This window comes from Oncorhynchus mykiss, chromosome 13 (genome assembly GCF_013265735.2).
Source record: "Oncorhynchus mykiss isolate Arlee chromosome 13, USDA_OmykA_1.1, whole genome shotgun sequence".
Taxonomy (NCBI): Eukaryota; Metazoa; Chordata; class Actinopteri; order Salmoniformes; family Salmonidae; genus Oncorhynchus; species Oncorhynchus mykiss.
Window position 1 is genome coordinate 44,858,239 of NC_048577.1, and position 109,195 is coordinate 44,967,433.

The 109,195-nt window shown below is 43.5% G+C and overlaps 4 protein-coding genes across 7 annotated transcripts in view; 2 read left to right on the forward strand and 2 right to left on the reverse strand.

Annotated features, from left to right (window-relative positions):
• The window catches only part of LOC110486521 (riboflavin-binding protein), a 7,290-nt gene extending 1,302 nt beyond the window's left edge, over nucleotides 1-5,988 (reverse strand). The window contains exons 1-6 of the mRNA XM_021558188.2: nucleotides 5,831-5,988; nucleotides 4,835-5,037; nucleotides 4,577-4,670; nucleotides 4,258-4,386; nucleotides 4,032-4,128; nucleotides 1-342 (exon numbers count right to left, since the gene is read on the reverse strand). The exon at nucleotides 1-342 is cut by the window's left edge and continues 1,302 nt beyond it. Coding sequence (XP_021413863.1) covers nucleotides 1-342; nucleotides 4,032-4,128; nucleotides 4,258-4,386; nucleotides 4,577-4,670; nucleotides 4,835-4,997 — 825 coding nt within the window. The 5' untranslated portion in view covers nucleotides 4,998-5,037; nucleotides 5,831-5,988. The remainder of the gene's footprint in view (nucleotides 343-4,031; nucleotides 4,129-4,257; nucleotides 4,387-4,576; nucleotides 4,671-4,834; nucleotides 5,038-5,830) is intronic.
• Nucleotides 5,989-20,475: 14,487 nt separating this feature from the next.
• On the forward strand, nucleotides 20,476-85,713 carry LOC110485188 (microtubule-associated serine/threonine-protein kinase 1). Its single transcript, XM_036941242.1, has 26 exons — nucleotides 20,476-21,285; nucleotides 31,961-31,989; nucleotides 65,805-65,902; nucleotides 66,021-66,096; nucleotides 66,619-66,691; nucleotides 70,191-70,427; nucleotides 70,784-70,993; nucleotides 71,584-71,685; nucleotides 73,150-73,282; nucleotides 73,412-73,479; nucleotides 73,895-73,971; nucleotides 74,155-74,363; nucleotides 74,488-74,626; nucleotides 74,752-74,884; nucleotides 75,498-75,663; nucleotides 75,777-75,878; nucleotides 76,121-76,243; nucleotides 76,764-76,873; nucleotides 78,423-78,583; nucleotides 78,755-79,026; nucleotides 79,125-79,355; nucleotides 79,566-79,795; nucleotides 79,982-80,104; nucleotides 81,586-81,722; nucleotides 81,858-82,045; nucleotides 82,167-85,713. Exons 1-26 carry the CDS (start codon nucleotides 21,247-21,249, stop codon nucleotides 83,825-83,827), a joined length of 5,127 nt encoding a protein of 1,708 aa, XP_036797137.1. The 5' UTR covers nucleotides 20,476-21,246; the 3' UTR covers nucleotides 83,828-85,713.
• Nucleotides 85,714-86,210: 497 nt separating this feature from the next.
• On the forward strand, nucleotides 86,211-97,762 carry LOC110486523 (cysteine protease ATG4D). 4 transcript variants are annotated; one of them, XM_036941244.1, is made up of 11 exons: nucleotides 86,213-86,368; nucleotides 87,954-88,193; nucleotides 94,048-94,131; nucleotides 94,335-94,508; nucleotides 94,723-94,999; nucleotides 95,102-95,169; nucleotides 95,263-95,411; nucleotides 95,519-95,597; nucleotides 95,685-95,761; nucleotides 96,028-96,147; nucleotides 96,665-97,762. In XM_036941244.1, the coding sequence occupies exons 2-11, from the start codon at nucleotides 88,007-88,009 to the stop codon at nucleotides 96,848-96,850; spliced, it is 1,401 nt and encodes a 466-aa protein (XP_036797139.1). In that variant the 5' UTR covers nucleotides 86,213-86,368; nucleotides 87,954-88,006; the 3' UTR covers nucleotides 96,851-97,762. The 4 variants fall into 4 exon arrangements, with proteins under 4 accessions (XP_036797141.1, XP_036797139.1, XP_036797140.1 ...); XM_036941243.1 differs by having other exon boundaries at nucleotides 86,218-86,378; XM_036941246.1 differs by lacking the exon at nucleotides 87,954-88,193 and having other exon boundaries at nucleotides 86,211-86,378.
• LOC110486524 (galactose-3-O-sulfotransferase 2-like) lies at nucleotides 97,336-101,422 on the reverse strand. Its single transcript, XM_021558191.2, has 3 exons — nucleotides 100,000-101,422; nucleotides 99,395-99,712; nucleotides 97,336-99,197 (listed from the first exon to the last, which is right to left on the reverse strand). Exons 1-3 carry the CDS (start codon nucleotides 100,116-100,118, stop codon nucleotides 98,288-98,290), a joined length of 1,347 nt encoding a protein of 448 aa, XP_021413866.1. The 5' UTR covers nucleotides 100,119-101,422; the 3' UTR covers nucleotides 97,336-98,287.
• Nucleotides 101,423-109,195: the final 7,773 nt, after the last annotated feature.

Sequence of the window (109,195 nt, forward strand, 5' to 3'; positions counted from 1 at the left end):
ATCCACCACGACCGAGCGTTTCCGCATCACAATGTTGCCGTTGCTCCTCCGCGCCTGCAGGGGCAGTGTGGCAGGCTTGGTCTGGGGCTGCGTGTGGCAGGGGGCACGATACTGAGGCAAGCCACTCTTGGTGGTGTCCAGCTCCTCTGGGTCTTCCTCCAGGGCCCTGAGGGCAGCGATCACCTCCCTGTCCGAGGGGCTGAGGGTCAGGCATCCACAGGGACGTCCACCATTACCATTGCTAATACCCTCACCCCCCTCCCGTTCCTCCTCCTCATCCTCCACCGTCATGAAGGCGTCCCCCCACAGGCTCTCACACAGGTCCCGGCCGTGCTGGTACATCTGTGGTAGCAAAGAGCAAATCATTGGAGGTGTAGTTTGACATTAGATTCAATATGACCTTATCTGTTCTGTGTGTTGCAAAGTATACCTCTGATTAAGGCACTCGTTTTAATTGGGACTATTGATTACACAAAGGTGTACCTTTTCTGAAAAAACAAAGCCTTTGCCAGGCAGCAGCTGCCACTCCCACCCCTCTCTCACCCATCCATTAGTGCCCTCATCATACAGAGAAAGGCTTTTAGAGACACGGGGGAGCAGCACACAAGGTCATGCTTCATCTGTCATCTAAAAGCCAGCTGATTGAGAGAAATAAACATGTTTTTCCCTTCACTTTAATCCAAATTCAGGTTTTAGGGCCAAAAAAAACATAATTAAGTCTACATTTCTCAGAAAAACTTGATATTGGAAAAGCTTATTAGTAGAATGGTAGTGACACCGTGGGTCTACACATTTACAGATGTAGGTTCTTAATTTGATCACTCTTTGTTTGATCACTCCTGTAACCCCGAGCAATGCAGATGAGCTTTGTTATTTAGATAAATGAACTGAAAACCCAATCTAACAGACAATTATATTAACAGTATTACACTTTTCATGTAGCCTACTTTTGGCCAGCTAATAGCTTAACCACAGCTCCAGCTACATTATGGACTAAGCACTTAAATCCCGTTTCTGAATGATTATTTTGCTGTGACAATATAGGTCAAATTAAGAGCCTATATCTGTAGGCTCTGATTCTCTGGGGAGTGAGTCATCCCCACTTTGTAAGAAGTTCTACCATTACAACTCTACTCTCTCCTCTCCCCTCCCTCCTGCCTCCCCCTCTCCTCTCTCCTCTCTCTCCTCTCTCATCCCTCCCCACTCTCCCCTCTCCCCCCCTCCTCTCTCCTCTCCCCCCTCTCCTTTCCCCCTCTCATCTCCTCCTCTATCCTCTCCCCCTCTCCTCCCTTCTCCCTCCTCTCCTCTCCCCTCTCTCCTCTCTCCTCTCCCCCTCTCCTCTCTCTCTCCTCTCCCCCTCTCATCTCTCCTCTCTCCTCCTCTCCTCTCTCCTCCTCTCCTCTCTCCCCACTCTCCTCTCCTCTCCTCTCCTCTCCTCTCCTCTCCTCTCCTCTCCTCTCCTCTCTCCCCACTCTCCCTCTCCTCTCTCTCCTCACTCCTCACTCCCTCTCTCATCCTCCTCTCATCCTCCTCTCCTCTCCTCTCCTCTCCTCTCCTCTCCTCTCCTCTCCTCTCCTCTCCTCTCCTCTCCTCTCCTCCCTCTCCTCTCTCTCTCCTCTCCCCCTCTCCTCTCTCCTCTCTCTCCTCACTCCTCACTCCCTCTCTCATCCTCCTCTCCTCTCCTCTCCTCTCCTCTCCTCTCCTCTCCTCTCCTCTCCTCTCCTCTCATCCTGTCTGTCTGTCTGAGGGATAAGGAGTGAATGAGTCACTCAGAACATTTAGGAAGCACTGCTATATTGACTGTGTTAAAAGGACAGTGCTGTTGCTGTGCAGCAGATAGCTACTAGCTGGTCTTATTACTAGTCTGCTCTCCTGGGGCGGCCATGGTCATGTGCCCAACCCTAGTGCCTAACCCTAACCTTACATTTGTTTTCATTAATTTTTACAATATAGAACATATTTTTACTTTGCCGTTGGCTGGATCTAGAGGAAATCGCTCAGTTCTGCCTTAAGGATAAGATTCATCCCAATAAATGTCAACCTGCTGTTATCGCAACACAGGCTTGCCAGTCTGTGGACATGTTAGTGCAGAGTTACTGCCCACTTCATAACCAGTGTTTGAGTAGAGAGCGTGAAGAGAGTGTTGGTTTCCTTGTTGATGATGTTAAGAAGCCCCAGCACATTGCTGTGGCCAGTGAGAAGATGGAGAGGAGCCAGCAGAGCTTACAGATGATGAGGGAGAAAGCCAGAGAGGAGCCTGGGAGAAGGGCCAGGGGACGTTTTGATGGTTTGTACGTGTGTGTGCAGTATTGTGTGTGCATGTACAAATGTTTTTGTGTGTGTCTAGCTTATGTGGGAATGCAGTATGTGCATGTGTTTGTTTGTGTGTGTGTGTAGCCTATATGTGAGTGCAGAATGAGCATGTGTTTGTTTGTGTGTGTGTGTAGCCTATATGTGAGTACACAATGTGCATGTGTTTGTTTGTGTGTGTGTGTTTCCGTGTATATATTTGGAGCCTGCCTGTGCTGTGTACAGTGGCCCTGAGGCAGACTGAAGCGTTGTCATCTCGATTAGAGAGGACATGTGAATGGGTGAGGTGCAGTTAGATTCCCAATTCCTTTGTCTGACGAGGAATCAAACGGAACATTCCAGTCTAAACTACAAACTGTTTACCTCAGACTGTTAAAATAATTGTTTTTTAAACAGCTGAAGATCATTAAAATGCCAGGACACAAATGGCTTGCAACCTCATTTGAGTCAGTTGCTCTTAAGAAAAGGGTCAAACTAATGAATAGCATAAATCTGTGAACATATTGTTTTTGTGTAAACAATATATCTATTAGATGTGAGTTGTTTTGTTCAAACATTCTGACTCCTCCTTTTGGGGTCTTTTGGAGGTCTCTGTGTAGCAGGACCCTCATATTCAGAACAGATGAACTTTAATTGAATGGCCTCACAATAATTACGTTTTTATTTGGTATATTTGTGGTTCCCTGACCTGCCTCTTCCACATAAACATACACACACTCCTGTCACCTCTCATCATCACATCCAACCACTGATTATGTGTGTGTGTGTGTGTGTGTGTGTGTGTGTCAGAGGGGGCTGGTGGGAGGAGTTATAGGAGAACGGGCTCACTGTAATGGCTGGAATGGAATCAATGGAACCGTTGTTTTTCCATGTGTTTGATGTGTTTGGTATTACAATGAGCACGTCCTCCTACATCTCCTCCCATCAGCCTCCTCTGGTGTGCATGCATGTTTGTGTGTGACTGGGAGGTTCGCAATTGGTCCCAGCTGTGCACACGCCCTGGGTCACTCTGCCTCTTTTTATATCCTCCTCTGTCCAGTGGAACAGTACAGAGCAGAGCCCAGGGGCGGACTGGCCATCTGGCATTCTGGGCAAATGCCAGGCAGGCTGGACCATTTTTTATCACAGTGGGCCTGTCTAACTTGGATTTTTTTGTGCAAAATAATTATTATCTGGCTAATAATGGGGGCCTTGAGGAAAGAAATGGGCCAATGTGGGGGCCTCGAGGAAAGAAATGGGCCGGTGTGGGGACCTCGAGGAAAGAAATGGGCCGGTGTGTGGGCCTCGAGGAAAAAAATAGCAGGTTTGATAGAAATGCCAGGGCATTTGGTCCCAATCCGCCCCTGGCAGAGCCCCTCCTTTATTCCACTGAGCCAGGCTATGTGTCCTTAACCCCTCACTGACCACTGAGACCAGCAGTACCAGTACAACTAACACTGACTCAGCTATACTACCATGATTCTTTGCTAACCTAGCCTTGCATGCCAGGCTTCTATATCTTCCTACAGCTCTATCATAAGAGAAACAGCTAGAGAAAGAGACTAGGACAGTTCTTAACTTCCTCAAAGAAATGAATCATTGAGTCTAAATATCTCTTTTTGAAATAAAAAAATATATATATTTATAGCAAGGTTAAAACACAGCTCAACACAGCATTACAGCCAACTCAACATGGCTCCCTCCCATGAGACTGGCTGCTGCCCATCCAATCAACAGCCTACCTGCTGATACGGCACACAGTTCCCAGTACAGTTCTGTCCTCTGGGGTCTCTGGCCCAGTTACGAGCACATGTCATGTCCATCCTGCAGGCCTCATACCTGAAGAAAAATGTTATGTTGCAATGACCAGATGACAGATCAACATTTGATACTGCTGGATGATGTGATTAGCGCAGAGCCTTCAGTACAGTTTACATTGGGGACCCTAGATTATTGTAGTGAGCTCACCAGTCACGGCAGAAGCTGTGGCACAGTGGCACGGCCTGCATGGAGGACTGGAGGTGAGAGTGTGGCCAGCGGGCTGCATCAGGGGAACAACGGTAGAAACAGGTCACACGCTTCAGGAAGTCCTCACACCTGGTCATAGAGATGGATGAGAGAGAGAGAGAGAGAGAGAGAGAGGGTAGACCACAGCATGTAACTCTCTCTTTGCTCCAGCAGTGCAATGGTTTTGTCTCTGTTGGCTATTGGCTTTGATGTGATAGATTGAAAATATTGGTTATATCAGCTAGTCATGATCAAAGGCCGCTGTAAATTGCAGACTTACTTCGGGCTCAGTTTCCCACACTTGTCCCAGGGGCTGTTCTTCTCACTGGTCATGGGATTAAGATCCTGGATGTCATCCCCTGAACAACATGCATCTGATGAGAGAACAGATATGGATAGATTATGACCATGGGGAGACACCTCATCTCATAAGAGGATTGAGGATTTAGATAGCAAACTTCCAACAGAAGTTTTCTCTCATTATCATGGTTTGACAATGCATGTTGTTGTCTTTAAAAAGCACAGTGCTCTCACTCACTCTCAGCATAGATTGTGCACTCTTTCAGGTGAGGTTCCTGGCTGGGCGTGGCCTTCTGTCTACCGTCCTGTAGACACGCACCCTCCAAACACAAAATGCGACCAATCAGGGTAGCCGCTAAATATGCACAGACCAACGGCAGGGAGTTTGACGTGATAGCCATTTCTTCAACCTGCGTTCAGCTAACCGGCTATAATCAGGACCTTGGACAGCGGAGCGGGAGACAAAGCGGGTTCAGGGAACCAACCATACAACATGAAGACCAGTTTTTTTTAAAAATAATGTGACATTTGAATGTTTCCCTATTGCCTATAGCACTAAAGATAATGTTTCCATCAAAAAGGGAGTAAGGTCAACCACCACTGATCAAAAACGGTCTAGTCTGTCCATAACATAGCTTGTATTCAATGACGTGCCATGGAGCATCTAGCCTGAATAAGGAGATTCAAAGATTGGTGTGATGTATGACACAGCCTGTGAAATATTAAGCTATAGCCTATCTAGCCATTGGATAACGCTAAGCATGCATAACAATAACTGATTAAATAATAAATATGGTATTTTCTTATGAACTTCCGTTTAAGTATTTTATAGAAAATGAGTTACACATTTACACAGTTTAACACATTTCAGAGTTTACTAAGCGCTTTGTTAGATGTATAACAATGTAGGCTGGTTATTGTAGGTCGTCTGTATGTAGGCTACTTGAGACTATCAGCTACAAACCTACAAATGACTGACTTTCTTTCAGTTAAACGATGACCATACCCGACAAACTAAACTATCAACTAATCATTTGACGAGAAAATAATTAAGACTTGAACAAATGCAAAGATAGGCTACTGTAAAACCATGTTTGATTAGCTTTAAACAAAATAACGGCAATGGCAAGATTTAACACCACAACATCCCAACTGCGTAGTTTGCAATCTATGTCCATTTGTTTATTTTCCACTATCGACAAAAATACTTTACGCCTCGCCTGCCTTAGCCTACCTGTCGGTGGGAGAAACCGTTTTCCTTTTGATTCTGCTTGGTCTTGTGCGACGTGTCTCCTCAGCTTTGGAATCGTCGTCGAATCAGCACCACTCTACGCAGCTCTTCCTCCGGGCTGAATGCTTGTTATGATCTCTTCTTCCCAGGGGCAGCACGATAGTTTCTCACTGGTTTAACCGAAGGACATCTAATCTCCTGGCCACCTCCCCCACCTCCTCCTCCTCCGACCTCCCCTTGCTGGTAATCCATATCACACCCACACACACACACACACACACACACACACACACACACACACACACACACACACACACACACACACACACACACACACACACATACATTTGTATCATATACATTAGAAAGATATCCATGTAATATGATGACCTTTAAATGATTTGGCCTGAGCATATTATGTCCAGGTAGTGTCATTCTGTATCAAACACCAGTTACTGAAAAACACCAGGATGTGGTTGTCAGTGGATTCGTCAAATTGATTTGGTCCTATATGAACATGTTGGCGCGGCGTTGTCCTTGGTATAAGTGCATCCTCCTCAAGTACTGAGTCACCTGTCCTCCCCTCCTCCCACAAACCCAGAGGTCAGGGCTTTGTGTGAAGGGTAGGTGAAGGATGAGATTTGATACTGTATGATATGCTGAGAGCATTGGAATACATCTCCCTGTTGACAACCATTGCCCCACAAATAACTTCAATCTGCCACTTGCAGCAAAATCCGCACTTCATCATCCCCCCCCCCCCCCCCCCCCCCCCCAATGAGGCATTTGCTTCAATGTTTGTTTTGATGTTTGGGCCTGTGTGACCTACCTTATGTTGGTGAGAATAGAGATCTAAACAGACACTTTGCCCAGTGCTCATCCTGTCCTGTACTCTTGTCCTGTAATCTCTCTACCCCCCCAGACCAACTAAGACCAACTAGGTGCCAACTAATCCCTGCCCCAGACTCCCTGTGTCGTCACGAGCCTTTTGTCCTCATCACAGCAGATGTAGTTCCTTGTGGCCTAGATACGATTGCCTAAAACCAAGAATCTGAAATGATATAACAATAAGATATGACAATAAGATATGGCAATAAGGTAATGACAATAAGATAATGACATTCTTATCCATTATTGGTTTTGGTAGCATTGGTGTGCAATACCTTGAGTCTTATATAAGTCCATTGTACATTATTGAGTTCAAGTGTATTCATAGAAGAAAAGGATGGAGCTTCATGGACCAATAACATATAGTATACCTATAGAATGCCTAGATTCATATCATCCTATAGGAGGAGGATTCTACACATTTGCCTCACATGGGCCCAAATTCACCAGACAGTTTCACAATCAGGGGCCGTTCACAATGCACTTATTTACGAGGATGAGGGGGCGAGAGGCAGATAGAAACAATTTCCCTTTGGCAATTAGAAGGCGAATAATGATATCCTTTGTGTTGGAGCTATTCAGGGACCAATGAAATGGGGGACAGAGATTTGCATTGCTGTGAACTGTTGTTTTTAATTAACCGCGAGGTTGCCGGGAACCAGTCCTAGAGTTGGCAAACAGTGTAACGATCCTTGTTGTCTCACTAATTGCAAAACATTCTTTGCTTTGATCCACTGATCCATTTCTTAAGCTTTTGTTTTGGTTTTCTGATCGGTTTAAGAGTTGTGGACAACTAAAGAGGAAGACAACTCAAAATACTAATCCCTTTGGAATTTCCAAACAAATCAAAAATATGAGTGTAGTCTGTGTTGCTTTGCAGAGGCTGTGTAGTGTGGTTATGTAAGCTAAGAGAGGCCACACACAACCTGACCTCTCACACAATGACAAGTGAAATACAGACTGATTGGAATTCCAGGCCAACAGAATGTGGCCTGAGTATTACTTCCTGAAGACTGGACCCTAGAAATGATCTGAAAAATATTCTGTGAAATGACAGAATATTGATAATGTTACATACTTTAAATGATCAAAAAAAGAAAACTACAACTCTTTACAGACAGTGCATTTGGAAAGTATTCAGACACCTAGACTTTTTATGCATTTTTGTAGGTTACAGCCTTATTTAAAAAAAATAATGTAATAGTTTGTTTTACTTAATCTACACACAATACCCCATAATGACAAAACAACAGGTATAAAATGGAAATATCAAATTCACATAAGTATTCAGACCCATTACTCAGCCTTGAGTCTTCTTGGCTGAAAAACATCCCCACAGCATGATGCTGACACCATCATGCTTCACCGTAGGGATGGTGACAGGTTTCCTCCAGAAGTGACGCCTGGCATTCAGGCCAAAGTGTTCAATCTTGGTTTTATCAGATCAGAGAATCTTGTTTCTCATGATCTGAGAGTCTTTAGGTGGCTTTCGACAAACTCCAAGCGGGCTGTCATGTGCCTTGTACTAAGGAGTGCCTTCCGTCTGGCCACTCTACCATAAAGGCCTGATTGGTGGAGTGCTCCAGAGATGGTTGTCCTTCTGGAAGGTTCTCCCATCTCCACAGAGGAACTCTAGAGCTCTATCATAGTGACCATCAGGTTATTGGTCATGTCACCTCCCTGACCAAGGCCCTTCTCCCCCGATGGCTCAGTTTGGCCAGGCAGCCAGCTCTAAGAAGAGTCTTGGTGTTTCCAAACTTCTTCCATTTAAGAATGATGGAGGCCACTGTGTTCTTGGAGACCTTCAATGCTGAAGAAATGTTTTGGAACCCTTCTCCAGATCTGTGCCTCGACACAATCCTGTCTCGGAGCTCTACGGACAATTCCTTCCACCTCATGGCTTGGTTTTTGTTCTGACATGCATTGTCATCTGTGGGACCTTATATAGACAGGTGTGTTCCTTTCCAAATCATGTCCAATCAATTGAATTTACCACAGGTGGACTCCAATCCAGTTGTAGAAACATCTCAAGAATGATCAATGGAAACAGGATGCACCTGAGCTAAATTTCGAGTCTCATTGCAGAGTCTAAACACTTGTGTAAATATGTTTTTTTCCCTTCTTCTTTTCAATACATTTTCAACAAAAATGTAAACCTGTTTTCGCTTTGTCATGATATTGTGTTGTGTGTAGATTGATGAGGATTTCAAAAATAAATAATGTAAATAAAGGTCACACCAACCTGGGTGCTTTAATGTCACCATGTTTCATTAAGGTGTGTTGGGTGTGATGAAAATAAAGAGTGTGTGTGTGTGTGTGTGTGTGTGTGCGTGTGTGTGTGTGTGTGTGTGTGTGTGTGTGTGTGCGCGTGTGTGTGTGTGTGTCAGTTGGTAGAGAATGGCGCATCTGTTGAAGCCCAACTGAAGACTCCCACCCTGTGGTTCTACTATGTTATAACACTTTGTTATGGTCGATTGGTTATTCTCAGCCGGATGGCACCTGAGGTCCATCAGGCCTACATGAAGAACATAGAAAAACAAACCATATGTTAACATGTCATGCTCAATAGTAAAAAAACAGTATTATTATTCATCCATGTAGGTTATTGGGAGGAAAAAAAAGGAAAGTGGTTTTTAAATGGTTCAGTATAATGTTGAAATGCATTGCAGAGTTCAGCATGTTGGAAAGATCGGGGCCCAGACATCATACCATCATACACGTGCATTTTTCCCAGTAGGAAGGATATATTTACGAGTCCCTGACATGATTTGAACGCGGCATAACTAACCCATTGTTTTATGTCAGATGGCGTCACTCCTATACATCGCGTGTCCCTCAACCAATATCATGCTGCATTCATTGCTGCATGCAATGCTTCTAACCTTCTTGTTGTATTCAAGACAGTTGCCTTGGAACTCGGAAACTGCAACATTTCTGACTTGGATACTTGTTGTAGAAAGGTGCGGTTCGAGTTTCCCACTTGGAAGGTATCAGAATCAACCAATAGGAAGTGCGACACAATTTTTTTTACTCACATTTATCTATGAGTTTACGAGTTTCTGAGTTGTCTTGAACTCGGCATCTGTTTCATTGCTCTAATATCTGCAGTGTTTTTATAACATGTCATCATATGTAAAATCCTCCAAATTAGCTAAGCACCCTGGCCTGCTGCGTTGACAGGATTGGTGACAGATGAACCCGTGTCTGGACTCCTTAGCAAAGGATCGAAAGGTTGTAACTGCATTAGAGATTCCTGCCATGCCAAAGAGATGCTATCCAATAATCTATTTTCTGAAGAAAAGTCCCACACAACATCATACTGCTTCTACTCCAGTACCTAAATCAGGACCATGGATAGCACCACAGCCTTCCGAAAGAGCCTGTGACCTAACAACAGCAGGCCAGGCCGACCTAGCTCTGTTACCCCTCTCTATGGGGCCAAGGCCTATACTAATTTACCTCCCATTCTTTTCTTAATGGGATTGCTGTCTACTGTGTCTCTAAACAAACAACATTATTTGACTCTGTTTACCGCAGAGCATATGATATGGTTACATGGATGATGTTTGTTTTCTATAAAACGACAGTTGGGGAAGCAAGGCTTTTTCGTTGTCTTTTTCATCTTCTTTTGGCATCCATCCAGCCTATGACTTGGCTGGGGGAGGCGGTAGACATTTTACGCTTTCCAAGAGTATCTTTTTTTCATTTCCTTTCCGTGACAGACAGGCTCAAAGAAAATGGAGTGATGAACAGAGAGAAAGAATCAATGAGTAATGATCAGATTTGATTTTGACAGAGGTGCACTGACACACACACACACACACTCTCTCTCTCTCTCTCTCTCTCTCTCTCTCTCTCTCTCTCTCTCTCTCTCTCTCTCTCTCTCTCTCTCTATTTTCATCACTCCCAACACACCTTAATGCCTACAGAAACTTGGTAACATTTATGCACCCACAGTGTTATGACCTTTATTGGAGAGTATAGCTCCAGTGTCTGTCTGTGTGTACACACAGGGAAGATACACTGAGTGTACAAAACATTAGGAACACCTGCTCTTTCCATGACATAGAATGACCAGGTGAAAGCTATGATCACTTATTTATGTCACCACTTCAATCAGTGTAGATGAAGGGGAGGAGACAGGTTGAATAATGTTTTTTAAGCATTGAGACAATTGAGACATGGATTGTGTATGTGTGCCATTCAGAGGGTGAATGGTCAAGACAAAATATTGAAGTGCCTTTGAACGGGGTATGGTAGGAGGGGCCAGGCGCAACAGTTTGAGTGTGTCAAGAACTGCAACGCTGCTGGGTTTTTCACACTCAATAGTTTGACGTGTGTATCAAGAATGGTCCACCACCCAAAGGACATCCAGCCATCTTGTCACAAGTGTGAAAAGCATTGGAGTCAACATGAGCCAGCATCCTTGGGGAATGTTTTCGACACCTTGTAGAGTCCATTCCTCAATGAATTGAGGCTGTGGGGGTGTAACTCAACATTGGGAAGGTGTTCCTAATGTTTTGTACACTCAGTGTAGATTGCATGAGACACGGACAGATTCATGTTTGCATTACGAGCAGTCTCTGCACTTAATCTCGTCTCCTGTAGATGGATTGGAGGGTAGCGTCCTCTCGTAAGGCCCTGTTTGTCCCATAACTCTACCTTTACATTGACACCTCAGAGGGAACAGATCAATACACCACACTGACCTCCCCCTCTCTGCCATCTCCGCAGTGCGACCAGCCGTGTGCATGCTGATCACACTTTGTTTTGGCATTCATCATCATTCGTTGTAGACGAGGGGCAGGCTGTAACCACTGTTAATGAAATTAGTGGAACCGGAAAGAACCTGAGAAAGACTTGTTTGGATGGAACATCCCTGTGACCTATGTTCAGAGGGTCAGTGGGGCGTTACCACTTCTAAGCCTGTTACTGCAGCAGGGTACTGTTTTTCTCACGCCGTCACACGCTCTCTAACAGATTCACACACTGACCCTCTGCTTCTATTTAATAGGCTTAGTTGGACAGGAACAGAGTGTGAGTGTAAAGCCTGCATGTATGTGTGTGAGTGTGTCAGGAGGTGTCCAGGGAGACCATAACTCCAGCTGTCTCTGTGGTCATCAAATCAACAGGGAAGTAGTACATCCTATATACATGCTGTGTATGACATCTATTCTGATCGCCATGTTTCACTCACAGTGCCTGCAGAGCCACTTGGCAACAGTGCTAAACATTGTTTTCTACTCCACAGTGACACACACACACGCACACACAAAGACTGCACTAAGACTTTAATCTATCTCAATTTGCTCTCTGAAAGCACTTTCCTCTAATGACGTTTGCTGTGTCTGTCTTTGTTGTTGCCTTTTATCTCAGGTATATTGTATACTGCCTTCTGCCTGAGCTAAGTAACTATGAATTATACATAAAAAGGAGGTTCTCTTTAGAAGTTGGCTTAAAAGAGTGACGGCAAAACCTCTCTCATAAGTAAAGCTGTTTCACTTTCTTTTTTTTTACCAGATGGCCCCATTGAGTAAAAAAAATAAAGATTGTAAGACCCCAACGTGACCAGGGCAAATCCTGCCTTGAAATCCCCTGTCAGTCAGGAACAAGGATTAATTTACCTGGATCTCTAATACAGTTATCTGACACATATGGGTTTACGGTTACTGTCTGCTGTTCTCTCAGTTACAGTAAAAAGAGTCTGATCCAGGAGAATATCTAGCTACCCAAAAGAAAGAAGCCATGCCATGGTCATTAGGCCAGGCTGTTCCCTCAGTCCCTGGCTGGTTGGTTGTGAGCCATTTGAGATGTGTCTGTCTGTCTGTCTGTCTGTCTGTCTGTCTGTGTGTGTGTGTGTGTGTGTGTGTTTGACCAATCCTCTTAGAGTGGCTGTCCCTAACAGTGGGTGATGACTGTGGTGCTGATCAGAGCTTAGTGGCATCCTGCTGGGCTCATCCATTGGTTTAACAGAGGGGACTCACCTCCTGACTCAGACACAGACACGCTGACCACACGGATTACACACCATGCCTTCTGTCATCATCTAGTAATGACATCATCTTGTTAGTGCTCGGGTGGGGGATCTTGTTAATGCTTGGGTGGGGGGGGGGGGCATGTGCGTGTGAGAGAGAGAGAAAGAGAGAGAGAAAGCGAGAAAGACAGACAGACAGACATAGAATAGATAGGATACTGTTTTCTGTGATGTCTAACACTGTGACTTTGATTTGTTAGTGACTCTATGATGGGGCAGTGTGTCATCTGCAATTGCATAATACATAGCAGGCCAATCCAGATCTGACTGTACCACCATGAACAATAACTGAAACACTGCCTGAAGACTGGTTTACATTAAACTGCCTGATCCTTTTATTGCCTCGTGGATTTCCTATGTAAAATAGATTGTCAGTCACTCCTCACTGTGAGAAGGCCAACATGGGTCCACTCAGTGCTGTTCAAATAAGTGCGGAAATTTTTCTACACTGTCACGTCACCACAGGGTAGCAGTGGCACAGTTGGGATCTATTACAGTGAACCTGGTATTGTTTACCAGACTCATGGCCCGCCACAGCGGCTGTGGTATGAAACTATAGTTCACCACCTCTTCAAAATAAAATGAAACTACTCATTAAGAATAATGGGATTGAGTATAAAACAGTCTGGTCTAAGGTTACAGTGGTTTGGGAAAGGCAAGGAAAAGAGAAACAAGGAAACTGATGTTCCTATTGGAATGTCAATGGATGGTTCAGAGAGGAAGAGGGAAAAATTACTGCCAACTTCAGTTGTGTTTTCATCTCTGTCTATTCTCCTCTCCTCCCTCTCATCCCCTCGTTTATGTGATGTTTACACTCCTCATGCCTTGGCATTGGAACAAGCCCCCTGTGTGGCTGAATGTGTTCTCTGAAGTCCAGAGCCACGTCTGTTGCCTCTTAATGATGATCCTCTGGGGTGTCTTTCCACGCAGGCGGTCTGTGAGTGTGTGTGTGTGTGTGTGTGTGTGTGTGTGTGTGTGTGTGTGTGTGTGTGTGTGCGTGTGTGTGGAAACTGTGACCCACTTCTTTACTATGGAGAGTGGGAGAGGGAAACATTATGGTTAACATTGTAATAATGAAAACAGACATCTAGACAAGCTAGAGATTTTTTCTCATGCACACACATACACACTTAGCAGGGCTATGTCATCTCACACACATACACACTTAGCAGGGCTATGTCATCTCACACACATACACACTTAGCAGGGCTATGTCATCTCACACACATACACACTTAGCAGGGCTATGTCATCTCACACACATACACACTTAGCAGGGCTATGTCATCTTAGGTCAAAGGCATTTGATATGGTGGAGATCATGTCAAACAGTAATGCTCCTTTGCACAGCGGTTTGTGTGTCCTTGCATTTCATAACATTGTATGAAACTGTCTGTAACAGTAACACTCAGAACACCAAGAAGAGAGCATTCTGGAGCACTGAGTGACAGCTTTACGGTTGTCTTTGGTAATGGTTGGTTTGTCTTCTGGCTGAGTGGGAGGGGGAAAGGAATGCATCTCTAATTTTCCATCTGTGCTCCCCTATTGGTGTGTGTGTGTGTATATGTATGTGTGTGCGGGCACACGTGTGTGTATATGACATGACAGGTGTCTTAGGATGAACACTGCTTCAATTTGTTACATCACCCCAGGCTGAGGTTGCCTCCCCTCACCCCTGACATAATCAACCACCACCCCATGTGTTTCGAGTCAGTGCCCCTTGCTCGCGGGCATGATGGTGTAAAAATCCCTTGATAATCTACACAGTCTGTATGCTTTCCCAGAATTGTGCTTCAGTAAAAACCTCTGGTCTCCATCCAATTTCAATGAAAGATGTATGCCATTTTGCCATCTTGCTACCACATTCAGAGACACTTTTAAAAGGGCTTTTATATAAAACGTACTTGCAGGAGAAGAAGGGGTTTTTGGATGCACTGTGGAGTGTGAATAGTAGGTGCTGAGGATGAGCCGAGGAGAGGGAATGACAGGGATCAGACTATTTACTGTACTTGGACTACTTACCACTGAAAATAAACCCTCTCCTCTGCTGGCCATGTGGGGTTTAGTTCAGCACTAACCTTCGCACAGAAGGAATAGAAAAATCCAAAGGAATAAAAATACATTTTTTAATACAGTGCATTCGGAAACAGCCTTATTCTAAAATGTCTAAAATCGTTTTTTCCCCTCATCGATCTCCACACAATACCCCATAATGACAAAGCAAAAACAATATTTTGAAATGTCCGCAAATGTATAAAATAAAATACATCTGAAATATCTAATTTACATAAGAATTCAGACCATTTACTCAGTACTTTGTTGAAGCACCTTTGGCAGTGACTACAGCCTCGAGGCTTCTTGGGTATGACGCTACAAGCTTAGCACATCTGTATTTGGGGAGTTTCTCCCATTCTTCTCTGCAAATCCTCTCAAGTTCTGTCAGGTTGGATGGGGAGCGTCACTGCACAGCTATTTTCAGGTCTCTCCAGAGATGCTCGATCGGGTTCAAGTCCGGGCTTTGGCTCGGTCACTCAAGTACATTCAGAGACTTGTCCCGAAGCCACTCCTGCATTGTCTTGGCTGTGTGCTTAGGGTCGTTGTCCTGTTGGAAGGTGAACCTTCAGCCCAGTCTGAGGTCCTGAGCGCTCTGGAGCAGGTTTTCATCAAGGATCTCTCTGTACTTTGCTCCATTCATCTTTCCCTCGATCCAGTCTAGTCTCCCAGTCCCTGCCCCAGAAAAACATCCCAACAGCATGATGCTGCCACCACCATGCTTCACCGCCATGCTTCACTCTAGCATAAAGACCTGATTGGTGGAGTGCTGCAGAGATGGTTGTCCTTCTGGAAGGTTCTCACATTTCACAGAGGATGTCTGGAGCTCTGTCAGAGTGACCATCGGGCTCTTGGTCACCTCCCTGACCAAGGCCCTTCTCCCCCAATTGTTCAGTTTGGCCAGGCAGCCAGCTCTAAGAAGAGTCTTGGTGGTTCCAAACTTCTTCCATTTAAGAATGATGGAGGCCACTGTGTTCTTGGGGACCTTCAGTGCTGCCAAGATTGTTGGTACCCTTCTCCAGATCTGGGCCTAGACACAATCCTGTCTTGGAGCTCTACGAATGAATCCTTTGACCTCATGGCTTGGTTTTTGCTCTGACATGCACTGTCAACTGTGGGACCTTATATAGACAGGTGTGTGCCTTTCCAAATCATGTCCAATCAATTGAATTTACCACAGGTGGACTCCACACAAGTTGTAGAAACATCTCAAGGATGATCATTGGAAACAAGATGCACCTGATCTAATTTTCGAGTCTCATAGCAAAGGGTTTGAATACTTAAGTAAATAAGGTATTTCTGTTTTTCTAAAAACCTGTTTTTGTAATTATTAGTGTGTCGATTGATGAAGTAAAATGTGTATTTAATCAATTTTAGAATAAGGCTGTAATGTTACAAAATGTGGAAAAATCAAGGGGTTTGAATACTTTCTGAATGTACTGTATGCCCACCAGGCTTTTACCTGCCGTGCAGGGCATCTTGCAAGGTCTGTCAGTCAGACGAACCTGTTTAAGATGCTGCGAATTTTCGCAGTTTTTTGTTAAAAATCGCGCAACATTTCAACGTCCTGCTACTCATGGCAGGAATATAGTATATGCATATGATTAGTATGTGTGGATAGAAAATACTCTGAAGTCTCTAAAACTGGTTAAATCATGTCTGTGGCTTTAACAGAACGTGTTTAGGAGTAAAAATCCCGAGGAAAACTGTTCACAAAAAACACAAAAAAAATATCCGTCCGCCAGTCTATGTATTGTCTACGGCAAGGGAAAATAGATAGAGACCCGTTTACAATGCCTACAGCTTCCACACGATGTCGCCAGTACTGGCATTTCATTGGTAGTTTATCCTTGGTGTGATGACGAATAGGCACTTCCTGTCTTGGGGTCCATCGAAGGAAGTTATGAAAGGGAAAATATGGACGATGATTTCAAAACTTGCTGCTATCAAATACAGATCGCCCCGTGATCAATTTTATCGATTATTAACGTTTATTAATACCTAAAGTTGGTTTACAAAAGTAGTTTGAAGTGATTTGTAAAAGTTTATAGGCAACTTTTAGTAATTTTAAACAATGACGTTGCGTTTTGGAAAGGCGCTTTTTCCTGGATCAGACGGGCTTCATAAATCGACATTTTGGGTATACTTTGACGGATTTAATTGGGAAAAAGACCCAATTGTGATGTTTATGGGACATATAGGAGTGCCAACAAAGAAGCTCGTCAAAGGTAATGAATGTTTTATATTTTATTTCTGTGTTTTGTGTAGCGCCGGCTACGCTAATTATTTTGTTTGCGTCTCGTTCAGGTATTTCAGGGGGTGCATGCTATCAGATAATAGCTTCTCATGCTTTCGCCGAAAAGCATTTTACAAATCTGACATGTTGGCTAGATTCACAACGAGTGTAGCTTTAATTGAGTACCCTGCATGTGTGTTTTAATGAAAGTTTGAGTTTTATCGAGTACTACAGTTGGCGCTCTGAAATTTCCGCTGATTTTGGTCCCTGTACAGGGACCGCAGCCATAAAAGCAACAAGGAGCAAAAATCAATACAGTACCTGCAGTATGTCTGAAGGCACCACAGCAGTAGAGATGCCTGAGGATTTCACTGAGTGGAGTGGATGAGGTGCTACAGGGGTTGGGTGAGGAACTCTAATGGCCTCCTGATTGTGTTGTGAGTTTTTGTCTCTGTGAGGTGGATGTTGGCTGCATAGAAATGGAACAGAAAGAGCAGCCATCAGCATTAAGAAAGTGTGCCAGCCAGCCAGAAAGCCCTGATGGTTGCTATTTAATCAAATGAATCAAAGCCTGCTTACCACAGCTGTTCTCCATGATTTTGCATTATGAGCACAATGTACTAATTCAAGTGGCATCGCAATTCTATGTGGAGAAGTAATCTGTTGAATATATTTAAATTGGTTACAGTATAGCTGTTTGGACGGGATGGTCTAGCTGGACTGTGTGTGTGTGTGTGTGTGTGTGTGTGTGTGTGTGTGTGTGTGTGTGTGTGTGTGTGTGTGTGTGTGTGTGTGTGTGTGTGTGTGTGTGTGTGTGTGTGTGTGTGTGTGTGTGTGTGTGTGTGTGTGTGTGTGTGTGTGTGTGTTGCTCTGTCCCCCATTGCGTGGGCAATACACTCGGACCGACCATATGTTACATAAAAACAGCGTGAAAGTCCTAATCCTTGATCGCAAAGCATTACGCAACCTCTCTCTGCCAAAGGGCAACCCATCTGTCCCTCATCATCATCCCAGGCAAACAAATATGATGAGAGGAACTCATTATAGTAGATCTGTAGATCTATCCAATGGCCAACTGTCCAAGGGCAAACATTGGCCATTGTTTGTGCTCCTTCTTTTCACTCAGGTCATGCACTGTCTGACTGTCTGTTTCAGTTTGTTCACAAATGTTGAGGGCACCAAACCACGAGTAAAACATTCTCTCCACTCAAGCATTTTTCTGATGGAGAGAAACATTCAAAAGTTTCAGCTCCCAGGCCTCTAGTCGTTCATTCTAATTTCTTATGCAAAAAATGGATGACAAATGTTTGAGATCTAACCTGTTTGCTGCACATAGGCCTATTTGATCAAACAGCAGGAACTAAAGATATTGGATATGGGTATGCCATGCATGATGAAGATGATAAAGATGATCCATGCTTGATCAACAGCAGGTCAGTAGACTTACTGGATTCCATTTGCATGGTCTCCTGATATGAGCTTTGAGACCAACATACACCATGAACAGATATTGCAAAAGGATAAATATATACAGTACCACTCAAACGTTTGGACACACCTACTCTTTCCAGGGTTTTTCTTTATTTCTTTTACTATTTTCTACATTGTAGAATAATAGTGAAGACATCAAAACTATGAAATAACACATATGGAAACATGTAGTAACCTAAAATATAGTTTATATTTGAAATTATTCTCCACCCTTTGCCTTGATGACAGCGTTGCACACTCTTGGTATTCTCTCAACCAGCTTCATGAGGTAGTCACCTGGAATGCATTTATATAAACAGGTGTGCCTTGTTAAAAGTTAATTTGTGGAATTTTGTTCCTTCTTAATGTGTTTTAGCCAATCAGTTGTGTTGTGACAATGTAGGAGTGGTATGCAGAATGCAGAAGATAGACCTACTTGGTAAAAGACCAAGTCCATATTATGGCAAGAACAGCTCAAATAAGCAAAAAGACATGAAAATCAATCGGGAAAATTTTAACTTTGAAAGTTTCTTCACTTGCAGTCGCAAAAGCCACCAAGTGCTGTTATGAAACTGTCTCTCATGAGGACCGCCACAGGAAGAAGACCCAAAGTTACCTCTGCTGAAGAGGATTAATTCATTAGTTACCAGCCTCAGAAATTGCAGTCAAAAATAAATGCTTCACAAAGTTCAAGTAACAGACACATCTCAAAATCAACTGTTCAAAGGAGACTGTGTGAATCAGGCCTTCATTGTGGAATTGTTGCAAAGAAACCACTACTAAAGGACATCATTAATAATAAGAGACTTGATTGGGCCAAGAAACACGAGCAATGGACATTAGACCAGAGGAAATCTGTCCTTTGGTCTGAGGAGTCCAAATTTGAGATTTTTGATTCCAACCGCTGTGTCTTTGTGAGACGCAGAGTAGGTGAACAGATGATCTCTGCATGTGTGGTTCCCACCGTGAAGCATGTAGGAGGAGGAGGTGTGATGGTGTGGGGGTGCTTTGCTGGTGAAACTGTGATTTATTTAGAATTTAAGGCACACTTAACCAACATGGCTGCCACAGCATTATGCAGCGATACGCCATCCCATCTGGTTTATGCTTAGTGGGACTATCATTTATTTTTCAACAGGACAATGACCCAACACACCTCCAGGCTGTGTAAGGGCTATTTGACCAATAAGGAGAGTGATGGAGAGCTGCATCAGATGACCTGGCCTCCACAATCACCCAACCTCAACCCAATTGAGATGATTTGGAATGAGTTGGACCGCAGAGTGAAGGAAAAACAGTCAACAAGTGCTCAGCATATGTGGGAACTCCCTCAAGACTGTTGGAAAAGCATTCCAGGTGAAGCAGGTTGAGAGAATGCCAAGAGTGTGCAAAGCTGTCATCAAGGTAAAGGGTGGCTACTTTGAAAAATCTCAAATATAAAATATATTTAGATTTGGTTAACACTTTTTTGGTTACTACATGATTCCATATGTGTTATTTCATAGTTTCAATGTTTTATCTATTATTATACAATGTAGACAATAGTAAAAATAAAGAAAAACCCTTGAATGAGTAGGTGTGTCCAAACTTTTGAGTGGCACTGTATATCGTATACAAGGTACAACACTTTGATTGTAATGCTGGTAAAAAAAAATAATGACAATGCAATGAATGGCCCGAAGTAAATCTATCTAAAAGCTAATTTACTCATTCGTAGACTACGTGGCGCTGTCCATGGTCCTGAATGACCAGTATGGCCGTTCACACGCATGCGGTTCTCATCGTTGCCCAGCAATGAAGTAGTTCACCCCATATTATCCTTCTTATCCCCCCCATTTACCTGTGGCGAGAGGAGAGGGATGTTGAGTTCATCACACTGGCCCAGTTGCGGATTGCGCGTGGAGGAGGGGCGTGAGGGAATCCCGGGCACGGAAGGGTTACAGATATCGCGCTTTTGTCGTCCGTTATCAAAGGAAGTGAAGGTGGAAGAATGAGTGGACCGCGATATGCAGCCAGGGAGAAGAACATTCTCTCGAATGTTTAAAGTTTGAGCGGAAAGACGATGTGTTTTGTTATGTCATGGACTGTTATTGCCCTGGGAGTCCAAAGAAGTGGATGGATTCCTGGGCGAATCAGCGACAATGTCAACGGGACTGACTGAGCTCGAGGAAGCATCTTTGCACGTCTCGCACCATTGCTCAAGCAGCATCAACCGCGAAATGAACATTCTGGTGTATTGTGAACATTTAATGCTGTAGGTGTAACTTATTTTAGACACCGCCAAAGAATTGGTGCAGTAGACTATATTGCAAGTGAAGTCTCTAAAGACATTGTTGGTGGTGCACAAAGATGCTCTAAAAACAACCGGAAGAAGTGAAGGTGACAATCGACTATCAACATGGGGATTTATGAGTCATTGACTTAATCATTTAATTAACCTATAGGCTACAGCGGAATAACTTTATTTTAGAGACTTAAAAGCCCGAAGACCCTGCTCGTTTCAGATGCTACGGGACATCCTGGCATTTGGTGGTTTTCAAGCGGTTCCTCAACGTGACACTGCACGCGCACTGTGCGCTTTGGCTCAAAGTGAGCAACGCCGCGGTTTCGGCTGTGTTATTTGAGTGAGAACCGGACACCCAGTGGATGCCGCAGAGTTGTTTGGGTCGAAACCGAAACAAGTGAAGGGTCAGTGGGCTGTTTTTGGGAATTCCCCATCCGACTGCGCCTTATTTCACCATGGATGACTCGGGGATAATTCGGCGTCGGAGGCTGCAGGTGAGGTTCGGGTGTAATGTGTTTGATAGTATCTCTAATTGACAGTTAGTTCCATGTAGGCTACGCTCATGTCAATAGAAATCGTACAGAATGTGCCATTGAGTTGAGATTATGTTCAATACAATTTTTAGGCTCATATGTTAATAACCAACTACCCACACACAACATCCTTTTTAGAGCATGTGTTATAACAACTGTGCTATGTATTTATGACTTCATATGCTCAGCTGCAGAAATCTTGATTTAATGTATCTCAGCAGAGGTCATATTCATAAGATACTTGGCGACTCTATGTCTATAATGCCATTCAAGGTAATATCTCCATAATGAAAATGTACCGCCATGCATATTGATATGACATGTTCATATTACTAAAGCCTACGTGTTCATCCATTATGAAGTAGCCTGGTTAAGTACGGGTCACCCCTCCCCCTTGGAGTGTGATTCAGTCAAGTGAACTGAGCTGAGCGGCCAGCCAGGCGGGCAGGCAGGCAGAGTGCCTTAGGGCGTCATTAGGACTGGGCAGTATAGTGATGAAGAGGAGGGAGGGATAGAGAGCTGGGGATGGAGAGACTGGGGTTGACCATTACACTGTTTCTTTATTGTGCTGGGACAATCCACCTCATGGCATTGTCAACACTCTCAATTCCATCCTGTGTGTGTGTGGTATGTGTCTGTTCACATATGCTTAACTTCACAGTATTTCATTTTTTATTTTACCTTTATTTTACCAGGCAATTCAATTAAGAACAAATCATTAATTACAATGATGGCCTGGCAAGAGGCAAAAGGCAATGTAAGACAAAATGGACAACAATCTGTCAGACATGGGATGGTGAGCCAATCACTGACACTGACTGAGGTGATGAGCATGCCCCTGTCTAGGTTCCGATCAGCTCCCCAGACTGACTTTCTCACCATTGTCCTTCGTGTGTTCACGAAATGATGGGGCCAGCGGTGGTGTAGCTGTGGGCAGGGAGCCCAGCCAGTACTGTTTCATAACAGCCAGGGCCATTTCTCCTCTGGCTCAGAAGAGAGGAGCTGAAGGGCATGACGTCAGACGACCATTTTTAGTGCTGCTGTTTCTCCTATCTCATGGCAGGGTCCGGCAGCAGCATTACTCTCTGCCTGCCTCTGTCTGATCCTCATGGCTGGCTGGTGTCTTAGCCAGCCCATCTCATTATCAGAGAGCTTCACAGAGATTACTGCCAGGAAGTGGTCTGGGGGAAGATAATTAAAGTAGCACCATATTGCTGATATTGAGGTGTTGTACAAAAGCTGAAGAACATACATACATTCAGGTACTTTTTGCAGGTTCTGGAGTTCTAGGTGAATTTATGTTTAATAGAAAGGAAAACACTGCCCACTGCTGCTCATGCAATAACGTTTAGACCATTAGGTCTTCATCAGCATCCATATCCCAGCTGGGGGTGGAAGGTTCTATATACAGTGCTTTCAGAATGTATTCAGACCCCTTGATTTTTTCCACATTTAAATAGTTTTTTCCCCCCTCATCAATCTACACACAATCTACACACTCCATAATGGCAAAGCAAAAACAGGTTTTTAGAAATGGTTGCAAATTTATTAAAAATGAAAAACAGAAATATCATATTTACATAAGTATTCATACCCTGTACTCAGTACTTTGTTGAAGCACCTTTGGCAGCGATTACAACCTAAAGTTTTCTTGGGTGTGACGCTACAATCTTGGCACACCTGTATTTGGTGTGCTCTGTCAGGTTGGATGGAGAGCGTTGCTGCACAGCTATTTTCAGGTCTCTCCAGAGATGTTAGATCGGGTTTAAGTCTGGGCTCTGGCTGGGCCACTCAAGGACATTCGTCTTGTACCAAAGTTAGACATATTTTTTGCAAATGTATAAAAATAAAAAACAGATACCTTATTTACATAAGTATTCAGACCCTTTGCTATGAGTCTCGATTATTGAGCTCAGGTGCATCCTGTTTCCACTGATCATCCTTGAGATGTTTCTACATCTTGAGTGGAGTCCAGCTGTGGTAAATTCAATTGATTGGACATGATTTCCGTTCTTAAATGGAAGACGTTTGGAACCACCAAGACTCTTCCTAGAGCTTGCCGCCCGGCCAAACTGAGCAATCGTGGGAGAAGGGCCTTGGTCAGGGAGGTGACCAAGAACCCGATGGTCACTCTGACAGAGCTCCAGCGTTCCTCTGTGGAGATGGGAGAACCTTCCAGAAGGACAACCATCTCTGTAGCAGGCCTTCATGTTAGAGTGATCAGATGGAAGCCACTTCTCAGTAAAAGGCACATGACAGCCCGTTCGGAGTTTGCCAAAAGGCACCTAAAGACTCTCAGACCATGAGAAACAAGATTCTCTGGTCTGATGAAACCAAGCTTGAACTCATTGGCCTGAATGCCAAGCGTCACGTCGAGCAAACCTGTCACCATCCCTATGGTGAAGCATGGTGGTGGCAGCATCATGGGATGTTTTTCAGCGGCAGGGACTGGGAGACTAAAGATGAACGGAGCAAAGTACAGAGATCATTTTTTTTGTTAGTTTTTGTTGTTGTTGTTGTTGTGAATTGTTGTAGTAGCTACTATCTTGTCTCATTGCTACAACTCCCGTACGGGCTCGGGAGAGACGAAGAAGGTTCAATAAAGAAGGTTGAAAGTCATGTGTCCTCCGATACACAACCCAACCAAGCCGCACTGCTTCTTAACACACGCGCATCCAACCCGGCTGGCACCAATGTGTCGGAGGAAACACTGTGTACCTGGCCACCTTGGTTAGCGCGCACTGCGGCCGGCCCGCCACAGGAGTCGCTGGTGCGCGATGAGACAAGGACACCCCTACCGACCAAGCCCTCCTTAACCCGGACGATGCTAGGCCAATTGTGCGTCGCCCCACGGACCTCCCGGTCGCGGCCGGTTACGTCAGAGCCTGGGCGCGAACCCAGGGACTCTGATGGCACAGCTGGCGCTGCAGTACAGCGCCCTTAACCACTGCGCCACCCGGGAGGCCCTACAGAGAGATCTTTGATGAAAACCTGCTCCAGAGCGCTCAGAACCTCAGACTGAGGTGAAAGTTCACCTTCCAACAGGACAACGACCCTAAGCAAACAGCCAAGACAACGCAGGAGTGGCTTCGGGACAAGTCTCTGAATGTCCTTGGGTGACCCAGCCAGAGCCCGGACTTGAACCCGATTGAGCATCTCTGGAGAGACCTGAAAATAGCTGTGCAGCGACGCTTCCCATCCAACCTGACAGAACTTGAGAGGATCTACAGAGAAGAATGGGAGAAACTCCTCAAATACAGGTGTGCCAAGCTTGTAGTATCATACCCAAGAAGACTTGAGGCTGTAATCACTGCCAAAGGTGCTTCAACCAAGTACTGAGTAAAGGGTCTGAAAACGTATGTAAATGAGAGAGTTCTGTTTTTTAAGAATTTTGCATACATTTCTAAAAACCTGTTTTTGCTTTGTCATTATGGGGTATTATGTGTAGATTGATGAGGGGGGGAAACTATTTCATCCATTTTAGAATAAGGCTGTAAGGTAACAAAATGTGGAAAATGTCAAGGGGTCTGAATACTTTCCGAATGCGCTGTACATCACAATCACATATATTAATTAGGAATTCTTATTGAAAGGATATAACCCCGTGAGATGCACCATCCCGTGTTGAAACGGTCACCAGCGCACCATGTTCTGTTCTGGGCTGAATACACAAGTATATTGTGGTGCATCCGGTGGAACAGTGACTTGTAACTGGGAGTTCCACCTCCCTCCTGGGCCACAGCATAGTATACTGTACTGTACACAGCATCCTGAACTGTATTTGTAATGTTGTGAACCACAGCAATCACATGACAATAAAGTCTATTTCAATATTCATAGACATTTGACGTATGTTTTGTCATTTGTGTCACAAACATCCCAATGTGGTTGCGACTCAGAGGGACGATTTAGACTCCTCAACCCACAGGGCAGAACCTTCTGGAAGAGCAGTCATCCTCGTCAGGGAGAGGGGGTAAATATGGAGTATAATTGTTTTGCTTTCAAATCTGTGATCAGTCAGTGGGAACGGTACGGTTGTGTCAGAGCTCCATCTGTCGTCATTCCGCTCCAGATCTATCAGATTCAGAGCACCAATCTCTACCGTCAGCCAGTCACTGCACTTTTATTGTGTTTAACATTCAGAAAGCGGAAACTCAATTACAATCCCTTCCATTAGTCTCAGCTTCCTGGATTTACCGCGTCAATGACACAATGTCTGGTCATTGATAAAGTCTAGATTTCAGTGTGACATGAGTTTCTCCCCATATGGCCTGACAAAGTGAGAGAGCATTAAAATATTAGTTCAACAATGAAAATCATGTTGTTTGTAGGGAAGTTTGAGAGGGTGACCGTTATTCATTGCATTTTTTTAAAATTCGAAAACATGACATTATAACGTACATTATCTGACATTCTGATGCAAATCTAAAGCAAAAGAATAGTCAGGAGGGGAGGCACATTTTGTCAGACCACTCTCCAGACCCGATGTTATTCCATCATATATGAGCTGATTGGATACATTGGCCCTCAAACAGCTAATCTCCTCCCCTGAACTCATTTGGTCTTTTTGAAACTGTACGCTTTCCTGAATCCCTTTACTATATCCCTCTTCCATATCCCACTACTGAGTTGGCTCTGTGGAGTGACCTCCTCCTAAGTATCCCCGGTCCATGGTCCAGTTTCCTTCCTCCAAGGTAGGGCCCTGTCCATGGTGCTGATTCCTTCCTCCAAAGTAGGGCCCTGTCCATGGTGCTGATTCCTTCCTGCAATGCAGGACATTTAAAACTTGTAGTGTATTTGACATTTTAAAAGGCTTCTGAAGTTTGCAATTGTCACGCTGGTATAAAGGATTTTGGAGACAGGCGCAGGAATACACAATAGGGGTTTTTAATACACCCAAAACATACACGTATACAAAAACACTGGGCTGTACCCAAACAAAAGAGCGAGGGTAAACCTCATTGAACGACACGGGACAATACCCGTAATCAGAGGTGGGACCAAGTCATTGTTTACAAGTCACAAGTAAGTATCAAGTCTTAGCACTCAAGTCCCAAGTCAAGACAGTCAAGCATCAAGTCAAGTCTCAAGTCCTAAACTTTGAGTTTCGAGTCCTAAACAAGTCATAATGTGCTCTTCACCAAATGTAATACCATTTCATATTTTTAACAAGAGTAATAGTTAGTATATTACATTTACTCAAATCATGAATGCTTTTAAAAATATATATACATTTATTACTTTCCAAATAAACGTTATATTTCCATGGAAATACATGGGTAGCCATGAGAAGGACCCCCCCAATAGTGATCGACTATTGAGGATCGCAATGGGGCGCAATTGGGCAATGTAGGCTTGTACACAATCGCCCAACCTTAACAAACACACACACACACACACACACACACTCACTCTCTCTCTGTGTGGTTACAGTAGGCTAATGTATATCAATGGTTTTAGGAACAGCAGTGACATCAGGCAGGATTTAGGTTACCAACTGCCTAACCAGTTGTAGCACAATCTTGGGTGCAATGATCACGTTCCCGCACTGACTGACTGTGTGGAGGATCATTGATTTAACGTTACGTTAGCCTACATGATACACTAGTAAAGTAAAATATATAGCTGTCGTCTATATTAGCCACGACTTACAGTTCTTTGTGCAGCTTCAAATGTCTAACAAAGTTGGAAGTTGTTGCGCCTCCGTCTGTAATTTCCTTCCAGCATGTTTTGCAAGTTGCAATCCGTTTTTTGTTGATACAGCGTTGTCTTTATATCCGAAAATAATAATTTTGTTTATTATCTTTCCAAGGGCTCCATCTGAATTCACCCGACGACGTTCCTCTGCACTGCCATGCACAACTTTTTCTCAGCTAGCACAATTTGATTGGCTGCTGTCGGATTCTATCTGTAAAGAGTTGATGCGCTGCACACTTTTTTTAATAGCATCATTTTAAATATTTGGGCTTGGGGAGGGTATCAAGTAAGGTCAAGTCATAAGGCTCAAGTCCAAGTTAATAAGTCACAAGTTATTGGTGTTAAAGTCAAAGCCGAGTTGCAAGTCATCATATTTGTGACTCGAGTCTGACGCGAGTCCAAGTCATGTGACTCGAGTCCACACCTCTGCCCGTAATACACAATATATAAAGCACGCAGCATAACATCTGCACCAACGCATAGGTACTCACACCACCGACGGTCATGGGAACAATAATCGACCCCCCAATGGAAACCAAAGGGCACACATATAGAAAACAAATCAGTGGGAATAGTGGACAGGTGTGCGTGATGAAAGTTACGGAGGGATCCGTGACAGCAATTTACATTTAGAAATTTTAGACTTGATTTTCTCTTGCTTAAAATGTATCAACCCCCGACAAACAATTCCATGAATTATAATCAACATAATAATTCACATTTCCTGTTGCTGCTGGATTATTTTCCTGAAGTAGAAACCTTCCTCCCCGACAAACAGAAGGTTGCAATCTCTTTGATGCACCACATTGTTCTCTTTGTTGTCTAGAAATGCCTCAGACACACCACAGCACTAAAGGGCCCTACTGAGGACATCAGCCAATGAGCAGACTCATTTTGATGCAATGCCACATTCGGCGTAGTGCATCCTGCTTTGTTCCTTTGGTTTCATACCTCTATATTCAGAAGGTTTTCTCTTCATTCTTTCTTACTCTAACTAGTCTGCACTTGTAGCATAAAAAGATTTCCACTCCTTGTGTGTCAAAGCGAACTAGATGTTCTCTTCATAATCATGTTATGAGAGGTTATGTGACCTGGATGAAAAAGTATGCACAATGGAGAGTATCTATTGAAAGTGCATTTCAGTACAGGCATAGCCTCAATATGGATCTATGCCACAGCTCTTAAAGTGGCAATTGTAAAGTGATTTACTGGTATGTGTTGTATGACGGGTACGAGCCAGATGTCTTTATGATGTTGTGTCTGAGATTTGTTCATACACCTTCCCCGTCTTTCTCTGCACTGTCTTCCCTCCATCCACACTTTCAAGTAATGTACAGAGCTCTGATGGCTCAGGATCAATTAGTCTGACCAATGGAGGAGGAGTGAGGAGGAATCAATAGGTTGAATATTCGGTTGTCCTTGTAAAGAGGGATTTGTTTCTATTAACACGTAAACCCATGGGAGGAGCTTAATATACACCAACAACTATCGATGACCTTCGGCTTGTGCTGGGTGTAAAACTCATGTGAGAATCTGACCTTACAATGGTGAGGTCACTTCTCTTTTGATCCAAAATGATTTATTTCATATTCACTCCTCAATCAAGGTCCTACTGCCTTCTCTCCCAAGCATTCATAGTTTTTACCAGCTCTCTCTTGGGTAAGACTAAATCTGTGGAGTGTTCCGTTTGACTCTTCAAGGTAACTGAGTGTTGAAGGTATCCTGCTATGTGGGAGGTTTGTCAAAGACATTCCACTAGACAAGCACACACTATGGAGAGGGTTTCTCTAGTTGTTCCAGTGGGAGAACCTTATGAAGAGGATCACACACACACACATGATTCAGTCTATTTCCTATAGTGATGAGGAAAAAATTGATACGGTTACATATCGCAACATTATTTTTGGATGATATTAGGTATTGATTTGTAATAATAGAAAATTATAAAAATAATTGTAGCTAGCGCTAGTCGGCTGTACCTGCGCCAAAACTCTGGTATTTTTCATCCTGTAGCTTGTTCTCCATCTTCTTTTTAAACAGTGAGCCAACAAGTCTTCAGCACTTTTATTTCCCTGACTGATCACAACTCATTTTCTCATGATCTCTCTCTCTCTGCAGCAGACACATAGTGAGCAATATGTTCCGAATATTGAATCGCAATATAAAATCATGACAATCGCAATACATATCGTATCAGCTCCTAAATATTGTGATAATATCATATCGTGAAGTCCCTGGAAATTCTTATAGTATACATGTAAGCACACACTCTCTCTCTCTCTCTCTCTCTCTCTCTCTCTCTCTCTCTCTCTCTCTCTCTCTCTCTCTCTCTCTCTCAAACAATCAGGTACACTTTAGCTCAAGATGAACCAAATATTGTATTAATTGTCACTGGTTGCCTGTCAATGCTAATGGCATCTTGACGGAGTCGCCCCTCATTGACAGGAGTGGCTAATGCATTAATTAATGCTCTACACAACACACACCTGGGAAATGGGCTCAGTGTCTCTCTTGGCTACTCTCTCCTGATTTATTTTGCAGTACCTCTTGGTAAATTTGCAATTTCTCTGTCTCTTTCATGTTCTACATGTATGTCTGGAGAGAGTGGGAGTCTGCTGCAGTGAATGTGTGTGTAAGAAGTAAGCAGTCAGGGACACAGACAGAAGCATAATCAGGCTCTGGTTGAGGCTGAAGCTCTAGGCACCACAGAGCTTAAAGGGATAGTTCATCCCAAATTACAAAATTACACATTGGCTTCCCTGTAAGCAGTCTATAGACAAGGTATGACAGCAATCCATGCATTAGTTTTATTTTCCTGGAATTGTTTCCAAATGCTAATGTTTTAGCATTTGTGGCACAAATCCCATTCTAGTCATAATACCAATATTATCATTTTTTGCGCATGTCCAAATCCTCCGAAAATATCTCAAATTGACTGTGAAGCTCAACAAATGTCACTATAGATGATTTGAACATGATGCATGAAAAATACAAATATCGGTACCATGACTTGAATGGGATTTGTGCCACAAATGCTAAAACAGTGTCAGGGAAACTAAACCAGTGTCTCAGTTAGAAGCATTTCAAATAGCCAGGCTAAGCTGGTGTAGGATTTGGCACTTCTCAGCGTTTGCTGCTGTTCCAGCACAGTGTTCTGGGTCCATCTGGGACCCAGGGGAGAGATAGGGGGGTGGACACACTGTTCTTCTCTGCTGGGGGAACACAGAAAGAGAAAGAGAGAGAGAGAGAGAGACAGAGAGGGAGAGGTAGCGAGAGCGTTGGTCCACTTCAAAGCACTGGTCCACATTACTGAAGCACACACTCACATATACAAGCACATAATGCACTTACCCATCCTCTCTGTTCTGCTGTTTCCTGGTATCTCTCCCTCAACGGAATTCACAAACAAAGACACACAGAATACCATGTACTGTATATATATGTTGTCCGGACCTCTGGCAGTCTCTATGGGGGTACCACAGGGTTCAATTATCGGGCCGACTCTTTTCTCTGTATATATCAACGATGTCGCTCTTGCTGCGGGTGATTCCCTGATCCACCTCTACGCAGACGACACCATTCTGTATACATCTGCTCCTTCTTTGGACACTGTGTTAACTAACCTCTAAACAAGCTTCAATGCCTTCTGTGGCCTCCAACTGCTCTTAAACGCTAGCAAAACCAAATTAATGCTTTTCAACCGTTTGCTGCCCGTCTGGCTAGACTGTAAACGCTCCTTTCAGACTCATATCAAACATCTCCAATCCAAAATCCAATCTAGAATCGGCTTTCTATTTCGCTAAAAGACTAAAAGACTTCACTCACGTCGCAAAAATTACCCTAGTAAAACTTACTATTCTACCGATCCTCAACTTTGGCGATGTCATCTACAAAACAGCTTCCAATACTCTACTCAGCATATTGGATGCAGTCTATCACAGTGCCATCCGTTTTGTTACCAAAGCCACCCACCACTGCGACCTGTCTGCTCTAGTCGGCTGGCCCTCGCTACATATTCGTCGCCAGACCCACTGGCTCCAGGTCATCTATAAGTCTATGCTAGGTAAAGCTCCTCCTTATCTCAGCTCACTGGTCACAATAACAACACCCACCCGTAGCACGCGCTCCAGCAGGTATATCTCACTGTTCATCCCCAAAGCCAACACCCCCTTTGGCCGCCTTTCCTTCCAGTTCTCTGCTGCCAGTGACTGGAACGAATTGCAAAATTTGTTCCCTCACTAACTTTAAACATCAGCTAACTGAGCAGCTAACCGATCGCTGCAGCTGTACATAGTCCATCTGTAAATAGCCCACCCAATCTACTTACCTCATCCCCATATTGTTTTTAATTACTTTGCTGCTCTTTTGCACACCAGTATCACTACTTACACACCATCATCTGCTCATCATCATCTACTCATCTATCACTCCAGTGTTAATCTGCTAAATTGTAATTACTTTGCTACAATGGCATATTTATTGCCTTACCTCCTCATGCCATTTGCACACACTGTATATAGACTTTCTTTTTTTCTATTGTGTTGTTGACTGTACACTTGTTTATTCCATGTGTAACTCTGTGTTGTTGTTTGTGTTGCACTGCTTTGCTTTGTCTTGGCCAGGTCGCAGTTGTAAATGAGAACTTGTTCTCAACTAGCCTACCTGGTTAAATAAAGGTGAAATAAATAATAAATAAATAACGATTAATGTCCTGTATATGTGAGTCTTTATAGCAGAGGCGAGGTCCAAGTGGACTAAGAGACTGAAGGGAGGTGTCATATCATAACACTCCATTGCTTAGCTTATGTACTAATGTGGTGAGGTGACTTAGTGGATGTCTGTTTCTCTGCTTCTAACCACCTCGTAACCTGTGAATCCCTCTAATGTTACCAGTACCTGATCTCTGTTGTCCTCTCTTTTTCTGCCTTTCTTCCAGAAGGATCTGCCACTGCCCCGCAAGAACAGCAGGTTAGTACATCCTCCCTCTTGGCCAACTGGGCACTCCCTAAGAAACACACCCCGAGCCAGGGGAAGTGTGTGTTTGGAAACAACAGCTCTTTTATCAGCCGAGGGCTCTACTGTCCTGGTTGGAAGATTTCATCCCTGTTGAATCCCTGTTGAGACATGATTAGCATTTCAACACCCTATTGAGGGTTTGAGGATACTTTAGAGGTACTTAGAGGAGAATTAGAATGAATGGAGGAGGCAATCCTGCCATCTGTCTGGGTAGACAGTCTGATCGCTTTCCATGGTGCTGAAACACTTCCTCCTCTGTCTTTGTCTGTCTCTCGTTCTATCTCTAGCTCTCTCTCTCTCGCTCACCCTTCTCATACCCTAGCTTCTGTGTGGTAGGGAAACAGCTCCAGTGTGTTATTGTCTGTGTCAGCAAGACAAAGATATGGCTGACATAATTGATTGTGTTAATGAAATGTTATATGTGTTAATTATATTGCGTTAATGATATGTTAATAATGTGGTAGATGAAGCTTTCATCATTCTATCATTGTGTGTGTGTGTGTGTGTATGTGTGTGCGTGCGCACGCACGCTTGTGTGTGTTTATAATCACAGCATACAGAACACAGACCCAAGCAGTCTCTCTGTGTAGTCTCTGTCCCTACTTCCATCCAGTCCCTCTCTCTGCCTTTCTCTGTAACCCATCTCTTCCCCCTGCCCATATCACCCTCACCATACCCCTGGGAAATAAACCAGGAAATGAACCTGGGGACCGTGCTAACCTCTGACATCAGTGACCACTGGTCATCTCTATTTTTCCCTCACAGTGGTATTCAGCTTTCATTTTGTCCCCCATTTAGTCATCAACTCTATGCTCTCCTCCAGAGATGTACCATCTGGGTTCATTCTGTCTCAGTCTGGTTCCCATTCTAGGCCTCCCTCCCCTTAGACCAGTATAATCCATATCATCCATTATAGATGAGCTCACTGGAGTAGGCCTCACATTCATCTACTGCCTTGATCTATTCATCTGGATGGGGTGTCTCCTCTATTGTTCTCAGTAGGCTTGTATTTATCAGCACTGTTGAGGTTTTAGATTTGCTTGGATGAATTACGGAATGGTTGTGCTCATATCTAATCTAATCTGTTTTTTGTTATGTAAGAAACGTCCGCTTGTATACACACATATTGCAGATAAACACACACATTTCTACCACCTCCTAGCATCAGCTTCACTTAACACGCTCTGGACTTCTTTAAGTGTCTTCTCCTCCTCCCTGGGATTATGAATTCATCATCCCTTCTTCCCTCGCTCTCTTTTCTCTCATTCTATATACAGATTTCCCCCTCAAGCACACACACAGCGAGAGAGAGAGAGTGCATTCTTACGATATTACCCCCTCCCCCCAACTTCTTTCTGTCTCAAATGAGTCCTTTTGAAAGTTTTTCTTGGTAAGCCCTTTCCTTGCCACGACCCTTACCCTTGAGACACGATCCACAATACCCTGTCTGCTTTTTTGTTCCTATTTAAAACCAAAGACAGCCTCTCTCTCTCTCGCTCTCCTTTACTGTCGTTTGTCCACCGCCACATCACTCAGACACTGGTGCACATCTAAAGGTTGAGAGAGCGTTTGCGACGACATTTTCAAGGGACCCTGCTGCTTCCTGACTCTCACTTCTCAACTGCTCTCGTTGCTTAGCATTACGCTAAGCTACCTTCCCTATACAAGCAACATGTTCCGAGGCACCAAAAGGTACAATATAAAACAAAGGGCACTGTTAAATAGGTCAGTGTGTCCTGAGGGATGGGGGATTCTGTCTTTGAAATACGTGATGTTGTTCCCTGTCCTCCCTTTTGTTTTATCCTTCTCTAATCCCTCCCTCCATCACCTCATCTATCTGTGTTTCTCTCCCTCCCTCCATCACCTCATCTATCTGTGTTTCTCTCCCTCCCTCCATCACCTCATCTATATGTGTTTCTCTCCCTCCCTCCATCACCTCATCTATCTGTGTTTCTCTCCCTCCCTCCATCACCTCATCTATCTGTGTTTCTCTCCCTCATCTATCTGTGTTTCTCTCCCTCCCTTTATCACCTCATCTATCTGTGTTTCTCTCCCTCCCTCCATCACCTCATCTATATGTGTTTCTCTCCCTCCCTTCATCACCTCATCTATCTGTGTTTCTCACCTTCCCTCCATCACCTCATCTATCTGTGTTTCTCTCCCTCCCTCCATCACCTCATCTATCTGTGTTTCTCTCCCTCCCTCCATCACCTCATCTATCTGTGTTTCTCTCCCTCCCTCCATCACCTCATCTATCTGTGTTTCTCTCCCTCCCTTCATCACCTCCTCTATCTGTGTTTCTCTCCCTCCCTTCATCACCTCATCTATCGTGTTTCCCTCCCTCTGTCCATCACCTCATCTATCTGTGTTTCTCTCTCTCCCTCCCTCCCTCCATCACCTCATCTATCTGTGTTTCTCTCTGTCTCTGTGTTTGTGTAGCAGCTAAGTGTACATGAGGAGGTGGTTAGCGTTTACAGTGCGACTGATGTGTTTGTGCTTGTAAGGTCACCGAGTGTGTGTGTGTGTGTCCATCTGGTTTTGTATTTCTGCTCAGTTCTGCTGAGTGAGGCTGTTGAGTGGCTCAGAGTAGTGTTTATGAAGATTGCTGTGTCAGTGTTTCTACGGATATCCTCTATGTACCAGCTAAGATAGGACTGTAGCATTAGTTGAGGCTTAACATAGTATTTACTAATCAGTGACTCAAATGAAAGGTGACTGTTTGATTATATCCATGGCTCTGTTTGAATCAGGTTGACTCAGTGATGCTGAGATAAACTCTTTGTTGAGCGATGACTGCAAGGGGATACGTAGCTGTCTGACACATAGAATATTCTAAAATAGTTAGTTCTAGCTATGATCAAGATAATTTCGCTTTAATCTCAGAGAAGTTATCCTACTCCCAATGACTTCATTCTCTCCTGCTGATTGGCCAGGGATTAGGCTGCCTCTGGCCTGTTATTACTGCAGTTTTAACACACACACCAACACACACAAACACCCACCAGACAGAAGATACTCGACTTAGTCAATATGCTGATTAACAAGAAGTCTGTTGTGCTGATGTTTCATATGAATTTGTGTGTTCAATCATCTCATAGTGCCCCTATATAATTGCTTTCAAACAAATGTATATCTTCCCATTACACTGCAGTGTAATAGATCTATCAGCCTTTGTTGCCATTTTAAGTTAGCTGGTGCTCTGCTACAGCAGGTTCATCAATGGCATTCCCTATTTGTTTTGAATGGACATGCCATTATCACACTACATTATCTTCCAGTCACATCCTCAAGTCAAAGTGGCTTAGCAAGTGAGGAGAGAGAGTGAGGGAGAAAGAAAGGGGTAGAGAAAATGAGAGAGGGAGAGAGAGGGAGTGAGTAAGAGCACAGGGCCCAGGGGTAATATCTCTATCTCAGCCTCCATCAAGGACCAACACACTGGGGTTATGTGAGCAGTGAAGACATGCACATGCCTCTCTCTCTTTCCCTCTCCCTGTTTCTTTATGTCTGTATCCAGCTCTTTACAGTTTAAACACGAAAGAGAGGATGACAGAGAGAAAGAGAGTTTGTGAGCGAGAGAACGTCCTGGGATGAGTGTCCATTCAGCTGTAGTCAGGCACATGTGTGCACACAAGTCTCTCCTCTTTTTATGTGGGTGTGTGTGTGTTTCCATGTGTGTGTGTTAGCTAAATACAGATGTATTGGGTGGGTGTGTTCAGGATGGAAGGAGTGAGAGGTAAAGAAGATAAAGAGGGAAGGAGAGATAAAAGGAGAGATAATGAGTGTTGATAATCAGACAGTGTATGTCCCTCAGGTGCTGGGCTCAGGTGTACCTCATCACAAAAAAGATCAGAGCGAAAACAACACTGCTCCATCCCCAACCCCTCCCTAGAACACACACATACACACACACACACACACACACACACACACACACACACACACACACACACACACACTCACACACTCACACACTCACACACACACTCATGGCCACACCTTAACCCTTACAAACAAACAAGGCCATCAGACCACTATTACACAGTACTTAAAGGTAGACTCAGTAATATGAGGTAGATGCAAAAAGTAAAGAGCGTAGTGGGTCAACTAAGAGCATTAAAGCACAAGGCTCAACTTCTCCACTGTGTTGGTGCCCTGGCTGCCACGTTGTTCACAGTGTGAAGCGAACCCATGCTCATACGCAGATACTGTGTGTGACTGTGAGAGTGAAGTCTTGCATCTCATTTATCACAATATATCTCCGGTGCTGCTTCGGGGCAGTGTCATTTAGCTGAATCTACCTTCAAACAATACCACACATATCACACATCGAATGAGGTAAGTGAGGTGTCAAGATACCTGGGCCAGACCAAATAATCCGTCCTTCTGAGTGGTCTCCTGTCCCTCAGGGAATGTTTGGATTCAATAGCAGTAGCTTTGGTGGTAGTGGTAGCATTACTCCTCTCTTAAATCATTTCGGTGGAGTAATGGGGCTTTTATTCTCTTTGATCTTCTTTAGTCCCGTCGGAGCCTGACTTCAGTTCCAGGAAAAGTCTACCCCTCAATACTGAATCTGAAGAATGCCACTCTTGACACTGTCCGCTGTGTCTCTGTCAGCCTCTATGTTTTTAGACAAAATAAGGGATCTTTGTTTATCAAAGACTATAACAAGAAGCTAATGTTTTGTCTCTGAGACTGCAACGTCAAAAGCTGTTCTAGCTTTGAAGTAAGCCCCTAGACCAGTGTTATTCAGTGTTGCAGTTGTAATTTTTTAAAATTAAATTAAGAGTGAAGGTTATTGTATGGGACAATATACAAACGTTTTTGAGAAAGATCATTTGAAAATTGTTATTTTATTGAGTAAATGTATTTATTGGTTTCTTTTTTTATTGGAGTGTCGATGGGGTGCCCAGAAACTTGTCGAAAGAATAGTTTGAATTTCACTGCCCTAGACACTGATCTACGGTCAGTTGTGATTTACCTTAACTGGCTATAGCCCCCACAGTAGTATGGCATTGGTTGAAGCTCAATGTTAAATTCAGGTACACAACACACTCCCTGCCTCTGGTCACGAGCCATCTGGGTTGTTAGGCAAACAAAAAAATGTCTTGCCCCGACCTAGCTCAATATCTAGGAGTCGGATAAAAACAAGACTACAGCGTCCATAAAGTGACTATTAGACTTGCCACCTTTTGGACTGAATACGTTTGTAGGGGAAACAGTTTTGATCAAATGTATAATTTATCAATCTCACATGCTCGTTTCTGTACATTAAGAACCAACGATGTGTTACCCTTTTGTTACATTTCTGACATCGCTAACACCCAGCTAGCACAGTGGATCTGGGCCGATTCCGGCTGAGAGTCGGTGCGCTCGGCTGACGTCATGTGGCCCGAGTCTGGGCCGACAGCAGCAGTTGTCACACCCTGACCATAGTTTACTTTGTATATTTCTATGTTGTGGTTGGTCAGGGTGTGATCTGAGTGGGCATTCTATGTTACATGTCTAGTTTGTCTAGTTCTATGTTCGGCCTGATATGGTTCTCAATCAGAGGCAGGTGTTCGTCATTGTCTCTGATTGGGAACCATATTTAGGTAGCCTGGGTTTCACTGTGTGTTTGTGGGTGAGTGTTCCTGTCTATGTGTTTTCACCAGATAGGGCTGTTTAGGTTTTCGTTACGTTCATCATGTTCTTTATTTTGTAGTGTTTGTACTGATTCGTGTTTTACGTTTGTTCATTAAAACATGGATTGCAATCTACACGCTGCATTTTGGTCCGACTCTCCTTCTCATATAGAAAACCATTACAGCAGTATTACTTATGGCTAGGTTGTGGGGATTGAGCTTGGGCCGATTCCTGTGTCAGTTATCTGGCCCAAATGTATTACTTGGGCCTCGGGCCAATTGTGGCTACTCTCTGGCAGATGATTACACAGGATGCTTTATATAATTAACATTTCATTATTTCATTATTTTTTTCCATATTTTCTCATTGTTTCTGTGATAAAAAATACAATTATTTAAGTAGTGTTTTAGTATTTTGATACTTTGTGCAAGGCAAATTGATGAGCATTTAAACATTTGCAGATCGGACCTCCTGAGTGGTGCAGCGGTCTAAGGCACTGCATCGCAGTGCAAAACTAAGTTGCTACAGATGCTGGTTTAATACCCGTGCCGACCGGGAGACCCATGAGGCGACGCACAATTGGCCTAGCGCAGTCCGGATTAGGGGAGGGTTTGGACGGCCGGGATGTACTTGTTCCATCAGGCTGTAGCAACTACTGTGGTGGGTCAGGAACTGACATAGTCACCAGGTGTACGGTGTTTCCTCTGACACATTGGTGCGGCTGGCTTCCGGGTTTAACGTGCATTGTGTCAAGAAGCAGTGCGGCTTTGCGGGGTTGTGTTTTGGAGGACGCAGGGCTCTCGACCTTTGCCTCTCCTGAGGCCGTATGGGAGTTGCAGTGACAAGGGGACAAGACAATTGGATATGACGAAAAGGGGGTAAATATATAATAAATATATATATATATATATATAAATACAATTATTTAACAAAAATTGTGGATGGGTATAATTTGTATGTATACAATGTATAATAGTACGATAAAAAATGACTAAATCAGGTAATTTTGTTTACATTTATTTAAAATGGCATCAAGCCCGCTCCTGGGAGGGATTCTGGAAAAATGCCGGCAAAATTGTCTGAATTCCATTAGATGGATACATCGTGTCGATTCTGGTCAATCATTCATTTTGATTTCCGGCCGAGTCCAACACCCGATTCCGGGCCGTTTCAATCAGTTATGGCCCCCCGGAAAAGGGCCACTTCTGGGAAGATTCCTCATGTTAGCTGGGCATCTTTTAAGCCGAATCTCAGGAGTTCTAAAACCAGACCAAAGCACTTGGATTGCGCAGCAACAGCGCTAGTAGCTAGCTTTCACCAGTCGGACGAGAGGCAAGCTACAGGCTAAGGAAGATAGCTTTATTTTGCTATGGAAGTCATCTGGCTGAAGTCATCTGTGTAAACGGTTGGCCTTGAAATTTGCGTGTAATCAGAGTACAAACAAATAAGCACAAATAAGAATGTCCTTGGCTGCTATTGCCAGTTAGCTAGCCAACTAATGTTAGCCAGTAATGTTAGCTAACTAGCTAGCTACAAGCTAACAAGGCTTTAACATTAGCTGTGTGGACTGATCATGAACCGGCCGGCACAACTCAATGTTGACAACATCTCCCACATTCGTCCACAAAGCACAGCTAGCTAGCTAAATAAAGTTCATTGTCAACACCAAACGTTGGGAAACTGCCACGCTGGAGAGACTGGAGAGACTGGAGAGACCAACTCTAAACTTTCAAGGAATACGTTGTTGCCCCTCCGTCAAATGCACTCCATCCCTACGGGACATCCCAGGGACACACTGCTTATCAGGGTGGCGGATTGTGTTCCCGGAAATACGTAACCAGATAGAGTGCCGGGCCCTCTCTATGCACTTGTTTATCCTCTGGCCCCACTGGAACATCCAGCTCCTCCGCTGCGCGATATCAAAGAAGACCACTGTTGTCCCGGGAAACATTTGGATGACCACCTCTAAATCTATGCATCTGCTGCACCAGTGCCATCCCCCTGGTATATCCCAAGTCGTTTCCACCGAGGTGGAAGACTAGGATGCCAGGAAGAGACGCAGGATGTCAGGGGGAGCTGACGCAGAACACAGAGCAGTTTGTGCCACTTCATGCTTTGCTCTCCGAACCACCTAATGTGACAGTCAAGAATGTATGTGAATAGTTCATTGGTAGGCTACATGTTGATTATTTGTATATTTTCCAGTAGCTTGCTCGATTGTCTTGTTAAATGATTTCAGGGATATTTTTCCAGTTTACTCCATATTGGCTTAAATGTGTTTCTGGTTTTTCACTTTCCTCTGGAAAATCAGCTGTTAATATGAAATAAATACTAATAACTACATTATTTCTGTTGCTATTTGTCATTATTGTGTATTTTTACTTTACTTGTATTGCTGTGTTATGGTGCAAAAACTATAATGTCTGCATACACTGACTGTACAAAACAATAAGGACACCAAAGTTTAGAATGGGAACCCGAGTGGCGGTGGTCTAAGGCACTGCATCTCAGTGCTAGAGGTGTCACTACAGACACCCTGGTTTGACTCCAGGCTGTGTCACAACCGGCTCTGCTTGGGAGTCCCATAGGGCGGTGTGCCCAGTGTTGGCTGGTGTAGGCTGTCATTGTAGATAATCATTTTTGACTGACTTGCCTTGTTAACTAAAAAAAAATATACATTTGAAAAAAAACTTCCTAATATTGAGTTACTGTGGGTGTTTGATAAGGTTTACATTCTAAGCAACCTGCATACACATTGTTTAAAGTACAGTAGACCAATATTATGTCAAAGCTGTGTGCTGGAAAACCTTGATAGAGCATAGGTGGAGTAGGAATTGTGGTACTCGTGAATATCCTTTCTTTTTCGGCTTCAGACCAATGCCTACTTCTCACTTAAAATGTTTGTTTTTGTTTTGAACAGTTATAAGGATCTGGGGAAGGTGAGCTGATCCTAGATCTTTGCCTCGGGGCATCTTGTATGAGGATCTGGAACTTGTTGACCCTCAGTAAGAGGGTCAGTAGAAGGTGACTAGGCTCGGTTTGACTTCTCTGGTGGCGGTAATGAAATTAGGCCACACAATTTGACATTTAACACACATGTGGTCCAGTGGAGCTGTGACAAAGCTGTGTTAGTCAGAGCTCTGCTTGAGAGCTGGCATGTCCATTTCAACATCTGTCAGTGTTTAAACTTTCAGGGACAATAAAGCCACATCCATCATCTTCCAAGCTGGGGTGGCATCGCCTCTCCTCGGATGTCTGTCTAGATTGGGTTGCTGTGATGTGCTGACGCTGGCGACTTTGTCCCAGCCCATGGCGGTCAGGAGGAGGAGAGGATGCTGGGAAATGGAAGGACTGTCAGGATAGAGGACAAGACAAGGCACTCTCTTTTTCACTGTAATATTCTTCTCTCTGCCCTGGTTTTCTTTGCTTGGTATGTCATCGATTGTGGTCATATAGTGTAGCCTATACAGTACTATCACAGATAGAAGAATGAGCTAGATGTTTCACCGGATGTATAAATCTGAAGCATACGGTTGGAATTTCCACTCACCACCAAATATGGTGACGCGAGGAAGCCTAGTGGCCGGCAGTGGGAGAAGATGTAGCAAGATAGGTTTTGGCTGACATTCTGCACATTTTCTCATTGATGAAAAGTTTTGTAGACTTTACCTTTTGCCAAAGTTTAGAAAAAAATTGATTGTTTAGGGAGTTGTGTACACAATTGTTACCTCGTGGAAAATGGGGGAGGGTCATGCTTTTACAATTTCAGTCAGGGGGAGGGTTTACTATTTTTCTATTTTGTCCAGAGGAGGGTCATCTAATTTGTAATCAATTAACAGGGATCCTGAGTGGCGCAGTGGTCTAAGGCACTGCATCACAGTGCTAGAGGCGTCACTACAGACTCGGGTTTGATCCCGGGCTGTATCACAACCTGCCGTGATTGGCCATAGGGCGGTGTACAATTGACCCAGCGTCATCCGGGTTATGGGAGGGGTAGGCCATCATTGTTAATAAGAGTAAAGATTATTGTTCTTAACTGACTTGCCTAGTTAAAACAGAACCAAACCTATTGCAATAGTAAATCTAAGTGCTGGCGGTAGACCTTTAGATTCGGGGGTGTGCCAGAAATATGTTTGCCCTTTTCACAGCCTGAAATGATCGGCGCAATGCTGGCACAAAAAGGTCTGGGTTTAGATTAATCAATTCAGTGGAGTGGGGGTGTGGTCTCGGTTTAAGCGTCTCTTTTCCAAGATTAAAAGGATGCAACATTTAATTAACACGATGGGCCAGAAAAGGTTGAATACATTGGTCATGCTGTCAATCCAGCATGACTTCTGCCTTGTTCAAAACAAATGGAAACTCGGAACTGGGAAATCTCAGACATAAGGTTAATTTCTTTACTATCGAATGAGGAGAGACAAACTTATCACACAAGTCAGAGTTATACTTAAACTAAATATTTGATAGTGAGAGCTTTGCAATAGCAATGGCTGGTCGACGAATCACCATTTCTAATGATCCGTTGAGGGCGCCGAGACAAAAGTACAAAGGTCTTTTATAGCCAAGATACACCCCTTTCAACCTACATGACAAACAACAGATATATAGAATGGGTCAAGGTTAAGATCTGCATAAAAGATAGCTATAATACATAGCAGACAGTATCTGCTGTGTCAACAGTTTTCATTGTATAGACCAGTGTCTGGCCCTCCGACTCCAAACTGGAACCATCTCTCCTGTCACGTCCTGACCTTAGTTCCTTTTTTATGTCTCTATTTTGGTTTGGTCAGGGCGTGAGTTGGGGTGGGCATTCTATGTTTTGTTCTATGTTTTGTACTTCTATGTGTTTGGCCTGGTACGATTCCCAATCAGAGGCAGCTGTCAATCGTTGTCTCTGATTGAGAACCATACTTAGGTAGCCTGTTCCCACCTGTGTTTGTGGGTAGTTGTTTCCTGTTTTGTTTCTTACATTCTCGTTGTTATTTTTGTTTTGTGTTCTGTTATATTAAAATATTAACATGGACACTTACCACGCTGCGTGTTGGTCCGATCTTGACTACTCTTCCTCAGACGAAGAGGAGATTCGTTACATCTCCCTTGTATGGTATAGAACAGAAACATTAAGTCATGCTCTGGAATGCTCTTTCGGTTTTATCATCCAAAATACATTGTAAATCTCCTGTCAGTGTTATCTCCCAGAGGCCTATCCTCAGAAGAATACACACACACAATAGTTAAGAATATTATATTCTGTTGAATAAAACAACCATGATGCAATACAAGTATTATAACAATCTTGCAATTTTGCCACCATAATCCCCCATTTTGAGAATCCTTCAGAGAAAATTTCAAGATTTAAGAACATTCATATGTGGAAAATACATATATTCTACATAAACCAAGATGCACAAAAACAAGAACTCATTGCATGGGGTTCCTGCACGTTGTCACGCCCTGACCTTAGAGCTTTTTATGTCTCTATTTTGGTTTGGTCCGGGTGTGATTTGGGTGGGCATTCTATGTTCCTTTTTCTATGTTTTTGTATTTATTTGTTTTTGGTCGGGTATGGTTCTCAATCAGGGACAGCTGTCTATCGTTGTCTTTGATTGGGAACCATACTTAGGTAGCTTTTCCCCACATGGTTTTTGTGGGTAGTTAATTTCTGTATAGTGTTTTGCACCTTTCAGGACTGTTTCAGTTATTCTCTTTGTTATTTTTTGTTATAGTGTTGAGTTTTAATAAAGAAAGCATGAACACTTACCACGCTGCGCTTTGGTCCGATGATTCCTCTTCTTCAGACGACGAATACCGTTACACACGTGACTGGCTGCTATAGCACTGGCTCAGCCTCCTTTCAAGAAACTCAGCACTGTCTCCCATTTCAACCTCCAACACATTTTCTAAGCACTCTAGCAATTTGTCTGGGAAGGTTATGATACACAGTCACCTGCACGAATCCCATGAAGAAAAACAAAAAATGCATACAGTTTGAGATTCAAAGCTATATCTTCATAGACAGTGAAAATCACATATTTAATGCAGTGCATGCAACAATGGAGTTTAATAAAAATTGTACTATTTAGTTATCCATCACACTCCAATGGATCAGCATGGTATGGTGGGGTGCAAATTACTATTTCCATCCCAGAAACTAAAATTAGCATATCTTGTTGGACAAATCCAGGTTGTGACTCTTAGTTAAAGTACATTTTATTCCATTGGTGCCTAATGAACATGACCCAAGACAAGCATCATGATTCCACTATTAGATAGATTAGGATCAGTTTCACTCTCCAGATCGGAGCTCACCCTCTTCATTCACCATGGCATGATGAGAATAGTTTCAACATCTTTAGTTCATAACAACAATCAAAACAATAAATCCCTAATACATTAATGGCCTCACACATGTAATTATTAACATACTAAACTCAAATCAATCCTTCAGTTTCCAAATCATAATTAAAAACCCAATGAATTATCCAACCAAAATGTAGAATGACATTGCTCAGTGATTCAAATTGGTCCTATCACTCAAAGTAAAAAATAAATAATTTAACACACATCAACATTGGCAGAATGTACATTTATATTAGCATCCGGTATAATTAGGCCATAATTCTACTATTAACTTTTTAAAATAATACAGATCAGTATCTCAATGCATTCTTAATCTAAATTACTATCGTTTTATGTAGTGCAGACCTCTACAATCAACCTGATACCCCAAAAGTCTAAATCAATTTTGGGCACAGTTGACCAACCCCCTCCTTCAAGCACTGATTCTTCTGGTGTCCTTTTCGTCTTCTTCATAGCTTTACAGTTAAAAGTGGATGGCCATGATAACCACCCCATTATGTCTTGTCCATTCATCAACCAGTATACCAGTAACATAAGAGCAGTTTAGAACAGATCTCTCCCCATGCTCACTCCATGTGGACTCCTCTCACACTCCTGAGAAAAACATGATAGAAAAGCAGTTGATAGCTTAGATTGGATGCTGTACACTGGTTGCTGGCTCGGACTAATTTCTCTCGGTAGAAGTGGTGCGGACAGGGCTGTATTGAACACCTTTGTCACTATTCTTCAGTGGGGGTTTGAGGTACACACAATGTTAGTTCAGTTCATTAACTATATGATAAATTATTACTTTTACCAATTATTCCTAATACAAATGTCTAAATATATGTCAAAGAGAATAACAACACATTCTATTGAAACTATTCTTTCAAATGGGCTTATACTCCCGTCACACTGTCAACTTTATTGCAGAGCCACAGGATCAAGAAGTTAGACCTATAACCCATCGGGAATAGAACAGAACAAACAACACAACAATACACTCCTTCACATATAATTCCATACACTCCTACACATCACTCAAAGTGTGTAAACTTCAATAGAAAAACTCAAAGGACATTTTTAACACATAACTCTCCATGTCAGTAGTTTGTAAAAATATTTTTAAAAACAACAACAAAAAACACTACTACTGGTCAAAAAATAAAAATACATTTCAAATAACAAAATCGAATTAAAATCACTACTCATCAGAACTCCATAAAGAAAAAATAATCGTACCCATACGGTCATAGGAAAATAGACTTAAGGCAGCCTACCCTCAGTCAAAGGCAACGCACTCTCCTTCACATTGGTCCAAATCACAAATATGGCTAAGAACCAGAAACTTCATCATAATTATCATTATAAATTACCCTGAAATCAGTATTACAAATGACCTTAAATTCATTATCCAAAGGGCTTTCCAATGAGGGTGATCAAACCACAATGGAAAGTCATGACAGAGATCAGAGGTCATACAAACCCTTCAAAGAAGTGTTTCTTACTATATTAGACAAAGTAATGAAAATCAGACACAAATGTCATACTTGTTGCATGCCAGGTTTCCAGTACATCCCTTTATCAAAAGAATTCACGTGTTTAATAAAAATTCCTGCAGGTTTTTTACATTTAAATCCATGTGTGTGCTTGCCCCTTTAAGATACCTTGGCACTAAGACAAATGGAAAACTCACAAAACCCAAAGGAAATAGAACACACAAATCAAACATAGTATTTTAAAAACACCAACAAATAATCATAACAAATGTGTTGTGTGTATTTGCAAACCTTAAGGTAAAATCAAACAAAAAATGTCAGGTTTTATTTAATTTGGTAATTTACGGCCTCAATCTCACTCACTCTCCCCAAGATTATAGCCCCAGGAAACATTTCAAAGAGAGACAATGGAATCTTAATTTTCCCAGAAAAAAACACTTCGGTAGCATTAATTATACTACACCGATTCAGGAAGCCGAAAGTTTTAGCTACAAACAAAACCTGATAATAATTTGTGATATTTAATCCCAGGTTGAACATTGTTTTTGAGACGTGATCACCTCTGACTCCTGTAACATACATACTTTACGTGACTTCCATCCATCCCGGAAGAAAGAATCCTACTCAAAACACATCAGATAATACAGTGTTTAATTAAGTGAAAATTACACCTAAAAGAAACAATAAACAAACCCATCATTTATTTCCAGTAATCTAATCATTTCAATCTGTTGCACAAAGTTAGTAAAAACAAACCTGTTGTTTAACAAATCTAAAACCTTTAAAAAGTTGGTGCTGTCTCATCGGCATAATAGTCAAAACAAACTTTTTTCCACTCATAGCTACAATGTGGGCATGCCCCAAAGGTTCAGCTCTTACATTAATGATCTTCCTTCTGTCTGTACAGGGTCTGAAGTTTCAATGTATGCAGATGATACAGTGATATATGCATGCAAATAGCAAACAACAAGCTACAGAAGAACTCACTACTGTAATGGTCCAGATGACAAAGTTGCTCAGGGACTCATATTTGCATCTAAATGAAAAAGTCTGCATGTTCCTCACAAAGAGGACAACTGATGCCACTAAGCCAGATGTCTATTTATTTTACCTTGACCTATTTTACCTTTATTATTTGACCCCTGACACATGTCTATGTGTGTCAGGGGAAAAGCTCCAGGTGGTATCCGATTTTAAGTACATCATACTTGGTTCCAACCTCTTTTAAAAGGCAAATGAAAAAGGTAACTCAAATAACCAAATTCAACCTAGCTCATTTCCAAAACATATGAAATTGTTTGACTACAGAGTTAACAAAACTGTATTTCAAATCTATGACACTCTAAAAAACAAATTTTCAGGCCTTAAGGGCAGTTTTATTTCAAATGTAGTACCCAGAAGGAGAAAATCCAATAAGCGTTTTATAGTTACATCATTAGGGTAAGTTAACCAAAAGTGGACACACTCAGTTTCTAAGACAATTGCCCAGACTTTGTAGACAGTTTAATAATGCTTAAACTTCATCTTTATCAAATTATCCATTAAAGATACCAACTCAAAACCTACGTACTATGAATGGGTGGTTTAAATTGTATCTAATTATCTAATTATATTCCCAGTATTACTTTATCAAATCTCTAGTAATCGATTTTACACACATACAATTTATCATATTTTCATATATTCACAGAATCCATATAAAACATAATAAATTCTTAGGTACTCACGACAACCATTCCATTTGCTTTTTCAAGGATTCTCCATAGCTACGAAGCATCTCCAAACATACTCCCAGCAGAACCAAAAAAATGTACTTTAGTTTCCCGGACAATGACCATGGGATCCTCAAGACCTTCTGCTTCTTTCTAAAATATTAGTACCACCCTGTGATCTTCTATGGTGGGCAGTGAAGGAACAGAACCCCAAGATAACATTATATCAAAGCTTATTATCCAAATTGAAATCATCTGTTTAAGCATATTTCTATATGTTACTATCCAAACTTCAGATTAAGACTTATTTCCATATTCACACAACTCTCATATCACAGTCACACAATGCTATTCTCAAACATACCTAATCAATTAGTTGTTTTCAACAATATTTTAACCTGCAGGAATATTTTCTCATTTCTATCTCATGATTAGTTCCTAGGATAATGCAACTCATACGTTTGCATCTTTCAATACTTCTAAAATGAGTTACAGGTTTAAAACAATTACCGGTTTAAAACAAGTACAGGTCTAAAACAATTACAGGTTCACCTTACTATCTCATACTGTATCATAAATGGTCTTAACTAGTTCACACAGATTCCAGATGTTTTAACATTAAATTACCAAAACTAGTTCACACACATTCTAGATAATTAACGCTAAATTACCAAACCCAGGGCATACCTGGCTAGCACATTTAAAATAATTGGAATTCACCACTTCTGAGGGTCTCTTAGACAATCACACAGACACTTTTCAGAATGAGGTCTTTCTTCCAATAGGGTTACAGCAGGTAGCGTACTACACACAGAACCCACAGTCACCCTGGCCCCTTACCCCTACAAACCACACCAATCCCCACTATGATCAATTCAGCGTCAGGGCAGCTCTAGGTCGACCGTAACCGACCAATGATAGGTGTCTTTGAGTCAACTAACTCTCCGATCATCCTCCACTGACTCGGCCCTTCTTGCGCCTCCAAGGTGCCCCCTTCACAAAGGAATACACACTCAGAGCCTACGTAACAGAGGCTTTTCTCAAAAACTCAACTTTAAGTGTAGTTCGCTCACCTCTTTCTTAAAAAAAACTAAGTTGGAGATGTGGTATTCACTCGGCTCGCTGCCTCTCAGATCAAAGGTGGGTCCATCTGCTCCGTTCCCGAAGTGTGGTCTCCCTGGGATCCCAAGTTTGAGGGATCCCTCGTGCACTATTTAGGTCGTCAGGAGCGGTCACCAAGTGAAGATTCATATCCCATCCTCGTCTCCAAATGTGGTGGTTCATTTCTTTACTATCAAATGAGGAGAGACAAACTTATCACACAAGTCAGAGTTATACTTAAACTAAATCTTTAATAGTGAGAGCTTTGCAATCTCTGATGATTCGTTGAGAGCACCAAGACAAAAGTACAAAGGTCTTTTATAGCCAAGATACACCCCTTTGTAAGCTAGTTTACACACATTCTAGATAATTAACGCTAAATTACCAAACCCAGGGCATACCTGGCTAGCACATTTAAAATAATTGGAATTCACCACTTCTGAGGGTCTCTTAGACACTCACACAGACACTTTTCAGAACGAGGTCTTTCTTCCAATAGGGTTACACCAGGTACCGTACTTCACACAGAACCCACCCTGGCTCCTCCCCCCTACAAACCGCACCAATCCCCACTGTGATCAATTCAGTGTCAGGACGGCTCTAGGTCGCCCGCAACCGACCAATGATAGGTGTCTTTGAGTCGACTAACTCTCAGATCATCCTCGACTGACTCGGCCCTTCGTACGCCTCCAAGGTGCCCCCTTCACACAGGAATACACACTCAACCTACATGATGAACAACATATATATATAATGGATCACAAGGTTAAGATCTGTATGAAAGATAGCTATAATACATAGCAGACAGTATCTGCTGTGTCAATAGTTTACAGACTCCAAACTGGAACCATCTCTCCCTTGTACGGTATAGAACAGAAACATTAAGTCATGCTCTGGAATGCTCTTTAGGTTTTATCATCCAAAAGACATCGTAAATCTCCTGTCAGTGTTATCTCCCAGAGGCCCATCCTTAGACGAACACATACACAATAGTTAAGAATACTCTACTCTGTTGAATAAAACAACCATGATGCAATAAAAGTATTATAACATAATCTTGCCATTTTGCCACACTGGGAAAACACGTTTTGAACGGTCATCCAACTTGCAATTCCAAGTCTGGAACTTGAGCCTCTTTCTAGAGCTCCAACCTGAAGATCACTGACATCATGATTCAACTTTTGGGGTTTTTCTTCAAGTTTTCAGTTGCCTTGAAAGCACCATAAATCCAGAGAATGCCAGACTTTGATGACAAAGTTTGCCCACAAGGGACCTCCGCTCCACTTCTTTGTTCAAGTGAGCACAGCACAACATGGTGAGTTCAAAAATGTCTTGTATGCTGCTGCATAAATGCTGTAATATGCCAGGGAGATATGTATACTGTAGCTAAGAAAGTAATACTACACAGTCAGTCAGGAAAGCAAAGGCCAGCTTTTTCAAGCAGAAATTTGCATACTGTAGCTCTAACTCGAAAAAGTTCTGGGACACTGTAAAGTCCATGGAGAACAAGAGCACCTCTTCCCAGCTGCCCACTGCACTGAGGCTAGGTAACATGGTCACCACCGATATATCCATGATAATCGAAAACTTCAACAAGCATTTCTCAACGGCTGGCCATGCCTTCCTCCTGGCTACGCCAACCTCGGCCAACAGCCCCCCCCCCCCCCCCCCCCCCCCGCGCAGCTACTCGCCCAAGCCTCCCCAGCTTCTCCTTTACCCAAATCCAGATAGCAGATGTTCTGAAAGAGCTGCAAAACCTGGACCCGTACAAATCAGCTGGGCTTAACAATCTGGACCCTCTATTTCTGAAACTATCCGCTGCCATTGTTGCAACCCCTATTACCAGCCTGTTCAACCTCTCTTTCATATCGTCTGAGATCCCCAAGGATTGGAAAGCTGCCGCGGTCATGCCCCTCTTCAAAGGGGGAGACACCCTGGACCCAAACTGTTACAGACCTATATCCATCCTGCCCTGCCTATCTAAGGTCTTCGAAAGCCAAGTCAACAAACAGATCACTGACCATCTCGAATCCCACCGTACCTTCTCCGCTGTGCAATCTGGTTTCCGAGCCGGTCACGGTTGCACCTCAGCCACGTTCAAGGTACTAAACGATATCATAACCGCCATCGATAAAAGACAGTACTGTGCAGCCATATTCATCGACCTGGCCAAGGCTTTTGACTCTGTCAATCACCATATTCTTATTGACAGACTCAGTAGCCTCGGTTTTTCTAATGACTGCCTTGCCTGGTTCTCCAACTACTTTGCAGACAGAGTTCAGTGTGTCAAATCAGAGGGCATGTTGTCCGGTCCTCTGGCAGTCTCTATGGGGGTGCCACAGGGTTCAATTCTCGGCCGGACTCTTTTCTCTGTATATATCAATGATGTTGCTCTTGCTGCGGGCGATTCCCTGATCCACCTCTACGCAGACGACACCATTCTGTCTCCTTCTAGCCCTTCCTTGGACACTGTGCTATCTAACCTCCAAACGAGCTTCAATGCCATACAACAGTCCTTCCGTGGCCTCCAACTGCACTTAAATGCTAGTAAAACCAAATGCATGCTTTTCAACCGTTCGCTGCCTGCACCCGCACGCCCGACTAGCATCACCACCCTGGATGGTTCCGACCTAGAATATGTGGACATCTATAAGTACCTAGGTGTCTGGCTAGACTGTAAACTCTCCTTCCAGACTCATATCAAACATCTCCAATCCAAAATCAAATCTAGAATCGGCTTTCTATTTCGCAACAAAGCCTCCTTCACTCACGACGCCAAACTTACCCTAGTAAAACTGACTATCCTACCGATCCTCGACTTCGGCGATGTCATCTACAAAATGGCTTCCAGTACTCTACTCAGCAAACTGGATGCAGTTTATCACAGTGCCATCCGCTTTGTTACTAAAGCACCTTATAGTACCCACCACTGCAACCTGTATGCTCTAGTCGGCTGGACCTCGCTACATATTCATCGTCAGACCCACTGGCTCCAGGTCATCTACAAGTCCATGCTAGGTAAAGCTCCGCCTTATCTCAGTTCACTGGTCACGATGGCAACACCCACCCATAGCACGCGCTCCAGCAGGTGTCTCACAGATCATCCCTAAAGCCAACACCTCATTTGGCCGCCTTTCCTTCCAGTTCTCTGTTACCTGTGACTGGAATGAATTGCAAATATCGCTGAAGTTGGAGACTTTTATCTCCCTCACCAACTTTAAACATATGCTATCTGAGCAGCTGTACATAGTCCATCGGTAAATAGCCCACCCAATTTACCTACCTCATCCCCATACTGTTTTTATTTATTTACTTTTCTGCTCTTTTGCACACCAGTATCTCTACCTGCACATGACCATGTGATCATTTATCACTCCAGTGTTAATCTGCTAAATTGTGATTATTCGCCTACCTCCTCATGCCTTTTGCACACAATGTAGACTATTTAAAAAAATAAAAATAAAAATAAAATTATACTGTGTTATTGACTTGTTTATTGTTTACTCCATGTGTAACTCTGTGTTGCTGTCTGTTCACACTGCTATGCTTTATCTTGGCCAGGTCGCAGTTCTAAATGAGAACTTGTTCTCAACTAGCCTACCTGGTTAAATAAAGGTGAAATAAAAATAAAAAATAAATAAAATAGTAAGCTGTTATTAGCCTATGTTCCTCACCCTAATAATTTGGCCCCTTTTCCCCTCATAATTTAGCCATTTGTTCCTGACTTGGTGGTGTACATGTAGCCTATAGCCTGTTTTAGTGAAATGTCATCATCAAATATTGTAAGACCTTTCATTGTAGGCTCATATGCCCACTTTATTTGTCCTACGGTTCTGTCTTGGTGAACAGGGAGACTACTGTAAGAACGGCCTATGTTCTGAATTCTGTGGCTGTACAATTTCAAAAGTGCTGAACAAATAGTTATATATTTTTAAAGGCAGAAAATGAAGCTGAATGAACTGTTTCGTTGCCAAACAAGGCTCAGCTGATAGCCAGGTGTAGTAGTGGTAAAGATTCACTCCACAGTGCTGAAAATAAAGCTCTGCTGTTGGTACAGCTTTATGTAGGCCCTAACAGTTTCTGGGCACCGTTTGTCACCGTTATAGTGCAATTAATTTTTTTGGGGGGGGGAGTTAGCCCCACCAGGATTTACAGGCTAAAATGGCCACTGGGCCTACTGGGCCTACCCCTTGTTAGCTTTGGATAAATGTTTTTAAAAAGGTCTGATTGATATAACACAATGAAATATGATATAATGATATATCATATATCATGATAATGATGATATTGATAATGATATTGATATAACACAATCTATATCGACGCTTTAGTCCGCAGAGCTTTATGCTAGAAGCAAGTTATAAAATGCAGGGGAAAGACGTGACCGATGCTAAAGGAATATCTTTGCTTGGGAAGTAATGTGTGATTCTGTCACTAATTGACATTCTGTCACTAATCAACTTTTTTTTTTTAAAGTACCTAATTGTCATACGTCTGTCAAAGTAAAGATACCTAAATAGAAAATGACTCAAATAAAAGTGAAAGTCACACTGTAAAATAGTACTTGAGTAAAAGTCTTAAAGTATTTGGTTTAAATATACTTAAGTATTAAAAGTAAATGTAATTGCTAAAATATACTTAAGTATCAAAAGTCAAAGTATTAATCATTTTAAATTCCTTATATTAAGCAAACCAGACAGCACCATTTTCTGTTTTTTCATTTTATTTTACAGATAGCCATGGGCACACAACATCACTAGGACATCATTTACAAACAAAGCATGTGTGTTTAGTGAGTCCACCAGATCAGAGGCACTAGGGATGACCAGGGATGTTCTCTTAATAAGTGCATGAATGCACCTTTTTCCTGTCCTGCTAAGAATCCAAAATGTAACGAGTACTTTTGGGTGTCAGGGAAAATGTATGGAGTAAAAAGTACATTACTTTCTTTAGGAATGTAGTAAAGTAAAAGTAAAAGTTGTCAAAAATATAAATAGTAAAGTAAAGTACAGATACCCCCCCCAAAAAAACGACTTTTATAATGAACTGTTTCGCTGCCAGACAAGGCTCCGCTGATAGCCAGGTGTAGCAGTGGTAAGTATATTTTACTTAAGTACTTTACACCACTGTAGATTTTACATGACTGGACAGGGGCGCAGGCCCAGCCAATCAGAATTAGGTTTTCCCCACAAAAGTGGATTATTACAGGCATAAATAATCCTCTGCAGTTTAATTGATTTTTTTTATTGAGATTGAAAAATAATTAAATGAAAAATACCTTATTAGTCATTCTACAGAGCCTTTGAATTCACTTTTAGAAACATCAGTTGTAACTGGTTCTGTTGTCGCTCAATTTTTACTCAATTTTTACAGTTGATAGACAACTTCAGCACTGTTCCAACCTTATCCTCTTTTTTAAACAATAGCCTGTTTAGAAATCACAACCTCTCCGGTGCTGCAGCATGCGCTCATTAGTTGTCATGCGCTGTTCTGCTCGTCTCCAGTCATGTAAAATAATGTAGAATTGCATGAAATGCTTTTATAAAAGACTATTTTTTCCTCAGATACATTCATGCAGTGTTTTTATTATAATGGAGATCTTTTCACAGCTACCCTTGTCCACGGTGTAATGGTGGACAACCTTCTGGATACTTTGCCATGTAGGCTAATGCTTACAAAATGAAGGACAGTTTCTGAAACTGCATATCTAAAGGCTCAGGTCTCTGCTATCCACTTCATGTTTTAATTATTATTTTGGGCATAGCGGAGGGTCACTTGTTTTTTTTTCAAAAGTTCAAGTAATGTCGGGTAAAAATATATTTTACTGAAGGGAGGGCCATCCATTTTCATTTCAGAGTGGTCCGATTTTCTTCAGATATCCCTCATTATAAATAACGTAGGAATGAATGCAGGGGCGAATTGAGTTATTGCACACACGCACTTCGCAGAGTAGGCGTTCCTTAACGGAAATATGCTAATACATACTAGACCATGCCAATAGGATTTCGCTAGCTCGTGATTGGCTCTGCCCACCTCCATGCTTGTTCTGCCAACTATGCTTAATTTGCTCACAATGGAAACGACAAGCTGTGGTCTAGCTTGGGTTGTTACAAAAATTGTTACTTTTTGGTACTATTGTAATCTTAATGCACCCACATCATACATTCACCGTATTTAGTTATTTCGCACTTTCACATTATTGCTTCTCCTTTGTCATTTTCTTTTCATCTCACATGGTCTGTGAACTTGAATAACTATGGAGTCGGGTGTCTCTCTCCTCTGTCTCCTCTCCTCGTCTCACTGGTCACCCTCTCTCAACTCTTATCTGTGTCTCCCCTGCTGCACATTGCGTAGCAACAAGCCAACATGTGATCTGAGCCCACCGCTCAGTGCTCTCTCCTCTCCACTAACTCTCTCCTCTGCCTCCTTCCCACCTCTCCTGTACCCAGTAGTCTCCTATTCTACCTATATCTCTCTCCCCTCCTTTCCTCTACTAATATCTCCCCTTCTCCACCCATCGCTCACACTACCCTCTATCCATCTTTCCCCTCCTTTCCTCTACCAGTCTCAGCTCTTCTCCACCCATCGTTCACGCTACCCTCTATCCATCTTTCCCTTCCTTTCCTCTACCAGTCTCAGCTCTTCTCCACCCATCGTTCACGCTACCCTCTATCCATCTTTCCCCTCCTTTCCTCTACCAGTCTCAGCTCTTCTCCACCCATCGTTCACGCTACCCTCTATCCATCTTTCCCCTCCTTTCCTCTACCAGTCTCAGCTCTTCTCCACCCATCGTTCACGCTACCCTCTATCCATCTTTCCCCTCCTTTCCTCTACCAGTCTCAGCTCTTCTCCACCCATCTCTTTCCCCCTCCTCTATCCATCTCTCCAGTGCCAGATGTAAACACCTGCTGTACCTCATCTCAACCTCAGCTTCTCTCTTTCTTTCTTGCTCTCTCTCTCTTTTCCTCCCTCCATCGCAGCTCTTTGTCTCTCTTTCTTGCTCTCTTTCACGTTCTCGCATTCTCTTTGTCCTTCAGAATATAATCAGTTTCAAATTTGTCATCACATCCATAGAATGTAATGTTGCACCTGCCTGTTTGTTAGCATGGAGGGAGACATGGTTTGGTTTGCTCAGTATTAATGAGGTCTGTTCCCTCTGCTGTGAATGGAGGAAGAAAGAGGGGGAATAGATGAAAAGGCAGAGGATAAGCATAAATAAGGGGATGAGGGCTCCTATTTGTCAGGCATTTTGTTCAAGCAGAAGGGCCTATGTTTTTTGTGAATGTGTGTGTTCGCTATGTTTCCATGTGTTTACATTATAGTGTGTGTGTGTGTGTGTGTGTGTGTGTGTGTGTGTGTGTGTTTACAGCACTGTGAAAGAACTGGGTCATGTTTACCGTACACCTGTGTCGTGTCTTTGGCTATGCCGGATTAAGTGATATGACATGCTATTAATATTACCTGATTGAGCTAATCACGTAAATGTAATTAACTAGAGAGTCGGGGCACCAAAAACAAATATTTATAGAGCTGTTATCTTCCGAATAAACTCTTAAAGACCTAATAATATTTTACATCAATAGCAGTCAATATTAATCGTCACCTTAATTCAGTCTCATCTGAAAGTTGTAAATTCTTGGTTATCTTCACGAAACCTGGCTAACAAGTTGAATCAGCAATACAAAATTGGGTTTAATTATTTATTTACTAAATACCTAACTAATCACACAGAATTACACATACAAATAATTAATCATAACGTGATTACAAATTACGTCATAAAGGAAAACGTCCCTAGCGGGCGGAACAGATATGACAGCTGGTTACACAAAAGAAAAGGGCTGGGTTTGAGTGAAAGAGCGGGAAGACTGAGGACCAAAGGAAGATGCTGTGCTATCGTAAATACAGCATTTTATGCATTCTAAATTACTGCCCATTTGGAAAAGGAAAATGCAATAAATATTTACTCTGAGCTGCGCTTCGGTAGGTTGGTGGTAGATGGAAGGCCGTGTTGCCAAACCGAGTCCTTTGTCCTTTGAAGTTGTAGTAACGTCGTTGTGTGATAGACGGGATACTCTGTCTGTTCCTTCCTAACCCTCGTTTGCAGCTGCTGTTGCTAACTCAATGGCTAGGAGGTATCACTTCTGTTGTGAATAAGAGTTCAAAGTTCATACCATTTGCAACCAAAGCTCACGCTAATGTTGGCTTCGTTCTGTAGTTATTATCTGAACCATTCTGACATCGGACCGTCGTCCTCATATCCTCGGAACAGGAGGTTACATTTTCGTCAAGGCTTTATATAGTGGCGCGAGAAGGGTGTGTCTGAAAAGTTTTATAACCCATGACTCTTCACAGGGGCGGGCCACTGATTGAGCAGAGCCCTAACCTTATGAAAACCAAATTCTCACATTTATAAGCTAAACTCACATTTCATCCCATCACGAATTATTTCATATTCAAACATTTAAATTGAACAGCAATTCCAAGTGAATCCGATAACTCTGATGTGTAGACTTTCCACTGTAGAGTTTATGTCATCGTATCATTAATGAGAATGTCTCAGATGACAACCAAACTGACATCATATTCATTAAGTACCACTGCATATGTTCAATTGGTCGGATTACCAGAATATAGTTAATTTCCCCCCACCTTCTGATGTTCCCAGAATCTCTATGTTAGCCAAGGGGTTTGCAAATGTAACATCAGTAGGGTAGAGAGAGGAAAAAGGGGGGAAGAGGTATTTATGACTGTCATAAACCTACCCCCAGGCCAACGTCATGACTCCTGTGTAACAGTGTTGCTGTCGTCCCTCTCCTCGTCCTAATCTGGACTTGAACCAGGGACCCTCTGAACACATCGACAACCAGGTAAACAACTACTTCAAGGTCTCAGAGTGAGTGACGTTACCGATTGAAACGCTACTAGTGCGCACCGCTAACTAGCTAGCCATTTCACACTGGTTACACCTGCAAGGATGATGAGCACCACTGGGAGAACATCCTCCCTTTCCCTACCTCATTTATCTTTGTCTCGCTCTCTCTTTCCTCCCTCCTTTTTTCTCTTCCACTTGATTTTATTTTTTCTATCCATCCCTTTCTTCCCTTGTCCTTGTTCTTTTCCATGTCTTCTCCCCACCTATATTTCTTTCTCCATCTCTCCCTTCCTTTCCATCCCTCCTAATTTATTCCCTCCTCTCAATCTCCCTCCCTCCTCTTCAGTGAGAAGCCCCAGGCAGTGAGAAGCCTGTCAGCTGGGAGGTTGTGTGGAGTCAGCCGGTTCTGTCCAGCCTTAGGCACTGGGGCTGAAACAAACAGCCACATCTCCCCACTGTCCTGTCTGGCTGTGACCCTGAATGAGCAATCAGAGAATGGGCCTGGGCCCCGGGGCCATGGGGGACTGGTCCTAAATTATAAAGCCATTACACCAACACTCATTTTCCTTTAAAATAATGAGTAAGGGGGTGTACTGAAGGACTTCGATGGGGTTGAAGTCAGGGCTCTGTGCAGGTCAATAAAGTTCTTCCACACCGATCTCGACAAACTATTTCTGTATGCTTTGTGCAGGGGGATATTGTCATGCTGAAACAGGAAAGGGCCTTCGACAAACTGTTGCCACAAAGTTGGGAACACAGAATCATCATTCAGGGCGGCAGATAGCCTTGTGGTTAGAACGTTGGGACACTAACCGAAAGGTTGCTGGATCGAATCCCCGAGCTGACAATCTGTTGTTCTGCCCCTGAACAAGGCAGTCAACCCACTGTTCCCCGGTAGGCCGTCATTGTAAATAAGAATTTGTTCTTAACTGACTTGCCTAGTTAAATAAAGGTTAAATAAAAATGTACATCTAAAATGTCATTGTATGCTGTAGTGTTAAGATTTCCCTTCACCATGAAAAACAGGCCGAGACCATTATTCCTCCTCCACCAAACTTTAAAATTGGCACTATGGGGCAGGTAGCATTCTCCTGGAATCCGCCAAACCCAGATTCATCCGTTGGACTGCCAGATAGTGAAGCGTGACTCATCACTCCAGAGAATGTATTTTCACTGCCCCAGAGTCCAATGGCGGTGAGCTTTACACCACTCCAGTCGTTGCTTGGCATTGCACATGGTGATCTTAGGCTTGTGTGCGGCTGCTCTGCCATGGAAACCCATTTCATGAAGCTCCCGACGAACAGTTCTTGTGCTGACGTTGTTTCCAGAGGAAGTTTGGAACTCATTAGTGAGTGTTGGACATATGATTTTTACGCGCAACACTCTTCAGCACTCGGCGGTCCTGTTCTGCGCACTTGTATGGCCTACCACTTCGCGGCTGAGCCGTTGTTGCTCCTAGACATTTCCATTTCACAATAACAGCACTTGACCTGGGAAACTCTAGCAGGGCAGAAATTTTACGAACTAACTTGTTGGAAAGGTGGCATCCTATGACGGTGCCACATTGAAAGTCACTGAGCTCTTCCGAATGGCCAATTCTACTGGCAATGTTTGTCTATGGAGATTGCATGGTTGTGTGCTAGATTTTATACACCTGTCAGCAACGGATGTGGCTGAAATAGTCGAATCTACTCATTTGAAGGGGTGTCCACATCTTTTTGGCCATGTAGTGCATCTTAAATTGCATGTGTGTACGTTTGCGTGCGTGCCTTTGTGTGCGTGTGTACATATTTGTGTGAACACTTAGCCCTATTTATTTCCCACAGCATTGAGAGTGCATTTACCCTGCTAGTTTGAGAACCACAGAAGTAGAATCTCAGCCAGTGAGGCTCTTTGTACTCTGGCTTTCTCACTGATGCCTCAGAGCGCCCTGCACTTCTTTAAATAGCCCCAGTCGCTGAAGAAACAATTAACCACGAACGTGATGAAGCCAAGTGAAACAGTGTTTAATGTGCTCGCCGTCGCTTTCTGCACCCACCATCATCTGCAGTGAAATGAAACTTTAATTAATACGTCTCCAAAGCCTCTCCCTCACGTTTAATTACGATTGAATCTGGAGAGGCCCAGTGCTGGGGATGAGGACCACAAATTAGGATTACAGAGGCATCCATTTGTAGCAAAGGCTAAAGAGTCGAGACCGTAAATGACCATAACTATAAGCTTGATGATGGATCATATTTTATAGGATAGGGAATGAAAACAAAAATGAATGAACTCCTCACTCTGGTTAGTGGTTGATGATATTTGGGTTTAGGCTAACAGCTGGTTTTGTGATCAACTCTTTATCAACATTCTCAGTAATAACCACAAGCACAGGAGTATAATCTTCGCAACTGAAACAAACAGATAGAGCAAACACGGGTTGATTGAACAGATTTGTTGCAGAGTCATGCTAATCATTAGCATTACCTGCAGCCTGACTAGACTGTCTGTGATTGGTTGCTAGCAGCACTCTGTCACTGTCTCCCAATGGAATAGAGGAGGTTGTCTCTGCGACTGCCTCTGTGTCTGTCCGACTGGGTGATCCTACAGTCAGCTCACGTCATAACTCAGCGATCAGCCTATTAGTCCCACTGACTCTGCATTTATTCAGACTGAAAACACTCTGAAACAATGTCAAAGAAACTGTGTGTGTGGTGGTGGGGTGTGGTGATAGTGGGGGGGGTGTATGTGTGTGGTCAAGGAAGGTTCCTCTCGCGTATCTGCCTGTGTGCTGGGAAAGACTGAATGGATATGCCTGGTGCCCTAAAATAATTGATGACATATGTTGTTCAGCAATAGTTGGGTGGGGATTAGAATTCTTTCTCTGGTCCACTCATAACCCGAATACCCAAGATCTGTGTTCTGTGGGTGTCACTGAGTAGGCTAATACCCCATTTCATGGGTGCACACTCTATAGGTAAGGCTGTACAGTCCAATATGAATGTCCACTAAAAGTAGTAGGTGGACTGGGGAGGTGATTTCACACAGTCAAAGTCCTGCATTAAGAGCTAATACTCTAATATTTGTGTAAACTCTTTGGAACTGTAATCTGTAGGTATCACTGAATAGTCTGATACCCCATTTCATGGGTACACACGCTATAGGCTGTACATGTGCATGTATGTATACCACCAAGTAATGGTTTATTTTACTGTTCATTGTCCAATTAATAAATTATTGCATTTATTTTTAAGTTATATAACAATATTCCAACCTTGTTTAGCATTAATATCTAGTCCAAATATGGCATTATTCCACTCTGAATCTGTTTTGGTCAGTATTAATTGGGGACTTTAATTTTTAAGCGAAGCACAAATTCCACTATTGTGGCTAATCCTTATTGTGGCTAGCTTCACACAGGTATGGGAACCAACTGCTGCCTCTCTGCTTCTGCCCAGTCGGAAGGAAGAAAGAGTGGGAATTGCACCTCAATGGAATTGCACCACTGTTGCACTGGTCATCAGCATCGGCTTGTCGTTGAGTTAGCAATTGGATTGTCACGGTAACAGTCAACCACCAGACCGAATGTGGATGGCTATTTAAATTAAGTGTTATCAAGTGTTACTCAAATGCTATGTTGCTGTGGCTTGCTACCAGAGGAGGCTGGTGGGATGAGCTATAGGAGGACAGACTCATTGTAATGCAATAAATGTAAAGGTATCAAACATATGGAAACCACGTTTGACTCTGTTCCATTTATTGTATTTCAGCCATTACAATGAGCCCGTCCTCCTATAGCTCCTCTCACCAGCCTCTCCTGCTTGCTACACACACTCGAACGGTGACTGCATTTCAAGTCATGCATGTTTGGATACCATGAGCACGCAATCTCCATATAGAGCAGATTGGGAAAAGGCACAACCGGCAGTATGTGAGCTCTGTACAGTGCAAACCAACAGACGGGGTAGGGAGTGGGTGATGACATCACGACTACTTGGGGTCAGTGGGTTCAGAACAACAATGACAAAAACTGTATACAGAAAAATACCCAAAAGGGCACTTGAGGAGTGGGAGGGCAAAGGGGAAGGTCCTCTGACATAGGTAGACCCCCCTATCTGTGCCATTGGCATAAAGCAGCTTATCTAGATCCCCACAAGGTAGGAGTTCGTCCTCCTGTTAACCAGACAGGCACTAACAAAGTATAGACTTCTGATCACTGTCCATGGTGCTGAAATTGTGACATCTATTCGATGATAGGCTTTCTGTGGTGCCAAGGCATGTAGCCTAGAGCTTTAGCTAATGGATAAATGTTTATTGGTAGGCCTATTTGGCAGAGGTGTGGACTCGAGTCACAAATATGATGACATGCAACTCGACTTTGACTTTAACACCAATTACTTGTGACTTATTAACTTGGACTTGAGCCTTTTGACTCGACCTTACTTGATACCCTCCCCAAGCTCAGATATAAAAAAATGATGCTATTAAAAAAGTGTGCAGCGCATCAACTCTTCATTTAACAGATTACAGTTTGAATCAGACAGCAGCCAATCAAATTGTGTCAGCTGAGAAAAAATTGTTCGTGGCAGTGCAGAGGAATGTCGGCGGGTGAATTCAGATGGAGCCCTTGGAAAGATGATAAACAAAATTATTATTTTCGGATATAAAGACAACGCTGTATCAACAAAAAACGGATTGCAACTTGCAAAACATGCGGGAAGGAAATTACAGACGGAGGCGCAACAACTTCCAACTTTGTTAGACATTTGAAGATGCACAAATAATGGTAAGTCGTGGCTAATATAGCCGACAGCTATATATTTTATTACTTTACTAGTGTATTGTCATGACGTTGCCTCTTTGGGTGTGGCGAGCCCTATCCCCCTCTCCCTGCCTCCCCCTTTCCTCCTTCAACTAGGCTGCTGTGGCCAGAGAGACGTCGTAAATTCCTGAGGATCTCCTCATGGACACACAGTATAGAGAGAGTAAATTTTCATAGAGAACAAAGGAATTCCTTCCACCTCACAGAACTTGAGGTACGAACAAATTTCATGTTCTGGAGAAAGTATAAAAGATCGGTGAAGAATCCCGTTACGGCTGTGATTATAATCGAAGAGAATTCTCTTGGTAGATAATGCGGTCGACATTTGATTGTGAGGAATTCTAAGTCAGGTGAACAGAAGGACTTGAGTTCCTGTATGTTGTTATGATCACACAAAGTCTCGTTAATCATAAGGCATACCCACCCGCCCCTCTTTTTACCAGAAAGATGCTTGTTTCTGTCGGCGCGATGTGTGAAGAAACCAGCTGGCTGCATCGACTCCGATAGCATGTCTCGTGTGAGCCATGTTTCCGTGAAGCAAGGAACATTACAGTCTCTGATGTCTCTCTGGAAGGCTACCCTTGCTCGGATTTCATCAACCTTGTTGTCAAGAGACTGGACATTGGCGAGTAGTATGCTAGGGAGTGGTGCGCGATGTCTGACCAGAGTCTGACCAGAAGACCACTTCGTTTGCCCCTTTTACGGCGACGTTGTTTAGGTTCGCCGGCTGGGATCCGATCCATTGTCCTGGGTGGTGGGCAAAACACAGGATCCACTTCGGGAAAGTCGTATTCCAGGTCGTAATGATGGTGAGTTGACATTGCTCTTATATTCAGAAGTTCCTCCCGACTGTATGTAATGAAACCTAAGATTACATGGGGTACCAATGTAAGACATAACACATAAAAAAAACAAAATACTGCATAGTTTCCTAGGAACGCGAAGCGAGGCGGCCATCTCTGTCGGCGCCAGAAGTCTCCATGGAAATATAACGTTTATTTTGAAAGTAATAAATATATATATTTTAAAAGCATTCATGATTTAGGTAAATGTAATATACTAACTATTACTCTTGTTAAAAATATGAAATGGTATTACATTTGGTGAAGAGCACATTATGACTTGTTTAGGACTTGAAACTCAAAGTTTAGGACTTGAGACTTGACTTGAGACTTGTCGGTCTTGACTTGAGACTTGACTCGGAATTGCTTGTCTTGACTTGGGACTTGACTTGGGACTTGAGTGCTAAGACTTGAGACTTACTTGTGACTTGTAAAACAATGACTTTGTTACGGTGCGTGAATGAGGACCCAAAAGCGAATCAACTTAAACAGAGCTTCTTTAATTACCAAACATAGGTAGGCTCAGATGGACCGGCAGATTCCGACAGGACAGGACAAGGTTACAGCAAACATGACGGCAGTCTGGTTCAGGCATGAATGACACAAACAAACAAGAATCCGACAAGGACAGGAGCAGAAACAGAGAGAGATATAGGGACCTAATCAGAGGGAAAAAGGGAACAGGTGGGGAACGGGGTGAATGGGTAGTTAGAGGAGACAAGGGACAGCTGGGGGAAAGCGGGGGAGAAAAGGTAACCTAACACGACCAGCAGAGGGAGACAGGGTGAAGGGAAAGGACAGAGACAAGACAACATGACAGTACATGACAGACTTGGTCCCACCTCTGCTATTCGGTCATCCTTTCTTCATGTTAACATTTCACAACACTATACATGGTGTTAACATTTCACAACACTATACATGGTGTTAACATTTCACAACACTATACATGGTGTTAACATTTCACAACACTATACATGGTGTTAACATTTCACAACACTATACATGGTGTTAACATTTCACAACACTATACATGGTGTTAACATTTCACAACACTATACATGGTGTTAACATTTCACAACACTATACATGGTGTTAACATTTCACAACACTTTACATGGTGTTAACATTTCACAACACTTTACATGGTGTTAACATTTCACAACACTATACATGGTGTTAACATTTCACAACACTATACATGGTGTTAACATTTCACAACACTATACATGGTGTTAACATTTCACAACACTATACATGGTGTTAACATTTCACAACACTATACATGGTGTTAACATTTCACAACACTATACATGGTGTTAACATTTCACAACACTATACATGGTGTTAACATTTCACAACACTATACATGGTGTTAACATTTCACAACACTATACATGGTGTTAACATTTCACAACACTATACATGGTGTCGCAATGCTGCCATCTTTAGACTGCTTGCTGGCGGCAATAATGTAATTTCTTGTTCAGTAATTGAAGTTGGAAATTCAAACATTGTAGATTGTTAAATAACTTTTCGATGCAATTAATCTCTTTCAATAACGTGTTGAAGGAGAATGAGAGGCTCAATTAAAGATGTTCAATTGCTGTATTTGAAGTACTATTCCCTTCTGCCCAGTTTCTCGGACGTTGCTAGAGCAATCAAGCTGTTTTAACCAACCCTGTAACTGTCGCTTCTGCGGAGAGAGTTTTCTAAACTTAAACACATGAAGAGCTAGGCCTGCCTAAGAACCATTAGGCTCCCGGTCTGATATGCGCTTTTGAACACCTGAGTAAGCTTCATTCATTGCTCTGGCGCCGGCGTAGCCTTGACCATGGAATTTGTTCACTGATTTCCTCTTACTTTCAATCAGTTAAATGTTGTATTGTTCAAGGCTTGAGACACTTTTTGGGGAAAAAATGTTTCCGGGCTACGGAGGGCTAATAAAGTACTAGTAAAGGCCCAGTGCGCCACTTTTGTGGAGAAAAAACAATGTATATTTTTTTTATTGTTATTTATATATTTTTAAAATTCATATTTCTTAGGGGGTGCTTCAGCACCCTCAACACCCCTACTTCCTGCGGCTATGGCAACAAGCATGTCTGTATAACCTCTCCCCTGTGTGACAGAGGTAGGATGTGGAAAAACAGCAGGACTCTTCCCGCATTAACATGCTATATGGAACTAGGAATATCTTGCTAACTGGTTGTAGTTATACACTTGCCGCATTCCACAAATCAGCAAGTCGGACATTTTCGAGTTTCCTATTTCCGACCAGCATATGAACGCAGCATCTCTCCTCCTTTCCTTGACGGTAAAGCCAAGCCACACTGACTGACTAGTAGTGCATACAGTATTAAAGAGGAGTGGATGGGGCAATATGTCATAGTGCTGGTGATGGAGCTATCTGAGTGTGTTTTAAATGGATCTGAGCTGTGGGCTATTAGTGTCATTAAAGAGACCTCGTGCCATTACTGAGAACGCCTGTGTGTGACTCAGAGTCATCATGTGTAGTACGACATGGATGAGAGTGTGTGGAGTGGAGGTTCCAATTAGGATTGAGATTCTCCCATGGATTTGAGAGGATCCTGTTGTCTTCCCATTTTCTCTCTCTCTCTCTCTCTCTCTCTCTCTCTCTCTCTCTCTCTCTCTCTCTCTCTCTCTCTCTCTGTATATCTGTATCTCTCCCTCCTTCCTACTCTTCACCCTTATCTTGCATGAGAGGAGACGGCTGGGGATTGATGGCAAATATAATTTTCTTTATCGCCTTGGTCCTCCTGCAGTGAGTCCTGCATACGCACATGTCCACACAAACACATACACACACACACACATTTGAAAGCACACACACACACACACTTGCAGTAACACACTCTCTCTTTTATGTACCACACTAAACCTTCACAGAAGGTCTCCTGCTAATACATCATTGTTCATAAAACTCCCTCTATTTCTCTTTCTCTGTGTTTCCAGTTGTCGTACCAGTAACAGGAAGAGTCTGATCCTGTCCACCACCTCTCCCACTCTGCCCCACCGCCCACACTCTCCTCTGCCCCTCCCTGGACACCTCGGTACGTACTACAGCCATCTTGGACTGCAAACATCCTACTGTAAACACGTCATTATACAGTACCTCCTCCTCTTTCATGCTCTGTCTGTTTCTCTATTCCCATTCCTTTATGTTTCCAGGAAGTAGCCCTCTGGACAGCCCACGCAACTTCTCTTCCAGCACCCCGGCACACTTCTCATTCGCCTCCTCCAGAAGGTAACAGCTCCCTGACACTGTGTGTATGCATGTGCGTGTATGTGTGTGTGAGAGAGGGAGGGAGAGGTGAATACCTGTTAGATGCAGGTCTAGCACCTCCCAGTGAGAATGATCACACCTCTCAGAATCAGTGGTGAGAGGAAGCCAAAGAGCCTAGCCAGGAGGTCATCCCATCTCTTCCCAGTCAGTCAGTCAGTCAGAGTTAGAGGACCAGAGGCAGGAGCAGTAATAGCTTCCTGTACTCACGGCTCTCATTTATCAAATCATTCTGCCAGTCTGTCACTGCAGCATGCTGCAGCCCCATAGAAACTCAATGGCCAGGCCACTCCACTCTATTCCCTCTCCCTTCGGATGGCTCGTATGACTAACACAACACGGTGGATCAGTTGTGTTATACAGGATGTGGGCGTCGCCTCCTTCGCATATTTCCATATTAGTTCCATTGGTGGATGCATTGAGGATGTTGGGCAGAAGTCTGATGCTCTCAGGTTTAATATTGTACATTGTTTTTCTCCTCTGAAGGGCGGATGGTCGACGATGGTCCCTGGCATCTCTGCCCTCCTCTGGATATGGGACCAACACGCCCAGCTCCACGGTAGCACAGATTTACCCTGCTTTGTCTCATCTCATGCATCAAAGGCCTTTTCCTAAAAAACTCTTAGTCTTTTCTTTAAAACTCGCTTTATTCCACTTTCTCTTTTTCCTTTGTCTGACTTACTTCGCTGTCTCTGTCTCCTTTTTCTTTCTAACACTATGGTACACTCTTACTGTCTCTGTCTCCTTTCTCTTTCTAACACCATGGCACACTCTTACTGTCTCTGTCTCCTTTCTCTTTCTAACACTATGGTACACTCTTACTGTCTCTGTCTCCTTTCTCTTTCTAACACTATGGCACACTCTTACTGTCTCTGTCTCCTTTCTCTTTCTAACACCATGGCACACTCTTACTGTCTCTGTCTCCTTTCTCTTTCTAACACTATGGTACACTCTTACTGTCTCTGTCTCCTTTCTCTTTCTAACACTATGGTACACTCACTGTCTCTGTCTCCTTTCTCTTTCTAACAATATGGTACACTCTTACTGTCTCTGTCTCCTTTCTCTTTCTAAAACTATAGTACACTCACTGTCTCTGTCTCCTTTCTCTTTCTAACAATATGGTACACTCTTACTGTCTCTGTCTCCTTTCTCTTTCTAACACTATGGTACACTCTTACTGTCTTTGTCATTGCCTCGGGGACTTCTTCAGTTTCTCTCTCTCATTCACACACTCATAGACACACACAAATACCGGCACACACATCATCTCGACCCACATTTTCTCTGTCTTTGATTCTCCTCCCTCAGGATTCTTTCTCTCTCTCTCTCTCTCTCTCTCTCTCTCTCTCTCTCTCTCTCTTTCTCTCTCTCTCTCTGTTTTTCTCACTTATGTAACACAACATCAGAGGCCTGGGGACTGCTCTCGTCTGGCCAGTGAGAGAGGGAGGAACAGAGGGTAGCTAGATAAGAACCAGACCGGTGGGATGAGAGAGGAGAGTAGAAAAGAGGAGAAAATAGATAGTACACGCTGTTCGGTGCCCAATTCACCACAGGCTCTATTTAGCTAAATACCCCCACTGGAAATAATGCGTCAACAAACAACACATATATATCTGAATGAGCCCAGACATGGAACTTAGTATGGAGCTGGCAGGGTGGCTTCAAATCAAATCAAATTGTATTTGTCACATGCGCCGAATACAACCTTACCGGGAAATGCTCACTTCCAAGCCCTTAACCAACAGTGCAGTTTAAGAAAGAGTTAAGAAAATATTTACCAAATAAACTAAGTGTAAAAAGTTACACAATAAAATAACAATAACCAAGCTACAGTGCCTTGCGAAAGTATTCGGCCCCCTTGAACTTTGCGACCTTTTGCCACATTTCAGGCTTCAAACATAAAGATATAAAACTGTATTTTTTTGTGATGAATCAACAACAAGTGGGACACAATCATGAAGTGGAATGACATTTATTGGATATTTCAAACTTTTTTAACAAATCAAAAACTGAAAAATTGGGCGTGCAAAATGATTCAGCCCCCTTAAGTTAATACTTTGTAGCGCCACCTTTTGCTGCGATTACAGCTGTAAGTCGCTTGGGGTATGTCTCTATCAGTTTTGCACATCGAGAGACTGACATTTTTTCCCATTCCTCCTTGCAAAACAGCTCGAGCTCAGTGAGGTTGGATGGAGAGCATTTGTGAACAGCAGTTTTCAGTTCTTTCCACAGATTCTCGATTGGATTCAGGTCTGGACTTTGACTTGGCCATTCTAACACCTGGATATGTTTATTTTTGAACCATTCCATTGTAGATTTTGCTTTATGTTTTGGATCATTGTCTTGTTGGAAGACAAATCTCCGTCCCAGTCTCAGGTCTTTTGCAGACTCCATCAGGTTTTCTTCCAGAATGGTCCTGTATTTGGCTCCATCCATCTTCCCATCAATTTTAACCATCTTCCCTGTCCCTGCTGAAGAAAAGCAGGCCCAAACCATGATGCTGCCACCACCATGTTTGACAGTGGGGATGGTGTGTTCAGCTGTGTTGCTTTTACGCCAAACATAACGTTTTGCATTGTTGCCAAAAAGTTCAATTTTGGTTTCATCTGACCAGAGCACCTTCTTCCACATGTTTGGTGTGTCTCCCAGGTGGCTTGTGGCAAACTTTAAACAACACTTTTTATGGATATCTTTAAGAAATGGCTTTCTTCTTGCCACTCTTCCATAAAGGCCCGATTTGTGCAATATACGACTGATTTTTGTCCTATGGACAGAGTCTCCCACCTCAGCTGTAGATCTCTGCAGTTCATCCAGAGTGATCATGGGCCTCTTGGCTGCATCTCTGATCAGTCTTCTCCTTGTATGAGCTGAAAGTTTAGAGGGACGGCCAGGTCTTGGTAGATTTGCAGTGGTCTGATACTCCTTCCATTTCAATATTATCGCTTGCACAGTGCTCCTTGGGATGTTTAAAGCTTGGGAAATCTTTTTGTATCCAAATCCGGCTTTAAACTTCTTCACAACAGTATCTCAGACCTGCCTGGTGTGTTCCTTGTTCTTCATGATGCTCTCTGCGCTTTTAACGGACCTCTGAGACTATCACAGTGCAGGTGCATTTATACGGAGACTTGATTACACACAGGTGGATTGTATTTATCATCATTAGTCATTTAGGTCAACATTGGATCATTCAGAGATCCTCACTGAACTTCTGGAGAGAGTTTGCTGCACTGAAAGTAAAGGGGCTGAATAATTTTGTTTAGTTTTTTTTTTTAATAGTTTTTTATTTGTTAAAAAAGTTTGAAATATCCAATAAATGTCGTTCCACTTCATGATTGTGTCCCACTTGTTGTTGATTCTTCACAAAAAAATACAGTTTTATATCTTTATGTTTGAAGCCTGAAATGTGGCAAAAGGTCGCAAAGTTCAAGAGGGCCGAATACTTTCGCAAGGCACTGTATATACTCCTCTCCCCTGGAATGAGTCTGATCATGGCTATGGTGGAGACAGATCCATTTGGGAGTGAAAACTGTGCTTTTTCAATACCCTGGCAGACATATTGAGAAAGCAGCATCGATGAATAACAGAACATTTATAACCATGAAATGCAGTGACAGAGATAATCTTCCCGTCCTTCCATCCAACCTTGTCCTGATTGTTTTAAGCAGGGATGCCAATTGGGATTGATTTGGGATTGATCCTGTGGTGAATGTCAAGTCCCATTGCTTTGACTCAGCAGGTAAATGAGTCTGTGTCTGAAAGGGACAGATTAATGTAGCAGAACCTGGTGCTGTGCTCACTTCATTAGTGTCTCTCTCTGTCTCTCAGAGGTGAGACAGATGGATGAGGTTAACTGTCCCCACTTCCCAGTATAGCCACTACCAGAGCCACCAGAGTACATGATTAGCTATGGTTCTGGCCAATACAAAAACTGGTATTTTACTTCAATACTTCATGTATGAGAGAACATCAATTTTCATCCTTTTTTGTCTCCTGTCCAACACCTCCACTCTTCCTCCCTTCTCTTTCTCCTCCTTCTCCCTCTCTTCCTCCCCCTCCAGTCCTCCAGCTCGTCTCAGGAGCGGCTGCACCAGCTGCCCTTCCAGCCCACCATGGACGAGTTGCACTTCCTGTCCAAGCACTTTGGCAGCACGGAGAGCATCACCGACGATGATGGGGGCCGCTGCTCACCACAAATGCGACCGCGCTCCCGCAGCCTCAGTCCTGGACGCTCCCCCTCCTGCTATGACAATGAGATCGTCATGATGAACCATGTGTACAAGGAGCGCTTCCCCAAAGTAAGACATGACACACACACACACACACACACAAAACATAATTTTCTCTCACACTTTCAAGTGCAAGTAAGGATTGATTAGAGCAGACTGGTATCAAAAGGAAGCAGGTTATGGTGTTTGCTCAGTGTGGTACTGTATGTCAGAGAAACTCTCTTCTATGGAAGTTGAGGGGAAACGAGGCTGTCTCCTCTCTGATTTGTATGTCAGGAGTTATGTCTACTTTTAAACAGGTGGAAGTGAGAATGATGAAAATACCACGGGTCAATGGAGCGAAACTGAACTATTTCAGCTTTGAATGTAAAATATGAAATAGATAAAACTCTCCTAACTCTGTTTCCTGTATCTCCCTTTCCCAGGCCACTGCTCAGATGGAGGAGCATCTAGCAGAGTTCATCAATGCCTTCTCCCCTGAGAGCGTGCTGCCGCTGGCCGACGGGGTCATCAGCTTCATCCACCATCAGATAGCAGAGCTGTCCAGGGACTGCCTGTCCAAAGCTCGCAAGGGCCTCATCACTACTGTCTACTTCTTTGAGCTGCAGGAGAACCTGGAGAAGCTGCTCAATGACGTGAGTCACAGAAACTCTGCAACTATAGGCTAAGATGTCATGATAGGTGCCAGGACAGGTCAGTTCTGCGGTTATAGAGCTGCCCATAAGCCACTCTTATGTTGCAGTGTATAACATCAGCATAGCCCTGAGTGGAATTGTTGAATGGGAGCCACATTGTCTCAATATCAGGCTCTTCTCGGGTCTGGGTGGCCTAGCTGCAGGCTGCTGAGAGGCACAGTTAGTTCCTATCATCTCATTTCAAATGACAGCACTACGCCTTTCAGAAGGATAAGAACGAGTAAAGGAGTCAAATAAGGCTAATTGTGTGTGTGATTTGTCTGAGTGGATAGAAGCTATCAAGGAACTTAATCTGCACCCTTTGTTTGACGGGTTGATTAAATCGTTCTGATTATTCTGGGTTGCCAGTATTCTGTTTGATTGGATTAGTTTTGCCTGGAATATAACTGTTCTCACATCCCACGTTGCTGCAAAGCTTTGATTTATTTTGTCTTGTTCTGTCTGTCGCTGTCTGTCTCTCCCTCTCTCTACTTCTCTCTCTCCCTCAACGTTTCTCTCTCTCTTCCTCCATCTATTTCTCTCTCTCTCAGGCGTATGAGCGATCAGAGAGCTCAGAGGTGGCCTTCGTCACAGAGCTGGTGAAGAAACTCCTCATCATCATCTCTCGCCCAGCAAGGCTGCTGGAGTGCTTGGTGAGAACAGAACACAGAACTCTCAACACAATCACAGTCATGGTAATGGTCATGGGAGTGTTCACAGTCACATTCACGGTCCATGGCCCCACTAATTATTTAACAGACCATATCCCTGGCCTGGACCAAAGACAAATTCATTTCCTTAAATAAATATGAGCACAAACAGTCATCATGAACATTTAAACAGGGGGTTTATTACACATTAGGGCAAAAATACTGAGCTCCAACTAAGCACCTTGATAAAAGGCCCAATCTGACTGGCTAGCCATTCCATTTGCATTTAGATTAAAATTTAATTTGCCTCACTACAGAATTACAAATAGCAGCTGCCCCCTGAAGTGCTGTCTGAGTCTCACAGACCGTGACTGTGTCATTTAAAGTTTGAGCCTGTGTGTGTAGCCCAGACTGACTCAGGGTCTCTGGCAGAGCAGTAGTCCTGTCCTCTGGGTGACCGCAGCCAGCAGGCCTCATGAACTTGGCTTCCATCCAACCTTTTTATGTGCGTAAAGGACATGTTGGATAAAAAAATGTCATGACAGGCCTGATGGAAACTGGACGCAGTATTTGCAGCATACTGTAGTTATACTGCACTCTGACTCTTTTATGCTCAAATATTGAAATAACAACCCATCAAATGGAAGTTAACTTAGTGTCTTGCAATGACATGTTGTATGGTCCTCCCACTACAACTCGTTAGGGAAGCATGCAGTTTATTAGGCTACAGATGAAATCATTTATGATGAACTTCACAGGGTGGTGAAAGTGCACGGTGATGAGCTTGATGCTCCTTTCCAATAAATATCCAGGGTCTTATTCTGGTGACGTCATCATCGATGATTGGGTGGTGTTTGACGAATAAAAATGATGTCGCTCTTTTGTCCACAATAATCTCATCAACTCAATTCTGGACCTCGAAGCCAGTTCTACTGCATTATTTTCATTGTTCCCCTCTAATCAGAGACTGATTTAGACCTGGGACACCAGGTGAGTGCAATTAATTATCAGGTAAAACAGAAAACCAGCAGGTTCCGACCTCGTAGGTTAAGAGTGTAATACCCATGATGTAGGCTGTGCTCTAGCCAACAGCGCGCAGGGCGCAGATACAGTACTGTGCCAATACCAGAGTGGGCACACTCGCTATATATAAAAACATATGTGACAAAATCCTCAGTAGATTTGAAAATGTGATGGAAACCCATTTAACTTTTTCTTTTTTATTTGGTACATGCATAGACACGGGAAATAAGGGTGCTGAGGGTGCTGAGGGCCCCCTTGAAAAATCTGAATAATTATTTGAAAAAAAATGGCTTCATAAAACTAGTGTACTAGGCCTTTACTAGTCCTGTATTAGCGAACCGATATAGCGTCTGTAGTGCGTGCAATAAAATTAGTTATATCTTGATTCAAGCAGTGTTATACCTGTGTCACACTGAATGTGGTCACCCTGTTCCTGTCCCTCAGGAGTTTAATCCAGAGGAGTTCTACCATCTGCTGGAGGCAGCAGAGGACCACGCCAAGGAGGGACACCTGATGAAGACGGACATCCCTCGCTACATTATCAGCCAGCTGGGACTGACACGAGACCCTATAGAGGGTGAGCGAGAGAATGAGTCCGAGAGAGAGAGAGAAAGAGGAAACCTTGACTTGTGTTGACTACTGTTGCTCTCTCACTCTATGTATTGCTGAAATGCAGCTCATAGGTACTCCCTCTGTATGTCCCCAGAAATGGTGAACCTGGACAGCTACGACAGTGAGGGACCTCTCACCCCAGAAACAGACGACTCAACAGAGGTGAGAACCTTGTCCCTACTCCACCTCTTCCCAGCCCACCCACCATCAACCCCCCTCTCCCTCTGTCCCTTTGAGTTAAGTCAAACTGTAGTCCAAGGCCCTGCTGACTAATGAATATGACCGCTTCCTCTACTAATTACTTGGCACAGTGGACAATACTCTACGTAATTGAGTCCATTTGCTTTGATTAGATTCTGAAGTCAAAGCAGGATATCCTCTAGTGCCTTGTAGGCCTGCAATCAGTCCTCCTTCAACCATCAGGACAGGTACCAAAATTCAGCTAACTGGACAAGAAGTCAGGAAGACAAGGGTAGCACTGGGGGAAAAAGAGACAACGTCACTCCTGTGGGCCTGGTGTTGGATGTCTGGCCAGATCCAGTCTCGTCTTACCCTGCTGTTATGCTCTCTCCCTCAGGGCAAGATGAGAGCTATGAAGACGCCCGAAGAGGCTGACTTCCAGACCATAAAGCTGATCAGCAATGGAGCCTATGGGTGGGTGTGAGTGTGAGTGTTGGTGTGGGTGTGTTCACGCATATGAATGTTACATTAGTACATGTCTCTGAGCCATCTTGTTGATGTCCATTAAATGGTTTTAGGAGAAAATACTAGATTTACTCAGTAAAATGTGTATAAAATCAGATTACTAACTGTGTGTATGCGTGTGTGTGTCTCCAGAGCTGTTTACCTGGTTCGTCACCTGGAGACCCGTCAGCGTTTCGCCATGAAGAAGATCAACAAGCAGAACCTGATCCTGAGGAACCAGATCCAGCAGGCCTTCGTAGAGAGAGACATCCTGACCTTCGCTGAGAACCCATTCGTGGTCTCCATGTTCTGCTCCTTTGAGACCCGCAGGCACCTCTGTATGGTCATGGAGTATGTGGAGGGTAAGTTAACACAATAATACACTGGGCACCACTTCTTGTCTGTTTAGGACAGGAGCAGCAATTAGGACATTGCTGGTGATGGGAATGTTAGCAGTCAGCCTGATCACGTGTTATCTGTTGCCAGGGGGAGACTGTGCCACCCTGCTGAAAAACATTGGGGCATTGCCCGTGGAGATGACGCGCATGTACTTTGCCGAGACCGTCCTGGCACTGGAGTACATCCACAACTATGGCATCGTGCACCGCGACCTCAAACCAGACAAGTAAGACCTCACTTGGGTTGGCATTGAACAATTATCATATGGGACTCATTGGAGGGAACTCAAAGCTTGATTATATTACAAACACGAAGAGTGTTTCAGGTAACCTTTGACTTGTCTGTCCCCAGTCTTCTGATCACTTCCATGGGGCACATCAAGCTGACTGACTTCGGCCTGTCTAAGATGGGTCTGATGAGCCTCACCACTAACCTGTACGAGGGACACATTGAGAAGGACACCAGAGAGTTCCTGGACAAACAGGTGTGCATTGTATATAGAGCAGAGAAACCCACCACAGTATACACAACCTTGGCAGAAATTCCAAATGAATTTGTAGTAATATATAGATTTCTACATTTTCCATAACCACTCAGACCAAAAAAACTATACCTAATAAATGTTTTATGTATTTATTTCTAGACAAATGTAATAAATAAATGCTGAGTTTATAAATGTGTGCATACAGTTGTCAAAGCGTGAAGAAATGAAATGATCAAACAAAATGATAACCAAATATGCCTCAGTTATTATAATCAACTGTCTTTTCAGATGTTTTGTTTTTCCCACCCTTTGAATGGTGCTGCTTCAATTAAATCCCCAATTATTTATTGGCTCAGCTTTCTCACAGCCACAGATCTGTTAGCATTTGATGAATACCCATCTGCACATGAAAACACAACGTCCAAAGCTTTCATGTTTCATCCTGGCATTCTCGCATGGATCCCATCAGCTTGGAAAACACGTGCATTGGCCACACATGTCTCTCACTCACGTTTTGAGAGAGACTGGCCTTAGCATCTCAGCAGTAGGGTTTTATCCATAGATATGACTATAGAACCTCTCATAGGAGTGCTGTGGTTCTGTCCTCCATCAGGTGTGTGGCACGCCAGAGTACATCGCCCCGGAGGTGATCCTGAGACAGGGCTATGGGAAGCCAGTAGACTGGTGGGCTATGGGCATCATCCTCTATGAGTTCTTGGTGGGTTGTGTGCCGTTCTTTGGAGCCACGCCTGAGGAGCTCTTTGGACAGGTCATCACAGGTGAGAGGTCCGGGGTTAGTGGGTTCATTGAGCAGCATCTTACAGCCATTTTGAAGCCATCTTTCTCACATCTACATTGTCCAATGCAACTTATCTCTGTCTGTCTCTTGTAGACGACATAGTGTGGCCAGAAGATGAGGACGCTCTTCCTGCCGATGCCCAGCATCTGATCTCTACTCTGCTTCAGACCAACCCACTGGTCCGACTGGGCACAGGTCAGCATACACGTGCATGTTGACAAAATGCTTAACATCAGACGTGTGCTGTAGCAGAAATGGACTAAACTGCCTATTTATAGTGAAAATATAGATTCACTCAATAACACACATCTTATCTCTCTCTCCCTCTCTCTCCCCCTCTCTCGCTCGCCCTTTCATTCTCACTCTCTCTTTCATTCATTCTCTCTCTCTCTCTCTCTCTCTCTCTCTCTCTCTCTCTCTCTCTTTCGCTGCCCCAGGCGGTGCATTTGAGGTGAAGCAGCACTCGTTCTTCACTGAACTGGACTGGAACAGTCTGCTGAGACAGAAGGCTGAGTTCATCCCCCACCTAGAGTCAGAGGAGGACACCAGCTACTTCGACAGTGAGTCTCTCTCTAACTGCACTGCCCCCTGGTTACATGAAGGGGAACTGTGCTGATTTGTTGCATTCTTAATGTATAGAATCACCATAAGGCAGTGGTATTCAAACTTTTTCAACGGGGACCCCGTTCTCTTCTCCAGAATTTCTGGGGAACCCATTTTTTTGCAACAATTTCTCGTTACCCAAGCCCACCCCACCCCTAATCTATTGACAAAAATGTTGATTTTTACATCAACAAATAACCTTAAATAACATTTGAATCTCTTATCAAAGAATCCAATAAATACATTTACTTAATAAAATTGTATTTCTCAAAAAGGTTTGCATATTGTCCTATACAATAATCTTTACTCTGTTCCTAAAAAAATAACTGCAGTTTGGTCGCAACCCCAAGTTTGAATACCACTGGCATATGGGATAGAGATGTGAACTAGCTGTGTTTGGAGCTTTGAGGCACTTGTCCATATTATTTGTCTGTGTGTGTGTGTGTGTGTGTGTGTCATGTCCTCTTCCGTCCCCAGCCCGCTCAGACCGCTACCACCACGTCCACTCTTATGATGAGGACGACACCAATGATGATGAACCTGTCGAGATCCGTCGTTTCTCCTCCTGCTCCCCTCGCTTCAGCAAGGTCAAACTCTACACTTACTCATCTTTAAACTTCAGTTAAACACAGTCTCAAATAGCCGACCTGTCCATTTTAATAGCCGGCCCACACTACACATTTCAGCAAATAAACGCCTGTTTGAAATAAACACTGGGTCTAAATGAATTGTTTACAATGTTTCCATTAATTACCATGAATTGTTTACAAGGTTTAATGTTTAATTTGTTACATTAAATAATTCAGTAATGACTCAAAAAAGTGATGGCAATCATCAGTTTTTATCGCCAGTAAGAAACTGCTAGCCATTGGCTGCTAACAGCTGAGAACTGCTAGCCATTTGCTGCTAACAGATGAGAACTGCTAGCCATTGGCTGCTAACAGCTGAGAACTGCTAGCCATTGGCTGCTAACAGCTGAGAACTGCTAGCCATTGGCTGCTAACAGCTGAGAACTGCTAGCCATTGGCTGCTAACAGATGAGAACTGCTAGCCTTTGGCTGCTAACAGATGAGAACTGCTAGCCATTGGCTGCTAACAGATGAGAACTGCTAGCCATTGGCTGCTAACAGATGAGAACTGCTAGCCATTGGCTGCTAACAGATGAGAACTGCTAGCCATTGGCTGCTAACAGATGAGAACTGCTAGCTATTGGCTGCTAACAGATGAGAACTGCTAGCTATTGGCTGCTAACAGATGAGAACTGCTAGCTAACTGGCAAACCTCAGGAATACAGCCCCCCCCCCCCCCCCCCCCCCCCCCCACAGAAAGCAGCTGTTCGCTCTAGTGACGAAAGTAAGAACTGCAGAAAAAATGCAGATTCAACGAGAACAATTATTCTGTCAAGGGTGGGGGTTTTTATAAATTTTTATTAGAGGCATACTAAGACAAAATAAACGTGGCACAGTGTGTAAATGACAGCACATTAGTGCAGGAAATTAAGATATTGATTAAAATACTGGAAGTGAATTCAGGAATTAAACAATTAACTATGCAAGTGAGCAAACGCTGTGTGCTTTAAGCAAATAGACACCTGACTCAAATAGAAGCCAGTGTCTAATAAGCACATGTTGTGTTTAGTGATTCAAGCAAATAAATGCCTGGGCTATTCATTGATGTTTACGTAAAACCTATATTTTGGCCTAATTAGTTATTCTGTCTCACCTCCCTTCTCCAACACTCCTTGCTGATCGAGATTAACTTGATGCCCCTCATTGTATAGGTTCAGTGGCACAATTATCTTTCACAGATTAGTCAAGAAGGGGAGATCTGAGCAGAAAGAGACATACGCCTGAGGCATGTGTGTCAATAATAACATCTGAGCCAAGTGACTTAATGTGACTATCACACATGGTAGACTAAGTCATGAAAGAACCTCTTTTGTAACCTTGGATTTTATTGACACACATGCCTCAGGCGTATGTCTCTTTCTGCTCAGATCTCCCCTTCTTGACTAATCTGTGAAAGCTAATTGTGCCCCTGAACCTATTGTAAAAGAAAGAATCATGGGAAAACCTTTTATTTTTCCCTCTGTGGGTTCTTAAAGCTTATTGGTCCTCTCTCTGTTGGGAACTACAGGTGTACAGCAGCATGGAGCACCTGTCCCAGCTGGAGCACAAGCCCCCGACGGTGACCCGGCGGGAGCACAAGGGCCCCAGGGAGGACCGGGCGGCCAAGAGAGAGAGCCTGGGCAGCCTGACCTTGAGAGACAAGAGCTGGAGGACAGGATCACCTGAGATGTGAGTATGACCACTACTGTACTCTGACTAGTACTAGTACCCTCTTACCTTGCATAACAAGTTGGAAATGTGACATTGTTGGTCCTCATTTTCAAGGCTCTCATTACCATTACTCATTGTTTGTTTTCATAAATACAATAAATCTATTCTGTGCTGTGTTGTTGTGTGTAGGAAGCGACTGTCATGCTCAGAGTCATCCTTTACTGAGAGTGACTCCAGTCCTCCATCTGGGGCCCGGCGACGCTTTTCTGCCCTCATGGACACTCACCGCTTCGCCTCCCCACTAGAGGCCGATCCTGAGCTGCCAGTGCCCACCAGGCAGCCCCCAGTCAAGGCCAGGGGCACCTCTCTGGAGGGGGCCATGGGCACCACATCCGTGGGCACCACATCCAGCCAGGGGGATTTTAGGAAGGAAAGGGAGGGCAATGGGTTGACTGCTGGAGGTGAGGGCATTTGGCATTAGATAATGGATGAATCCTGGCTTGACATACACTTTGATACCTACATGATATTATTCCTCCATCTTTCTGCTCTGCTCCAGACAAGCTGCTGAGGCCAGCTGATGTACCAATGGGAGTCATCCCCAGCCCCAACAGTACTGTGACTGCTGGGGCAACAGAGCCCCAGGGGTCCCGGGCTACCAACGAGCTGGTCCTGAGGAGGGTCCGCCACAGCCAGCTCTCAGCTGAGGGAGAGAAGCGCAACTCGCGACCCGTGACCAAGGTCATCAAGTCTGCCTCCACCACAGCCCTGTCTGTCATCATACCTACAGGTGAGGAGCTGGAAGGCAAGGGAGTGTGAGAAGAACGGGGCTGTCTGTTGCTAATGACAATATTAATGTTAAACAGTTAAAACGGTTAACTGGGCTTGTTATGGAAAATTGTACATTTCTTAAAAACTATCAATTGCTTTGACCTTCAATTGACTTATTCAGATGTTTTTTCTCAGACTTTATTCCTGTGATTCCCTCCCCCCTCCTCAGTGGAGCAGCATGGTACGTCCCCCCTGGCCAGCCCCATGTCTCCTCGATCCATCTCCTCCGACCTGTCGTCTCGTGACTCCTCCCCCAGCCGAGACTACTCGCCCACGGTCAACGTGCTGCGTTCTCCCATCACTATCCACCGCTCTGGGAAGAAGTACGGTTTCACCCTCCGAGCCATTCGAGTCTACATGGGAGACAGTGATGTCTACAGCGTACACCACGTGGTCTGGGTGAGACAGCGATAGAGATTATATGTTCTGTATTCGTTTCCATGGACAAAGTAGTGTTAAGTAGACATCACTCTTTTGAGAAGTTCTGTATCATAACAAAGCATCGCTACAATTTGTAGTGGAAAAACAGACTTGTCCAATAGCATGATGACTTGTTTGAATGATGTTGATCTGCTTCAATCACAGCATGTGGAGGACGGAGGCCCTGCCCAGGAGGCGGGACTCTGCGCTGGTGACCTCATCGCTCATGTGAACGGGGAGTCTGTCCACGGGCTGGTGCACACTGAGGTGGTGGAGCTCATTCTGAAGGTGAGAGGAAAGGAAAGAAACAACAGGTGTTTTTTTCTACAGTATAGAATACAGGTGAAGCCTATCATACACTGTGTGCACAATTATTAGGCAAGTGAGTATTCTGATCTTATCATTATTTCTATGCACATTTTCCAACTCCAAACCATATAAACTTGAATACTTATTGGATTGAACCATTTTCAGGTGGTATGTATTTGTGTAATGAGGGAGGGTGTGGTGAAAGTGAATAACACCTTATGTCAAGGTGTGCATAATTACCAGGCAGCTTCACCGGACAATCAAACGTTTTGTTGCGAACAGTCAACTGGGGCGCATAAAACACATGGAGAAGAAAAGGTGCAAATTAACTGCAAAAGACTGGAGAATAATTAAATGTCAAGCTACCAAGAACCCATTATCCTCCAGTGCCACCATAATCCAGAACTGCAACCTACCTGGAATGTTCAGAAGTACAAGGTGTCAAGTGCTCAGAGACATGGCCAAGGTCAAGAAGGCTGAAACACGACCACCACTGAATAAGATTAAACAGTTGAAGCATCAAGATTGGGCAAAGAAATACCTGAAGACAGATTTTTCTAATGTTTTATGGACAGATGAAATGAGAGTGACTCTTGATGGTGCAGATGGATTGGCCCGTGGTTGGATCAATAATGGACACAGGGCACCACTTCGAGTCAGGCAAGGTGAAGGAGGAGTACTGGTATAGGCTGCTATCATTAAGGATGAGGTAGTTGGACCTTTTCGGGTTGAAGATGGACGGAAACTGGAAGATACTTTCTTCAAGCAGTGGTACAGGAAGACGTCCTCAGCATTCAATAAGGCCAGGATCTTTATGCGGGACAATGCTCCATCACATGCATCCAAGTACTCCACTGCTTGGCTAGCCAGCAAAGGCCTCAACGATGCCCAAATAGTGACCTGGCCCCCTTCCTCACCTGACTTAAATCCTATTGAGAACTTGTGGGTCCTTCCCAAACGTGAGATTTACAGTGAGGGAAGACAATACACCTCTTTGAACAGCATTTGGGAGGCTGTAGTTGCTGCTTCAGCGAAAGTTGATCGAGAACAGATCAAGAAACTGACAGACTCCAAGGATGAAGGCTCAAGGCAGTTATTGAAAAGAAGGGTGGCTGTATTGGTCACTGAATATTTTTGAAAGGCCAAAAATGTTATTTAATTGTCATTTTGTGTTACTTATTTGTTACACTTACTCTACAAATTGAGAGTAAAAAGTGAGTTGGGAGAAATTATTTTTGTAATGTAGTTGCCTAATAATTGTGCACACTTATATATTCCCATGAGAAAGACAAAACTCCCTATTCCTTCGTTAAATATTCAGGTTTGAGATTCAATAACATTTTGGATTGACTGAGCATTGTGTTTGTTCAACAATAAAATTCATCCTGAGGAATACAATTTGCCTAATAATTGTGCAAGCAGTGTATACTGTACTTTTTTTGTTTCCGTTGTTTCTCCAGAGTGGAAACAATGTGATGGTGACCACCACTCCCTTTGAAAACACCTCCATCAAGATTGGTCCTGCCCGCAAGTCCAGCTACAAGTCCAAGATGGCACGGCGCAACAAGAAGATAGGGGCTAAGGAGGGACAAGAAAGGTACAAGTGGGTTTCTCTGCACAGCAGATGCTACACTATGATTTCAGATGAGCGCTCTAGAAAATCAATGTCATTGACTCTGTTTTTCTAACTCTCTCATCCTCCCACCTCTCTCTTTTCACTTCTCACTCGCAGTAAGAAGCGCAGCTCGTTGTTCAGGAAAATCACTAAGCAGTCGAACCTGCTCCACACCAGCCGCAGCCTGTCCTCTCTGAACCGCTCTCTGTCATCAGGGGACAGCCTCCCAGGCTCCCCCACCCACAACCTCTCTGCCCGCTCCCCCACACAGAGCTACCGCTCCACCCCCGACTCCACCTACCTGGGTCAGTATGAAAGGCATTACTCTACCTACATTACTGTACAGCACTCCTCTTAGCATCTGCACCCTCACATAACAAAATAATAGTTTGAATGATTGCTATATGTCTCCTCTTCACTCCTCAGGCAACACTTCTCAGAGCAGTTCTCCAGTCTCCAGCACCCCTAACTCTCCGGCTGCCTCCCAGCACATGAGACCCAGCTCCCTGCACGGCCTCTCCCCCAAGCTGCACCGCCAGTACCGCTCAGCCCGCTGCAAGTCAGCTGGCAACATCCCCCTGTCCCCCCTGGCCCACACACCATCCCCCACTACCTCCTCTCCCCCACCCCTGTCTGGCCACACGGTGGGTAGCTCCAACACCACCCAGGCCTTCCCAGCCAAGCTCCACTCCTCTCCCCCTGTGGCCCGTCCCAGGCCCAAAAGCGCAGAGCCCCCCCGCTCACCTTTGCTACAGCGGGTTCAGTCGTCAGAGAAACTGGGTGCAACCCTCCTACCCTCCTTTTCATCTTCGTCTTCAGCTTCCTCACCCCTTGCAGGAGGGGTGTCAATGCGTAAGCACAGCCTGGAGGTGTCACATGGGGACTACAGGAGGGAGTCTTTCCACTGCGAGCACAGCCTGCAGAGTCTGCTGGAGATGGAGGGAGAGAACGGGCCCGTTCCCCCCTCTCCCTCATCTTCCTCCTCCCCTTCTCCCCCCACGGTTGGAGAGACAGGGTGCCTGAAGCCTGTGAGGAGGCTGGGGAGACAGGAGTCGCCCCTGAGCCGGGACACACTGCTGACAGGGAGGGAGAGAGCTGCCCAGACTACAGCATCTGACCCTCACACTGACAGCACACCTATTAAAGTAGAGCCCAAGACCAGCGCTAGTGAGACAGCTAAGACATTAACCCCTTGTGAGGCTCTGAAGAGAAAAGCTTCACCAGTACCAGGTGAGGCCCAGCCTAGCCCAGCCTCAACCCCCTCCACTCCAGGGGCCAAGTCCAGCCCAGCAGACAAACCTCTAAGCTCTAGTGCTCCAAGCTCTGAGACAGCCAGTAGTGGCCCTAAACCCACTTACAGGGCCCCAGTCCAGGCTACATCCCAGAGTCCGCTCTCCCAGGAGCGTAAGCACCAGGCTGTCCAGACAGACACCACCCCAGCAAGCAGAAGCCAGGAGAAGAGTGAGGAGAAAGGGAGTGTGAGTCCAGACAAAGTCACCACACAGAGGGCGGGAGCTACAGAGTTGGTCAAGGCAAGTAAAGACACACAGATGGGAGAGAGCGCTTTGAAAGGAGGGATGGGTGGCATTGACAAAGCCACTGAGACCAAGGTTAAAGGACCTGCTCCTTCAGTCCCAACCCAAGCACCAGCCCTGACCCCGGCCCCATCCCCTCTTACCATAGGCCCAGTTCCTGCTTCAACAAAATCCAGAGCAGATAAGGTTTCTGTCCCGTTGAGCAGCTACCGAGGGGCCAAGGAGGAGAGGAGTCACCTGGAGGTGGTGGAGGAGAACCCTATGTCCCCCTCCTCCACCGCTGCCTCCCCCTGCTCCAGCAAGTTACACCCCGTCTCCCCTGGTGACAAGCCAAGCTTTGTGACTCAGCTGACCAGTGTGGCCAAAAACGTGCTGGGGCCTATGAAGATGGGATCCCAGGAAGGGCCCAAGGGCGGTGAGGAGAAACGGGGAAGTTCAGAGGCTCCGTCTGGAGGTAGTCGACGGGGCGCTCAGGGGACATCTCCAAGTCCTACCGGCTCAGCTCAGCCTGAAAAGGCAAACACATGGAATTCAGGTAAGCACCACTCCTGATCTGCAAGTGAGGAACAAACCTGGGATCTCCCGGAAAATGCCTTTTGGAACAGAATATCATGCCACCATATCAGGCACCTACAGGGCGCCCTCAAAAAAGGGACAAAAACATGTACGCCTAAAGAAACACACCAAATAGCTAGAAAATACAGACCTGTAGATAAAACAAGAATATGTTGAGGAATGTGCTTTAATGCTGTTCTCAAATGTGTGTGTGTGTATGTACTGTATGTGTAATGTATATAGTAAAAGCGTGTCTTCTTGCATGTTCCAAATTGTACATGAGAGATGAAAGAGAATATTTAAAGAGATGAGGAAAAAAATCTAACAGACCTGATGGTAGTGAACACTGTGAACATCATGTCAACAGCCCCCACATGTTCCCAATGTAAACAGCATGTCTATAAGCAGGCTTCTGTCACAGTCTGTCAACACGAAGAACATTACCCATGTCCGTCAACTCCGGTGCCATCTTTTCACTCAGTTAAAATACCTAAAGATAGCACCCTGTTCTTTTTCTCACACAGTACCTGGAAAATAGATTGAGAGAAGAATTGTTGCATTGGTGTAACATGCATTGGTGTAACACATTGAGATCTGTTTCTAACTGGACAAAGAAGATGACCTGCTTGCTAAATGTGGAACTTGGAATTGTATTGTGTAAAGGAGAGCTGAATGAATTTGTTTGAGTGCTTTAAGGGCTGAGTCCTGGTTGGATTTAGGTGGACTATCTGAACTTGCACAGGGGCACTATGCAATGGGATTTTTAGGTATTTTCCTGTGTGTCCCCTACAATGTACCCATGAACGGATATTAGGGAGGTAAAGGTTTGCAACAAGCCAAGCAAGCAGATATATTGTTCTACGAATTGTCTGCATTGACTCAACCCACTGGGCACTCACTGGTTGAAGTCAATGTTGTTTCCACGTAATTTCAATGAAATTACGTTGAACCAACATGGAATAGACATTGAATTGACATCTGTGCCCAGTGGGCATTGTGAAATGTGCAATTATTTAGGTTCTGAAATTAATACAGTGCTAATGAATTGAACTAAAGAAGAGGAACCCATATGTCTCTGTGTGAATTAAGTGTGGTCAGGTGATGAAATTGATACTATAGAATGGGAGTCTTGTTTGAGACTTACTCGTACTCTGGCAACGTAGGCTAGAACTCTCCCTTTTCAATGTATGCAAAATTAGCATTGTATAATGTAATGTGCGAATAAAAGTGCCAGTTTATTTGAGGGATATGTTGTTTACAGTGATGAGTATATGCAAGTTCTATGTAGAATTCCTAGTGAGATCTGAGAGCCCACCGTAGACCTAGGCAGCACTTTCATCAGGGACGTAACTTAATATGTTCATGCCCATACCTGTATCAGACTGCCATCTTGTGGTCATCACACGACTGTCCTGAACATAGTATTTGAGGTAAAAATTTAATTTTCACATAATCAGTTCACAATTGAATGACACAAGATTAGATTTTATCCGAGATATTACCCTCATATCTTCATGATTTTCTATTGTAACCACTGTTCCATTCATATAGCTACTAGAAACTTGTTTGTTTGTCTAAATACAATTTGAAAAAACTTTTGTTGTTTGTATTATGACCGATAAAGAGAGATGTATGATACAGATACAGTGCACCTAGGAAACGACAAACAGCTCATATTTAGATGAATGCTAGTTAAAAGCTTGTGTTTGTGTATGTGGGGGTGTGCGTGGAAATTGCACTTTATTTTGTGTCAAATGTATTTATTTATCTATTTATTACACTTTATTTATTGTATTTGATTATTTGTCAATTGCTCTCAAACGGTTTACTTGTGCATTGTTCTTTGAATTGTTATTTATATCTCTAAATTGTAAGTCTACAAATGAGAGGATTTACCAAATCTGTGTGGTTGTCATATTTTGTGCAGTTATACTTCTGTCATTCCATAAGAGAGTTGCAATACACCATGGCCTCTGTCCATGTTGACTTATTTGAGAGTTTTGACTTTTTTATGACACTTCTCTCATTTCATTGTTGTCCATGTCATTTTATTCCCTAGGCACTGTTATGAAACCAATGCAAAAAAAGCCTATAGAGTAATAAAATCCTTCAAGATAATCCTTAAATTACCATGTGCCTGTTTGTGTTCTTGTTGTGAGACATAACTTTGACAGACAACTTCTAAATGGATATCAACAGGGCCACGTTCAGCAAAACTTTGTCCAAACATGCAGACAGACATTTCAGGAGTAGAGCAATCTATACGCCAGAGAGGCATGTTTGTTTTACGTAGCATATACATGAACGTTCCAAAACGTTGCGTCAAGCTGAACACGCCGCTGTGGAGGGAGTAAATCAATGGGGATAAATGAAACGTTGGTCATTTATTGACCAATCACGATACCGATTGCCAAGTCGACAAACAGGAAGTTAGGCCGCTAGCTAATGATGGAATAACTTGTTCTTGAAAGTCATCTCTAATTCAGACGATTATTTCGTTGGCAGTAGTTTGTTAGTGAAACATACAAGATGACATATGTAAGTAAAGGTAAGAGGACAAATTATAACCAACTATAAAGAGCTCAGGAGAGAAGAACAGCTAATGTTAGCTTGTTTACAGAATATAATAAAGACATGGACGTCGTTGGATAGCTAGATATCGTTAACCCGTTGTCAATTACCTATTAGCTCACTCACTAGCGAGTTTCCCTACATTGAGTTAGCTTAAGATTTGAAAGCAATATACAATATTTTTGTTAGCTATATTTTTACAATGCAACGTTAGAACACATTCAGCCAGCAAGAAGCTCGTCAGTGACAAATGAATGCCTACGTGCTTGCCATTGGCATTGTGTTGGAAAAACATGTTGACGATTCATCTGTAATGTTGAGACATGTAGTTACCTCAACCCTAGTCGTGTCACTGTAATGTTAGCTGGTTGTCAACACGAATTGTATTACTTACGTTAAACAATTCAGGTGCTGACTTATAACACAACGTGTATTGCCCGGGCAATACTTATTTTCCACCATAATTTGCAAATAATTTCATTAAAAATCCTTCAATGTGATTTTCTGGATTTTTTTTTTCTCATTTTGTCTGTCATAGTTGAAGTGTACCTATGATGACAATTACAGGCCTCATCTTTTTTAAGTGGGAGAACTTGCACAATTGGTGGCTGACTAAATACTTTTTTGCCCCACTGTATATATACATTTGCCAAAATGTCTAAACCTGTTTTTGGTTTGCCGTTATGGGGTATTGTGTTTAGATTGAGGGGGGACGGACTATTTAATCTAGTTTAAAATAAGGCTGTAACGTAACAATGTGGAAAAAGTCAAGGGGTCTGAATAATTTTCGAATGCACTGTAGACTAGCCAGATATAAAATATTTCAATGTATATTAAACAGTTGGATACTTGCTACATGCGAAGGCAGATGGAGCTCTACTGTGTGAGTAACTGCATTTTCAGTGTCTGCTGAAAAGAAAGTGCTGCTCCACAATTATTTGCCAGAAGATACTGACCCTACCATAACGATTGTTTAAACTGAGCTGCACTGGGGTCGGAATGCAATCAGGATTATAACCACAGCAGTCGTTATGGAATGGCAAGTCGCATTGAACAACAAAGGAGCTGATTGGCTGACACTGCCATTCGAAAATGGCTACTGCTAGCTAGCATACGTTAGTAATAATACATATCCCATCCATACATTGAGATTTATATTCCGACCCTCATGCTGGCTTCCCATTGTCTTAATTTAATCATGATTGTGTTTCGACCCCAGTGGAGCTCAGTGTAAACAAGCCTAACGGTAGGGTTGGTATCTTCTAGCAACATTTATTATAGTCCATCTATTTGAAAGAAACCCATACATGTCTGAAATTCTTACTGTCATCACAAGCTTGTCACATGCCCTCAGTCTAACTCACTGAGGGAAATTATTAACATGTCATGCAGTTTAACTTACGTTTGTAGCTACTTCCTGGAGAGAATACTTCGTATAAGCTACTACTATGATCTGTGCAGTCAATATCTCTCAGCTTACATCTGAGCTTTGCCCCTGATGGTAATCAAGGTTTCTTCTTGGCTGAATACTCAATGCTGTGTCCACTCTCAGGTTGATATGGCATTAGGAAACGACCTCCAGACAGTTGGACAAGCCCAGTAGTCATGAACCCCAGTTCTCCCTGTGAGGGCCAGAGCCCTGAGGGTGACCCTCCAGACGATTGGTTCCACCTTTCCACCATGTCTCTGGGAACTCAGGGCTCTGATGGAAGCCAGGATGACCCAGAGGAACCTGAGGAGAGAGGCAGACTCAAGTCCAAGCTGGTGTCAGCATGGAACAATGTCAAATATGGTATGTGTGCCTAAAACCGTTTTGACCTAAGTGACCAGTCACTTTAAAGGTGCATTTTTTTATTTTACCAGGTAGGCCAGTTGAGAACAAGTTCTCATTTGCAACTGAGACCTGCCCAAGATAAAGAGAAGCAGTTTGACACATACAACAACACAGAGTAACACATGGAATAAACAAACATTTAATCAATAATACAGTAGAAAAAGTAAAAGGCAATACATAGGCCATGGTGGCAAAGTAATTACAATATAGCAATTAAACACTGGAATGGTAGAATGTGCAGAAGATGAATGTGCAAGTAGAGATACTGGGGGTGCAAAGGAGCAAGATAAATAAATTAGAGTTCGATCGATTATGATTTTTTTCAATGCCGATTTTATTTAAAAAAGTATTTGTAATAATGACAATTACAACAATACTGAATGAATACTTATTTTAACTTAATATAATATACTGTTAAAAAAAATAAAGGGAACACTAAAATAACACATCCTAGATCTGAATTAATGGAATATTCTTATTAAATACTTTTTTCTTTACATAGTTGAATGTGCTGACAACAAAATCACACACAAATTATCAATGGAAATCAAATTTATCAACCCATGGAGGTCTGGATTTGGAGTCACACTCAAAATTAAAGTGGAAAACCACACTACAGGCTGATCCAACTTTGATGTAATGTCCTTAAAACAAGTCAAAATTAGTCTCAGTGTGTGTGGCCTCCACGTGCCTGTATGACCTCCCTACAACACCTGGGCATGCTCCTGATGAGGTGGAGGATGGTCTCCTGAGGGATCTCCTCCCAGACCTGGACTAAAGCATCCGCCAACTCCTGGACAGTCTGTGGTGCAATGTGGCGTTGGTGGATGGAGCGAGACATGATGTCCCAGATGTGCTCAATTGGATTCAGGTCTGGGGAATGGGCGGGCCAGTCCATAGCATCAATGCCTTCCTCTTGCAGGAACTGCTGACACACTCCAGCCACATGAGGTCTAGCATTGTCTTGCTTTAGGAGGAACCCAGGGCCAACCGCACCAGCATATGGTTTCACAAGGGGTCTGAGGATCTCATCTCGGTACCTAATGGCAGTCAGGCTACCTCTGGCGAGCACATGGAGGGCTGTGCGGCCCCCAAAGAAATGCCACACCATGACTGACCCACCGCCAAACCGGTCATGCTGGAGGATGTTGCAGGCAGCAGAACGTTCTCCAGGGCATCTCCAGACTCTGTCACGTCTGTCACATGTGCTCAGTGTGAACCTGCTTTCATCTGTGAAGAGCACAGGGCGCCAGTGGCGAATTTGCCAATCTTGGTGTTCTCTGGCAAATGCCAAACGTCCTGCACAGTGTTGGGCTGTAAGCACAACCCCCACCTGTGGATGTCGGGCCCTCATACTCGCTTCATACTCGTCGCCAAACCCACTGGCTCCATGTCATCTACAAGACCCTGCTAGGTAAAGTCCCCCCTTATCTCAGCTCGCTGGTCACCATAGCATCTCCCACCTGTAGCACACGCTCCAGCAGATATATCTCTCTAGTCACCCCCAAAACCAATTCTTTCTTTGGCCGCCTCTCTTTCCAGTTCTCTGCTGCCAATGACTGGAACGAACTACAAAAATCTCTGAAACTGGAAACACTTATCTCCCTCACTAGCTTTAAGCACCAACTGTCAGAGCAGCTCACAGATTACTGCACCTGTACATAGCCCACCTATAATTTAGCCCTATCAACTACCTCTTTCCCAACTGTATTTAATTTATTTATTTATTTTGCTCCTTTGCACCCCATTATTTTTATTTCTACTTTGCACATTCTTCCATTGCAAAACTACCATTCCAGTGTTTTACTTGCTATATTGTATTTACCTTGCCACCAAGGCCTTTTTTGCCTTTACCTCCCTTCTCACCTCATTTGCTCACATTGTATATAGACTTGTTTATACTTTATTATTGACTGTATGTTTGTTTTACTCCATGTGTAACTCTGTGTTGTTGTATCTGTCGAACTGCTTTGCTTTATCTTGGCCAGGTCGCAATTGTAAATGAGAACTTGTTCTCAACTTGCCTACCTGGTTAAATAAAGGTAAAATAAAAAAATAAATACCACCCTCAGGGAGTCTGTTTCTGACCGTTTGAGCAGACACATGCACATTTGTGGCCTGTTGGAGGTCATTTTGCAGGGCTCTAGCAGTGCTCCTCCTTGCACAAAGGCGGAGGTAGCGGTCCTGCTGCTGGGTTGTTGCCCTCCTACGGCCTCCTCCACGTCTCCTGATGTACTGGCCTGTCTCCTGGTAGCGCCTCCATGCTCTGGACACCGCTGACAGACACAGCAAACCTTCTTGCCACAGCTCGCATTGATGTGCCATCCTGGATGAGCTGCACTACCTGAGCCACTTGTGTGGTTGTAGACTCCGTCTCATGCTACCACCTGAGTGAAAGCACCGCCAGCATTCAAAAGTGACCAAAACATGAGCCAGGAAGCATAGGAACTGAGAAGTGGTCTGTGGTCACCACCTGCAGAACCACTCCTTTATTGGGGGTGTCTTGCTAAATGCCTATAATTTCCACCTGTTGTCTATGCCATTTGCATAACAGCATGTGAAATTTATTGTCAATCAGTGTTGCTTCCTAAGTGGACAGTTTGATTTCACAGAAGTGTGATTGACTTGGAGTTACATTGTGTTGTTTAAGTGTTCCCTTTATTTTTTTGTGCAGTGTACATCAATAAAATCAATTTAGCCTCAAATAAATAATGAAACATGTTCAATTTGGTTTAAATAATGCAAAAACAAAGTGTTGGAGAAGAAAGCAAAAGTGCAATATGTGCCATGTAAGAAAGCTAACGTTTAAGTTACTTGCTCAGAAAATGAGAACATATGAAAGCTGGTGGTTCCTTTCTGGTGGTTCCAGTCTTCAATATTCCCAGGTAAGAAGTTTTAGGTTGTAGTTATTATAGGAATATTTCTCTCTCTGCCATTTGTATTTCATATACCTTTGACTATTGGGTGTTCTTTTAGGCACTTTAGTATGCCAGTGTAACCGTATAGCTTCCGTACCTCTCCTCGCTCCTACCTGGGCTCGAACCAGGAACACCGACAACAACCACCCTCGTAGCAGCGTTACCCATTGCTCCACAAAAGCCGTGGCCCTTGCAGAGCAAGGGGAACAACTACTCCCAAGTCGCAGAGTGAGTGACGTTTGAAACGCTATTAGTGCGCACCCTGCTAACTAGCTAGCCATTTCACATCACATCGTTACACCAGCCTAATCTCAGGAGTTGATAGGCTTGAAGTCATAAACAGCAGAGCTGCTGGCAAAATGCACGAAAGTGCTGTTTGAATGCATGCTTATGAGTCTGCTGGTGCCTCTCACTCAGTCAGTCTGCTCTATCAAATCATAGACTTAATTATAACATAACACACAGAAATGCGAGCCTTAGGTCATTAATATGATCGAATCCGAAAAACTATCAACTCAAACGAGACGTTTATTCTTTCAATGAAATACGGAACCGTTCCGTATTTTATCTAACGGGTGGCATCCATCAGTCTAAATATTCCTGTTACATTGCACAACCTTCAACGTTATGTCATAAATACGTACAATTCTGGCAAATTAGTTTGGAATGAGCCAAGCGGCCCAAACTGTTGTATATACCCTGACTCTGTGTGTAATGAACGCAAGAGAAGTGACACAATTTCACCTGGTTAATATTGCCTGCTAACCTAGATTTATTTTAGCTAAATATGCAGGTTTAAAAAATATATACTTCTGTGTATTGATTTTAAGAAAGGCATTGGTGTTTATGGTTAGGTACACGTTGGAGCAACGACAGTCACTGCATCGATTATATGCAATGCAGGACACGCTAGATAAACTATCATCAACCATGTGTAGTTATAACTGGTGATTATGATTAAGTTTAATGCTAGCTAGCAACTTACCTTGGCTTCTTACTGCATTCGCGTAACAGGCGGGCTCCTCGTGAGGCAGGTGGTTAGAGCGTTGGACTAGTTAACCATAAGGTTGCAAGATTGAATCCCTGAGCTGACAAAATCTGTCATTCTGCCCCTGAACAAGGCAGTTAACCCACTGTTCCTAGGCCGTCATTGAAAATAAGAATGTCTTAACTGACTTGCCTAGTTAAATAAAGATGAAATAAAGGTGTAGAAAAAATTTACATTGTCGTCAAATTACCGGCCATTCCGATTTATCGGTCGACCTCTAAAATAAATAAATACAGTATGGGGCTGAGGTAGTTGGATGGCTAATTACAAATGGGCTATATACAAGTGCAGTGATATGTGAGCTGCTCTGACAGCTGGTGCTTAAAGCTAGTGAGGGAGATATGAGTCTCCAGCTTTAGTGATTTTTGCAGTTCGTTCCAGTCATTGGCAGCAGAGAACTGGAAGGAGAGGCGGCCAAAGGAAGAATTGGCTTTGTGGGTGACCAGTGAGATATACCTGCTGGAGCGGGTGCTGCTATGGTGACCAGTGAGCTGAGATAAGGCAGGGCTTTACCTAGCAGAGACTTGTAGATGACCTGGAGCCAGTGGGTTTGGCGACGAGTATGAAATGAGGGCCAGCCAACGAGAGCATACAGGTCGCAGTGGTGGGCACTATATGGGGCTTTGGTGACAAAATGGATGGCACTGTGATAGACTGCATCCAATTTGTTGAGTAGAGTGTTGGAGGCTATTTTGTAAATATCGAGGATCGGTAGGATGGTCAGTTTTACGAGGGTATGTTTGGCAGCATGAGTGAAGGATGCTTTGTTGCGAAATAGGAAGCTGATTCTAGATTTAGATTGGATTTGGTTTAATGTGAGTCTGGAAGGAGAGTTTACAGTTTAACCAGACATCTAGGTATTTGTAGTTTCCACATATTCTAAGTCAGAACCATCCAGAGTAGTGGTGCTGGACGGGTGGGCGGGTGCGGGCAGCGATTGTTTGAAGTGCATGCATTTAAGAGCAGTTGGAGGCCACGGAAAGAGAGTTGTATGGCATTGAAGCTTGTCTGGAAGTTAGTTAACACAGTGTCCAAAGTAGGGCCAGAGGTATACAGAATGGTGTCGTCTGCGTAAGAGGTGGATCAAAGAATCACCAGCAGAAAGAGCAACATCATTGATGTATACAGAGAAGAGTCGGCCCGAGAATTGAACCCTGTGGCACCCCCATAGACTGCCAGAGGTCCGGACAACAGGCCCTCTGATTTGACACACTGAACTCTATCAGAGAAATAGTTGGTGAACCAGGTGAGGCAATAATTTGAGAAACCAAGGCTGTTGAGTCTGCCAATAAGAATGTTGTGATTGACAGAGTCGAAAGCCTTAGCCAGGTCGATGAATACGGCTGTACAGTAATGTCTCTTATTGATGGCGGTTATGATGTCATTTAGGACCTTGAGTGTGGCTGAGGTGCACCCATGACCAGCTCTGAAACCAGATTGCATAGCGGAGAAGGTAAAGTGGGTTTAGAAATGGTCGGTAATCTGTTTGTTGACTTGGCTTTCAAAGACCTTAGAAAGGCATGTTAGGATAGATATAGGTCTGTAGCAATTTGGGTCTAGAGTGTATCCCCCTTTGTAGAGGGGGATGACCATGGCAGCTTTCCAATCTATGGGAATCTCAGACGATACGAAAGAGAGGTTGAACAGGCTAGTAATAGGGGTTGCAACAATTTCAGCAGATAATCTTAGAGGGTCCAGATGGTCTATCCCGGCTGGTTTGTAGGGGTCCAGATTTTGCAGCTCTTTCAGAACATCAGCTATCTGGATTTGGGTGAAGGAGAAATGGGGGAGGCTTGGGCAAGTTATTGTTTGTCATTTTATAGTTTGCTTTCCTTTGCCCATCCAGTCTGGTCGTTCAAGTCAAAGGCCCGCTTCAGCAAGACCTCTCCTCTGACCATGCTTGGACAGTCTTATCTGCTCAGTCAAGGAGGTGAGAGATGTTCTGTTGGTTGGGTAACTGCTCAGTTTGCTGGGAGGCCAGCTCTAGGAAGAGTCTTGGTTGTTCCAAACTTCTTCCATTTAAGAATGTGTTCTTGGGGACCTTCAATTAAAGACCCACACCTAACTGGTATGTAACTGGATTTGAGAAAATGTTATATATTCAAGGACAGTGTCTGTCCTTTATTTTGTCAGTGGAGAGGGAGTGCTTTCGCCGGGCCTTTGCCACTCTGCTGTGGCTGACGTACAGGCGGGGCTTCCCACAGCTGGATGGTTCCTCTCTGACCACAGACAGTGGGTGGGGCTGCATGCTGCGCAGTGGACAGATGCTCCTGGCACAGGGGCTGCTGCTACACCTGCTGCCGCCAGGTAAAATAAAAAACGCACTTGTGCACGTGGGTCATACATACAGGTACATACATACATACATACATGCATACATACATACATGCATACATACAGGTACATACATACATACATACAGGTACATGTTTCCAGCAGCATCTCAAAGTATCTCCTGAGTAACACACTACTACAGTTTATCACTACTTAGCCTTGTCCCTTGTCTCTCTATTGTTGCCAGGCTGGACCTGGCTCTCTGCCAACCATGTGTCCAAAGATGACATGGAGGTACAGGAGTCTCGCTCCTTGGGTCCAGAGGTGACTAAGAAGGGAAGGAGGAAGAGCATAGAGTCCTTCCTGGAGAGCCGGACTGAAGTTACTCACAGACGGGTGGTGTCCTGGTTTGGGGACCATCCCATCGCCCCGTTCGGGCTGCATCAGCTGGTGGAACAGGGCACAAGCTCAGGGAAGAAGGCAGGGGACTGGTACGGCCCCTCCATCGTAGCACACATTCTTCGGTGAGAACTTAGAAGCTAAACCTGCCCCCCCCCCCCCCCCAGCCATCTGCATTCCATACAATACATCTTCCCTTAGTGATGTGGGCTGTCTGTTTGTTTTAGTAAGGCTGTTGACGCAGCATCAGCAGAGGTGTCCAATCTGACAGTGTATGTAGCACAGGACTGCACTGGTGAGTGTTCCCTTGTTATTTCATTCTCACTATTTGGCAGGGTGCCCATCAGACCATAGTAATAGGTTGTATCATTATGTGGTCCCTGTATAGTGTACATAGATGATGTGGTGAGGCTGTGTGAGAGACCTCTATCTGAGGGCTCCACAGGACCCAGTCCAGCCTGGAAGTCTGTCATCATCCTGGTCCCTGTGCGCCTGGGAGGAGAAGTCCTCAACACCACCTACATCAAATGTGTCAAAGTATGTGTCAAGTCAGAGTAACATGCTAGAGACATGCACACAGACACTGACAACCACAGAACACAGTGAGAGATTGGTAAACCATTCTTGTGTTTTTCTTTCCATAGAATCTCCTGAGGTTAGAATGCTGCATTGGAATCATTGGTGGCAAACCCAAGCACTCTCTGTTCTTCGTTGGGTACCAAGGTAGGTGTATGGTCTTCCTGTTGTCATTCTGTAATTTTTACAGTCCTTGTACCCTCACACTGACCATGCTCATGTCTCCTGTGCTAGATGAACAGCTGTTGTGCTTGGACCCCCACTACAGCCAGTCCACAGTGGATATTACACAGGATAACTTCCCCTTAAAGGTAATGGAAGGGGCGCTCTCTTCCTGTTTTGGCTGTCTGTGTTGTTTGCAAACCCTATACATTATTCTATATCCATGACTCTAGACCAGGTCCTAGGCCAAGATTGCATCTCGGTCTAGCAGTGTAACACTAAGCCACTTATTTACCAACCTGTCTGTGCCTGTTGGCCACGCTTTCGTGATAAAAACTCGGTCTAGAAACTGGGCTACCCTGACGCCACCATCTCTCGCCTTAATGGGGCCTTCTCCTCTCCACTCCCCCTGCAGTCGTTTCACTGTAAGTGTCCCAGGAAGATCTCCTTCAGTCGCATGGATCCCAGCTGCACTATAGGCTTTTATGCCAAGAGCCAGAAGGAATTTGAGTTACTGTGCTCAGCTGTTAGCACGGTATGTGGGGCACACACACACAGGCACTATTGCTGCTACTATTTATTATTTATCTAAGCTGTACTGTATATTATTTTTGTGTATATATTTCCAAACATAATTCTAAACATTAAAAAGGTTTTGTTACTACTTTGTATTACTTATTGTGTATTCTTTTTATAAATGGATATTGCACTGTTGAGGAAAGCTTGCAAGTAAGCATTTCACTGTACCGTTTATACCCTGTATCCTGTGAATGTGACCAACTTGATTTTATTTGTGGTGTCCATGTCAGGGGAATAGGCTGGCTATGGATTTGAACCCTGGCCAAGATGCTGTTTACTCTTGAGATCAAATATACATATATGAATAGTGTGCTGTATAACTGATGCAGATGTTTTAGTCGCAAGGAGCCAAGTACATTATTGCTTTTACAGTATGTTGTAATACAGTCATTGGTTAATGGTTAAATCGAGATGACGGGAAATATAAGGGCTCCTAGAGTTGGTTCTCTCATTCATCTCTTTCTCTTCCCCAGGCTCTCTCATCATCAACAGAAAAGTACCCCATCTTCACCATTGCAGAGGGTCAGGGACAGGATGGGGGGCAGGAGGATGAGAGCGATGCACCCCCAAACTCTATCACCCACATCCTGACCAAGGACAAGGCGAGGCTGAGAAGGACCAATAACAGCAACAGCATGGATGAGTTTGTGTTATTGTGAATTAACGTAGCAGGTATAAAAGTTCTAAGCTAGGTTGAATTAGCTGTATCCCTGAACTGGAACATCCGGTTGTTGGCAACTCCGCTAAGGGTGCTGTGAACAGACTGACTGAATGTGGCCAGCAGGGAACATAATTCACATACCAACTCATACACACGGTTACTGAACTGAGCTTTATCAGTGGCAGCTACTGACGGGACACATGCTCCAGCATTAGCCTTTATCCCCAACCTCCACAGGCAATAACCAGGCTGGGTGAGGTGTTGCTGAATAGAACAGGCCAATGACACTATTCTTGTGTATTTATTTGTTTGGGCTAATTATTTGTTTTAAGGGGACGTGTTTATGAATTTAACAATGTTTTTAAATGAAGGTTTTTGTATAATTGATTTTAATTTAAGGTTTTGATATTAGTATGGTTTTGAGGTTCTTACGTTAAATAACCTGCCTTCAACTTGGTTGTTTACTATTCTACATGAAGTCATGGGTGACTCTATGCCTGGCTGAAAGACACTAACTGACCCCATTTCATCATTGTGTAGATAGGCTGCTCATCCCATAGTCCTCTCCACTACAACCTTTTGTTGAACTACTTTGTCCAGCATTAGACTCTGAGCTGCTGTTTGACGTCATGTGACAGGATGTCTGCTCTGTGAATGGATTAGGAAATTGGATTCCTTAGACCTTGTGATGTGCACATGGAACCGGTGAAGGAATCAATTTGTCTTAGAGATGTTGGTTTTGTGGTTGAGTGGGGAGAGTATAAAATAATATTTTTTAAATTGCTATCAGCCAACATTCTGGGCAATATGGGGTTGCATTTGCCCTGTTGTTTTTGGGATGAATATTTTTTTACATGGAAAATGAGTGGCACAATGCATTCAATAAAAGCTCAGTAAAAAATAAATAAAATCACTCAACTTCATCAGACTGATTTTAGTTTAGGCCATACAAATTTGAATTATATGTTTAAAGGATACCTTACAGTGCTACTACATTGCTTGTTATTTTGGGTTTTAGGTAGGGTTTCTGTATAGCACTTTGTGACCTGCTGATGTAAAAAGGGCTTTATAAATACATTTGTTTGATAACTGAAGAGGGGTTTCTCCCCACCCAAAAAATCCCAATAATTTACTGAATTTATGATTATAGCTAAAATAATTTCCTTGATCTTCTAGTAAAAAGATCAGCCATAATCCGACAGGAAGTGGCGTAACTATGCCTCTTAGCTTTTCCAAGAGGCTAACATCTCTTGATTAGGTCGCTAGGAGTTGAATTAAGGTCGTTATAGTACTTTAACAAGAAGGTCCACATTTAAAAAATAAAAATACATTTGGAAAGAGACCTAACAATGTTAGTATTTTTGGTTTATTGGAAAAGTACATCAAAAGCAGAAATTCTGAGTGGTGTAGTATCTAAAAGGGAAAGTGCTGCACATTAGTCTGTAGGTATGGACCTCATGTCATGGCCATACTGCTGGAAATACAGGTGAGAGTGGTACTGTAGCTCAGGCAGCACTAGTCGCACACAGAGCCCCTCTTCCTGCAGAGTCAGGTTCCCTCGTACCTTGTATCCCAGGATGGTGACTGTGTCGGTCTGCCAGGGCCTGACCAGGTCCTCCAGCTCACCAGGGGGGACTCCTTCTCTGGCCACACACTTCTGTCTGAGTCTCTGTGTGGAGGCCCTCAGTAGGGCCACCTCCCTTTTCAGTCTCCCCAGGCCATACTGCTCAGCTTTCTCCCAGAACACCTGCAGAAATAAGTTGTAGAGCAGCACGTCCAGACTGTTCCAGGCCCAGAGCCTGGCCTTGGTGTCATCCTCCAGCGGGGTGATGTCCGATGGGGCGCGGACGTTCAGGTGCACATAGGCCAGCTCCTCAGGCTCCAGCTGCAGCAGAGCCCCGAGGAGAACCAGAGACTCATCAAAGTGCTCAGCGATCATCACCAGCTGGAAGGCCTCCTCCAGCTGAGTCAGCTCCATGGGCCAGGATGCGTTCCACTCTTGGCTGCTGAGGCCCAGGTCAAAGCTCATAGGGTTCCTGGCTAGGCCATTCCCAGGTTCTGTAGGGTCCCAGTAGGACTCTGGGGCCTCCAGGAAGACCGAGAGGGCGGACTTCCTGTTAGCTGTGTCAGCTGCCTTTTTGGCTAGAGTGAAGGCGGGTACAGTGGAAGTGTAGTAGCTGAAAACGGACTCAAAGGTCTGTAGAGGATCACGCAGCAGGGTGATATAGATGGTGTTCCTGGGCATCACCTGTTTCAGCTGTCCCAGGTCCAGCCGCATGTGGCTGCAGAGCATGTCGAACTGAGAGGAACCCGGTGGCAGCTCATCTACAAAGTCTGCTCGGAACCTGGAGCCATAAGGAAGGTTAAGCACGTTAAAGCAGTGAAAGTTATCTGCAGTTAATATCCACCAAATGGAGGGGCTCCAAATGTACCAGAGACCTGACAGTAAATTTGATAATCTGAACATTGCAATAGAACATATCTACTCATCAGATGAATAGAGGTAACCGTATCTTACAGGAGATAGTGGTCGTGCCCATACCTATCTGGGTAGCTGAACTGGTATGCGTAATAGGGGAAGGCGAAAGTGAGGTTCTCCTTCTCCCCAAGGCGGAACATCAGATTCTGAACAGTGCTGCTTCCAGTCTTGTGTGTTTTGAGGAAAGCTACAGGTGGAGGGCTCCTCCTTGTCCTCATAAAGGTGTACCCATTGGGGTCTCTTTGATGCTGCAGATTGGTTGTCTGAACCGCCTTCCTCCTGTTAGGGGCAGTGTGGGATGGGACGGGGTAGTTTGGAAGAGCATTGTCGGAAAGTGCTCCCCTCTCCTCCACCTTATGGCCCTTGTGCCCTGCATAGTGGCTTTCGAAAAAGGAAAGAGACAGAGGATTTCATCATACGTCTAGGTAAACAAAGTCTCAACAGGACTTATGCAGCTTAGCTGTATGCCATGACAAAAAACTCCTCGGTAATCAATTCTGTATGTAAAATCTTTTTTAATCCGTAACGCATTTACACAAGTATATGTAGAATTTTTCTGGTACATTCACAATAACCACTGAGCTAAATCTATTAGTTTTACCACCACCTACAGCTACAGACAGTGCATAATGGTGTGGGGAGAAAGAGAGAGACAGACTGTCCCTTACCTTGGATGCTGCAATGACTGAGTAGCCAGGAGCATGAGTAACAAGGTGACACACAAAGCTAGCAGGAGACCCATCACACGGTGTCTCCAAAGTTGGGTGGACAACCAGCGGAGGGTCATCTCCTTTCTGTGGCCCACCCGAAACACTTTCCTCTGGAACCTTCTTCCCTCCTAGCATGGTAAATAGACTCTGGGACTTTGAAGGTGAGACTGGGTTCCGGAGCTTAAAGAAACTGAGACCTGACCTCACCCTCTAAGCTGGCTCAGCGAGACGTCACGCAGCCAGCAACTCTCCAGCCAAGAAGTTGTGATTGAGTTTTTGGCTAGTATAAGATTTGAGACTGTCTATTCTCAAGCTTTGCTGCTGTAAACAGTCATAAGATGCAACTGCAATATGACAAGGCTAAAGTCCTTATTCACATGATAAGAGTAGCAATCACTGGTTTTGTATTTTAGGAATGCCAAATACTAAAAGCTAAATTGGATGAGAAACAAGGACATTAAGGAAAATAAATAAATACAATAAATTAGATATAATGAAAATAAATAAGAACAGAAAATTCCCCAACACAAAGAACAGTAAAACCACCTAAAGAGATAGCTGTGTTTGTTCTGCATAATACATTTCTATCTGAACATTGGCCAAAATCTTGACTGGAACAAGCTACAACAAACACTCAAACTGGACAGTTTTATCTCAATCTCTTCATTCAAAGACTCAATCATGGACACTCTTACTGACAGTTGTAGCTGCTTTGTATATGATGTATTGTAGTCTCTGTGCAATTTACCTTTACCTTTTGGTAGGCCGTCATTGTAAATAAGAATTTGTTCTTAACTGACTTGCCTAGTTAAATAAAGGTTAAATAAAATAAAACAATTTTTAAAAAATGGTCCTGCTGAACGCGGTTCCAGTGGTGCGCGACTTCAGGATTTTTGGAGTCGACTCCGACTCCTGTGATTGAAGTCGAATCTTGCTCAACTCCAAAAACACGCTGAATGGGATGCACACACACATACACCTCATTGTTGCGTCCTACTAGAAAGGTTATATTTGCGTTTCAGAGGACTGGCAAGAGCATGATGTCCCCCAGTTGCATATTAAAGGACTATTTTGTTTGAATATAGAAGGTGATGTAAGAAGTAACATCTATAATATTTCCGTGATATTTCTGCTGTGTGCAGCCTCCACAGATCCCATGCGATGATACTGCGCACTCGATGCTGATAAGCCTATTCTTTTACATGTTATAGCCCTATTCGGACGGGTATTACTAGAGATGTTGGTTTTGTCATTATTATCCAAGTATGTGCGTTGACAAAAATATAGGTCTCCCCATAATATTTATATTGATGAGGTGTGGTCATAACATTCAAGCTGCATACTGGACCCTATTCCAACTAAACTACTGAAAGAGCTGCTTCCTGTGCTTGGCCCTCCTATGTTGAACATAATAAACGGCTCTCTATCCACCGGATGTGTACCAAACTCACTAAAAGTGGCAGTAATAAAGCCTCTCTTGAAAAAGCCAAACCTTGACCCAGAAAATATAAAAAACTATCGGCCTATATCGAATCTTCCATTCCTCTCAAAAATGTTAGAAAAGGCTGTTGTGCAGCAACTCACTGCCTTCCCGAAAACAAACAATGTATACGAAATGCTTCAGTCTGGTTTTAGACCCCATCATGGCACTGAGACTGCACTTGTGAAGGTGGTAAATTACCTTTTAATGGCATCAGACCGAGGCTTTGCATCTGTCCTCGTGCTCCTAGATCTTAGTGCTGCTTTTGATACCATCAATCACCACATTCTTTTGGAGAGATTGGAAACCCAAATTGGTCTACATGGACAAGTTCTGGCCTGGTTTAGATCTTATCTGTTGGAAAGATATCCGTTTGTCTCTGTAAATGGTTTGTCCTCTGACAAATCAACTGTAAATTTCAGTGTTCCTCAAGGTTCCGTTTTAGGACCACTATTGTTTTCACTATATATTTGACCTCTTGGGGATGTCATTCGAAAACATAATGTTAACTTTCACTGCTATGCGGATGACATACAGCTGTACATTGCAATGAAACATGGTGAAGCCCCAAAATTGCCCTCACTAGAAGCCTGTGTTTCAGACATAAGGAAGTGGATGGCTGCAAACGTTCTACTTTTAAACTCGGACAAAACAGAGATGCTTGTTCTAGGTCCTGAGAAACAAAGAGATCTTCTGTTGAATCTGACAATTAATCTTAATGGTTGTACAGTCGTCTCAAATAAAACTGCGAAGGACCTCGGCGTTACTCTGGACCCCGATCTCTCTTTTGACGAACATATCAAGACTGTTTCAAGGACAGTTTTTTTTTCCATCTACGTAACATTGCAAAAATCAGAAACTTTCTGTCCAAAAATGATGCAGAAAAATGTATCCATGCTTTTGTTACTTCTAGGTTAGACTACTGCAATGCTCTACTTTCCGGCTACCCGGATAAAGCACTAAATAAACTTCAGTTAGTGCTAAATATGGCTGCTAGAATCCTGACTAGAACCAAAAAATGTCATCATATTACTCCAGTGCTAGCCTCCCTACACTGGCTTCCTGTCAAGGTAAAGGCTGATTTCAAGGTTTTACTGCTAACCTACAAAGCATTGCATGGGCTTGCTTACCATGGGTCATATGATTGAGTGTAGTCTGGCCCAGAAGTGTGAAGGTGAACGGAAAGACTCTGGAGCAACGAACTGCCCTTGCTGTCTCTGCCTGGCCGGTTCCCCTCTTTCCATTGGGATTCTCTGCCTCTAACCCTATTACAGGGGCTGAGTCACTGGCTTACTGGTGCTCTTTCATGCCGTCCCTAGGAGGGGTGCGTCACTTGAGTGGGTTGAGTCATGGATGTGATCTTCCTGTCTGGGTTGGGCCGTGGCGGAGATCTTTGTGGGCTATACCCGGCCTTGTCTCAGGATGGTAAGTTGGTGGTTGAAGATATCCCTCTAGTGGTGTGGGGGCTGTGCCTTGGCAAAGTGGGTGGGGTTTTGTTATATCTGGAGTACTTATCCTGTCTTATCTGTGTCCTGTGTGAATTTAAGTATGCTCTCTCTAATTCTCTCTTTCTTTCTCTCTCTCGGAGGACCTGAGCCCTAGGACCATGCCTCAGGACTACCCTGCATGATGACTCCTTGCTGTCCCCAGTCCACCTGGCCGTGCTGCTGCTCCAGTTTCAACTGTTCTGCCTGTGATTATTATTATTTGACCATGCTGGTCATTTATGAACATTTTGGCCATGTTCTGTTATAATCTCCACCAGGCACAACCAGAAGAGGACTGGCCACCCCTCATAGCCTAGTTCCTCTCTAGGTTTTTTCCTAGGTTTTGGCCTTTCTAGGGAGTTTTTCCTAGCCACCGTGCTTCTACACCTGCATTGCTTGCTGTTTGGGGTTTTAGGCTGGGTTTCTGTATAGCACTTTGAGATATCAGCTGATGTACGAAGGGCTATATAAATAAATTTGTTTACATTTGAAATAAAAATTAGATTTGATAACCATTATTTTTGCGATCCATTCATGGTAGACGTCCTTCCTAATAACAATGCCCCACATCCTGCTGATTTCAGCTGCTGAACAGTATATGCACATTTGATTGTGTATATGGATGAGAAAGTGAACTTGCCATTTACAAAAAGTTCAGCGGGGATCCTGCTTTGGGAACTATTGACTAGGACATGGCTCTCCAACCCTAATCTAGCGCATTTTATTCAAAAATGAGCTGCTTGATAAATTGAAATCAAGTTAGTTAGGTTACAACTGGGTCTGGAACAAAAACCTACAGGAACTCTCCATGAACATGGTTGGGGAGCCCTGACCTAGGTCATCAAAAGCCAGACAGTTTCATTAAATAAGCTATAGGCAATCATTTTTATTGCACCTTTAGGCCTAATTTAACTGATGCATTTGGAAATGTTTAACTTCAATTCACTGGCACTATGAAGATCAGTTTAGCCATACTCACTGACTGATTAATATATACTTTAATATACTTTTGGTAATTTACGAGGCATAGCTAGATACAGATTACCAAAATACAGCCTATGCGCATGGCCTATGCGCATGGTTCTAACAGTCTTTCTGCCTGACCCTATCTTCTCTCTCCCTCGCCTGCTCCTCTTTCCTTTCGCTATGAAAAACGCTAGTGTGTGCGTGTAGAATAGCTCAGCCTACTCATTGATAGCCCTTACTTTAGTGAATTTGCACGAGACATTACAAGGCAAGAAATTGTGAAATACAGCATTGCTATAGCCTACATATTTTGATAACCGATGCACAGTTCTGCCTGGTGGCGGACATGCCTGGCTGTGCCCTTCCCATCTCTTCCTCGCTCTTTCTTTGCGGTGAAAGATGCGAGAGTTTGTGTTCTACGGAAAATAGTTTCCTCCATTGCAAAAATACTGAATCTTAGGAGTCGAAGCTTGACACCCAGAAAAGGGAGTCGACTATCCACCACTACCCAGTTCTCTCCGTGGTTCTATCTAGTCCCTATGCATTTAATTTCAATAACCTATATTATCATATTTTTTGTTTACTGTAAAGCGGACTGGTACATATTCCAATTTACAAAACAGCGCCTTTGGTTGTGGTTATTTAACGAGTCAATATAGTTAGTGTTTAACGGTCAATTATTTTTTGACGTGCACATTTTATTTAGATAGAAAAAAATGCATGTAAACAGAGCTCAATTGCTTTCATTATTATTGCCAATGACTAATATCAACAATGATACCTCATGATCTTATTTTACTACATGTAATAATGCTGTTCTATAATAATTTGTACACCCATCCCCCACGTCGACATACTTCGAAAGGACCTACTCGCGAAGGGTGAATTTCAATGTAAGTCAGATTCAGGTGTGTTATTTATAATACTTCGTCGTTTGGTTGGGAAGGAACGGTAGTCAGGACCGACATAATTCGTATGTCTCTCTGCAGACGGTGGCGGCAGACTGAAATTAATACGTTTCTGGTAAATGTATCTAGTTAACTAGAGCCGGGGTACGGGATGCTGGTTGGATCAATCATCTGAAATATATATATTTTATTTTACTCTTGCCGCATCTCTAAAGTCAGCAAAACAATGTCATTCACACCATACATTTTGTTAAAACAGCATATTCGGCTGGCAGAGACCATACCATTAGCTAACGCTGGCCAACTGTCTGGCAGTGTAACAGTTTATTCGCATTTATTCTGTAGGAAACAATGTTTGAAATGTAGCCCATCACATGGGTGAATGGTTTCTGACCTCAAACAAATATAGCGTGCTATGTTGTAAACAGAGCGAACGGATCTTGTTTTGCTGCTATAGCTAGCTTTCTAGTCAAGCTATGCACCACATTAGGTGCCTCGCGCTCTGCAATACTGTAGATCTCTGCGAGTTTTGAAAGTGTTATGACCGATAAGGAGTTACCATTATCTTTGGTGGGGGAAATGTTTGGCGTGATCAAACTTGAAGTGTGTCGCAGCTGGATGCGGAGGGCTGGGGCGAGCGGCGTCCTAGATTTATCAGGATATATATACTTGGATTACGGAGGACGAATGGAAGGGACAATAGAGGAAGGTGAGCTTGAATTGGCCAACAGTGGAGGAAAGGGGAGATGGTTTGTTGAAGAATGGTAGAAAGTGCGATCTGTACCCTGGATCGAAGACCGGAGAAATGAAAGTGAATGAGGGCGAAGTATCGGAGGTGGTAGGTGTGGTGAAGTTCTCGGAGGCCGAGGATTACACGGAGGGTTAAGGATAAAGATTAGTCTGTGACCGTAGGAGTGAAATTACGGAAAAAGTGGACCCTTGCCCTTTGGCTGATCCATTTGTGGTTTCAGAGTGGGTGAAAATTGAGTTGGGTGGTGTGGAGTCGGTGAAGGTAACCCGAAGTGGTCTTGTGATTGTTTGTGTTTCTGTGTTGGGTCAGATGAAGCTGGCGCTTCGCGTCAAACGTCTGGGGTCAGGATATGTGAATTGTTTTGCTCTCAAGTATAGGGCGCCATTAAAATGAGTGAGGTAGGGGTGAAAGTGGACAATCTGAAGCTAGGGGAAGATTCCCGGTGTTTGTGATGCTCTTCGTTTGGTGCGACGCAGACTGTGGCTTGAGTGGAGAAACAGAGGAGTCGTGTTTTTTTTATGTTGAGTTTTAGCCCGGCAAAGTGATGTTATATCGGTTATCCCTCCCTGTACGAGCTTTTGTACCGAATACATTACGATGTTAACGTTACAGATGTGGCAGCAGTATAGGAGGGAGGTTCCTAGGTGTGCAGAAGGGCATGAGACAAAGGTATGTGTAGCGTTGGTGAATTTTGGTTGAGAGAATGCCAAGTGTGCAAAGCTGTCAAGGCAAAGGGTTGCTACTTTGAAGAATCTCAAATTTTGGGGAATATTCAGAGGTGGATACTTTCCGTGGGAATTAACAGGAACGGGAATATGCTAAATTAATACCATTTAAATGTAGATGTTTTCTGCATTGGATATATTTACCATATCATATGGAGACAGAAACATAAACCTTTTACCTTATAAGTAAACATAATTTAAAATGTTACAATCCTTCCAATAGAATAATAATAATACAACATTTTATGAATTTAACTTTCATTAAATTAGTTGACTCTTCACATGGGATGAACAACAAAATAAAGGGAATGATCCCCAATGATCGATCGCATCTCCCAAAAACGTTTCCAACATACATCTTTAAAATGAAACTAAAGCTTTGGTTGTCTTCCTCTCATGCTTCCATGTCTTCTCCCTGGACCGCCTCAATGTCCACCTCTTGATCATCAGACTCTGAGGCCTCATCTTCACGGTCACTTTCCCACCTTGTTGAGGTTGGCTCAAAAAGCCTCCAATTTGCCTGGATGGCTACCAATTTGTCAACCCATGTATTGGTCAGCCTGTTGCGTGCTTTGGTGTGTGTGTTCACAAACAAGGACCAGTTGCGCTCTGAGGCGGTGGCTGTTGGTGGGATTTGGAGGATAATGGAGGCAACAGGGAAACAGCCTCAGATCCACAAAGTCCCTTCCACCAGGTAGCTGATGAGATATGTTGGCATGACTGCCATATGTTGGCACGATTGCATCTCCATCCCAAAGCCCTTGCTTGGAAGTGTACTTCACCAGACTGTTAAGAACCTTGCCCTCATCCAGGTCATGGTGGTGAGACACGGTAGTGATGACACCATAGGCCTTGTTGATCTTTGCACCAGACAGAATGCTCTTGGCAGCATACTTGGGGTCCAACGTGTACACTGCGGCGTGTATGGGCTTCAGGCAGAAGTTTTTATGCTTTTTGATGTATTTCAGAACTGCAGTTTCCTCTTCTTGGAGCAACAGTGAAGTGGGCAGGGTAGTATGGATTTCTTCTCTTACATCTGCAAGCAGAGTGTGAACATCAGACAGGATGGCATTGTCACCCTCAATCCTGCTATATGTTTCAGGAGTTTCAGGCTGCTTACCACTCTCCCAAAATACATCATCCAGGAGGATCCTCTTGATGGGGCTGTCCATATCGGCAGACTGTGATATGGCCATTTCTTGGAGAGACTCCTTCCCCTCCAGGAGACTGTCAAACATGATGACAACACCACCCCAACGGGTGTTGCTGTGCAGCTTCAATCTGGTGCTCTTACTCTTCTCACTTTGCTTGGTGAGATAGATTTCTGCTTTAACTTGATGACCCTTTACATATCTAACCATTTCCTTGGCTCTCTTGTAGAGTTTATCCATTGTTTTCAGTGCCATGATGTCCTTGAGCAGCAAATTCAATGCATGAGCAGCACAGCCAATGGGTGTGATGTGAGGGTAGGACTCCTCCACTTTAGACCAAGCAGCCTTCATGTTCACAGCATTGTCTGTCACCAGTGCAAATACCTTCTGTGGTCCAAGGTCATTGATGACAGCTAATCTGCAATGTAGAGACTGGTGTGTCTGTTGTCCTTTGTGTCTGTGCTCTTGTAGAATACTGGTTGAGGGGTGGAGATGATGTCGTTAATTATTCCTTGGCCACGGACATTCAACCACCCATCAGATGATTGCAATGCACTCTGCTTTTTCTATGCTTTGCTTTGCTTGATCTTGATTTGAACTCTGTTGAACTCTGCATCCAGCAAATTCGTAGATAAAGCATGTCTGGTTGGAGGGGTGTATGCTGGGCGAAGAACATTCAGAAATATTTTCCAATACACATTGCCTTTGAGCATCAGAGGTGAACCAGTTGCATACACAGCTCGAGCAAGACATTCATCAGCATTTCTCTGACTACGTTCCCCCATTGAGTCAAAAAAACCTTCTGATTACAGGAGGACCATGAGCTGTTGCTATCGATAAGGTGTCTGATTCATAATATTCACCTCAAATAGAAGTAGAGGGACTTTTGTCAGAGGTTGCTTGTTGTGAGCGCTGAGGTACTTTATGCACTTGGCCAGATGATTCTATATCTTTTTTTGCATTTTTCACATATGATTTGGCACAGTATTTGCAAATGTACACAGCTTTTCCTTCTACGTTAGCTGCAGTGAAATGTCTCCACACATCAGATAATGCCTGTGGCATTTTCCTAAAAAGATCAGAAAAAAATGAGTAAAAAAAACCAAATACAATTCCATGTACAGATAAATAGTTAAGCAGTTAGATTAAACAACTCCTTTTGTAAGATAAATGTTTTAAAATGAAACATGTATGGAAACAGGTGAATTAACACTCCTCAGTTAGCAGGCTCAAGCAAGCTAAATCCCACATGGTAGCAAAAACTAACTAGCAGAAATTGTTAACAAGTTAGAAATGATTTAAACACACTTTACTGTAGGCTACTTTTTACTAGTTAACCCAATATGGTAATCAAAACTTACCAGAAAGCATGTCGTTTTTGGCTCAGACAGTGTAGTAGTGTGGGCTGAATAGCATCTCATTATTGTGCAAGATCTTGAGAATCAGCTGCACATGTGATGGAAGAATGCACTGTGCATGCAGAGGGTTGCAATTCCATTTAATTGGGGATAGTTTAACCAAAATATGCCACAAGACCTAGAATTGCCATGTGTCCCTGAACAGACAGTTAACCCACTGTTCCTAGGCCGTCATTGAAAATAAGAATTTGTTCTTAACGGACTTGCCTAGTTAAATAAAGGTAAAATAAATCAAATTAAAAAAGGTTCACTGTTTTAAGCAAAATTC

What these genes read in the sequence shown, in the direction of transcription:
- LOC110485188 (XM_036941242.1), top strand. Translation starts at nt 21,247, where the DNA reads ATGGATGACTCGGGGATAATTCGGCGTCGGAGGCTGCAG. An exon ending in CAAGGCTGCTGGAGTGCTTG is followed by an intron (nt 71,686 to 73,149) that starts GTGAGAACAGAA and finishes CCTGTCCCTCAG; the next exon opens with GAGTTTAATCCAGAGGAGTT. An exon ending in GACACGAGACCCTATAGAGG is followed by an intron (nt 73,283 to 73,411) that starts GTGAGCGAGAGA and finishes GTATGTCCCCAG; the next exon opens with AAATGGTGAACCTGGACAGC.
- LOC110486523 (XM_036941244.1), top strand. Translation starts at nt 88,007, where the DNA reads ATGAACCCCAGTTCTCCCTGTGAGGGCCAGAGCCCTGAGGGTGACCCT. An exon ending in TTATCTGCTCAGTCAAGGAG is followed by an intron (nt 94,132 to 94,334) that starts GTGAGAGATGTT and finishes TTATTTTGTCAG; the next exon opens with TGGAGAGGGAGTGCTTTCGC. An exon ending in TGTGCTCAGCTGTTAGCACG is followed by an intron (nt 96,148 to 96,664) that starts GTATGTGGGGCA and finishes TCTCTTCCCCAG; the next exon opens with GCTCTCTCATCATCAACAGA.
- LOC110486524 (XM_021558191.2), bottom strand. Translation starts at nt 100,118, where the DNA reads ATGACCCTCCGCTGGTTGTCCACCCAACTTTGGAGACACCGTGTGATG. An exon ending in CAGTCATTGCAGCATCCAAG is followed by an intron (nt 99,713 to 99,999) that starts GTAAGGGACAGT and finishes CTTTTTCGAAAG; the next exon opens with CCACTATGCAGGGCACAAGG. An exon ending in CAGTTCAGCTACCCAGATAG is followed by an intron (nt 99,198 to 99,394) that starts GTATGGGCACGA and finishes TTATGGCTCCAG; the next exon opens with GTTCCGAGCAGACTTTGTAG.